The sequence below is a fragment of the Homo sapiens genome, chromosome 12, assembly GCF_000001405.40.
Source record: "Homo sapiens chromosome 12, GRCh38.p14 Primary Assembly".
Classification (NCBI taxonomy): domain Eukaryota; kingdom Metazoa; phylum Chordata; class Mammalia; order Primates; family Hominidae; genus Homo; species Homo sapiens.
Genome location: NC_000012.12, coordinates 4,699,037 through 4,841,807, shown reverse-complemented (window position 1 = coordinate 4,841,807; position 142,771 = coordinate 4,699,037). Strand labels below are relative to the sequence as shown.

Here is a 142,771-nt window from a genome sequence, read left to right as displayed (position 1 = left end):
GGAGATCGCATGTTTTTTCTTTGAATGCCCTGCTTCCCTCTCTCCTCTCTATATTACCAGTCCCCATTTTTAGATATAAAATTTAAATTTCTGGAAATGGAAATTGACTGACAGAAAGTGTGCAAAAGATCATGTGTTGTATGAGTTTCTATGCCGGCAAGCTAACATGGTACAAAACCCTCCTTCACAGTTTGCCTTTTAGACATAATCATCGATGGTATATTTCCAACACTTCACACATGATCTTTAAATACGTTACCTTCCTCTGCACTTCAATACATATTCAATTGACTGAATTCCACTGAACATCTGATAGAGCACTTTAGGTAAATCTAATGATTTTCATCTTGCCTCAAGTCTATTAAGTTTTAACAACTATGCTTTGTGCTGTAGATGTCTCTATTTTCTTCTCACTTTTATAAAATAAGGACAAAAAAACTGCCAAAAATAAGATTAAATCAATCTTATTAAATCTTTATTATTTATTTTATAATCTTAATAAATTGCCAAATTATTATACATACAGCATTATTACACAGAAAAGATGGTGATACTGGCTGGCTGATGGGGCCACCATGAGAATGCTCATCTGTCAGCTAACGCACACGATTCTAAATTCAGCATAAGATGAGGGCATTAGGGGATTCTAAATTTGAACATCCAATGTTGAGCACCACTTGTTTATACTCCTTGTGCAATTAGGTACTGACTGATAATCCAGTATTAATGTCACCCTTTGCTGAGTAAAATGAGTTTAAATTCATCCTTTCTTTTTCTTCCTGCTTATCAGGACTATATGATCAACCAAATATTCTTTAAAGTTCCTTCTAAGGAGTAAGACTATCAGGTTGTCTTCCTTAAATAAGCTCCCCTCAGACACAAGCTGCAATCAACACGGGGAGTCCTAAATTTTTGTGTTCACAATATAATACAATTGAGAATCTTCCTTGTGTGCACTTTAAAAACACCCTATCCTCTGCCTCCAATCAGTCTCTGGCAATAGCTTGCTATTGGGGGACACATCCCTAAATGGGCTCCACTCCCCAGAGCTTGGGCTATGCCACATCAGCAGGGAATTCTGGGACCAGAATCTGAACCATCCTTCTTGCTGACCCAGTGTGTACCACTGACCATCTCAGTCTCATTGGAGTTAGGCTCAACAGATGTTTCCCAAGCATTCTGCCATGTCTGTGATTGATGTGGAACGTGTCATTCCTTAAAACCTTGAGCTTGGTAAAATTTTCTACTTCCCGCAGATTTGTCAACAGAGCCCTGTGCATTCATTCCCAGGAGGTAAAGAAGTGGCATGCAACAAGTTAGGGCTACAGTTTATGCTTTTTAGTAATAGCCATTCTGGCTGGTGTGAGATGGTATCTCATTGTGGGTTTGATTTGCATTTCTCTAATGATGAGTGATATTGAGCTTTTTTCATGTGCTTATTGACCACGTGCATGCCTTCTTTGGAAAAGTGTCTGTTCAGGTCTTTTGCCCACTTTTTGTTGGGGTTGTTACTTACAGGAAAATAGTCCAGACACTCTCAAGCGTCACTTTATCTTTAAGAGGAGATAGATAGATAGATAGATAGATAGATAGATAGATAGATAGATAGATAATAATCATCATCAATGAAATGCAAACAAAATACCATTTTATGCCCAAATCAACTGCTTCTTTCTCCAACTGGAATACTCAGGAGTGACATAAACCCTTTCATATAGAGTTTATCATTTCTTTTCTCTGTTTGCCTCTTACCATAGCCATCCATTATAACTTTTCATGATGGAAGTTTTTTCTCTTCCAAAAGAAAAAGTACACAGTCATTAAAAATAATTCACTGACTTCAGAAAACTATAAAAAAGAAACAAAAAATTGTGAATGTCCCTTCTACCCAGAAAAAAAAGCACTTTGCCTTTGGAGTCACACAAACTTGGTCTTAAGCCAATTGCTTGGTGGCCTCCTCTGATAAATGGGAATTATAATTGAAGCTACTCCATAATGGGAGGATTTAAGACAATGTTAATATAAGGCACAGTGTTCTGTAACTGCTAGCTATGACTATTATTATTAACATACTTCCAGTCTTTTTTCTATGCATGTATACATACATGTCAATGGGCACTTTTTATGTTTCCACAAGGTGGCTTTTGTTTCCTGAATAGTTATTTAGAAAATACATTGCTTTGATAAATAAATATGGTTGACTTTGAACAACTTGGGATTAGGGGTGCCGACCCCTGAGCGGTTGAAAATTTGCATAAAACTTTTGACTCCCCCAAAACTTAACTACTAATAACCTACTGTCGACTAGAAGCCTTGCTGATGACATAAAAAGTCATTTAACACATATTTTGTATGTTATATGTATTATGTAGTATATTCTTACAATAAAGTAAGCTAGAGAAAAGAAAATGTTAGGAAAATAATAAGGAAGAGAAAATATAGTTACTGGTTATTAAGTGGAAGTGTATCATCGTAAAGGTCTTCATCCTCATTGTCTTCACACCGAGTAGGCTGAGGAGAGGAGGAAGAGGAAGGGTTGGTCTTGCTGTTCCCGGGGTGGCAGAAGCAGAAGAAAATCCATGCATAAGTGACTCATGCAGTTTAAACCCATGTTGTTTACAGGTCAACTACATTCAATTTATTAAGATTATAAATCTTTAAACCAAGTCTTCCTTAAGCTTTTGAGTTCAATGCACAAACTTTATTATTCTATGCATAAGCAGAGTTTGCCTGCTTTTTTGTGCATATTATGCCTGAACTCCTGAGAGCCTATGAAAGCAGTCAGAGCAGGAGAATATCTTTAAGGATATGTATTATGGACCAATGTTTGTGTTTCCTCAAAACTCACATGCTGAAGCCCTACACCTCAGGATGCCTGTATTTGAAGATGGACCTCTAAGGAAGTAGTTAAGGTTACATGAGGTCATAAGGGTGGGGCCCTAGTCCCATGGGATTGGTGACCTCATAAAAAGGGGAGAGACACTGGAGCTCTTTCTCACTCTGTGCACAGAGGAAAGGCCATGTGCATCCTCAGTGAGAAGGAAGCCATCTGCAAGCCAGGAAGAGAGCCCTCACCAGAAACCAATTTGCTGACACCTTGATGACGGATTTCTAGCCACCACAGCAGTTAAAAAATAAGTCTCTGTTATTGAAGCCTCCAAGTGTATGGTATTTAGTTATGGCAGATAGGTTATGTGTTCTGTTCAAAATCAGGCAGCAGGTAAACAGCAAATAGACATAACAGAGTTTCTCATTTTTCAGAGGCGACTGAGTAAACTGGACCATCATATCCCATTTCATGTAGGCTACACTTGAAAAGCAATAAGAGGTCAAGAAAAGCAGCTGTCTTCAGTCACTGCTCTGCAAACAGTATCACGCTGTAAACTCCTTGGTAGCCCCCAGTGTGTGTAAGGTGCCATGCTACCACCTCCCAGTATCAAAGGCAGGGAGCAGGGCTCCTAGACAAGCCAGGAGCCACGAGGCTGCAGGCAAAGCTTTAGGTTTGTTTCTGAATAAACCTATTCGTCAAACATCTCCACTCAACTTGATTCCCAGGCAGCTCTGAAATTTTTATGGAGGACATCCCAAGAACAAAAGAGACAGTGTTCCTTACCATCCCCTCCAAACGTCTGAGGAAGGGGTTCTTAAGCTCTGGGAGAGGGTCAAGGGGGTGCCACTCTGGCCATGGCCACAGGAGGTGGAACTTATGAGACCCTGCAGCCGAAGGCAGTCAGATGATGATAACCACCCCATCCCTCCCCACCTTATGCCCTCTTAGTGGGTGTGCTTATTTTCTACTCTCTCAGAGTGGAACACTTGGAGAGCGGTCTCTGCAGTCTAGCGCAGCAGCACCCAAATACAAAGGCTCTCTTCAAACCACCTCTGAGCTGCAGAGCCCACACTCAGGCAGTCTATCCATGCACTCCCAGCAGATGCTCAGTAAGTGACTGTAGCCTCTTCTGCTTGGGTTACCATAAAAGCCTCCCACAGGTAGAGCAACGAGGAGTGTGTGGAGAGCAGTCTGTACCCACACAGGCAATAAAGGGTTGCATTGTCCACAGAGGACATTAAAACAATAATACTGGCCAAAAATTGATTGCTTTTTATTTCCATATGCGTCTGTGAGTAGACAAAAAACACAAACTTCTTCCTCTGCTCTCACACCACAACAATCAGCACAGATTTCTGTGATAAAATCTTTGGGGATTCCTCCCCACCAACATGCAAGCAATTGCAGCAGATACCAGCCAGTGTCCTCCAATTCCATTCTGATGCTGTCTACCTGGAGACAGCATCAGATCCCACAGGTTGAGGGCTCAGCCCCACAAGACTGCCCCCAACTTCCAGTGCCAGTCACAAGCCCCAGGTTGTTTTGCCTGTGCTTCTGAGGGACTGGTTTTATACACTGGAGTTGCCATGACCCCCTCCGTGGGTTTGCTTAATTTGCTAGAGTGGCTCACAGAACTCAGGAAACTTACTTACATTTATGGGTTTATTACAAAGGATAGTGATGAAGAGATGTACAGGGCAAGGTATGGAGAAGAGACACGGAGCTTCTATGCCCTATTGGGGTGTGCCACCTTCTAGGAACCTCAATGTGTTCAGCTATCCAGAAGCTCTTTGAAACCAGTCCTTTTTGGAGTTTTTATGGAGGCTTCATTACATAGGCATGATTGATTTAACCACTGGCCATTGATGATTGCCTTGACCTTCAGCCCCTCACCCCTTGTGGGGGGCAGGATTGAAAGTTCCAGCCCTATAATCCTGCCTTGGTCTTTTCAGTGACCAGCCACTGTCCTGAAGCTATCCAGGGGCTGCCAGCCATCATTAAACTCATTGACATACAAAAAGAAATCACTCTGGAGATCCCTATGCCAGGAAACAGGATGAAGACCAAATATATATTCCGCAATATCACTAGCAATTATAAGCAATGTCAATGATAAAATATTTCTCCTAGGCGAGCCACCCGGGCATGTCTCCCTGCAACTGGCTATATCAGACACTGCTCCCACTGGGTGCCCTCAATGCTAGTCTGTCGCACTCCCATCTTGCTTCAGCCGGAGGCATCATTCCTAAATGTGACCTGAGCATGTCACTTTGATCTAAAACTCCTGCTTGCTCCCATGGCCTTCAGAATGAATCCCACTTCTAAGCAGCTTCATGACTCTTCGCAATCTTGAGTCCAACTTATTTTTCTAGCCTTTCCTGCACCCTTTCTCTCACTCCATATATCCCAAGCTCCTAGCTCCTTGAACACAGCATCCTATTCTTGACCCCCATACCTTTGTTCAAGCCATTTCTTTTATTAAGAATTTTATTTTCAACAATGAAAATTCCAAGTCATCTTCCAAGGCCCTGCTGAAGTGTTAATTCCCCTGGGAAACCCTCCCTGACCCCCTCCAGTGCCAAAGAAGAATTTGTTGTTCTTCCTCACTTACCCAGACCACCTGTTACCTGCCTTCACAGTATCACTTACTGCAGAGTCCACCTGATCTATTCACTGCAGGAAGAGTCCAATCAACAAGAGTGAGGTCTGGTATAAAGACAGTGACTTTTGGCCAGGCGTGGTGGCTTGCGCCTGCAATCCTAGCACTTTGGGAGGCCAAGGCAGGTGGATCACCCGAGGTCAGAGTTCAAGACCAACCTGGCCAACATGGTGAAAGCCCGTCTCTACTAAAAATACAAAAAAAAAAAAAAAATAGCCAGGCATGATGGCAGGCACCTGTAATCCCAGCTACTCAGGAGGCTTAGGCAGGAGAATCACTTGAACCCAGGAGGTGGAGGTTGCAGTGAGCCAAGGTTGTGCCATTGCATTCCAGCCTGGGCAACAAGAGCGAAACTCCGTCAAAAAAAAAAAAAAAAAAAAAAAACAGCGACTTTTTATTCCATAGCTACCTTAGGGGAAGAAGTACAGGCTTCCTGCCTTAAGGGCACCACTTTGCTTTTGGAACAGAAAGAAGGTTCTTTTTGAAGGGGGCCTAGCATGAATGACATGCAGGAGAGGAAACCAGCAGGTCGGGGTACACATATTGGCTTCGGTGCCTTATCTATCAGACAGCTGAGTTGATGTCTTTGTGGGCAGGACTAGGTTGTTCAAGGTAGCCAAGACTCTCCAGGTGGGAGAGAGTTTCCTAACAAGCAACTTTGGGTTGGAGGTTGACTGTTGTCCCATGAGGAAGTCTCCTGGTGGGAGAGTTCCACTCTGGAACTTCTAAGCGCATAGTTAGATGAAATAGCCCTATAGGGAGTGTCTGCTGAAGGGAAGGTAAAGGTTAGAATTACATTTATAAAGGGCTAAGTAGGAAGTGGGAACAGGGAGAAATGGAGGAAAAAAAAGGAAAGAAAAAAATAATTTAAAAAAAATCATTCTTGGCCAGGTGTGGTGGCTCAAGCCCGTAATCCCAGCACTTTGGGAGGCTGAGGCGGGCGGATCACAAGGTCAGGAGATCGAGACCATCCTGGCTAACACGGTGAAACCCCGTCTCTACTAAAAATACAAAAAATTAGCCAGGCGCAGTGGCGGGTGCCTGTAGTCCCAGCTACTCGGGAGGCTGAGGCAGGAGAATGGTGTGAACCCGGGAGGCAGAGCTTGCAGTGAGCAGAGATCGCGCCACTGCACTCCAGCCTGGGCGACAGAGCAAGACTCTGTCTCAAAAAAAAAAAAAAAAAATCATTCTCTGTTTCTTAGAAAAATGGGAGTACTCAGTTTGCATTTATTAGCTTCCCTCCTATATAGACTCCAAGAATGCTAAATTCCCAGTCCCAACAGTTGAACCCAATACATTGGTTAGGCTACATTTTACTAGTTAACAGAGTTGTTGTGCCTTAGGTCAGTCCTCAAAACCAGCTTGCTTTTCAGTCCCTGGTCCCTTGGGTCAGACCGGGCACCTTTCCTTTCTGTCCGTATGATTCTCACTCCATGAAATCAGCTGGGTAAGAGGGCTTAGAACCACTTTTGGGTCTTGTTCTCTCACCCTCCTGAAAGTCAGCTGTAAAAGAGCTTGTCACAGATTTTGGCTCCAAGGTCGATGAGAGTAGGAGACCCCACTTTGGCCTGTAGTCCCAGTTGCGGGTTTCAACTCAGTCTTTTACTGGAGAGCCCTGAATTGCAGGTAGCTGGGTCCTGCTTTAGATACTAATAAAGTGGTACCTTGCTGCCTGCATTGGTCTTTACTGTCAGAACCCACTGGTGATAAGGCATGAACAGCAGGGCAGGATCTGAGCCCTCACATAAGCCCTGAAAGTCTGCCCTAAATCCCCAAGCCCCCGCTTCTACCATTTACCACCATTGTACTTCAGTCAGCTGTTTACTCGTATCTGCCATCTAGACATGACCTTCTTAGAAGATTAAAGTTTTGCTCACCTTTAATTCTCTAGTGCCTCACACATTATAGGCTTAATATCAATGTCTATTTAAAAAAATAAGTGGGTACAAGACACGACGTAAGTTTCTTCTTCTGCACCCTACCGGTTCCCAACCCAGCTGTCACCCCTCACTACTGCCTTTGTGCTCTCAGAACCCCAATTTTGTTCAGGTTTCTGGAAGCCAACACTTCAAAGAAGACAGGCTGGCTGGGCATGGTGGCTCACACCTGTAATCCCAGCACTTTGGGAGGCCAAAGTGGGAGGACTGCTTGAGCCCAGGAGTTTCAGACCAACCTGGGAAACATAGCAAGACCCTGTCTCTACAAAAAATAAAAATAAAAATTTATAGCCAGACATGGTGGGTGTGCCTGTAGTCCCAGCTATTCAGGAGGCCGAGGTGAGAGGAGCCCTTGGGCCTGAGACATCAAGGCTACAGAGAGTCATGATCACGCCACTGCACTCCAGCCTGGGTGACAGAGGAAGACCCTGTCTAAAAAAAAAAAAAAAATTTAATTTAAAAAAGAAGGAGACGAAGAAGGAGAAGGAGAAGAAGAAGAAGACAAGTCCCTCCCAGCCTAGGGATGACTCTAAGTTAATCATGGTAATCCTAGCCGTTGGTCTATTCTGGTTAGGACAGCCCCGCCCTAACCACAGCCTAAGGAAAGGCTCATAGGAGACAGCTGGGGAAGTTTTCCTCATCCTTAGGCTCAACCCTTCCTGCCTTCACACACTGTTGTGTGAGGACATGATGCTTGGAACTGCTGCTGCCATCTGTGAGCATGAGGCAAAAAGCCAAGCAAGTCCTAAGAACAGACTTCTTCAAGCCCTAACATCATTGGCTATGGCAGACCCACTACAAAAAATGCTTCCAATGCTCCACCTGCCCTTGGCAATGTGACCTTGAAGCTCCTCCCACGAAGAGGCAGAGTCTATTTCCTCATTACTGAGTCTTAGTCAACAGCACTGCAGCAGAAGTGACTGCACCAACTCCAAATCTCGTCTCAAGAGGGATACTCCAGGCTGCCCTGCTAGAGACATGGGAGCAACATGGGCAGGATACTGAGGCTCCCTGGCCAACAGCCACACAACCCCCAGCAGCACCACCTGATCAACCTAGAGATGACCACAGATGCATGAGGGATCACAGATGCATGAGGAAGCACAGGTGAGACCAGAAGAGCTGCCCAGCTGAGCCCAGCCAAAATTGCTGACCTGCTTGAATTGGGAGCTATAAAGTAATGGTGGTGTTTCAAACTTTTCGGTTTTTAATTGGTTAGCTATGTCACAATAGCTAACTGATGCATTACGAATCCTGAAGCTGTCCTTCCTCAAGACTCCATTTCATATGAGATAAAAAATATTCTCTTTTTTTAATGCCACTGTTACATGCAGCCTATAGTTCCCTGATATTGTGCTCTGAGGAATAAAAACGATGAGACAGGGCCCTGCCTTCAAGAAAATGGCAGCCCAACTACACTTAAGACGTATTTTCAACTAGGTTGTTGACCCCCCTGAGGTGAGGGTTTGGTGGCACATGTATCTCTAGAAAGGACTCTTACAGTCTAAAAATGTACAGCAACACAAGGTAACCTCTGCTGAGTGCAAAAGGAGTGGTCCAGTCCACATAAAGACTTCATGAAGAGCTGGATATGAGCTAGGTGGTCTTTGAAGGAGATTTAGGATTTCGAGTCATGAGGAGAGAGGGAGGGTTGAGAGAGGCAGGACCCTCTCTGGGTCTAGAAAGATGGATATTCCATAGGGATTTGTTCTGGAGACAGGTGAGTGACTAGGAATTGAATTCTGATGTGGTGATTTAGGGCATGAAGCACATAACAAGGACAAAACAGTGTCTCAATGCAGGCCTGCAAATGTTCATTCTATGAGGTGAAGAATGAACAGAGGGGCCAGAGGTACAAGCCAATGTCCTCTGCAGCCACCCTCAAAAGAGTATCAAAAAGCGTATTGTCTCAGGAGTATCAGGCCACCGCCCCATAACCTCAGATGTGACCAGGCCTGAAGGATCTCCTTCTACCTGTGCGTCCCTGCACCTCTCACTTTATCTTACCCAGTGGGCGCACTGCCGCTGGGGTGGGGTCACAGAGGAGGCCTTGAATCAATGCTGGGTTGTAGGTTGAACAAACTTCACAAGACTAGAAAATAAGTAATAGAGAGGTACTTGTTTTTTTCACATTGCCAGAGTCTCACATTTCCCTCTCTGTCTGAGTTTTCCCAAGCCCACAAGGGATGGTCGTGGGCTGACTGATGACACCCAGGCTCTCGGGGTCTGAAGAAAAGCAAAAGAAAGGCCCCTGTTCTCTGGTCCCAACCACAAACATGAGGGCACTAAATAATTCCACAACTACACCATCTTCAGAATCAGAGCACTAGGAAGGAGAGAGCTATTACTCATTTTGACCAGGAAGCCTTGTTTTATTTAGCAATGAGTATTTGCTAAGCGTATCTTCTACTCAATAGAACACCCTCACCATGTTTCTGTGAGACCAGAGTGATCCCCATTTTATACTGGAGGAACACAAGGTGTATGAGAAATGTGCCCAAGATCTCAATACTAGTGACTCGGAGAGCCAGGGTTTGAGCCCAGATCAGTCTGATACTGAGACCTGTGCTCTCTCTGTATATAGTATGCAAGAACTATCATTTCTTCAAAGTCTGAGCTGAATGGAAGCTCTCATAAGAGATTATTTTCAGAAGCTCCGTGTCTTAGCCAAGGGAGTAAGTGAATTAACACACTGGACTCCAAAATCCAGCTCTGTTATAAAGTAGTCATAGTAGCCACGTGGCCTTGGGCCAATCAAGTCATCACTCAGGACCCCAATTCTTTTTGGCATTTACAAAAGGAGAAAGCGGAGCTGGAGGATGGATCCGACCCCTTCCAGCTCCCATGGCTGGGAGGTTTTCCATCTCTCCCATAGAGAGGCTAGCCCAGACTGAACCAGAACGTTTTTTTCCTGACTAACGGTTTCTAGGAAAGAGGCTCATGCTGGCTGGCTCTCAGGCTCAACCCTGGTCCAATCCACTGTCAGCAGGACGGGGTCAAGCAGGTACTAACTTGGCTGGCTGCTTGTGGGTGATAACGAGTTATTGTGAAGGACTCTTGGGCCCTCTGATAGCTGCCTGACAATGCCCAACCAGAACAGTAAAGATCCACCAAGCCAGCCGCTCCGGGCCACATGCAACTTCAAGGACCACTTTGTGCATCTGCACCAAGGCTCCCTCTGTTTTGAGAAAGGAGAGCTCGTCGGTCCCATATTCCTCCGCAGTCCTTGCAAATCCTCTCACCTGGCAGGAAAGCCACTTAGGGTTGTTGTATAAGAGGAGGAGGCACAGCGGAGACCAGCTTTGTTGGCAGAGAGCTTACCTTTCCTGAAAGTCAGCGCTGAAAGATCAAAAGTCACTGAGGACCCTGCTGACTCCCCCACACCAACTCACAAAACCAACAACCCGTGGTGGGCAGGGCCTGAGAGAGGAAAGTGAACGATATCCTGCAAAAGTCTGCTAGGGGGTGGCTTCGTCTCAGTTGCAAGGCTGCTGAATAGGTAGGTAGGTAAAGGCCATGGGGAGAATCAGCATTTGGAACTCTTCCCTGGGTGCAGCGCCCCTGCCCGCATTGCCTGCAAGGCAAACCCCGCCTTCTCCCGCAGCCTCCCACTCCGCCCAAGCAGCCCAGGGACAGAGGCTGCAGGATTCTGACACAGGAAGTCTACAGTCACTGGGAGCCTCTCCAAGATACAGCCTGTGTGAAGGAAAAGGTCTGGACAAGGAGAGGAACAGTAAAGAGAAACAAAAGTCCTCGGTTTGAATGAGGAGAGATTTTGAGCCCGCAGCGGGTTGCGGGGTGGAGGATGGCGGAAGGGGCAGATGCCGTTACCGGGTTCTGTTTCTCTTTCGCTGGCCACCTTGTTAAGCTCCCATTGGCCAGGTGTCCGGAGTGGGACTCACCACTGCAGGGGGCTCCAGCCCCACACAGCCGCCTCCCAGGAAGGACTCAGGTGGGCTTTCAGGTTATCCGCGGTGGGATGCAGGGGTGAAGGAAGCTTTGGTGGTGGATGTGAGAATTTGGGATGGGGGTGTGGAACTTTACTGGCTCCTGCCATGCAGCGTGCACAGTGCTTTCTGCAGGATGGCATCGAAGGGGCTGGAGCTGGGGGGCAGCACGTCTCTGTCCTCAGACCACGGTGGAGGATGTGGACTGTCCAGGCTCCAAGCTGTCCATCCCTCAGTGCCATGACCTAACCGTTAAGTGGGATGGAGCATGGGAGGGGAACGCAACTGCACCTTTCAGAGAGAGGCCCTCTGAGCAGGAAGAGTGGCTGCAGTAGAAAAGATGTGGCTGAGAAGGGGAAGAAAGAGCCTCGCGAGCATCAGCACTAGGAGAGGCAATTGATTTCATCCTGTGAGTCTCAGGGGAGTGGAGGCTGCCCCTTCCAAAAGAACTGGCAGGACTGGCCATGAGCCAAGTAGGGAACAGCTGCTGCTGACTGAGGGAGAAGCTGTGCAGCCTCGGGCAATTCAGTCAACCTCTCTCGGCCAAGGACAATATAATAATGCCTGCTTTACTGACCTTAGTGAATTGTTACGATGTTCAATGGTGAAAGAGAGTTGTAAAATGTGAAGTGCAATTAAATGTATAGGTGCGATATTATCAGCAGAACTTCTTGGGCTGGAGGTACCCAACTATGGCTGCACACAAGAACCTCTAGAGACTTTTTTTTTTTTAAATCCTGAACTTGGAAACCACCCTAGATCAGTTATTCAAATTAGGGCAGGCAGTGAGCAGAAGGACAGGAAGTGGTACTTTTTTCAAAAGAATCTGGTGATGCTGATATCCTATGAAGGTTGAGACCTGCTACCTAAGACTTCCCCAAAATCCATGAAGGTGATCACTCAGAGCACATGTTTTTTAAAAAGGCATATTCTCAGGCTTCTCCCAGATCTTCTGAATCAAAATTTCAAGGGGTCCTGGCAACCTCTATATTTAGCGAGCAATAAGAGCAATGTGGACACGTTATGCCAGTGAAAAGTTTGTCGATTAGCTCCTTTTCTACTGGATAATCATATCCAGCAATGCTTCTGGACAGCACAGGCAAATCAGCTCAAGGAGGGGAAGCACCCTCCTCAGACGGTAAGTACAGACATGCTTTGGGGGGATGGGGTTACAGTAGACAGCCAAATCCCATCCTATTCCTGCTCCACCGGGGTGAAACTCCAATTATAAAATGACACATTTCCCAGCCAACGTGCCTGGGAACCTTAAGATAAAAAGGAAACGATGATGAGTTATCTATAACTAACAGCATCAATTATGAGTGCTTTATTGTGTCAATAGATTGTTCAGGCTTTCTTGCTTCACACACTGCGGACTCTGTTCCATTCATAAAATTATACAAACACTTGCATATCCATGCACATGCACTCACAAACACAGAGACCCCAAGCTCGTCAAACACACAAATGGGAGGACGAAGAGGATGACAGGAGCCGGTGAACTCTTATCAGGCAACTGCATTACTCCGTTCTAGCATTATTTGCAGGATTCCATGCTACATTAGCGATGTTCCCAGGTAACAGGACCCCAGGGATTCTTCATTTTAGCTCTTTCATCCCACAGGGGCAACACTAGTTTAGCAGATAAGAGCACGACTCTGGAGCCAGACTGCCCAGGCTGAAATCCTACCACCCCACTTACTGGCTGTGTGTGACTCTGGGCAAGCTACTTCTGTGAAATGGAGATAATAACGGGGCAACTGGGACGATTAAATGCGCTGGTACACATAAGCCCTTAGAGACATGCCTGGCAAACAAGATGCTATGTGAGTGTCCGCTGCTATCAGTGATTGTTGTTTCTGTTGTTGTTTTACTATAGGTGAGAAAGGTGATACCTAGAAAATTAATTGCTCACTTTGTTTACATCTCTTGACTCTTTTAGGAGTATAGCCAAGGAAGGAGTCATAAATGTGAACAAATATCTACACTACAAGTGTTCGTTGTAGCACCGTTCATTAGAAGCAACCTGAACGTCCAATAGGAAGTGGGTTACCAAAAGAATGCTGCATCTCCATGACGGCTATGTAGTAATTGCATGAGAAAACTAGAGACATAATATGAAGCTTTTCAGATGAAATGCTGAATGATCTCTATAGATATACAGATACAGACATAGACAAAGTTAGTCTGGGGGAGAAATACAACCAAGTTCCAACACTGAGTGTCTCTATAGAGATACAGATACAGACATAGACAAAGTTAGTCTGGGGGAGAAATACAACCGAGTTCCAACACTGAGTGTCTCTATAGAGATACAGATACAGACATAGACAAAGTTAGTCTGGGGGAGAAATACAACCGAGTTCCAACACTGAGTGTCTCTGGTGGGGGGGTTATGGGATTTTTATTTTCTCCCTTATACTTTTCTAAATTGGGGTAATTTTCGATGATGAGCAGATATTCCTTTTAGAGTCTGAAAATAAAGCGTTCAATTGAAGCAACTTACTCAAGGTCAAACAGCACATTAGGAGCCCACACAGGCTTCCTATCCCTGTCCAGGGACTGTGAGGCTTCGTGAGGCTGCACTAAGAGTAGGAAGGAAAGCTGAGAGGGATGAGAATGATGAACACACACCGAAAAGCAGCAGGACCTTGGTGGAGCTGTGCAGGGCTAAGCCCCAGCTCGGAAGCTTCCCAGGGCAGAGCTGTGAGGGCAGAGCTAGACACTTTTCCATCCCAGAGCCACTTTGCGGCACAGTGAGGTGACCTAGGCACTACAATCGAATGCCTGCCCTTGGGGCTGCTCACTGCTGTCTCCCAGAAATGGAAGAAGCCAGCTTCTACTTTGTCTAAGGATACCAGAGAGTAACACCAACCTTTCTTTCCTTTGTCCTTTCTACAGACTTCTTCCTCTAGTGTGGAATCTGAGACCCAGGGAATACTGGTTCGCATCCCTGCTGGGCTGCACTCCCCTGCTTCTCCTTAATATAGAAATGTCTTTTCTTGCCCAGCATTTTCCCCATCATAATGCCAAGGTGCTTGAAACGGCCAAAACCAAGGAATGTTTATTTTGCAACACCGAAATAAAGAAGGATCTGGAATCACTTAATAACTAGGATAGGCTTCATCTAAGAAAAATAGAAAGGAAGGAGGGAAGGAGGAGGGAAGGGCGAGAGAAAGGAAGGAAGGAGGGAAGGAAGGAAGGAGGAAGGAAGGAAGGAAGGAAGGAGGGAAGGAAGGAAGGAAGGAGGGAAGGAAGGAAAGAAGGAGGGAAGGAAAGAACGAGGGAGAGAGGGAGGGAGGAAAAGAAGGAAAGAAGGAGGAAGGAGGGAAGAGAGAGGGGACGATGGAGGGGAGGAGGGAGGAAAAGACGTAGGGAAGGAAGCAAAGAGAGGGAGGAGGGAGGAGAGGAGGAAAGGAAGGAGGGAGGAAGGAATAGAGGCAGAAAGGAAGAAGAAGGAAGACGTTTATCATTGCTTGACAGTAGATAAAAACTATTGTCTCTCTTTCAAAACTTTGCTACAACCTACTCAGTATATTTTTAAATGTAAGTTCTGATCTTTGTAAAATAATAGACTGGAGTATATGAGCTCTGAAATTCAGTGATTCTACATAAAGTTGAAAACCTAGTAACTCCAACTCTCTTTTTCAAAGATCACTCCAGTGGCAAAAGCCAAGCAATAAAGTCTGTCAAGTTTTCAGGCAGCCAGCTGCACATCTGATTAATACACTTGGGTATCCGCAGAATTTTCAAGCAGAAACCCAGTCGTTGAATCCAATGACCTCACTTTACAGTGAAGACTCTGGTGGGAGAACAATACTAATGGCTACCATTTGCTGAGGGCCAGGCAGGTGACATGTGTAGGGTCACACAGCAGGTTAGTGACAGACCCAGAATTGGATGCAATCCTCACCCACCCCACAGTCCACTTCTTCTGACTTTTAGTGGCTTTAATACCAGAAACTTTTCCTCATGGCTCAAGATGTACAGAAAAGGAATCGGTACAAAGGCAACAACAGGACAAGAGCAATTCCCTCCTTTCTGCTTTTGCCTCTGAGCACAGAAGGGACACCATGGAAGAAGGAATTTCAGCCTGGACCAGTTGGTGAGGAGCAGACAGCAAACCTCAGGCCTTGCTAGATGAGCAGAGGAGGGTCAGAGGTAAGAGCCCTCAGCAGCACCAAAACAAAACAAAACAAAACAAACAAACAAAAAACACCTAGAAGAAAACAGCTTTCCAGGAGACTGAAATCCAAGCACCAGAGGAACCAGGTCCAACTGTGGTGTGTCAGCACCAAAAATGCCTTGGGAGAAAGGACAAATGTCACACTTGAAAACAGTGTTTAGGAAGATGGAAAAGAATACTGAGAAAACCTGGTTACATACAACTCACTGCTGGTATTTGCATCTTTCTCAGATTGTGAGTAAGATTTCATAAATAGGATAGTGAGTAAAGGTTATCATCAATGTTTTCATCAAAAGGTTTTAGTTAGAAAAGTGATCGTAAAAAAATCCATGTTACAATTTTTGATTTGGTTAACAACGTGCATAGGAATTGGCTGTTACAGTGTAAGGCAAAAGCCATGCAGACGACCTCATTTGCCTGGCAGAGTGCATCAGAGCTGTGGACATTTCCTAGCAAGGTAGCTCTAAACCTAACAAATAAGACCAACTCTTACTGTTATTTTCTCAAAGACTTCTATTTAAGAAGACTTATAAGGACTATAGGGAAGAGGATGTGTTTTATCACATTACTCAGTGCCTTATCAAAACCACTTCCGTTTCTGAACAACTCAAGAGGGGTGTGAAGAACTTTAAGAAGGTTGATAAGAAGCCACAGAATGGTCCAACTGAAAAAACCTTTCATGGCTGAGGGTCCATGCACTCAAATCCATTGCAACAAGCTTCAGATCTCTTCGAGTTTTCCAAAATGTATTTGTTGGATGAGTTTTGGGGGTATGTGAGCAGACATTACTATAAAAGGGGGATGGAGATTCTGTGGTAAAAATTTTTAAAAATGTAAGAAGTTGAAAAACACTGGTTTAAAGAAGTGAAATAGTTTTACTGCTGCAGGACTTCTCAGAGCCTTTAATTTCATGTTCAGATGCATTGTGCATCTCCAAGAGGCAGCATTTCTGAAACATAGTGCCTGGGGATTCTTTCTCCATGGAAAGTTGCGTAGGACTGATGTTCTGCAGATCACATTTGAGGAACTCTGGCATGAGTTATTCTAGGTAACATGGTCACTTGAGTATCCATTTCAGCAGAAGACAAAACAGGAGGAAGGAAGTTTAAAGTGCAGCAGGAGATGTGTAACTGAGAAATGAGGAAAACATCCTGACAAAGGGTGCTCAAACACAAGTAGCTTGAAGGAGTCTATATTATGGATTCTCTTTCTCTGGGCATTTTTCAGAATAAGCCTGGAATAATCTAGACATTTTTCTAATACACAGCAAGGCAATTAATTCCATGACTTTTAGAATTCTCTTCCTGCTCAATTATTTCATGTCATCTGTCCTTATTCTCTATTGATATATTAAGTGAGTTCAGCTGACTGGCTTGCAAATTAAAGACATCCCTGAAATGTTGAAGGTAAAGCCAATACATCCTCTGTAAGTTGAGTCTGTTTTCCACAGATTGGTATTATAATTGCAAAGAAAAGTGTTGACCTTACGCATCGGGGAGGAAGCATCCTACCTACACCCTTGTGCATTTCTTCCCGTTCATTCTCCCGCTTACGGCAGCCCACAGGTCAGCCAAGTGAATAGCTGAGTCATGAGATGCTTCCACACTCAGTCATTCAACCTCTCTGTGGATTCCCAAGTTTTCTGGAAGTTCTCGCTGATCTCGGGGATTCTCAATGGGTAAGTCACTTCATTGCTCATGTTCTTTCTTTAGGAATTTAACAAAATCCCTGGATATTCTCTGCTGCTGGCTTTTTTAGCAAGGAAACAGTTTCACTCTAAGAAGGTAGTAAGCCCCTTTACATGAGTCGCCTCTGTTATGACCAAGTATTTGATGATTTAATACCTGAATCATGGTCACTATTTGATCAGGAAGTCCAAATCTACAAAACAAGAGAAACTATTACATAGATGGACATATTTCCCAAAAGACTGATTTATGAGAGCTTTGAGTGGTTTTAACTGTATCTAACGTTTGGACAAGAGACCTTGCTTATGCCTCACTACTCTGTCAAAGTGGGCAAATAAGAAACAGACCATGAAATAATAACTTTTGCTGAATGCTCGCCACATACCAGGCCTGTTAGCATTACCTGCTCTAATTCCACCCATTCACTGGCCACCATGAGGGATGTCTATTAATGGCCCAGTTTTACAGAGGAGAAAACCAAGGCTCAGTGAGGTTCTGAACTCTCCCCGGGTCACACAGGCAGACACCAGTGGGGAACAGCACTGGGAGCTGACTTCCTCAGGGTGGACAGATATCACCTTCTGCCTACATTGTTCACAGATAGACCAAGAGGCTCAGAACCATGTTCTCATGTCTCCTGTCCTGCCTCACCTGACACAGCTACAGGTGTGGGAAAGGCAGTGCTGCCCACCTGCAAATGCATCACTTACAGTCTGCATGCAGTAAGAAAAAGAGAGATTATGATAGATTTTCTTGGAATTCCCCATTTTATTTTATTATTTATTTATTTATTTGAGATGGAGTCTCGCTCTGTCGCCCAGGCAGGAGTGCAGTGGCGCAGTCTCAGCTCACTGCAACCTCCACCTCCCTGGTGCAAGCAATTCACATGCCTCTACCTCCAGGGTAGCCGAGATTACAGAAATCTGCCACCACACCTGGCTAATTTTTGTATTTTTAGTAGAGATGGAGTTTCACCATATTGGCCAGGCTCATCTCGAACTCCTGACCTCAAGTGATTCGCCCGCCTCGGCCTCTCAAAGTGCTGGGATTACAGGCATGAGCCACTGCACCCAGCCGGAATTCCCGTTTTTGAACATACATTTTGAAAAATATCTCCTAGTTCCTAAAATGAAAAAAAAAAAAAGCTTTTTTTCCTTTCAAGTCTGATCAGCAATCCTCATCATTTCCATCATTTCCAATGCCATAGCATTCCTCTTCCTTCCGCTGGAAGAAGGAATTATGATTGCATGAAGTACACTATAAGCTAGTTTAAATTCATTTTTCTACTGACTACATGCTCTCTTTTAACTATATTGTGTAGTTTTTTAAATGTGAAAGGGCTCACTTCTATTAAAAAGCACCTCTGAGAGGAAAATAATTATATTATACATACACAAAACAACAACAACTTTTTGGAAACTCATCTGTTGGAACAAGTGAGGCCTACAAGCATTCAAATGTAAGGCTCATGATGGATTTTATTTAATCCCAACCTGACTGAACATTTCCTGCCCTCCTGGAAAGGGTACATATAAAGCTTAAAAAAAGGAAAACGTTTCTTATCTCCTTCCCAAGGAAATAATGTTGGGCATGGTTCCAAATCTACGGCCATTTAGCTTTCGGCCAATAAGCTTCAAAGACAGAAGATTCCACCTGAGAGCTGAAACCAACTGGGAATAACCCAGGAGAGGCAAGATCGAATCCGGGCACGGCCATGGGCCTCATGACATCGCAGAAGCAACCAGACAGATGCACAGCCCGTGGCTGGGTGGCCAGTCATTATCAGGAAAGCCACACAATGCCACTCATGAATCCCCACTCTGACGCCCACTCAGTCCTAGCCAGCGGGAGTGGAGTAGTGCTCCACAGTCTGACATCACAGAAACAGGAGGCGGTTCTCTAATTGGATACATCTCTGAACGCAGAAGTTTGCCTGATTTCTAATTTTTACCATTTTGGTTGGGAGTTCTGAATTACATCACACATTCCCCTGCCTGCTTAACTGGACACAGAACATGGCATGCTCTTGTTACTCTCCAGTGCCTTCTTCTCTGTGCAGCCTCACAGTCCTGTCTCTCATGGGTAGCTGGAACCGGCTCCTCCCAGCAAGCAGCCTTCATTTCTGCTCTCATTTCTTTTTTGTCCAGCAAACACACATACTCACATCTCCATCTGACCTGCTACTTCTAAGTCAGATAGTTGATTCTGAGCCACTTAGATGAAATCACACAGGAAGGCTCTGAGTATGGCCGCAAGCACCAGTGTCCCCAGGGGTTACCAGGTGACATAAGCCAGGTATCATTTTCCCTAAACATGATACCCTTTCCATCTTTCCTTTTCTAAGCTTTGGTAGAAATGTACATAGAGAGAAATATCTCCCACCTATGAAAAAACATGGCTAGGGGCACAATTAAAACTGACAGACGGGCCGGGCGCGGTGGCTCACACCTGTAATCCCAACACTTTGGGAGGCCAAGGTGGGCGGATCACTTGAGGTCAGGAGTTTGAGATCAGCCTGGCCAACATGGTGAAACCCCCTCTCTCCTAAAAATGCAAAAAATTAGTCAGGCCTGGTGGTGAGCACTAATTCCAGCTATTCAGGAGACTAAGGCAGGAGAATCGCTTGAACCTGGGAGGCAGAGGTTGCGGTGAGCCGAGACCATGCCACTGCACTCCAGCCTGGGAAACAAGAGCGAAACTCCATCTAAAAAAAAAGAAAAATGACAGACGGCCCAGCCTCAGCAGCAGGGACTAAGAAGCGATGGGCACTGGGCAAAGAGAACCCACGTCCTTCTGCAGGGGGCCGCTGTCCCTCAGCTTTTGCTGATGGTGGGTGGAAAGCAAACATGCAGGATCAACAAGCCCAGACCTTTGCTTTTAAGAGAAACCAAAACTTCAGATGTGTGTGTGTGAAATATTCCAGTATTTCTTAATGTTGTGTCCCATGTGGCTCACAAGCCACAAGTGACAGTTGAGGACCTCTTATAAGGTAATCTGCCCAGTTTTAGGGAAGGTGCTCTGTGATTGCAATTTGGAATTGCTGGAGGCATGTAAAACCATAAACCAGGAGATTGCAGATGCAGAAAAAAGAAAAACAAAACACACACACACACACACACACACACACACACACACACACACATCCAAGTGAGTAGAGGGTCTGGTTGGGGAGGGTGTGCCTGGGCACCTGCGTGTGCACACGTATGCTCTCCTGGGTGAACGCGATCCTTCCCCTGAAGCACAGAAAGCAGTCTTCTGCAGGGAACACAGCTATTTTCCCCACCATACCGGACCTCTTTTCTCTTTCCACCAATGCCAAATTGCCTTAAAGCAGCTGGGGAGTGCCTGGCTGATTTATGGCTCAACCACCAGGCCTTCTGGACACGTTCTTCCTCCTCACCCTGGTCCTGTGATTTGTAAAAGATCTCTGTAACTGACAGTCACTTCTCTTTCTCTATCGGGGCAACAAAGTGCAGGGAAGAGTCTAGAAACTGGTTTCTGCCTCCCAAGGCATCAGAAGTCAGCGTTCCTGGGTAAGATGCTGGCCTTCTGCATCCCTTCTTTCCGCTATAAAATTCAGAAGACTCAGATAACCCCTTGACTTCCTGATTTCCAATCTATGACAGTTTCCTTCTGTCCAGTCACTAAATTTAACAGAAAAAATAAAGCCTTAAGAGGTTAAAGAATCCCTTAATCAGTGAGATTAGAAGCCCAGAGCCTGTACATGAGCCTCTCTTTGTCCAGTGCTAAATACCTTTGGTCTGCACTAGCCCTCAGTCATTAGTCCTCCCTTAAAAATCCAGAAGCTGGTCATCTGGTTCTGGGCTTCTCTAGCTAGGCTCACTGCCTCTGTGCCCTGGAAACTCAGGGGAGGGAAAGATAAAAGTTAAAATCACTTAATTCCATTTTCTATGGGCAGCTCTGCTAAGGAGTTTGGTTGGGTAGAAAATGAAGAGTTATTTTTAAGAGTGTGTGTGTGTGTGTGTGTGTGTGTGTGTGTGTGTGTGTGTGTGTTTAGGTAATCCTTACAGTTCCATTTCCCATGGGAAAATATGCTGGAGTTGGAGTTAGAAAATTTGGGTCCCAGGCACAACTCTGCCCCTAATTTCCTGTGTGATCTTCGGCAAATTATTTCACTTCTCTGCATCAGTCTCCTTCTTCCTAAAGAGGCATTCACTGCCCCCTCCATCTGTGACCCTCTGCAATGCTCCAGGGCCTGAGGGAAGGGTTAAGTGAGAATTCTCATTCTAGTTTGGCTGGAAACAAACTTTGTTAAAATATATACATATTACCAGTATATCCATCCTATTCTTCCAAGATATATTCAGATTATATTTCTGTATATTAAATCACACCGTAAGGGCAATTATTTAAAGAAATTCTGCTGTGAATCCTCTGGGCAAAGAGCCTTCTGGTAAAAATAGCTAGCTATCCTGAGTCTATTTTTTATGTCATATTTCATTTAAATGTTTATTTCAGAGAACAAAACTGCAGTTGGCAGGGACCCTGCCTTTCTCTGACGTGCAGGTAGTTTCGGCCCCACTCTCGGATGGGTGTTTGGTGTCTCTAAGGGTCTCTCTGCTGATTGGCAGTGGGAAGAGCCATGCTTTGCTAAGAGTTTATTTCCTGCTAAACTCTTTCACTGGCTGCCTCTTCTGAATCTCACAGCAACTGTGTAAGGCAAGTGATGTTAGCTTCCTTATTTTGCAGATGACGAAACTGAAGCTCGGTGAGGTTAAATGAGGTACAGCTAATAAACAGTGATTCAGACCAATTCTCCAACTCCCATGGCAGGCAAGCCAGCAAGCTCAGAATCCTCAACCATGAGGGCAGCCACGTCACCTTGCCCTGGGATAGGACCTTTGTTAAGAAGCCGTAGTGGCTGTGGCAGTGAGCTGAGGGTGAAGACAGCAATCTGGCCCGTGCCAAGACCCCTAACAAGAGATGTCATAAATGCTCTTTAGGTGGAGTGAAGGCCAGGGGAGACCCACAAGGGCAGGGGAGCTGGCTTCTTCCAACTACGAGGCCTCCTGTCTCCTCCACCTCAAAGAAGGACAGGAAAGCAGAAACACAGCCACGGGAGATTAAGGGGTACCCCCACCTGCAAAGGGGGCCGTGAAGGTGACTGGGGAAAAGAATGCATGCTGACGGTGAGGACCAGGACAGTGGAAGTTTGAAAGCCACTGGAACAGGGTAGGAAAACTCTGGGCCAGGGGCTGGCTTGTGGGTTCTGTCCCTTCTGCTAACTATAAGACCCTGCATTCTTCCCAAGGAAGAAGGCAGGAGCAGGTGTGTGAGGAAAACTCGAATGCAGTGTCAACCACTGAGAATGTTAAAATGGGAGAGGGAGATCAGTGGCAGTACTGAGAAAGGGATCCATAGAAAGATGTTCCACGTATATATGCTACACACATATAGAATATATAGCACCATATGTGTTTGTGTATATACGTGGGTATATGTATAAGCATGCATGTATGTGCCTGTGCATACGTGTGTATATGTTTGTGTGTGCATATACGTGTGTATACATGTGCATATGTATATTCATGTTTCTGTATATATACGTGTGTGTATATGTGGTTTTGTGTGTGCATATGTGTATATATGTGTATGTGTGTGTTTTTGTGTATGTATGTATGTGTATGTATGTATATATATTTATGTGTGTATATACGTATGTGTGTATATGCATATGTGTGTGTGTGTGTGTGTGTGTGTGCACTTTCAGGGACCCATAGGGAACAAAAGCACAGGACACCTGCTGCTGCTCCATCAGAGACAAGCTGGCATGTAAACAGAAGTCTATAAACACATTTAGGAGCTATGGCTTCATTCTTCTTGCCCAATAACAGTTAGACCCTCACTGCATTCCATTCTGTTCCATCTCCCCTGAAGAGGATGAAACACACATTACTGTGTGCCTTTAAAGACATCACAACCCCTCTGAGCTTCAGTTTTCTTATCTGCCAAAGAAAAAAACAAAGCCTAGCCTACCTACTTCATTTCACTGCTGCAGGATGATAATAACAGCTGACATTGTACATTTAAACACTGTACATACATTAATTCATTTAATCCTCAAAACAACCCTATCAGATTGGTACTATTATTATCCTCCATTTGACAGAGAAAGAAACTGAGGCCACAGAACTGTTTCATAACTTGCCCCATGTTACCCAGCAAAGGAGGGATTTGAGCCGCGACGATCAGGCTCCAGCAACTATGCTCTTAAACCCTTTGTTAAATCGCACGATGTCTGAAAGCACTGAACGTGTTTGACAATGTTCTGTAAATGAATAGCACCATTCTTATTCTTGCTAGGACTATTCCCAGTGGGAAGGATGCAACGCAAGGTCAGGATTCCCTAGGTGAGGATAAATCCTGCAACCTCAGATCTGCAGCCCCACTAGCCAGGTGCCACGCTTCCAGTGGCAAGTCCTCCCCGCCCCTCCCAGCTGCAGGACTGTCTTCCTATGTTCTTTTTCAAAGCAGTGTCTCTGCTGCCAAGAGCAGGTTTGTCTGTCTCCTGGAGACAGCGGTTGTCAAGCCCTGAGAGAACAGCAAGCATGTCAAAAATAGCAGCGCCAGCAGACTGCGTGGCTGCAATTTCCTTTTGAAATGTCGCCTTTGCTCTCACCAAAGAGCCAGGGTCTGTCTGCGCTCCTTGCAGCCTGCAGCAGAAGCTGCTTAAGATTCCAAAATGTTTTCCAGGAGGAGGTAAAGTGTATCTGCTGAGGCTCGTGACCGAGGAGTGAGGAATTCTCTTTAGAGTAACAATGATGAGGTTGGAGTTGGATTAAAAAAAAAATTGTAATAAATCCCATCAGGACTAGTCCCCAAACAGGTCAAGTGATAGCCAAGGTTAGACCAGTGCGAATGATACTTCCTGTAGGGTAGGAACCTTTCCTCTTTTGTTCTGAAAATGAGGGAGTCCCTCTCCTATTGTTAATGTGCACCTTCAAACACAGCAGCTGCTTTGATAACCCTTCAAAGGCAGTGGCTGATAGATTTCCACTCCCCCTTTAGGGTACCAGGTGAAGCCAGGGGATGAGGACCAAGAAGACCAAGAGGCAGGGTGAACTATTTTCTCAAGTTCAGAACAAAGGGACATGAAAAACATGACCATTCCCAACCCCACAGAGACTCACTCAAGGCCAGCACAGGAAAGTGGTTCATCAGGAGACCTGGCAAGATGAGAGGCTAAAAGCCCATCTGTCTTTCTTCCCCGCGGCCTATGTCTGGGAAGATCCCTCTCCCTGCCAACTGCCAAGCTCCAGACCCTGTTCTGCCATGAGCTATCTGTGCAACCCAAGGCAAAATATGAAGCGGGATGGAGAGAGGAACTCCTACCACCTAGTAAATGGAATTCTTTTCCTCCCCTAAGTGACTGTGACAAGGTAGGATTGGAGGACACTTTCCTCCCCACTTCCTTCCCATGGCAATAACACACAGTCAAAACCCATGTGAGCCAGGATGGCAGCTCCAGCCAGATTGTCCTGGAAGGACCACGCTCTCTGGGAATCTATCTTGGAATGTATGTTGAGTTGCAGGCAGATAGAAATGCTGCTGCAAGCAAGGGCTCAGCCAGCGGAGAGGAGAAATGACAAGCCACAGGACTGGCTGGTGCATCTGAGGAAAGCACCAAGGAGAGGGAAGGGAGGGTCCAGTGGGCACAAGGCAAAGCAGGCCAAGAGGGGATCAGAGTCTGGGAGAGAATCATTGAAAGGCTCAGTAAGACAAATGAAGGCCGTTACCGTCCACTTCTTTTGTTTACCGGAAGCACCAAAGACTGCTGGGACCTCTTCATAGGGCTGTTAAGCATCAATAACGACTGTAGAGGGACTGTAGGTAGGGGGCCAGGGAAAATAAAACCTTTATGTACCCACAAAAAAAATTTCAAAAAATTCAAAAATAAAATAATAACCATAGTAGATAAATACATAAAACCTTGGGCCCTATGCAATCTCTTAAGGAATTCTGAGTTTACAGGTGCAGGGATTTGGTGGGGTTTTTAGTTTGTGGGAACTTTTCTTGGAGTTTTTTTCTTTTTGCCAGCAAAGTGTAAGTTCCCTGGGCAAGCTCAAGACCGTAGTCCTGTATAATGAATAATGTTCAACATATATATCATAGTTCAGTGCATGCTAATTATGCCCTGCACTTACCCAAAAAATGGCATGACATATCTTTAGAGGAAAAAAAGAAAAAAGAGAAAAGCATGTAACTCTCATAACAATTTGATGTCAAAACGAAGCACACACAGACACACACACACACACACACACACACACACACACACACACACACACACCAGTTCGTGGTATTGTGCATGAATAGCAACGATCGACTGCATATAAGCTCTAAAGTGTCCCCATGTGGCAGAAGAAAAAAACTGTCATTCTATTCTAGATATTGTCTGGTCCATTTTTAGACATGCTAAGCTTCTAGATTTATAGGACCAAACCGTTCTCCCAGCCCAGATGGAAAACTCCCAGATTATTAGACTCGTTGCTTTCTTTTTTTTCACAATTCAATGATTTTGGGGTGCGATTTTTAGAGTTGTATGATTATTACCACAATCCTGCTTCACAGCATTTCTATTATCCCCCAAAACTTATCTGGGGCCAATTGTAATAGCACAACCTTCAACCCCATGGGGGCCCCTCAGGTTGTCCTAGTGTCCTGCTGCAGGTGGGACTTAGCCCATGCTCTAAGACTTCTAGCAAGGAGACCATCAATTCTCCTTGCGGACTGCCTGGTGAATCTTAATCCTCCTTGTCAAGGAGTGTTCCCTGCACCTTGCACCACAGAGATTTATGTCCTTTCCTTTTGTTCTGCCTTCAGTACCCGAGAGAGACAGCCAGATACTAGCAAAACCTTCAAGTGAATTAAGGGCAGTTCTAAAGCCATCCCCTATTTAAGGCTTTTTCCAGGCTAACTCCAACCTTATGCCTGCCTCCTAAGCCCTCTTTTCTCTGTTTATTTGACATTTCTACTGTTCCTCTGTCTTTGACCTCTCTGCCAGCCTCCTAAGCTTGGAGAACCTGAGGTGGTCCAGGGCTACTCAGCAGAGGATTTGTCTGAGACTTCTCAGGGTCATTCTCTCCCTCCCAGCCTGCCTTCTCTCATTTATGCTTGCAGGTTCAGGAAATTTCTGGGAGACATTTTTCTGAGCCCATGGCAGTCTCATCTTGCTTGGCAGGTTCAGGACTTGCCTCCACAGAGGTGAGCATGGTAGGAAAGAATGGCAGAGTGAGAAGTCAGGAAAAAGTGGAATACTCCTGCTGCAGACAGACCTTAGCAAGCACAGCTGTCCTACAGTTCAATGTGCGACCTCGACGTCAACACTCTAGGTGCTCCCAGCCACTGAAAAGGTGGAGAGAGGGAGAAAGATAAGCAGGAAGACACACATAGAAGGAAGAAGATGGTAAAAGAACAGAGGGGGAAAACCAGAAGAAAGAAAACTGGAGAAAGGGGAAAAAAGGCAGAGACAGTAAGAATGAAAAGAAGGAAAGAGAAAAATGCACAGAAAAAGAGATAATTTTTTACAGGGGCCAGCAGCATCAAGGGGACAGAAACAGAGAAAAAGGAAACTGAAGTTAATGGAGTCAAAGAAAAATACACAGAAAAAGCGAGGTAGCCCCTGAGGGAAGGGGAATGAAAACCTTGCCTCTCTCCAGATGCACACGCTTCCCCACTTTCTCTCTCTCCCCACCCCGTTCTAATTTTGCCTGCAGGACTGAGCCAAAACCAAAATTCCCCTCCAGTAGAACCTACCTCACCTGCAAAGAAGGCGAGCTGTCCCTCCTCGCTCCTTGGGGACGAATATCCCGCATCTCAGGCTGAGGCTGGCAGCTCCAGGAAGTCCTCTGGGAGCTCTTTCCGGCTTGAGTCAGGTGTAGTGATGGCTTGGACCCTTCCTGTGAATCACCACCCCAGCTGTCCAGGCAACCCAGAGTGCATATTCTCTTGGTGCTCAAGGCACAAAATCCAAATAAAGAGGCTCAGGGTCCGAGAGGGATCACTTGACAAAATTCTTCACAGAAACTAGGTCGAGCTACAGCCTCTCAGTTTTTCTTCGATGTCTTAAGAAGAAAGATCTTTGAGATTCCTCCCAGGAGCTAGATAGGCCGTTCCCAGAGAGGAAGAAGTTGCAATTCTCCGCCTCTCGTGGAGCTGGGAAGAGCCTGCCTCTGCGGAGATGGGAACTCCATGATACCTAAGACTATGATCACACCTGGTAAGGCCCAGCTTGGCCGCCACTCCAAGAAGTTGTCCCCTCTAAGGGCTCCCCTCGACAGCTTGAAAAAATTAATACTGACGTTGGTTTAACTGGTTGCTTAACATTCAAATTTCTGAAGAATCAGGAGTAAGATGAGGCAGCTTCAATGACTGGGTGGGGAAACTAGGAAGAAAAGTCCAGACAGGAAGCTTTGAGGCCCTGCTTCCTCCACATTTTCCAAAAGTCCCACATCCGTGCCCTGGCACTCCCAGCCCCTAAGCCACGATGTGGGAGGTGCTCCCATTTGAGAAGCTGGGAAGATGTAGTCCCCTGGTCTCCCTTGATGCCCAAAGCAGAAGATAGAGAGAACAGTCTGGAAGGTTGCTACGGCAACCAGAGTCCCTGGTGAGCTGGGCTCTCCACAAACCCTTTCAGGCGTGCTCTGACTTGAAAAGAAAATGTTTTCTCAGGGATGGTGATGAGGGTGATTACATACACATATACAGAGATACATGCATACAGGTCTCAACTTTTACCCTCGGCTGGGAGCTTCCCTTCTGCCTCTGGAATGGGCTTTTCTCTTCTTTCCCCAGATAGCCAGCAGCAATGGGAGAGATTTGGAAAACTAGCACTTTCTGACCTCAGAGCAGGTTTTTGCATCATAAACATCTCTATCTTCTACTGTGTTTCAGGTTTGGAGAAGCCAAGCCCCCAGTCAAGGTGACCTCCAGCCATGGAAGGATCCCCCTGAACATATCTAAAGAGAACTCTCCTTTCTGAAGGGTAAGAAGAAAGGCTGAGGGGCTCAGTCCAAGAGGCCAAGGAGGGATTTAGGGAGCCAATGGTCCATAATGGCCTATTCTCAGGCTTTGGATCCAAAGCAGGAACTCTGGGGGAAGGCCTTGCCTATGGGGGTATGGGGATAACTAAAAATCAAATCCATGACTAAGATTCACACATTTGCATAGCAATGTCCCCAGCTTCCCAGACATTCCCCATGAGGTAGGGAGGGGAAGACAGTAATGTTCCCATTTAATGGGTGGGTAAACTGAGGCACAAAGAGTGACTGTGGACCCAAGTTACCCTGTAAAGTTATGGCAAGATCGAGATTTAGAGCTGGCAGTCACAGAAGCCACACTGCCTCTCAAGCAAACCCTCATAAGGCTGTCCTCTCGTAAGTTGCTCTTCGAGAGAATAATTTTTAAAAAAAAAATTATCATCAAAGAGTCTGAAAGCATAGATATAAAATTAAAAACATGTTAACAGTCCTTTCAGTTTCAGAACTGCACCCAAAAGATCTCAGAACAGTACATCACAGTTTATCAAAGGCAAAAAACAAATGGCAATGTTACTGAGAAACAAAAGGGGAGGTGGGCAGGTGGATAGATGGCAGTGGTCTCACAATGGAAGAAAATGGCTAAATCAAGTGGGAACGCCACCAAGTCACCTTACCAGTGAGAGCAGGTCAAATGCAGCTCCAAGGGGCAGAGCAGGCAAGTGTTTGCTTGACTCAGCAAAAAAGCCTCTTAGAGTGAGGCTGTTGGCAAAGGAATAATGCTTGTTCCTTATTCTAAACCACATATTTCATGCCCATAAAATGGGAAGAAACCCATGCTGCCATCCAATGTGTGCTTTTACCTGTCTAGGGCTTTAAGCTGGAGTTTGCCTGAGGAAGCCTTCAACAGCAATCCTAAATCAAACTCCCAGGAAGCAAGGTAGAGGGCCAGAGAAAATGTGGGGAAAATGAAGGAGAAAAGGCTGCCATCTGCAACACGATTCCTCTGCCCCTTTGAGAAAACAGTATCTGTTTAAGTGGCACCTTGCTTCAGACTGTGGTCAAGCCAGTTGCTTGACTCTGCTCAGACATTCCTCCTGGCTCTGTGGTTCCCTTTCTCCAGTTCTTCTGCTCAGGAAGGCACTTGCACAAAGAGTATTTGGCTCTGAGAAGGAACCTTCCTGGAAGCTGGAGAGTCAGGGGATCAGAGTGGGGAGAACTAAATGTAGACCGAACACCAGTGCCTCTTGTGCTGGGGCACACTTTGAAAAATCCATTGGCCTCTTTGGTCCTGGACTAACCCCGTGTCCTCCAAGTGGTAAAGTTTGATTGTATTCTCTAATTCCATCCAAGTTTAGAAACGAATAACCTATTTTGAGGCTATGCAAATAAAGACTCTACCAAGGGTCATCTGCAGGAGGACCAGTGATTGTTACAGGGCACTGGAATAACAGCAAGTTGAGTACTGCTTCTGTCCTCCAGCTTCTTCCAGTTACCAAGTAGCCTGAAGCTAGGAAACGCACATGACCCAAAGCAAAGAACACTAAGGAGGGAGCGAAGACTCAGATAGGGCTGGTTTCCATCCTGTTGACATTGCTGTTCCTTGAGATATTGTAAGTCCCAGACATGAAAAATCAGTCTTGAGGGAAGGTCAGACATAAATGTATATCTCATTCATATGACAGAAGCTGGGCATGATTGGGTGGCACCGCTGGAATTTCAAAAATGTCACTTAGATGGATTAACCTTGAATGCTGCAGGGATTAAGCAACAAGGTTGATAGTCCAGGTATTTGGTCCTGGATGCCAGGTAGTGGGTGTAGGGGAGAGAGTCAAGAAGTCAACTGAAGCTAGAGTGAGTAGTGGAAATGAGAAGGAAGCCTAAGAGACTGTTAGCTCAGTGCTCCCCTCCTGCAGGCCCTGCCTGCATGGGTCAGACCTCCGTGAGCATTCTTTTCTCTGCATAGGCCCGATGTGGTGTAGGAAGGTAGCTGGGTCTCCGTTCCCGGTTAGCCTCGGGGAAGTCAGGCTTGCCAAGTCCGTTGTCAGTTGCCCTCAGGTCCGGCGCAGGCTGCCCACAAGTGACGTGGGTATACTGGCCTTGCTCCTCCTGCTCCGTCTCCCGGTGGTAGAAGTAGTTGAAGTTGGAGACGATGACGGGCACAGGCAGGGCAATGGTGAGGACCCCAGCGATGGCACACAGCGAGCCCACGATCTTTCCCCCCACAGTCATGGGGTACATGTCCCCGTAACCTACCGTGGTCATTGTAACCACTGCCCACCAGAAGGCATCCGGGATGCTGGGAAAAAGCGAATCGTCATCGTCAGCCTCTGCGAAGTAGACGGCACTGGAGAAGAGGATGACCCCGATGAAGAGGAAGAAGATGAGCAGCCCCAGCTCCCTCATGGAGGCCTGCAAGGTCTTGCCCAGGATCTGCAGCCCCTTGGAGTGGCGGGAGAGCTTGAAGATGCGGAACACCCGGACCAGGCGGATGACTCGGAGGATGGCCAGGGACATGGCCTGCTGCCCATTCTGGCCGCCTCCTCCACTGGCTGGTTGCTGCTCCTGCTGCTGCACCAGCTCAGTGCCCAGGGTGATGAAGTAGGGGAAGATAGCCACCAAGTCAATGATGTTCATGATGTTCCGGAAGAAGGCCGGCTTGCTAGGGCAGGCGGAGAAGCGCACCAGGAGCTCAAAAGTGAACCAGACAATGCACAGCGTCTCCACCAGAAAGAAGGGGTCTGTAAAGAAGGAGCCCCCAAGAGTACTGAGTGAGGAGGAGCCCCCGGTCCCCATTTCCCCAGGGGTGATGCCATGATGAAATGTGTAGGAATCGTCTTCATCCTCCTCTTCCTCCTGACTCCCCCTGGAAACTGGGGAGACTCGACTCACACCACCATTGTTTCCACCTCGACCATCTACACGGAACTGGGGTAAGGTCTCCAGGCAAAAGATGACTATGGAGATGAGAATGACCAACACGGAGACGATGGCGATGCCCCTGGCCGGCCCAGAGCTCTCTGGGTACTCAAAGAGCAGCCACACCTGGCGCTGGAAGGGCTGGGAGGGCAGCGGCTTCTCGTCCTCGCCACCTTCGGGCAGGCAGCCCTCGTCCTCCCGGAAGGCCGCCAGGGCCTCGTCCCCCAGCTGGTAGAAGCGGATCTCCTCCAGGAAAATGTCCAGGGGCACGTTGACCGGCCTCCGCAGGCGGCCCCCAGACTGGTAGTAGTAGAGGATGGCGTCGAAGCTGGGCCGGTTGCGGTCGAAGAAGTACTCGTTCCTCAGGGGGTCGAAGAAGCGGACTCGCCGGCCAGGGTCTCCGAGCAGCGTGTCCGGAAACAGCGACAGGGTGCGCAATTGTGTCTCAAAGCGCAGCCCGGAGATATTGATCACCAGCCGCTCGCTACTACAGCAGCCCCCGCCCCCGCCGGCCTCCGGGAAGTCTCCCGCATCCTGTTGCTCTCCCTCCGGCCCACGGACCTCCCCCGGCGCCGCCAGCGTAAGGGATTTCTCCGATCTCATGCCCCCTCGGAGGTGCGCTCCCCGCCACTAGGACGGCGCCCACGACACAATCTCTGGAGCGCGGCACCCGCTCCCCAGCTCCCGGCTGCGCCCTCTTTAGGGTGGGGCCCGCGCTCCTCCCGGTTCGCGGTCTGACCTGGCCGTTGGGTCCGTGAGCCCTAAAGCCCTGGTCCCTGCAAGGCTGGGTCTGGGGAGGTGACCTGGGCGCTGGGGATTTGGTTCTGCGCTTCCCGTTACCCGCGCCCGGGTGCTAGAGCTTACTGGGATGCCCGGAACCGCACACAGGCGCGTGTGAAATTGGCTGCCCGAAAAGACGCGTGGCTTCGCCCCCAGCGGTGCCTGAGACCCGGCTCCCGGACGCAGAGGTCCGCCCTCCAGCCGGGCTAGCTCTTCCCAGTTCCCACTGCGCTCCTCCAGCCGCTCCGGACCCCCGGCTGCCGCTGGTACCGAAGCGCCAGATGCGCCTCCCTCCGGCTCGGCAAAGACTCCTGGCGGGGCTCGGCCTCCGCCCTGCGTCCACCGCGGGGCTGGGTCCGGCCAAGGTCGCGGTTCCGGCCGCCACAGCCGCCACCTCCTCCCTAGGAGCCGCGCCGCAGGCCTCGCAGAGGGCCCGGGGCTGCCCCGGCGCCCGAGCGCGGGGACCCACCTCCCCACGGCTCAAGGCTTCGCTGCCGCCGCCGCAGCTGCAGCGGCTCGGCTCTCCGCTCTGCCCTTCCTTCCCAACACACACTCTCCAAGTGACGTGGCAGGCCCCGCCTGCTGCCCCCTCCCACCCCACTCCCACATCACACCCCTCGCCCAGCCAGGGGCTGCCGCGAGCCAGGGCGCCATGGAAATAGACGCACACTTGCCTCACCAGTAAGCTTTCCCGCGCTCTCCTGGCACGCCTCTCGCTTTCACACGTTCACATTCGCGCCCCCCTCCACAAGCGCCGGCACCCTAATACCACACCCCCTCCACCCCCGCAGTCGGCTCTTCTCATTTCAATTTACCGAGTTGACCTGCGCAGTGTATTTCATCAATAAGAAGACACACCCCGCCCCACCACACAATACGGAGCACTGTGCATCCACTCATACAGAAATCTAAAGAAAACATTAAATCATACATTCTTCTGTCTTCAGGAAGACCCGTTTGCCAACCTCTCCAATATCTACAGGAAAAAAAAAATAGAGAAAGTATTTTTGAGATGCCTTGAGAGCTTCCGATTTAAATTCCAATATAATTCTCCGTCTACCTTTGCAAGCCTGGGAGGGCGGGGCTGCAACTCTCCCAGAATTGCAAAGGGATGGTAGAGAAAGGGTGGCAAGTCAATCAATGCCTTTCCCATCAGAAGATTTCCAGGGGAGTCCTGAGAGCCTGAGGCAACAACCCCAGTGAGGAAGGACCCAGAAGATGGAAGCACCTCAGAGATACCTCAGCCCAGGGCACAGTGCACCCTGGGGATCCTTTGCTCCCAACCACCCCGAAGGATGCATCTGGAATTTCTGCTTATTGGGTGACCAAAAAAAGGGAGAAGAGGGTGAGTGGAAAAGGGGTATGTAAGAGTGTTGATTGAAAAAATAATAGCTACATTTACTGGGCATTGAATATGTGCCAGCCACATTCTAGGTGCTTTCCCAGAAAGATGTCCTCTCCTTGTAGGCCATGTTACAACAAAGACCCCTTTGGCAGTACTGGAGTAGGGCAAAGTTTGTTGTTAGGGACCAGCTGACTCTTCCCTAACTCTCCAGCAAGAAGGTGATAAGAATGGTTTTCCATCCATTTCTGTCTTTCTTCACGAGACCAGACAAGTTGGGGTCTGGTAGAGGAAGACTCAACTGATCTTTTCAGACTGACACTTCCAGGTAGGGTTGACATTTGCTTCTCTGTGCCTCAGTTTCCTCTTTTCTGGCTGGCTGTAGCCAAAATGAATTGGCTAACAACTACAAAGTGTTTTTGTGTAGCTTCTGGTGCATATTAGATCATTAGTATGCATTCATTGAGGTTAATGATGAGAATGACACATAAAGGTGCTCTCAAACCACAGGATGCATCTGAGAGTTCTTTGTATTGCACGGAGTATTTTAAAACCACAGTGGTTCTCAGCAGCATTCACTCTCAGAGAGTTGGAGGAAGGAGAGAACCAAGGCTCCTGGATGTGTCGGGAAGGGATCAGGTGTTGAGTGGGTAAGAAATGTGCTAGTATTAGAACTCACTGCATGCTCATTCTCCAGTCTTGCTCCTCACCAGTTGAGCCAGGCAACAGCCTCTGCTCCCTTTCTGTGCTTGCACAGCTGATTTCTGGCACCAACGCCCTGTGGGCTTTTTTGATCCCCCAGGATAGAAATCAAAAGAGATCACAGCATACAGTAGCAAAGAGAAAGATTTTATGAAAGCTTATGGACATAAGGGACCAAACACCAAGAAAGGAAGTGGGTTGCTCTCCAAAGTCAAGGTGTGGGTTCCCTTTGTGGAGGTCTGCAGTAAGGGGAAGTCAGGGCATGTAGAGGTGAGGTTTTTCGGGCACATGTACGGTGGCTTAAGATGCTGCTTCATACAACATATGTCTCATTAGCATCTTAAATCTCCACCTGTGGGCATGATTTTTAGTACTAAAATAAGGAAAAGTTCATGATGAGGTGAAAGTTAAGCCTAGCTAGGCACGTAGGGCCTCAGAAAGGTCCTTAGTTCTCTAAAGCAAGGGGTTAATTAATTTGTGGTTAATAGCTTCTTGGGCCTTTGATGCTGACTGGCTGGGAGTTACAGCTTGAGTAAAGGGCTTTTGTTCTTTTTTCTCCAAACCACATCACAACAGGAAAGCAGCCAGCTTGCCCATCTCATGCTTGCCTGTCTCATTTCCACTCCTTTCTCTCACCTTGCATGTTTCCGTGAAGGGAGAGAAAGCAAGTACATGGAGTCATCCAGCGGAGTTTTCTCACTTACAGACTATGTAATTAAGCCATTTAGACTCCACACAAAAGTTGCTCTGTTTAAAAAATCTTTTTGAAAGAAAAGAAAAAAAAGGAAACCAACAGCAAATACACTATAGAAGATACTCTTTACCCCCATCCAGTTATCTGTCACTTTACCCTTATCCAGTTATCTGTCATTATTTTCTGAGTCATAAATTGACTAACCCCTGATTCTTTTTGTTTTTGTTTTCAAATTCATAATGAATGATTCATTTGCAGGTTTGTTTTCATCATTGCCATTTTTATTCACGAGACTGTCAACTAGGTCAGTAATTCTTCAAAACCAATCCTGGCAAAGCATGGGAAGGAACCTTCGTTCTGCAGAAGCGTACACACCCTGATAAGGTGTCAAGAACCTCCGTTTGAGTACCCCTCGGGTTAAGCCTGACTGGGCTGCCGGCCACCCTTCAGGCAGAGCTGATGTTCTGTGATGACCTTCACATCAAGCATGAGGTCGTGCCCCAAGAAGGGTTTCACTGTGCCCAGGGAGGTTCCCCTGAGAAGGACAAGCCATTGGCAAATTCATGAATCAGAGTTCTGTTTTTAGTTCTTTTGTGAAATAGACTCATTTCTTAGCTTAAGAAAAACCCTATGCCTAGATCATTCCCCCCAAGCGTATGTTAAGGATGAGTACAATCACACCTTCAGAAATGCCAGTTCCCAGGTGAAGGAAGACACAGCTCCATCCATAAACACTGCCAAGTGGCTTCCAATGGCAGGGGATTTTTCCCCAGCATTCACCAAGCACCAATTTCATGCCAGCACAGATTTTGTTGTTATTTTTTGTTGTTGTATCCAGATTCAGATGTTTGCCATGGTCATAGCAATCATTCATTTATTTAAAAAGTATATATTGAGCAGCTACTGAGTGCCAGCATGGTGCCAGGTGCTGAGGATTTAGCAGTGATCTATACAAAATATCTGCTTTGATAAGCATACATTTTCATGTAATAAATTACATTATAGACAGAAAATTTTAACAGTAGACAATAAGGAAAATAATTCCATATTGCAGTAAATGCCTTGAGGAGGATAAATGGGATGCCATGTCAGAAATGAACTTGGGGACTCAACTTTGCAAGGGTAGCTGGAAAAGTTCCCTCTGAAGAGGTAGTATTTCAACTGACAATCCAAAGAGGAGAATGGAGCCTGGCACGGTGGCTCATGCCTGTAATCCCAGCACTTTGGGAGGCTGAGGCAGGTGGATCACCTGAGGTTAGGAGTTCAAGACCAGTCTGACCAACATGGCAAAACTCTGTCTCTACTAAAAATGCAAAAATTATCTGGGCATGGTGGAGGGCACGTGTAGTCCCAGCTACTTGGGAGGTTGAGGCAGGAGGATCGCTTTAACCTGGGAGGTGGAGGTTGCAGTGAGCCGAGATTGTACCACTGCACTCCAGCCTGGGTGACAGAGGGAGATTCTGTCTCAAAAATAGATAAGAGAATGGGGCCACAGTGCCAAATGCAGGGAAGAGCATTCCAGACTGACAAGTGCAAAAGCCCTGAGCTAGAAAGGTCATGGGTGTTCAAGGTCAAAAAGAAGGCCGTGCGCTGGGAGGAGAATGGGCAAGGGAAAGGGAGGTGCAAGATAAGATTGAAGAATTAGCAAGGGTACCATCTTATAGGGTGAGGTGTTCAGGTTTTATCTTAAGGGCGGTATGAAGCCAATGATGGTTTTCAAGCAGAGGAGAGACGTGATGTGATTTACTTAGAGGCTGGGAGGGGAATGAATTATGAAGAGGTAGAAGAAGAAATAGAAAGACCAGGAAATTGCAGTCGTCTGGGGAAAAGATGATGGTGACTTGGGCCAGAGAAAGGTAGAGTCAGTAGAGATAGAGTGGAGAGGAGGTGAGGAGAACTGAGGAGGTATGTTTAGATGATAGAATCAGCAGGAATTAGTCATCAATAAAACATGAGAAATAAGCAGCCAATGCCAAGCTCAAGCAACTAGGCAGGTAGGTGTCGCCCTTTACTGAGAAAGGGAAGACAAGGGGTTAAACAAGTTGGGATGCGTCAAGACCTCACCTTTAGATGTTTTACATTGGAGAGGGAAATTATACATGCAAATTAAGACATCAAGGAGGCAGTTATTTATTTAGGTCTGGAATATGAAAAAGAAACTTACGATTTATGAATTTAAGACATCTAGAAATATATACATTCATGGCACCAAGGTCTTCTGCAGAAACAGAATATGGACAACGAGGAGAAATGACCAGGACCAAGTCCTTCACAGCAGTCTTCAATCTACCGGTCAAGGTCAGGAGGAAGGGCAGCCAGCATAGGAGGCTGAGGGGTTGTAGGTGAAGTCAAAGGAAAGCCAAGAGATGGAGAGCTCCTGGAAACCAACAACCAGGACTAGACCCCAGGGGCCCCATCCTCCTGGGCCCACGCTGGCCTTCCAGTGGAACACATGATCTGCAACAGGTCAGGAGTACGTGGGGGGCATCCATGGGAAGAACCACCTAAGAATGGACGTATGTGCCCACAAGATGAGCACAGATAATGTGAAGCATTGTGTGATAACCATTTATATTCTGACCTCTGCCCTAGGTTCTAAAATGTACCTATTCCAGGTATATAAATGACATAAATGATCTGTCTTCCAGGCTTCTTTACATTTTTATTTTGCTGTGTGTGTGTGTGTGTGTGTGTGCACTTGTCATCATTCTGGTAATACGATCCCTGAAGTTTTCCTCTTTCTCTGTGTAACCTCTGAAAATGGTTCTCCTCATGGTCCTGTCACCCACAGGCCCCTGCTCTGAGGACAGGGTGGCGAGTCGTCAGCTCCCTTACCTCTTACTGAGAGAACACAACACTTGTGCACAAGCACGGAACACCCTCCCTAGAATGACCCACCCCACTCTTGAGCTTTCCACTGTGGAATCCAAACCACTCAGAGCCAGTGAGAAGCAGGGGTGATGAGTCTGAGCCCGTGTCCCTCCTCTCACCATCTCACTCTGGGCAAGGCTCTGCCCTCGAGCTTTGGTTCTTCAGCGTGTTCCAAGTGGAAGCTCCTCTGTCCAAACACAGCGTTCTGCCTGGCCCAACTCCCTTCTCTGGTCCCCTCATTCACCCCTTTCCCCAGGGTCTGGGTCATGTTTACTCCTTCTCTTAACCTTCTCCTACTTTTTCTGCTGGAGAGAGAAGACAGCATTGAATCCTGGGGAAGAAGGGGAGAAAAATGGATGACCGGGTAATTCTATACTTTGCAGTCAATTTTTGCTGTTTTCCTTTTGTTCCCCTCCTTCTACACACACACACACACACACACACACACACACCAAAAATTTGGTCATCTGAGAGTTACATTAAAAAGAAGTCAGATATCTTGAACTTCGAGGGTTAATTTCCTGCAGTAGCACCCACTGGTTCCACAAACTCATTGATGTTCCCTGCCAACACTTGATAGCACAACGCTTTGACCTGAAGTTCCCTTCTATTCATTTCGTCTCTGGATGCACTGTGGCCATTTCCCTCCTCCTGGGCTTCCCCTGTGGCCAAGTGGATGGAGTCAGGGGGACAAATGAAAACACATGTGCTATACAAAAGCACTATTTATAATTAGCTGCTTAGTCCAATTTTTAATGAGGACGATGATGTCAGTTACAAAGTAGTGATGGTGATGATGATGTTCCATAATTCAGTAGAGAAAAATCTAACAGCTTTCGCTTGGGTGAAGCTGTATATTAGAAAAGAAATGCATTAGACATCTGTGCCACACCAATCAACAGCCTCAGGAAATTACTATCCATGCCAAGAAATAAATCTATAACGAACTCCTTATCCTTTCGGGGAGGATCCCAAGAGAGCTTGTTAGTATCCTAAGTTTGCAGCCTACATCTTCATCCAATTCTCCTCCTGTGATAGTCATTAATGCTGTTTTCCAAATGTCTCCAGCTCTCTACTTTTCAGGAACATGGAGAATTTTACTGTCTCACTCACTTGTGGCTGTGTGGTACCAGGCAAGTAGTTCTGGACAGTGAGTTATAAGCAGAAGTGGTATGTGTCACTTCTGAACCAAAATATTTAATTCCTCATGGGAAAGCCCCCAGAGCTTTCTTCACGCCAGCCACAATGACCAGCTTTGTTCAAGATGGTGGCTGCTCTGTCAGAGTGAGCTGCATTACAGGGTAAGGTGGCAGGAAGCTTGGCCCCCAGCCGAAGCAATAGTAGCATAAGTGAGAAACAAACCCTTATTGCTCTAATCCTCTGGTATTCAGGGATTGATTTCTTCCCATAGCAGAATCAAGTCTACCCAAACTGAAGTAAGAAGCTGCCAAAAGTAAAAAGTTAAAACCTGTGACATGGCCAGGCATGGTGGCTCACACCTGTAATCCCAGCACTTTGGGAGGCCGTGGTGGGCAGATCACAAGGTCAAGAGATCGAGACTATCCCAGCCAACATGGTGAAACCCAATTTCTAAAAATACAAAAATTAGCTGGGTGTGGTGGTACACACTTGTTGTCCCAGCTACACAGGAGGCTAAGGCAGGAGAATCGCTTGAACCTGGGAGGCGGAGGTTGCAGTGAGCTGAGATTGCACCACGGCACTCCAGCCTGGCAACAGAGTGAGACTCCGTCTCAAAAAAATAAATAAATAAAATTTTAAAAATTAAAAAAATACTTGTGACATTGGTTCTGTGGCCAGATGACAGGTATTGAAGAAATTTTATAGGAGGCCATTGCAGGCAATCCATGTTACAAATGGAAAAATATTCTGAAAACTGTCATCTGTGATAACTTAGAAAGCAGATTATATCCCTAAAATCCTGCATATCTAGGAAGATGGTTGAAAAACAGCTTGTTATATTGTATGGTGGCCACTGCTGGCTGCATCTGACAATGTAGTGCAAGATATTGATGAGTTCAGAAAAGATTTGGCCAGAAAGCAGAGATGAAATGGACAGGAGAGAGTCCAGAAATGTGGGGATTTTCAGTGTAGACAGAGACAGCTGCTTCTCATTCCCCAAAGAAGTAAACAAAACTTAAAAGACCTTTATACAAGAAAGACTGATGAGTGCTTCAGCTCATGCCATGGAACAAATCAAGCACAGGGCAGTCATGTCCATTGTCAGTTCCTCTGAATGGAATAAGTCATTTAGGGCAAAAGTTTAATTGAAGTTATGGCTTCAAAAAATCATTCAAACTGGGCAAACTGGCTCAAGTAAGAGCGAGAGAAAAAACAAGACTAAAGCTGTAACATCCCACAAATAATATATATACCCAAATTATTGCTGTTAGGTTCAAGTTGAGAAGAACCATGGCTCCCCCAGGCAAAATACACTTACCTACTCCCTAAGGAAGATAACCCCAAAGTCCTACCCAGTCCTGGTATCAAGCTGAAATGCTAGGTTCTCTAGCAGTGCGTAGTAGTTTTTATATTAAGGAGTGACATGTGCTAGTCTCTACATCAGTTTTGAATATGGATTTCTGCAATTCAGAGACTTAAAAACCCAAAAGACAAATTATCTGCCTCTATCCCATAGCACGACATACAATGGCTCCTTTAGAATAGGATAACAACTGTAACCATAGGTGTGGTTATTGGCTATCAGTACATAGATCTGCCCGAAACACATAGGAAAAAGCCTAAGAAGATTTTCAGACAGTCATCCTGCCAAAGGAACCATGACCTGAACGAAACCATTCACGACTTTTCAAAATGTAATGTACCGTTGGGCCCCTAAATTATCATGGACAAGAAGCCGGCCAAGAAAGCTGCTCAATATCATCTGCAATTCCCATCTCTGATAGGAGCAAGGAGGGCAACAGAAAGAAGACCCTCCAGAGGGACAATCCATAAGCAGAGAACGGTGGGCTGGGATCTACTCCCAGGCAGCTAAGTGAGGGTCGAATTGTGTTTCACAGGATTTCAGAGTCGTTATGGACCAGTGACTGCTGTGCTTCCCTAGTCTTCCCCCTTTCTGAATGAGAATATTGATTGCAGTTGTCCTACTTCAAATGAATCTTTTCTTGTCTTGTGGGAAAGAAACGATTACTTATCTTTTTGGAGCCTAAGTCTCAGAAAGGAAAGGATCCACATTCACACCTGATGTGGAGACTAGAACATGCCGCTCCCTAAGGTGAAAACTGCCCTGTTACACACCACAAGAGACCCTAGCATTTCAGCTTGATACCAGGACTGGGTAGGACTTTTAGGCTGTCTTCCTTAGGCAGTAAGTAAGTGGATTTTGCCTGGGGGAGACAAACATTTTGTGACCCTAATGGCAGGCAATGGTAGTCATTGCTGCTATTTGACAAACATTTCCAGCTTGTTCACCTCCTGGGTACATGGTAAGATTGTGTCTTTCTTGGTTTTCATGTGATTGAGTGAGAGTCATGTGACTAGTTCTAGCTGATAAGTTGTGCCATGTGTCATATCTGGCCTGCAGCACTTAATTGCCAATGCTCTCTTCCTCTGCCATAATGATCCATAGCACTTGAGAAGGTAGCAACCCCATCAGCCTACAACCCAGATTGAAAGACATAGACCAGAACCCTAGGAATGCCAGGGATGGCTATGTAGTCTGAGCAGTAAATAGTCCTTTGCTATAATCCACTAAGCTTTGTGGGCTGTTTGTTACTGCAGCATAACCCTGTCTCTCCTGACCAATATGCCTACTTGCATTCCTGCTTGGAAGATAAATACAATACAGAGATCATTAATATTCTATTTTCTATGCCTAGAAGAAGAGAATTGAACATGGATCATGAAATTAATTTCAAAAGCCTAACTTTGGCCAACTTTTTCATTCTTACTATTGCTTACTTCTCCTCCTACCACAGCTTTCTACAGAGATCTTCACTTTGTTTATATTAAACTGGTCTGAATTTTTGCTCTTCCTTGTCCATTTTCTGACCTAACTCTACCACTGAAATGATAGCAACCTGTTGTCTAACTCTGGTGTCCTATCTGCATCTCCAATGGGGTCATGGACAGTAGCTAAGTCTTTATGATAAAATGTTGTAACTTTCTTCTGTTTACTAACTTTTCAATAAATATTGACTAAAGATAGTAATAGCTAATGATAAGCATTTTTTGAATGCATACTGCATTCCAAGCACTTTGCTAAGAGGTATGAGGTAGAAGCTTTTCCTAGCCTCCTTTTAAAAATGAGAAAACAGAAGGACAGGAAGTTTAATTTACCAGCTCACAGAGCTAGTGGGTACCTGAGCAGGCTTCAAATGCAGCCATTCTACAAAAAAAAAAAAAATTGTTTTAAGTTATCCAGGCATGGTGGCACATGCCTGTAGTCCCACCCTGGGAAACTGAGGCAGGAGGATGACTTGAACCGAGGAGTTGGAGGCTGCAGTGGGGCTATGATCATGCCACTATACCCTAGCCTGGGTGACACGGTGAGACCCTTCAAAAAATGCGCTCAGTCTTGAGTCCAGAGCCCATGTGGGGAGCTCTCTTTCTTCATGTTCCCAAACTGTGTTCTACACAATTCTAGTTCTCACCATGTTGATAGATATTTACACAGACAAGGCACTCCACCCTGTAGCCTTGTGGTTAGGATTCCAAACTGCCGTGATCTGGGTTCCACTCCCGATCAAAGAACCAGCCACCTAGAGATGTAAATTCTTTAACTCAGAAGAAAAAGAAATTAGTTTGATAAAAAATTGATTTGATATTTATAAACACCCACCCCAATGAAGGGAGTTTAGGAATCTTACACTTTGTCTCAGAGAGCCTCACAATAGACATTAGAATAGTAAAGCCTCTGATACATCCCTTAACATTATGTAACCCAATGTTTCCCAGATGTATTTAACCACAAAACCCTATTCTCACCAAGCCTCACATTCGGAGGCACTTGTGTATTATAGAACATAAGAACATAAGATCATAGAAATCAAGCACTAAGGAGGGATGGTGAACCTCATCTCAAACAACTGCATGATTTTGCTGATGCCAGAATCAGAGTATAAAGTGAGCAAATGACTTTTCCATAGTCTTAATGGCTACAATGACTGAAATCTAGATCTCTTAATTCCCTGTTCAGCAGGATTACTCTACCCCAAAAGGTCATAAATAGCAAATTCTCCCAGGACAAAGCGGCAGGTCAGAGAGAATCACAAGTTTCTCATAGACTCCAAGGATCCTGAGGACAAAGACCCTGTTATTATACCTTCTCCCCCTGGCCTAGCACAATGTCCTTCACAAAGCAGGTGCTCGATAAATGTAAGTTAATGAGTAACAATGAGGGACAGAAGGAGGATCAAGCAACCAAGAAGAAGAGACAAAGGACCAGGTGGCTTATGTGCAGAGAGCACTTGTTACTAAGCAGGTGATATAAGGAATGACACAGGTCCAAAAGGATCTCTCTTCAGCTGCAACACCATCCCCTCTCAAGGCACTGATGGAGTAGAAGCAAATTCTATGCAGCTGCGCATGTGTGCATGAGAGAGAGAGAGGGGAGAGAAAGAGAGAGAAAGAGAGGGAGAAAGAGGGAGAGACAGAATGTGTGTGTGTGTATGTGTGTAGAAGGGAGGAGTGGGTTGATGGAAGGAGAGCTGGACAAGACACACAAAGCCACGTTCAATTGCAGGAATTGCCCCAAATAGCAGGCACAAAGGGAAGGAATACCAAATGCCAGTCCATGGAAGAACAAAAAAGCCATGACTTTCAGGGCATGTTCTGTAAAAATGAGGAAAATATTTTCCTGCCTCTTCTACCACTGGAAGGAAGCATAAGTTCTTTGAATATGATCTCCAAGAGATTGATCTTAAGCCTTTGGCACAGTTAACGAAATTGTAGTTTTAAAATTCATATCTATTGCTTATTTTGGTAGATGTGGAATCCATGGGGTAAAAAGGTATTTTTAGTTCTGAAAACAAACTAAAGGACTTTATGGTTAAGAATGGTCAAGACTAGGATATGGTTCGTGATGGAGACCTTAAGGCAAAGGAAGTTAAATTGCTTTGCATCAAAAAAAATGATTTTCAGTTTTCTCCCAGAGTCAGACATTTGGAAAAGCCTATGGTTGAAAAAGAGAAGAAATTAGAGAAGACTAAATATCTGTTGAATAGGACAGGTCCCCGAAAGAAGATGGGAAGGCAAGGTCTCAAAGACATTACTTGTGAGGCACTATTCCTGGTGGGATGCAGAGACTGGAACAGGGATGTCTGATGTCCACTTTTAGGCTGTTCTCTATTCGGGGCTCAAGTTCCCCTTCCAGTCTGGGAGAAGGAAAGGAAATTGCTTCAGGAAAGGAGGAAAGGGGAGGTTAGGGAAGATCCTAACAGAAAAGGAAGACCCCGCTAGGTCCACTGGCTCACCTTTCCCCCTTTGATGCAATTAGATGGGAGCAGTGTGGTGAGCTGGACAGGCTGGTTGCCTGTTTCCACCCGAAGCATTCATGTCACCCCTGTGAGCACATTCCAGGCAGGTAGCCGCTGCTCCTTGCCTAGTGAGTCTATGTTGTATGTATTTGGGCCTCAAAGATTCTGTTTCCCTTCCTGAGGAGCAAAGGGTGTGATTTTAATGTTCTGGTTCTCCTGCTTTACAGATGTAATGAAATAGCTGGGGCTAAATAATGCAAAACTCCTGGTCCACTGATGGTAACGTCTCTCTTTTTTTAACTACAGTCTCTAATTCACTCAAAGGAACAAATTATGTTTTATGGCCTTTTATAAAATATTCATCCCCTCCTCCTCCAGCACTCTCAGTGGTTCAGGAAGCCTGGAAATGGCCCTGTGTAAGGAGGATCTCATTTCCTCCCAGACACAAATTACAGAGGCTGCCAGACTCCTGATAACAGAGAGGGGTGATGCTGCTGCGATGGGCTGAGAGCACGGACTCCACATAGACCTGCTGGGACGTTTGGGGATTGGGGCCAGCAGCGATGTGAGGCAAGTGAGCAAGTGAAGGGGACCTGTCTTGCCCTTCTTTGGAGCATGTCCATTGCATCCATTTCTTTTTGTAGGTGAAAGCCCGGCCCAAGCCCTTCACAGTCCACCTTCTCCCACGCATCCTCCTCTCTGATATTTGGGTGTTGTTTCCAGCCAAACCCAGGTTTAGGAAACAGTGCAGTAGCCAGAGTCCAGGGAAGGGGAGGATCAGTTTGTGGAGGGTGGGGTGGGAGAGGTTTCAGGGAGAAGAGGGTGAGGTGATGGCTGTTGAAGAGAAGGGAGATTCTCAAATGTACTCCCACTTGCTGTTCATTTACATGTCCCATCCAAATGACCAAGGGACACAGGAATGTAACAACATGAATAATGATCTTCCTGTTTGGGTGTTTTACAGTTTACAAGGAATGTCCACATCTGGAGCCTTGAACACTAACGCTGGAGTCAAAAGCCTGACTTGCGAGCCTGGCCAGGCTGCTGATTCACCTGTGTCACCTCGTTTTCCTGGGCCTCAGTTTCCCCTCTTGCACAGAGAGGGGCTTAGACCAGAGGACTGAGGTCCAATGTAAGTTTTAATCCTGGTTCTATAAGCCTCAGAGCCTGGATGTGTGCTGCCAATTCTAGGCTTATACCATTTCTGAGGGTCTCTGGGCATCTGCCTACTGATTGGTAGAAAGAACCACATTTTACGAAGAACAACAGTGGGAGCAACTCCCTGATGACAGCAGTTTTCCCCTAATTCCTGTCTGGCCTGATACTGCAACAGCAGACATCACAACCAGGCTCTTCCTCCGGGCAGGAGTGGGCTTTATGCACCCCTCCCCGCTGAGCCGGGCCTGATTCTCAGAGGGGACGCGGGGGAGGAAAAGTGCTACCAGCTGCGTTCTACACAGCACAGAGGCATAGAGAGGGAGGACGCAAACACACTCATCATTTCGGTGCTATTTCCCCTCATTTCCCTCTATTCTAAAGTATTCCTGTACCATTCTATATTGGGAAGTGCCATTTCTGAGGATAAGATGAAGGATGGCAGAAGCTGAAGGATCTTATACTAACAGCCAAAATATGGAGAGGTAAAAATTACAGTGGAGGACATTTCCAACTGATTTGTCATCGAAAAATCTCAAAGTACTCTGTATCTACCATTTATTCCCAGAACCCATTAATCAGAAAAGCCTGTATCAATTCATGCAGGCCTTTTATATCATCCTAGTATGCAGGTAAGAATCTGTGAGCCCTGAGCACCTCAGGCTTTATTAACTGCAAAATACACGGAATTCTCCACCCATTTCAGAGATGACTTGAGCAATATTTATGCATGTGGAGAGAATAAAAAGAAGGCTCCTTGAGAGGACTGCCTCTCCTACCCTCACTCTTTCTTGTCATAATTGCCTTCTTTCTTTTGACCATACATACGGCAGACTTGAGAACAATCTGTTCATTTATTTGATAAATACGTATTAAGCATCTTCTGTGCACCAGGTACAGTGTTAGGCCCTGGGTATAGAGTGGGGAACAAAAGAGTCATGGCCTCCGCCCTCAAGGACTGTCTATCTAGTCATACGTACACACACACACACATACATACATTCATATCACTCCTTCCACGTTGTGATGGTTAATACCAAGTGTCAACTTGATTGGACTGAAAGATGGAAAGTATTGATCCTGGGTGTGTCTGTAAGGATGTTGCCAAGGGACATTAACATTTGAGTCAGTAGACTAGGAAAGGCAGACCCACCCTCAATCTGGGCGGGCACCATCCAATCAGCTGCCAGCGCAGCTAGAATATAAAGCAGGCAGAAAAAAAATGTGAAAAGACTAGAGTGGCTTAGCCTCCCAGCCTACATCTTTCTTCCATACTGGATGCTTCCTGCCCTCGAATATTGGACTCCAAGTTCTTTAGCTTTGGGACTCGGACTGGCTTCCTTGTTCCTCAGCTTGCAGACAGCCTATTGTGGAAACTTGTGATCATGTAAGTTAATACTACTTAATAAACTCTCATATCTATCTATATATCCTATATATATATAAAATAGGATATATATATATAAAATAGGATATATATCCTATTATTTCTGTCCCTCTAGAGAACTCTAAGTGATATGCAGGTACATATATATATGGGGAGAGAGAGAGAGAGAGACAGTCCCCAAACAGTCCCCAGCTGTTTCAGTGTTCAGCCATTCAATCCATCCCAGCTGAGGATTCAGACATCATAAAGCGATACAGAACGTTCCCACTATGACTTAATTCCTGAATCACAGATTTGTGAATATAATAATAATAAATTGTTGTTTTAAGCCACTATGTGTTGGGTATGTTGTTATGCGGCAATAGATAACTGGTCCCCTCAGAGAAGTCAAGAACTTGCAGAAAGTCACTCAAATAATAAGTTACGGAGTGGAGATTCAAACCCAGCTGAGCAGTTATAATGAGCAGCCTCCCAGGGAGTGAATACAATGTGAGAGCTCAGAGCAGCCCAATGCTTATCCTACCCATCTGCTTTCCTGAATGCAGAACTAACCTTCTGTGGCTTCCTTTTTCTTTAAACACACACACACACACACAAATGCACACACACATACATGCGCACACACATACATGTGCAAGCATATACACACACATATTCATGCAGATGTACATGGGCATTGTATTACACTATCTCCTCACCCGATGGGCATTCTTACAGGAAAAGGATGTGCATGCAGCCTCTCCCTTGGGGGAGAAGGCATGTGCTTGTCAACTCAAAGGGTCAGCAGACCTTCAGGAGGCCAGGTCTGGCGCATGTAGGCCATGCTATAGCCGTGCTCTGAAGCCCAGAGAATCCAACATAAGGTTCCAATTCGAATTCCATTTCCATGAAAAAACTTCCAGCCTAATCCTCTGGTCCTTCCCAAAGCCAAGAAGGGGCCTTGCTCTAGGGAAGTGCCCCACATCCCCACAAGACAGGTTCTTACTCCCTGGTCAGAAACAGGGAGACCAGGAATGGATAAGTGAGTGCAAGTGGAGGGCTGACCCAATGCTGTCCAGAAATTCTGCAGTTGGCAGTCCCAAATTTGTCAGCTCAGGGATAGGCAGAGGAAGGAGCAAAGCCACATTTTGGGCACAGGAAAGGGAAGTTGCCATTTTTAACCCCTTCTGTGTGTCCAGATTCCATTTCCCACAGCTGCTTAGGGGAAGGTCAAACCACGTGAGCATCCTGGATTCCCTTCACGCCATGGATAGACTGGGAGGGAGCAAAGGGGACTTGAGCCCCAGATTGTAAAAGGAAACATAAAGAGGAGTGTTGAGTAATTTATAAGGTCAGGGACAATGTCATATTCATCACAACAGCCCCATTACCTAACTTGGGTGCCAGGTAGATAATAGATAATCTATGTTTGTTGAATTAATGGAAAAAATGATCCCCATACAACCACCTTGATGTCAAGGTCCTGAAATATTTCAGGAAGTGGCCGGATTGCTCCCAGAATCATGACCATCATCTTCTGAGGAAGAGTGGACACTAAAAGAGTGGGGCTCTCTTGCCCATTGGTAGAGCTCAAGCTGCTGGAAGATTATGTGGAAAGAGCATAGGCTATTGCCCCAGATGTCACCTATCAGCGCGTTACCCTGAGCATGCTCCTTAACCTCTCTGAGTCTCATTTTTAAATGAAGTTATTTTTTTTCCAAATTAACAGGAAAATATTTGAAATATTTCTCACTAAGCATGTACTTCAAAAGTGTTTTGTTCCTTTCCCTTCATCTTGGTTTGCCACCTCTTCAGGTATAAAAATCTTTGACTCTACATTATCTCCGTTCCTTCTCTTCCTTTCCACCCTCTTGCCCTTGCAGTCTGGCATACCTGACAGCTCAGGCTTGCAGATATACTTTGGGACCTGAGCCTCCACTGGAGTGCATCTGAGGTACTGACCAGAAATATCTCAAAGGGGTTTTAAGGAAAACTATCAAAGACTTTGAGATACAGCAGCTTGGGTTTAAATCATATCTCCTTCGCTATAGACAAGTTACTTAACTAATATGGGCTTCCAATTTCTCATCCATTAAAAAAGGGAGTTACAGTGGCATCCTCACCAGCATTATTACAGGGTTGCCACCTTAGGATCTGCCAGGCTGTGCCCTGCACAGGGCAGCTGGTGAGCATGAGGCTGCAATGGGGCCCACACTGCATACCCTACACCGTTGTGTCCCAGTTCAAGGCTCTTTGCTCCCGGAGGAAGGGGTGCTTTGTTCTGATTTGCATGAAGGTATTCTATAGGCAAAAGGTGGCTCTGGAATAGTATGAGAATAAAGTGGGATAAAACAAGAACATCACTTACCCTCATGCATAATAGGAGGAAGCTTTAAAAATATACCCCAAATCTGATTACTTTTTCTCACCACGTTACTGCCGCTCTGGAAGTCTCTTGATTAGTCTCCTGCCAGCAGTGTGCTGCAGCTGACTCATGATGGCTCACAAGAGCTGACTGCTTATATTTTCAGGGCTTTGAAGAGTCCATTGTCGAATTGTTGGTAGTTTGAAACTGGCCATGGTGGGAGCATTTACACCACAGGAATTAGCAGGCATTACAAACCAAGGCCTTTTTCCCCACCTAGAGAGCTGGTTTACCTGCATACCACTCACTTCACCCCCAGCAGACAATTCTCCATGCACAGGCAGAGTGATTTAAACAAACAAACAAACAAAAAAAACACATAAATCCACATGCGTCATTTGCCTGCGTCAAAGACACCTCATTGCACTAAGTATCAAGTCTAAACTCCCAGCCTGGGTCCATACCAGCCCCATGGAATTGGGCTAGTACCTCCCTCTGAGTCCTCATTGACTGACACTTCTCTCCCCTCCTCAGCTTCAGCCATGCTGGCCTTTGGGGAGTTCCTGGACATGGAAAGCTCTCTGTGGCTTCAACCCCTTTTACACTTGTGTCTTCAGCCTGGAGCACTCTTCCTCCAATATACTTGCATCACTTGCTCCCTCACTTCTTTCTGGTCTCCACTTAAATGTCATGTCTTTGGAGAAGCCCTCCCTGATCACTCCATCTAAATAGCATAACCCACCTATCCTCTGCTGCTGTTTTATTCTTCCTCACAGCACTTATCACCCTGCTATAATGTATATTTATTTGCTAACAGCTTTATTGAGATGCAATTCACATACCAGACATTTTGCCCATTTAAAGTATGAAGTTCAATGTTTTTCAACGCATGTGAAGAGTTGTGCAACCTTCACCACAATCTTAGAACATTTTCATCACCTCCAAAAGAAATCCCTTTAGCCCTCACCCACAAAAGCTCCCCCAAACCACCCTCCCCATTTCCCACCAGCCCTAAGCAATAACTTGTTTCTTTCTCTATAGATTTGCCTATTCTGGATGTTTCATATAAATGGAATCACACTATACATGGTCTTTTGTGACTGGTTTTTTTCACTTACTATGATGTTTTCAAGTGTCGTGCCTACTATAGCATGTATCGATATTTCATTCCTTTTCATTGTCAAATAATATTCCATTGTATGGATATGCCACATTTTACTTACCCATTCATCACTTGATAGAAAGTTGAATTGTTTCTACCATTTGCCTTTATGAATAATGTTGTTATGAGCATTCACATACAAGTTTTTGTGTGGACATGTTCTTATATCTCTTGGGTATCTACCTAGGAGTGGAATTTCTCAGTCGTATGGTAATGCTTTCTTTAACTTTCTGAAGAACTGTTTTACATTCCCACCAGCAATGTATTAGGGTTCTAATTTCTCTAAATCCTCACCAATAATTGTTATTTTACTTTTCAAAAGAATTACTACATAGCCATCCTAGTGAGTATGAAGGTGGTATCCTACTGTAGTTTTGATTTGTATTTCCCTGATGATTAATGAATGTTGAGCATTTTTTCATATGTCTGTTGGCCATTTGGATATCTTCTTTTGAAAAATGTCTATTGAGATCCTTTGCTCATTTTTAAAGAGTTATTTATATATTCTAGATACAAGTCCCTAATCAGGTATATGATTTGCTGTATTTTCTCCCATTTGTGTTTTTTTTTTTAATAGACTTTATTTTTTTAGAGTAATTTTGGGTTTACAGAAAAATTGTGAGGTGTCTTTTTGCTTTCTTGATAGTGTCATTTGAAGCACAAAAGTTTTTAAATTTGATGAAGTCTAATTTATCTATTTTTTCTGGTGTCGTAGATAAGAATCCATTGCCAAGTCCAAGGTCCCAAAGATAATGCCTATGTTTCTTTTGTCTGTTTGCTTGTTTGTTTTGTTTTGTTTTGTTTTGTTTTTGAGATGGAGTCTCACTCTGTTGCCCATGCTGGAGTGCAGTGGCGCAATCTCATCTCACTGCAATCTCCACCTCCTAGATTCAGGTGATTCTCCTGCCTCAGCCTCCCAAGTAGCTGGGACTACAGGCATATGCCACTACACCTGGCTAATTTTTGTGATTTTTTTAGTAGAGATGGGGTTTTATCATGTTGGCCAGGCTGCTCTTGAACTCTTGACCTCGAGTGATCCACCTGCCTCGGCCTCCCAAAGTGCTGGGATTACAGGCGTGAGACACCTTGCCCAGTCATGCCTATGTTTCTTTTAAGAGTTTTATAGTTTCAGCCTTTACACCTAGGTCTTGGTTTAGCTTGAGTTTATTTTTATATATGGTATGATGTAGGGGTCTAACTGTGGCTTACCCAGTTGCCCCAGCATATATATTTATTTTTTAATGTACATATTTTCCTGCTCAGGCCATAAGCTCCATGAGGACAGAAATTCTTTTCTGTTTTATTCACTGACGTGTCTATCATTAGCACCTAAAACATTGGCACATGGGGGCACTGCATATTTGTTGAATAAATGAGGAATAATTAACTCGATAAATGTTATTTATTATGATTATCATTGGTTTACCCTTGCTTTCTCCTTCCTTCCTTCCTTCCTTCTTTCTTTCTTTCTTTCCTTCTTTCTTTCTTTCTTTCTCTCTCTCTTTCTTTCTTTCTCTCTCTCTCTCTTTCTTTCTTTCCTTTTGAGACAGGGTCTCTATCTGTTGTCCAGGCTGGAGTGCAGTGGTGCAATCTCAGCTCACTGCAGCCTCAGCCTCCCAGGCTCAGGCAATCCTCCTGAGTAGCTGGGATTACAGGACTGCGCAACACATCTGGCTAATTTTTGCATTTTTTTGTAGAGGCGGAGTTTCGTCGTGTTGCCCAGGCTGGTCTTGCACTCTGGGCTCAAGTGATTCTCCCACCTCGGCCTCTCAAAATGCTGGGATTACTGTAGGCATGAGCCACCATGCCCGGCTCATTATTTTACTCTTTCAACCCCTCTGGGCTTCAACCCTGCAGCTTAAAATTCCTATGACTAGGCCTGGTGCAGTGGCTGACGCCTATAATCCCAGCACTTCCGGAGGCCGAAGCAGGCAGATCATCTGAGGTCAGGAGTTCAAGAGTAGCTTGGTCAACATGGTGAAACCCCATCTCTACTAAAAATACAAAAAAATTAGCCAAGTGTGGTGGCACGTGCCTGTAATCCAAGCTACTCGGGAGGCTGAGGCAGGAGAATCGCTTGAACCCAGGAGGCAGAGGTTGCAGTGAGCCAAGATCATGCCACTGCATTGCAGCCTGGGCAACAGAGCGAGACTCCATCTCAAAAAAAAAAAAAAAAAAATTCCTAGGACTAACCAGTCTCTCCAATGCCTCCTACTGCCACCCTTGGTCCTGGCGTTTGGTTCTTTCTGGTTCTAACTCTGCTCCTCCAACCAACCAAAAGGTCCACTCAGTCCTCCCACCTCCTATGTGAGCCTTCCAAGCTCTCTGTTCCCTCCCAGTTTCCTCTTCTCTCCTCTTCTCTTTCTGGAGCTTCTCACCCGCTAGCCATTCTAGCCTCTGCCCTCCAGGGACCACCCATCCTGCTCAATGAACAGTCACCCTTCTTAGCAGGCCCTTAGTGTTTGCCTAGAGTCTCACTTCCACAAGGTGCTCTCAGGTTTGCCTTAGAGATCCGCATGAGACCCCTATGAGGCAAATCAAGCACTCAGTGTTCTCCCTATCTTACAAATGAGAGCCTGAGTCCCGAAGGCCTTGCTCAGGCTTCTTGCAGGTCCCACAGTTTGTTAGAGGTGGCATTATGCCTAGGACCCAGGTCTTCTGACTCCAGGTCGAGACAACTCCTATGAGCAAAGAGATTTTTGCTTGCATGAGGACAACTCTACCAGACTCTCTGAAATGCCTTCCCAAATTTCTAGTCATCTCCTTGGTCAAAAGAAGCATTTTTTTACAACACCAGTTAACTTTTAACAAATGATTGCTGTGTGCCGGATCCTGTGCTGTTTTACGTACATTATTCTTCTAATCCTCACTGAACTCCAAAGTTCAGAGAAGCTAATGAACTTCTAAAAAATCATGAAGCTAGCAAATGGCAGAGTTGGAATTCAAGCCCAGGTTTTTAACAACCAAACATTACAACTCCCTCCCGTAAGGAAATTCACCTTAATAGGTTCCATTTTACACAAGGAAAAGCAAAACTAGCTAAAAGAAAAAAACATCTACAGAGTTCTTCTTTGCCCCTAATGGTGAAGATGGCTCTGCACTAGTCCTTATCCTCCTCGTTTCTGAAACAGGGACCCTAAGCAGCTCCAGGTACTGAGTCCTGAGTCCTGAGTCTTCTGCACTCAGCTGCATGCCTCCCTTCTTCAACCTATTCCTCCTCCCCCTTTTCTCTAGCTCCTGCACCAGGCCCCAATCTCCAACCTCTCCTTCCCCTCCCACCCACCCCAAGACCAGGCCCCTTTTTGTTTTTATGTTCTCTTTCTGAATCAGAGAAAATCTGCAGCCTTCCCTTCCCCAAGTAGAGCCAGACTAGCCTGTGGCTGGATAAAAGCTCTGAGTCGTGAGCCGCAGTCATTATTTTACTTTAACTTGTCATGTCCCTTCTTCCAAATGATCCCTGTTCATCACTCTCTGCAGCCTGCCCCTCAGCCTGCACACATGTGGCAGCGGCTCTCCTCTGAACCATTCTTGGACATCTTCAGAGAAGGACCTGCCTCCTAGGCCACCATTAGAGCCCCCTCCCCGCCAGCCCCCGGCCTTCTAATCGCAGAGTTCATTACAAAGCCTGTTGCAGCTCTCAACAACTGGGTGCTTAATGGAGATGGATCTGTCCCCCGGGATGGCTCTAAAAGCAGCACACATCAGTTAATAGTTTCTTCCTGCTGTTTTTTCCAAGGCAGGGATTGAACTGGTGAAAGGGAAAAGAAATCATGTCCTTAATATATCTTTGGAAAGTAAATACTTGTTCAAATAAAATAAAATCATCATCCCTGGAACATGCAGGAAGGGAGGCAGAATTTCCTCCATTCCTATTTAGGACCTTATCACCTGGGGTATGGACGGGGACAGGGAAGGCCAAGTAGATTGAGAAGCCTGAGGACCCAAACATTTGGGGTAGGCAAAAACTTACTTGATTATAAAACATTGGCATTAGCAGTCCCCCTACTCTCTGTTCTATTGATTTGCATACTCAGTTGCACAAGCACGTGAATTAGTCTGGGCCTTTCTCTAAGGCCAAATTCTACTTAATGCTCTTTTAGGGGACCTATCTTGCCCTACTTATTTCTCTAAATTATCTTGTCTGATTTAATTCACCCCTCTTCCCCTTTTATCAGTCCTGATTCCACTCCCATTATAATCCTCAATGCAAGGGGGAATTAGTGTGCACAAGTTGGGGATGGCAGAGGGAGGAGGGAAGCAATTAGGAAAAGAAGCAGCAGAGGAGTATAAGCAAGGCAGAGGACCTGCCGGCAGAGCTGGGAGGCAGCGATGCATCTGTCAGACAGAGCTTTTTCCAAGGGTGCCAAGGGCTAATGGACTATATTTTCTTTTGAAGTATTTTTTACTGATACTAATGGGCTATTTCTTACTGAGTACTTTTTCCTGATACACTCTAAAAGAAAACATTGAAGAGAACTGCTCTCACAACCCACAATTTCTATTTCCTCCCTGAAGCATTTGTTGTTCTCTGAGGCACTCTTTGCAAGGCACACACACACAAACACACACACACACAACACATGAAATACTTATGGCATACTAGGCGCTGCTCTAAGTTAGCACCTACTTATCTAATTTAATTCTAAAAACAATTTTATTTTTATAGTTGGAGAGTTGGCCAGACTGACCAGTTTTTCTGTAAACCATTTCCTTTTCTTCCTGGACACATAGCTGGACTACATTTCCCAGCTGCCCTTGCAATTAGGTGCAGTCATGTGAGTGAGTTCTGCACAGTGGATTGAGAGCAAAAGGGATGTGGGTCATTCTTGAGCTGGCCCATACAACTACACAAACTTTAATATTATCCCTCCATTCCTCATCGTTTGGACAAATGAGGAGGGCTCTGGGGACTGTGTCGGCTGAGGGGTTGAGAGAGCCACAGGCGGAGGGATCCCGAGTCTCTGAGCCATAGTTGGAGAAGAGCTATGCAGAAGAACCACCTGACCAGGGACACCCACCTTGGATTGTCACATCAGCAAGACATACATTTTTATTTTGTTAAACTCCTAAAATTTTGGTTACGGTAGTCAGCCTACCCTGACTATTACAACCCCCATTCTATAGACTATGAAATTGAGACTCAAAGAATTTCTATGACTGCCCCTAAGGTCAAATAGCTATTAAATGGCAGAGCTGGGATTCACAGCCAGATTTTCTGGCTAAAACCATTGCTTTTGCCACCATACCACAGCTGTTTCATAATCGCTTCTGCTATTGCTTTCAAGGAAGCAAAAAATCTGCTGAGACACGCAGTCATTTTATACAAATGCATTTACAGTTCATTGAGGCTGTCCTAATTAGTACCTTAATGAAGATGGCCCTGGGGGAAAAGAGACCTAAAGGAGGGAGGTAATCAGGGCCAGATCCTGGACGTAATGTGGGAAGAGATGCTGCAAAGTCACCTTGAAGGACCTCAAAGCAGACTTAGCCAACAGGGGCAATACAGGCTTAGGGAGACTGGCAGCAAGGGTAAAAAATGGGTATACTGTGTTCACATTAGAAAAAGGTAGACTGAGTATCTCTTCTGGCAGGGAGAAAGTCATGAAAATGCAATAAAGAATCTTTGGAAAGCCATTATGCACAGCCAGCACATTAGCCCACCATCACTCCTCTGTTAGAAATCCTTGTCATTTCCCAGTGGCTATAACATAAAATCCACCTCCTTAACTTGCAAACAAGGTTAATCATGATCTTCTACTCTTACCTATCGAGTTTCAACTCCTTCTTAAGGAGGGCAGAGGTAGAGTAGGAAAAGAGTACGTTATGCTCCAGCAATTTGAACTATCTTAAGTCCCAGAGCACACCATGCTGTCCAGGTCTTTGCAAATACTGTTCCCTCTGCATAGCCCTCCATCCCCAGTCCCAGCCTCCATAAAGATGAGGTCAGGTGCCATCCCATTCTCTGGTCTGGGTTTGATGCCTCTCCTCAGTACCCCCATGGTCTCCTCTGCACATCTACATTATATTGCTGGTCAAACGCATTGCAATTGTTCATTCTCATCTCCTACCAGACTATGTACTGTGCATCCTTCATATCCCAGCACTTCACAAGCACATGGAACACAGTGGGAGCTCAATAAATGCTATATGGGTGTGTGGCTAGATGGTTGAATAAACAGAATCCTGAAGAAAAATTACTTGGCACTGTGATAGGTAATGGGCTCTCCCAAAAACGTCCACATATTTCTCCCTGGAACTAGAATGTGTTAAATGTAAAAAGGGAATTAAGGTTGCTGACCAGCTGATCTTAAGATAGGGAGATGACCCTGGATTATCCAGATGGCCGCAAGGTACTCACAGTAATTCATAAAAGATGGAAAAGGGAGGCCAAACAGTCAGTGTCAGAATGATGACATGTAAGAAAGATTTGACAAGCCACTACTGACTTAAAGATGGAAGAAGACCGCAAGCACAGGAAGGCAGGCAGCCTCTATAGGCGGGAAAAGGTAAGAACAAACAAAATGAAACAACGCAAATTCTCTCCCAGGCCTTCCAGAAAGGTGTCAGTCAGCCCTGCATGCCAAGAAGTTTCAAAAGAGAAAACCACTAGTCATTCGTCCACATTAATTGGACATCTATGTGCAGAGAGCTGTGCTAGGGCCTGCAGGCATATAGAGCTGTATCAGAACAAATCCTGACCTTGAGTTCTATCCTTCCAGGAAGTCTGGGGTCTGGAGGGGTGCAGCAGGTAATGACCTGAAACTAAAAGATATGAGAAAGCACGGAAAGAGGGAGGGAGGGAAATGTAGGAAAGAACTGTAACTTGAACATGTGGCTGAGCAGGTGTGTCTCTTGACAAACACAAGCACATGGAAACACTGAAGTAGGCCACTTGCCACGTGACAGCAACAGGGGCCTCCGAAGGCAACCATCCTGTGTGGGCTCCAGATCAGGCTGTCCCAGGAAACCAGAACTCACTACATATGGAAAAGAGCTTCCCAGTGACAAATCTACAGAAGACAAGGGAATGAGACTTAGAGCATGCTAAATCCAGAAGTCACTCTTGTCATTATACAGATGTCATTACACAGATGAAAGAATCAACACACGGAGAGAGGAAACTACCTTTGTTTTGAAGCCAGTCTTCACACAACCGCACATCCTCAGCCCTTGACGCAATCTCTATGGTAGTAGTCATTACAGGTGTCATAGCTAGTGTGTGTGGCCGCCTAATTCCCATTGTACTATCTATTTCTTGAGGCAGGGGATAATCTCACCTGCTTTTTAAAATTCTCTTGAACAGTGATTAATGCATGGTAATTAAAAAATAAATATTTGTTGAATAAATTAATGTAAGATCCAGAGAGGGAAAATCAAATAACAAGAGAATTTTCAAATCATGGTACCAAGTGAGGCCGGAGACTAGGGAATTAGGGTAACCAAGGGTTAAGGCATAAGCAAAAGAACAGCAGGTGAAGCCAGTTCTAAGCAAGATTAGGCAACACACAGGTCACATCCTCACTCCTGTGGTATCAAGGCAGAAGTCTCCACTTCAGCCTCTGATTGGTCGGGGGCCAATCCTTCATAGGGTGTAACTGATTTGGAAGCGTCTACAGGGCACCTGGAGTGTTACCCAAATTCTTTAGCTTAATAAAAACCCTAAACAACATTGTAATCAGGGCTCTTGAGCCGCTTTCTTGAGCCTGCTCCCACTCTGTGGAGTGTACTTTCGCTTCAATAAATCTGTGCTTTTTTGTTGCTTCTTTCATTGCTTCGTTCTTTTGGTGCTTTGTGCATTTTATTCAATTCTTTGCTCAATGTACCAAGAACCTGGAAAACTCACAATCAAGACTTTCCATCCAGTAACATAGGAAAAAGGGATTAGTAGTGATTTTTCTTCAATAAGTATTTATTACTTTATCATCTAAGATAAAGTTATGTTTATTTTTTTATTTTTTTAAAGACAGGGTCTTGTCATGTTGCCCAGGCTGGTCTTGAACTGCTGGGCTCAAGCAATCCACTGGCTTCAGCCTCCCAAAGTGCTGGGATTACAGGCATGAGCCACCATGCCCAGCAAAGAAAGATATGTTTTAATGAAAGTGATCGAAAGGTATGTTTTTCTGTTTCTTTCAAAGCGTATGTTTTTCTATTCTGCAACACTCCTGGAAAACCCATGCTGTAGTCCTCATTTAGGTGCTTACCAGTTGTGTGACCTTGGACTGAAATTAATCACTGAGCGCCTTAGTTTCCTCATCAGGAAAGTGCAAACAATGAGACCTATTTTGTTAGATTGTCTGAAGGATGAAAAATAGCATTTGCACAGCCCCCCAATACCCAGCACATAGTAGATGTTCAATAAATGATAACTCTTATGAGCCTCCCCCTAGGCGGGGATACTTCCCCTTGTACTCAGCTAGGAAACTTTTGACTCCATAATAACAGAGTAGCTCCAGCCTTCCAGGTTCCCTCCTGTTCTACCCTACGTGAGCAGAACTCTTTTCTTCTAATATGCTTCCATCTACCTTCTTTATCAGGTCAGCTGATCCCTCTGCTGTGCTGAGAAGCTGAGGGCAAGCTCCACTCCACACAGAACCCGGCCTAAAAGATATTCACCCACACCATTGCTCTGCAGAGTTATCCTCTAAATTCCGTACTAGAAACTTTTATCTTTCGGCAGGTGACTTGTCTATATACATAAATATGGACTAGTGAATAATGTTGGATTTCTAAAAAAAAATACTAAATTGAAAAATCAGACTGGGCATGAGTCATGCCTGTAATCCCAGCACTTTGGAAGGCCAGGGTGGGAAAACTGCTTGAGGCCAGAAGTTTGAGACCAGCCCGGGCAACACAGCAAGACCCTGCCTCTACGAAAATTTAAAAAAATAAAAAAATTAGCTGAATGTGGTGGCACATGTCTGCAGTCTCAGCTACTCAGGAGGCTGAGGCAGGAGTTTGAGGTTACAGTGAGCCAGTGAGCTATGATTGTGTCACTGCACTCCACCCCGGGTGGCAGACTGAGACCCTGTCCCAAAAAAAAAAAAAAAAAAAAAAAGGCTGGGCGCTGTGGCTCACGCCTATGGTCCCAGCACTTTGGGCGGCTGAGGCGGGCGGATCACGAGGTCAGGAGATCGAGACCATCCTGGCTAACACGGTGAAACTCCATCTCTGCCAAAAACATATAAAAAATTAGCCAGGCGTGGTGGTGGGTGCCTGTAGTCCCAGCTATTCGGGAGGCTGAGGCAGGAGAATGGCGTGAACCTGGGAGGCAGAGCTTGCAGTGAGCTGAGATCACGTCACTGCACTCCAGCCTGGGCCACAGAGCGAGACTCCTTCTCAAAAAAAAAAAAAAGCTATAACAGCATATATAAAGGATGGTCCTAATTTCATGAAATACATAAATATGTTCAGACACATAGGTTCAAATAAAAAATATGAAAGTGAACAGAATTTAGTATTATTACATCCAAGCAGTAAGGTTATGCATGGTTTTACTTATTTATTTTGTGTTTATGTGTTTTGGAAATTTCTACAATACAATGAATGTGGGGTTACTTTTACAGTGAGAAATAAAACAAGTATTATTCATTCATTTGTTTCTGTACGCACTTCTTAGGGAGAAGGCAGAATGGAAAACACTTCCATTGGCTGCTGTGTTTACCCATATGCCCCACAGGGTCCCTGTCCTAGGATTCACCCTCTGTCTTCTTTGCTCTTTCATTCCATCCAGGCAAATTCATTTTGGGCTCCCTTTGCTCCCAGTTCCACATCTCTATTTGCTCATAGCCACATCCCTGGAACAGCTCAGGCCTCTCAAACAGGCAGTGACCACTTTTCACTCACCTCCTTAAACCCCCTCAATGGGAGCCTTCTCCACATCTCCTGCCACCCCTTCCAGCCCCATCCTTGATTCCCAGGGGTCCTGCTTTCTTTTATGTATCATTCAACTTGATTCTGCCAAGTGTGAGATGAGAAAGAATGAAAATTAGGACTGTAGGTGGGAAGAAGGGGAAAAAAAGAAAGAAACCCATAAAATTCAAAGGAAGCACGACTAAATTGGTGGAACTTTGGTATATTTAGGCCAGGCATCCAGCAGCTATAAAGTCTCGAAAGACAACAGAAAGGAGTTCACAGCGTCTTTTTTTTTTTCTCTTTTCTTTGACCCTGGTAGTAGGAGGCAGGTGACTGTGTGTCTGAAAGAGAGTAAACAGGATGCTCCTTGTGTAAGGACACCTACTTTCCAAGGACAAACACCACCACAAGGTCCCCTCCAGACAGGAGGGAGAACACCTAGCCTCCAGGCAAGCAAAAATTCCTCTTTCCTGTCTCCAAAGCCACACCTGCGGAGAGCGTATTTACTTTGGTCTTTCATATTATCTGACTCATGGGTTTAATTAAACTTTCTATCTGGCTATGTGTCTTTTACTACACTTGAAAAAAAAAATCCCAGCTATGGCTTTAGAACTGATTTGCACACCCAGTCTAGAGGCTCATTTATAATCACAAATATCAGATGTCTGATGACAGAGTTAAAGGTATTACTGATTAGAATAACGTTGTAAGAGAATCTCTGTTCCTCTACAAAGTTTTCTTTTTTTAAACTTGGGATGTTTGTCTCTCTTCTTGTTGCTATTTCAGGGAAAAGAACTGCCAAATGGAGTTTTTCCATCTTTGACTTAAAAAGGGGTGTGGGGGGGTAGAAGCTCGTCCTTGTTATAACATGAGTGCCAACAGTTGGCCTGGAATCAGTGTTCACAGCCAGATTTTCAAATTCCAGTAACCAGGAGTCCGTAATGAAAAGACATCCACAAATGCCTCTCTCTGAGGCCTCTGGCCAGGAGGCGTGGGGACCTTTGATCCTGTCTGGAGCCAAGAGACCCTAAGGATGGAGTGGAGACAGGCAGAATGCTGCCAAGAACTCGGCTGGGTGTGCTTTCCCAAAGCACGTCTGAGGTAAAGTCTGTCTGTCCCTGGATTTGCCAGACCACTCCACACCAGGGCCAAAGGCGAGCTGGATTGCAGAACAGGGACCTGTTTGTTGTTCCATATTGCTTTCAGGGAGCAAGTGGCCAGCAAGTCTATTTGCCCAACCTCAGCCACCCTGCCACAGGCATCTTGGCTGCTCTCTGAAGAACCTCCCTTCCTTGCCTTTTGGGTGGAAGTGGCCCTGAATTGCTGTTATTTTTCCAAACTCCTCTGTGCATAAACAAGATGTTTGGAAAAGCTCAGATGGCCACGGATCTGCTGTGTTGGCCACTGACTGTCACTTGCAGGGCAGCACTGGACAGCATCAGCAGATGTGCTTCTGCCTGGCTCTAGACCTTGCCTCAACCACCAAATCCCACACCTACCTTCACCCCACCACCTCTCCCTCTCTTTTTAAGAGAACTTGGCTACAGGGAGTTCAGACTGGTAGGGATGAGGTCGATGAGATGCCTTCAGTAATTTTAAGGGTGTTTCTTATCAGAGATGTAAGGAATCCTCCCTGTTCCCAAAGGGTTCAAGGAAGAAACAGGGAATCCCATAGGTGGGAATCTGCCTCTCCTGACAGAGCTCTTCTCAAGATCCTAAGAGCTGGGGTAGGCTCCAAAGAAGAACCCTATATGGAAAATTGTCTGTCCATGATTAAAGGTCCCCTGGGCAAAGTATTTCTGAGTAAAGACTCCCTGTTGCTTCCTCTGACTGAACACAAAGATGTACACGAGCAGATTAGCCCACAGATCAGTGGGCAGCCAGGGCCGGCTCCGCAGGAGCTAGGTGCATCCTGCACACAAAAGCCCTCCCATCTGAGGGTGAGCAGAGGCGAGGAGAGCCTCCGGAACCCTGCTGCAGGGAGGAGAATGAGAGTAGCAGCAGCCACAGGCTCTTTTCCTGCCTCACTCAGCCACCGCTGGCCTGCCAATCCCCAGGCTTAGCTACAGACATGTTTACACTGATCCACTGCCTGCCATCGCCAGAGGTTCCCATGGCTGTCCAGGGCCCCTGAGCCCACTGCAGCGGCTACTGGAGGCAAGTGTGGCTCCTGCCTACACTATCCCTTTCCTCACTCGTAAGCCCTGCTGTCCACTGACCCTGTGGCAGCTGCACCTCCAGCCACATCCATCCCATAGTGTCCTTCATCCACCGAACTGTCTTTGCTGTTGCCACCCCTGTGGCCCCAAGCCAGTGGTTTCCTGCCCCCTCAGTCCACCTCCACTGTTCCCTATGCCATGCTGGGGAACTCATGAGCGAGCGTTCTAGGCCAGGAAGGCAAACAAGGCCAGGCAGGTAGCCAGTCCCCAGGACAGCAGTCTGCCCAGGACCAGAGTTCCAGCCCTCTCTTTCGTGCGTGACCTAGCGTCTGGCTCCAGCTGGACAAGAGCAGCCCACATGAAACTGACAGAGCCCCAGGTTTTCAAAGCAGAGCACAACAGAGCATTTGTGCCTAGAGCACCTGCACCACAGGATCCATGGCACCTATCCCATATCTGGGACCAAACTCTAGGGAAAGAGTTCCAGTAGACAGGGAAGGGACCCCATGATAAAGGTTGGGGCTGGGGGCTTCAGAAAGAAAGGGGTTCCACAGGTTATGATGCTAGAGTTGGAGCTACTCTTGGATTCCTTTTGTTGTCATTGTTACTGCCATCTGAATTCTTAGATTTCCTCTTTCCCCAGGGATCAGAGGAAGGTGGGAGGTACATGTTGCTCCACTCCATCTTGAGTGAACTCCATCTTCAACAGAACTCTCCTGCCCTGGAGAGAAGCTCTTGAAGATCATAAAGTCACTGGACTAATTGTTGGAGATTGTCACTGTGGTGACTGTGACCCAGGGAGGGCCCACTAGACACTGCGCCTGGGCTGCTGTCTACCCAGCCCTGCCTCTCACAGCCAAGTACTGCACATACATACACAGGCATGAGAAGGTCACAAAGCCTGCGGGGAAACTAATTGTTTCAAAAGCATTTTGAAACACTTGGCTTATTAAGAAATGTTTTCCATTTTTTATTAAAATACCTAAAAGCACCATATTTTTATTAAAAAATACCTGAAGGATTCGTGTTTAATTGTTTAATGGTGAACCCAGAGCAGTAAATTGAAGGAGACAGCCTGGTAGGTTTAAGCAATGTTAGGGTAGGATTTTCAACAATTCCCAACAGATAGTATCTTTGGGGCTCAGGAGTAAAAAAATCAAAACTTTCAGGAATTCTCCAAATCATAAGTTTCTCTTTAAGTATTTCTAAAATTAATTATACTCTTTACTCATTGTTTTGGATATCTAAAAGTTATTTCATAAATAAGAAATATTAAGTTCAATAACATTTATAAAAACTATGGTCTGTAGCAAATATTCAAACTCTGGGACATTCCAGCAAACATTATTGTGTATATTCAGATAATGTAACATTCAGGTACCCTAGTAAGGCTAGCAGCACTAGATAGACTCACAGGTTGAAACTGCCAGTTTAAGAACATATTTCGCTTCCAAAACTTGATATTTCTTACAATATCCTTCATAAGATTTGTATGAATATTTGCATAAAATATACCATGCATAAAAAATACTAACATGTATTTTACTTGCAACAATTACTCAACATTACAAGCAGACAAATCACAAACACATTTATAACATGGCTATTGCTACATATAAGGATGTTAAACTGATTAGATCATGACTGCTTTTCTTTTTCTTTGCACTCCTGTCCTGGTTTTCGAAAATATCAACCTTAATCTTGGACTGTGTCTGTGTTTTCTGCTCTTGCGTTCCATTGGACATCAATGGTTTCATCAAACCAGTAACAGCTCTATGTCGCTTGCAAAACTTTAATTCTCACTGGAGAATTATAAAGCTCTTTTCTGTTTCCCCCATTTTTCAACTGATTTTTCTTTGAATTTGGGATTTGGAAAAAGCAGAATTTCCTGAGCAATGCTAGGAAGGGATTCCCATATGGAAAACCTGGTCAAGATCCACTGCAGACCCATCAGGAAGGCCCACAAGCAGGCTCTCTGGAAAGCAGAGTAGAGAGCTTGATGAGGGGGGAATAGCTGGGACTCAGGGGCTCCAGGACAAAGTCCTTGTGACAACAGTAAAGCACAAGCCCATTTTCATCAATTTAGTCTCAGCTAGAAAATGCCCTGGAAGCAGAACCACCAGCCTCACTCAGCAGTTAATGAAGAACCTTCAAAGAGTGAAAGAAGGTTGACAACTTACTTTGAAAGGACAAGTCCTGACTTAGCTTTTGTGACTTATAAGACAGAGAAGGAAAATACTAACATTAGGGAATGTTGACATATCTGGTTTCATTAGTTAAAGTTAAAACTATACCTACTTCTTATTTTGTTATACAAAGTTGAGTTTCTTCCTAGTTTTTTTTTTTTTTTTGCTATGGAAGCCAAAGAGCTTTCTGGTGATATTGACAGATTTGGTTTTTATAGTTCCAAGGAGATGGTAGATTTGGAATCTTGAGACATAAAATGTTTGTGGGAAAAAATTGTGTTTGTTAAAATTATAACTTCAAGTCATGAGCAGTTGATTTTACCCTTTAATCCTAGTGATAATTAACTCAACCTGACATTACAGACCTCACTCTATTTCATTTAATCTTTATAAAAGGACTTCACAAATTTCTTTAAATTTAGAAAATTAGCTAAAAGGACATTTCCTATTGTTAAAATGTATTACATGTAAAATAAGGGAACTCTGTAAGAGATTAACTTTAAAATTCTAGAATGTCAATGCATTATGGCATGGCTCACAGCTCTGTACCCTTTAGGTCTTACACAGATGAGGAAGTTGCTCCCTCTGAAGAGAGAATCGGGATGCTCAAGCCTCATGTAGGTGATGTTTAGGGCCTGGAGAAGAGAAACAACCAGGCACATGATGGCAGTGACCCCTGAGTCTCCAAGGCCCTGCTCCCTTTGGAAAAGTGCCAGAATCCTAGGGAAGCAGAGGCTGCAATAAAGAGTAGGATAGATCCAAGCTGCATTCCTGGGATTTGTTTGAAGTCTGGCATTGTAGGGAGAAGAACAAGCAAAGCTGCCTTGTAATTTTAGTTTTGGATAGGTGGAATGACAAGAGGAATAAGCCTGTTACTTTAGGGCCAACAAGAGAGGAGCATTTTGTAACAGTAAACTGTGGTTCTTTAAGGCTGGTCTAGTGTGGCTTATTCCCATAAGGGGATAAATTGGGTACGGCCATCTGGAAATTGAGAGGTAATGTGGGATGGGGAGAAAATGGCCATTTGCAAGATGCCCCAGAGATTTTCACTTTCTGAGCCAAAGAAAGGGAATGAATGACGGGTCCACAGTTCCAGATATCCAACTCCTAGAATCAAACATAGACTTCTCTGTTGGAGTTTTGGTGACCTTTCATACTCCAGGGTCATCGACTAGTTTACTCGTCATATTAACTGTTGTTTACAAGGTAACACTGACTTACAGTAGAGCTCCAATGTTCCCAAAAATCAGAAAGAGAGGGGTCAATAAATAATTAACTTGGTTGCCAAGGGAACAGCTTCCTGAGTGGACTGAAGACAGCCGCTGAGACAACCTTCACGTGTCCTGGCCAATGAAGGCTGGAAGTAGACAGTGACCAGATACACATAATTCCATGTACATCTTAGGACAAGGAATGAATAGGTGGTTTTAGGGCCAAGGAAGCAAATCAATACCTTCTTTGTCATAACTAGCAGGCTACCCTCGAGAACAGAGCTGCTGGCGGAAGCTCAGGACCTCTGGGAAGCTGGGGAGCCTAAGCAGCTTTCTGTATCCTCACTGTAAGTGTGAGAGAATCACAGATTTCCCTCAAAGAATAAAGTACACCAAACTTGAATTAAGCTGCTATTGCTTATCATTGCAGTTAAAAGGGAAGAGATTTTTAGTGTCTATCTAGATAGGCGTTGAGTTTGTTTAATTTTTTTTATTTTTAAACAATTCCAGATGTACAGAAAAGTCGCAAACATAGTACAAAGAATTCTTGTAAACAAACCCTTTACTGTTCATCCAGATTCACTTTTCCACATTTGCTTGATCATTCCCAGTTTCATCTATCTATCTATCTAACTATCTCCATCCATCCACTCCTCCATCAAATCTGTCTACTGCTCCATCCATCCATCCATCCTTTCATCATCTATCTATATAAAATCTCAGAGATAATGTCCCTTCCCCTCAACTCCATCCAGTGACTATTTTGTAAAATAAAGAACATTCTCTTATATAGCCAGAGTACAATGATCAAAATCAGGATACAATGCTATTATCTAATCAACAAACCTTCTTCAACTTTCACCTATTGTCTACTGCTGTCCTTTACAATCAAAGGGGGAAAAAGCCCTCAGGTCCAGGATCTAATCCAGGATCACACATTACATTTAGTTATCTCGTTAGTCCCCTTAAATCTGGAACACTTCCTCAGTCTTGTCTTCCATGAGTTGATATTTTTGAAGCATACAGACCATTTCTTTTGAAGAATGTCCCTCAATTTGGGTTTGATTGATGTCTCCTCAAGATTATAGGTTCAGGTTCTGTATTTTGGCAGGAAAACCATAGAAGTGATATTGTGTTCTTCTTGCATTATATCAGGAGGCCCATGATATCCGTTTGTCCGACAACTGATGATGTTAACGCCAATCACTCAATTAAAATTACCGTTATTTATTTTAATACTCAAATTGTCCCAGATTTGGCCAGTGGAAGCCCCTTCAACCTGACCATTGTGGTTTGTGACAGGTCCCCATAATTTTCTGAGCAGTTTATAACTTTCTAAAATAGAAAGATATCCCAGCCCCAGCCCTAAAATTAGCTATTTCTCCAAAGGCTTGTAATTCCTTTCACTGGAAAATATTTAGAAACAAGATCTGCGTGCTGCATGTTAGGTGTGATCAATGTGTGTGTGCATGAGTGAGTGTGTATGTGTTCATTTACAATATGGAAATATAGTTAGGTTCACTTATTTTTGTTTATACTCCATTTTGGGTTTCTATCTTTATTGATTTTATAGATTTATATTTTAAGCATTTGAAACATAACACGGTTCTAGAAGTCAAAACTATAGAAAATATAGTTAGAGAAATGTCACTCTCCCCACATCCCTTCTATCCCGTTCCTATTCCCAATTATTTCTGCCCTATTTCCAACCACCACCACCTATTGTAACCAATCTCATTATTTTCTTATTTATTCTTCTTATGTTTTACTTTGCAGAAATGAACAGATGCAGGTATATTTTTCTCTTATTTCTTACCTAAAAGGTACATAGTATAGATACTATTTTTCTTTTCCCGCTTAACAAAAGATACTGGAAATCACCCCATATCAGTTCAGAGAAAGAGTCTTTGTTCTTTATCATAGCTGCATAGTACTCCATTATATGGAGGTATTCAATTATTCTCTGATGTTCAGCCACATCTTTTTTTTTTTCAACATTTCTCAGTTACAATGAATACTGCAAAGAGTCACTTTGTGCTAAGTATTTTCTTATTTTTAAGGTAAATCTCTAGAGGTGGAATTACTGGCACAAATAGAAAATGTACATACAGTTTCTTTAGATATTGCTAAATATCCCCAGTTTGCCTTATGTATAAGATTGCCTGTTTCTCACAGCCCTTCCAAAAGAATGTGCTGTCTTACTTTTTAATTTTTACCAATTTAAGTGAAAAGTATCTCAATACAGTTTTAATTTGCATTTCTCTAACTACGAATGAGGTTAAACATCTTTTCATATGTTTAAGTATTGTGTCTTTTATCCAACTTTCTATTGGGTACATGCTTTTTCGAAACTTTGCTGTGAACTGCATTTTCCCTTCAATTTGCCAGGCAGAAGCTAGAAGTTATACATTTGCTTAACATTCATCTTGTCCCTTGATTTTTTCATAATAAAATCGTATCTGCAGTAGTTTTAGTTCTTGATATGGCAGTGTTCATAGTGAAATTTTAATCAAGCTATCTATAACCTGTACACTTTTAAAAGTTCATTTTTATAAGTTTTAATTGATTAAATTCTGTACCAAATTATCACTGTCCTGCTTGCCTAAGGCCTGAAGAAAACCTAATGATTCCCCAAATCATTTCCAGGCAGCCCTGACACGGGACTAAGAGAGAAAAGTGGCCCTCTGAAGAAGGGGTTCTGGGAGCACATGCTTGAAGGGTAATCCCACAACACACCACACGCACAGGACCATCCTACCTCCTCTCCCACCATGGTGCCTGGTCCCACCAGCCTCCAAGACCTTGCCAAAAATTGGCAGGCTGAGCTATATCTTCCCAACTCACCAACTAGCAGAAAATATTTATCCAGTGGGCAGCCGTAGAATCCCTGGTTTTAAGATTTTGCCTGCAATCTCTTCTTTGCCCACAACAAGCGATGCCCCTCTGATTCAAGCCTCATCTTCTCCATAATTTGCAAGAGTAGGAGGAGGGAATAGGTAATTAAGTCATTAAATGTTATGACCTACTAAGAGAAAGGCTTTGATGGCCCTGGATTTTCTTACCCTTCTCAACACACTGTCCCCTGGACAGCTGTGATGAGTCGAGGTGCCTTCTCTCCTCCCCTCAGCCTCCAGAATCTCTTTGGTGTGGGAGAGACTGATCATCCAAATAAAACTGCCATGGAAGGATGAATGGAGGAATGTTTAAAAGTCACTTATCTATTTTCTGCATCTCTCAGGACAGTCCAGGCAGGAGGGAGAATTAGTGCTACCTGAAGAGGTGTCATGCTGCCGGCCTGAGGAGGGCCCAGCCTCTCACGTGGAATGGCCCCCGGCAGCCTGGGGAGTCCCCAAGCAGATGAGCTGGGGAGGAGGTGTGGGGCAGATGGCGACAGTAGCTGTCGGGAAGGAAGGCTAAACATCGTGGGCAGAAGTCAAAGATAAACTTCCAACCTCCTCCTTCTCTCCCCACGTAACAGCCAAAAGATGCTGGTTATTTCAAGGAGTTTCCAAGAATGGCATTTGATATATATCACGACCTTCCCAGGGAAGCTGGGGACGAGGCATCAGAGCTTCCTCTCCTCTCTCCAACAGAGACACCCCGGCACACGCACAGGCCCCACCTGAAGTCGCCATAAACAGACATACACATGCTTTCTTTCTCATTGAGAAAGAAGCTGGGAGTGTTAGGAGTAGAAGCCATTCCACTTGCAAGAATTGATGACCCAGATCCAGCACCATCTGAGGATCACTGGCTGTTGGTCTGACCCCAGTCTCTGACAGTGTGCTGGATTTCCCACACTTGCGTGCTACAGGTCTGGAGCACAAGCACGTGGCTACCCAAAAGATCCTTCTTCATCTCCAGACACCGCTTGGTATCTCTGTTTATGACAGCTCCTCCCTGGAGGGGAAGAGAGACAGAGCCAAGGTGCTGAAATGCCTCAGTAATTCATCATCTCTTCTAGCCCTGCTCTCCCTGCTGTGCTCAGCCACATTCTTGAGGGACCCCTCAGTGCTCCACAAGTCATCCAGGGAAGAAAGGGAAGCAGAATGTAGGATGAGATCACCCCGTGCTTCCTCTACCAGCCCCATGGCAAACTGACTAACCAGGCGATGTTGCGCTGGCTTCGTGTGATGCCCTCAGCCTCTCCTGAGATGGAAGCATTGGGTCAGTACTGACTACCATGGAACGAAGGCATCTGTGAGAACCGTGGGCCTTCTCAACTTGGCCCTCCTCTCCACGTCCTCACCCCTGACCCCATGAGACCCATCAGGGTCACCTTCACCTTGTGCTTCTCTCCCTCTTCAGGGAAACTGTGTTGTGGGCCTGGAGCAGGAGCTACAGTCAGGAATCTCAGCCTCTGAGGCAGCTTCCCGCCTCTCCTATTGAGGGGACTTCGCTAAGGTTTATAACTGGGAACATGATAGGCTTTAGTGCTACAAAGTCAGGGCTGAATCCTTGCTCTTCCACATACGAACCGTGTGGGCTTGGGCAAATTACCTAATCTCTCCAAGTCTTCCCCCTTATCTTCATATCTCAGCAACTGACACTCCTGCCATCTGTCCAAACTACCGTCTCTCCTGGTCCTGCCCTCTGCTCCCGGCCCTCTCTCTCCCACGTTCCCTCTCCACCCTTTGCAGGACTCACATGATCTACATTACTGCCTGGGTCAGGCTCTTTCCTTTTTATGCCCTGCACTCTGCTATCATCCTCAGGGTGCATAACATTCATTCTGATGGCTAGTGAAAAACCCTGACCTCACTGTTCCCCTTCAGACAAACTGCCACCAAGTTCTTGAGCACCAAGTGGGACTGACTGCAGCTGTAACATCTCCAAATTTCTGCTTCCTCTCTCACCATCACCTCCCTGCCTCTCATCTCTTCCAATCACAAACTGCCTCTAACAGCCCTTGCTCCCCCCAAAATTTGCCTGTCCCTGGACTCCCCCCAGCCCCAACCACCCTTTCCTCCTCTGGGCACCCATCCAGCATTGGCCATTCAGGGCAACGCTTCAGATTCTGGAACTTCTCCTCCACCACTGCCACCACTCCTCTCTCTTTGCTTCCAGACCACAGAGTGCTTGTGGACAGGGTCTGCCAACTGAGCAGGCCTGGCTCATAAACCTGCCCACAGCAGCCTGGCCCCAGGGCTCAGCTTACTCCTCAGGGTTCCTCTTCCAGGCCTCCTCAGCATGCTTCGTCTGTCAGCCCCCACCTGGCACTCACTTTAACTAAATGTCAAGAACACCACACTCCTATTCAATCTTCCCGTCCCCTGCAAGCCATCAGCGATCCTGAGGACACAGCCTCACAGATGATCTCAAAAGAGCGGCCCCATGCCCGCCTCACCCGCCAGCAGCCCCCCTCTGTTCCCTGAGCCCCAGCCATCCTCGATGCTAGAGAAACACTATTCCTAACATCCATCTTTTATTTCTCCCTCTTTGCAGATTCCTTTTCTACTGCCTTTAAACATGTCCAAATGTCACGATATTAGAAGGACAAAATAAACCCAGACCTTAACTCTACTATCCCTTTCAACAAACATTCAGTTTCTCTCCCTTTCAGAATCAAATTCCCAAGCAACGAGGCAATAGCACACAGTGGTTAAGATTCCGTGTTTGAGTGCTGGGCATTTACTACACTGTGTAGCCCTCAGCAAATAATTGGACTCCTCAGTGCCCCAGTTACTTCATGGGTGAGATGGAGCTAGTGATCACACTTCTCATATAAGACTATGTTTTATAAGAACTAAATGAGAAAATGTTTAACCCAATGCATGGTGCAAATATGTATTCAATAACTCTTGGTCACAATAATTTATTATTGGTCACAATAAATTATTGTGACCAATAATTTATTGTGACCTTTTAGACAAAGTCAGTGGTCTGTTTTCTATTTCCACTCAACTTCCACATGACATGAGCTTTGACAGTGTTCCACACATCCTCTAGTTTCTTTCAAATTGTGTTCATCTGTATCTTACACATTTTTGTTTTGGGTTTGATTTTTTTTGTTGTTTGTTTTTTGTTTTTTTTTTTTTCTTTTGAGACACAGTCTCGCTCTGTTGTCCAGGATAGAGTGCAGTGGCATGATCTTGGCTCCTTGCAACCTCCGCCTCCCGGGTTCAGGTAATTCTCCTGCCTCAGCCTCCCAGGTGGTTGGGATTACAGGCGCCCACCACCACAACCAGCTAATTTTTGTATTTTTAGTAGAGACAGGATTTCACCATGTTGGCCAGGCTGGTCTCAAACTCCTGACCTCAGTTCATGGTCTGCCCGCCTCGGCCTCCCAAAGTGCTGGGGTTATAGGCGTGAGCCACCGTGCCCGGCCATTTTGGTTTTTATTTTGGGGTGCTGCGTGTCAGAGTTTTTAAAAGGATTTCTCTTTTTGTTTCTTTTTCACTTTTACAAAAGTAATAGATGCTTCTTTTTTAACTTGGAAAACATTTTTAAAGTATATAAAATACTTTAAAATAAATGGTCAGGGCTCAGGGCACATGGGCTGCTGGCAGGTGAGGCGGGCATGGAGCAGCTCCTCTGAGATCATCCATGAGGTCATGTCCTCAGGATCGCTGATGGCTTTCAGGGGAGGGGATGATTGACTAGAAGTGTATTTATAGAAAATATATTTTAAAATATTTTATATATAAAGTATATAAAAGCACTCATAACAAGATAATATTGTATATGTGGTCTTTACATCTTGCTTCTTTATATAAATTTAACATTCTATATACATCTTTTCCAATTTTATTAATTTTTTGAAATAGATTTCTTGAGAACATCATTTGAATGGCTATATAATATTCAGTTCAAGAGATGAGCAAAACCTCCCCTGCTGTTGGACATTTAATTTTTCCTTGTGTTTCACTGTGATAAGTATTAAGATATTTTCTACATTAATCCTGGCCTATGTTCTGTACTATTCTTTAAGTAAAGATATTGTCCTAAAAAAGAATCAGTGCCTTAAAAAGGGTTGTAGTTAGTTTGGGTTCTGAGGAGTGTCTGGTTTTCCTACACGTGGGCAAGTTGCTTCTGGAGCCGTGCCAGTCTCCATGCTCACCAGTGGTGTGTGGGAGCACTCCCTCCCCACTTCCTCTTTCCCCAAACTTCCAACCCCTCACCACGAGTGCTCTCCTCCTCCTCACTATTCCTCACTACTCCTCACAGAGACCCTCTTTGTATTGTGAGCTGTTGCTTCACCCCGAAGATGGATGACCTTCTCCAAATGCCCCCTTATTTCAGTGGCACACTATCTTAACGCTGTGCTCCTCAACTTAAAGTCCATGTGTCTGACTAGCCCTTCTCTTCTTGAACTGGGTCCCCACCCCATCACTGGCTCTCTTGTGAGTCACAAGGGTCATAGCCTCCTCTGGTACACCCAAAACACAGAATCATGAAATCAAAGAAAACGAAGGGATGATCTAGTCTCATCTCCCTCTCAATTTTGGAAAATTTCTTTGGTAACTTTTTAGTAAATTAATTTGTAAGTTGTGTCTACAAAGTAAAGTGAGAACCAGAAGAGCCCAACATTCAATCAAGTATCATTTTTCATATCTGAAAGAATTATAGACCTAAGAGGTAAGATGGATGGAAAAGGATTAGATGGAGTGAACCCACTCAACACTAACTTAATATTAGGTAACACACCAGAAATTACACGATCACCTCCCTTTTCAATTTTTGTGGTTCTTGACATAGTGGCCATAGAAATGGACCCAGCCTGTATGTTAGAATGGTTGGCAGAATTTCCCTGGATGTTCTGCCTTCCAGATCTCACAGCCAACCCAAATCTCTTTTCTGTCAGTAGCCTCAGTCAGCTGAGAAGGCGATCATCCAAAATTTTCTTGGCAAGGCAACCTTCAAAATGTTTGGAATGCATAATTATTTATTTAGTAATGGTAGGCTGTTATCATGAAAAGAAAAAACACAAAAAAAAGATATGAAAAAATGAGAATAAAATTTTATCTAAAAATATTATTTCTTTAGAATACATTGTATCTTTAATTCTTACGAGGTTTAGGATAAAGTATAGCTATTAAGGGAATCAAATACATAGTACTTGCCAAAGATTCTGTGTATATTTACTATTTTTAAGTACTTGTATCTAAGAAAATTGGCATCTTACAGATTAATCTTGTGATAGCAATTTTAAAATGTGTATTTGAGTAATTAAATTGGTGACTCGATGGTGAAATTTTACTGACTTTATAAACACTTCTGAAACATTTAAGAGAACTTAAGAATTGAAAAATTTAAAGTCAGGTAATTGAAGTTCTTAAGAAAGGAAATTTAACATATTAAATTTGTAAATACAGCTCATCATGTTTAATGGAATTTAATTTATTAAATTAAAAAATCTTCTTTAAAGGGGATTGTCAAAACTTGTTAGGCTTATAGATAAAATAGTAAAATTTGTAAGCTGAACTTAAAAGCTTAAAGAAAAACCATGATTCTTTGAACACTCCTTTGCACCGAGTACCATGCTAAATGCTTTACACACACTATCTCATTAAATGTTTTAATTTATAACTTGAATACAATGAATATTAATTTTTTAAAACAAAGTAACTTGTTGTAGTTTTCTTCACACGAACAAAAAAGATATGATTAAGGCCATCAAAAACTCATATTTAGCACCCTAGGTCTGCCAGATGCTCAGACATGCTGTGCTTGGTGACTGCCATTGACAGAGAACTCACCACTATGCTCAGCAGCCTATTCTTCTGTAGGAAACCTGAAGCTGTAAGGCCTTTAGTAAGTCCTCCCCTTGCTCCTACATTAAGTCAAAATCTGCCTCCTTAATCTTTATCTGTGGGTCTCAGTTCCGCCCTCCTGCAACATTAAACAAATCTGCTCCCTCTTCCTCACAAAGACAGCATCACCTTTTCTCTATCCATAAGCCTAACAAGCCTTTCAAGCTAATATCTCCAGGCCTGCCAATCTTCCATTTGCTCTGCAACCATTTGTTGAGTGCCTGCCATGTTCTAGGGGTTGTGCCAGATGCTAGAGAAAAAACAGCAAACCCCAGGCCCTGGCCTCCAGCTCACAGCCAAATGATGAAAAGAAAAAAGTGAGCAGACAATTGCAAGAGATGGTGAGACCAGGGCTACAAAAGCACCCCTGAGAGCAATTAGAGGAACCACCCAACCGACTCCTCTGGGGTCACAGAAAGCTTCCCAAGGAAGATGATGTCTAAGGCCAGGGGAACACTTTGTAGTTGGCCTGGTGAAGAAGCGGGAGGGGAGGGAATAATACCTGCAGAAAGGCCTAAGGTCAGAGGGAACCTGGATTTTCACTGAATTACATGTAGTTCCATAGAATTGGAGCTTAAAGTGAGACATCAGAGACTGAGAAGACATTACCCTCCTCCTTCTAATTGATATTGTCTAGTTCAGGGAAGCTTAATCTAGGATGCAAAAAACCTCTGAAACTGTAAGCAAATCTTGCACATAGGTCATATGTATGTTTTCCTGGAGAGAGACTCCATAGCTAGCAATGAATTCTCAAAGGGGTCATTAACTTTGAAAAGTTAGAAACTGTTGAACTAGATTGTCCGTGTGGCACCTGAACCAAGCATAGTACCGCATTCAGAGACACAGTCAGAGACAGAGCAGTAGCTCCCTCCAGGAGGTACTGCCCCTTCCTAATGAATTGGCCCAAGAGTGCAGAAGCTTTTGGAGCAAGCCCATCCATTATAAATTCCCCACAGACTGTTGTCAGCCAAGACCCTCGCGTCATCATCACATGAATTCTGCCAGATTCCCTCCGCCCTGTCCTTGGTCATTTGATATTGAAGTTAAAGGCAGAGCTTCTACATTAGCCTCTGTCAGATTTCAGCATAGTATTCCACACCCTCTGATAATCATTAATAATAAATGGATCACAATGGCTAATGCGTATTGAACACTCTTCTGCTCCAGGCACCACGTGAAATGCTTTACACACGCTATCTCATTTAATCCTCCCAAAAGTCGCATACAGAAGATATTATCATCTCCATCATTTTATAATGAGGAAACTGAGCTTCAGAGAGGGTAAGGAAATTGCTATACTGAGCTAGGACTTGTGCCCAAACTCTCAACCGTTCAGCTACAACAGACTCCAATATTTCTTCTCCTTAACCACCCTGCCTTAGTCAAGAGACTCAGTGTTTCTTACCAGTTCCCTGTTTCCAATATTTTCCCTACACGGGGCCACAAGAAGTAATTCTCCTAAAACACTATCAAATCAAATCTGAACCTTTCATATACCTATCATTTAAAAAACATGTAACTCGCCAGGCACAGTGGCTCACACCTGTAATCCCAGCGCTTTGGGAGGCTGAGTCGGGCGGATCACGAAGTCAGGAATTCAAGACCAGCCATGGTGAAACCCCGTCTCTACCAAAGACACAAAAATTAACTGGGCATGGTGGCATGTGCCTGTAATCCCAGCTACTCAGAAGGCTGAGGCAGGAGAATTGCTTGAACCAGGACCTGGGAGGCAGAGGTTGCAGTGAGCCAAGACTGCAATATTAGGTAACACACCAGAAATTACATGATCACCTCCCTTTTCAATTTTTGTGTTCTTGACATAGTGGCCATAGAAATGGACCCAGACTGTAGGTTAGAATGGTTGGCAGAATTTCCCTGGATGTCCTGCCTTCCAGATCTCACAGCCAACCCAAATCTCTTTTCTGTCAGTAGCCTCAGTCAGCTGAGAAGCCACTGCACTCTAGCCTGGGCTGCAGAGCAAGACTCAGTCTCAAAACAAAACAAAACAAAACAAACAAACCAACAAACAAAAACACATAACTCACCGGTTTAAAATCCCAATATATATGCAGTCTATTCTTAGCTGCCTTGGAGCATGGTTCTAAGGTGGGCTTCTCCGCCTTGCCAGGGTCTGTCAGGCAGCGATCACTAGCACTGGCCTCTGCAATCAGTTGTCCCACATAGAGCTCCCCAGTTAGGTGATAGTAGACATTCTAAAAAAAAAAAAAAAAAAAAAAAAGCAGAGGGCTCACCATAGGCATTGTCAGCCAGCAGGAGACCCTAGCCCGAGGGACAGCAGGAAGAATGATCTTGGGGCCCCTAGACACCCAGTCACACCAAGAGCACTGAACCTTCCTGGACAACATGAAGCAACCTCTGCTTCCTTCTCCTTAGTCTCTCCTTGAATCCAGGGAGAAGGCCAGGCCTAGGAGGGTTCCAACAGAATCATAGCTTACATGGATGAAGAAGCTTGTCTTTGAAGAAAAAACAAAACTGAACTCCAGAATCTGTCACTGCAGGCCTCAGCTATGGGTTTGTTGTCAGAAAACCTTTCAAATTCCTGGTCTGACACTATCTTGCTCAGTGAGCTTGGACAAGTAGGTTATTAATGTGTCTCCATTTTTTCAACTAAGTGCAAATGATATCTATTGTGCATGCCTCAAAAGGTTGCTATGAGGGCAGCATGCAAAGTAAGAAGACAGATGTGAATATTGTCCCTAAAAAAAAAAAAAAATGTCCAGGCCAGGTGCGGCGGCTCCAGCCTATAATCCCAGCACTTTGGGAGGCCAAGGTGGGCGGATCACGAGATCAGGAGATCGAGACCATCCTGGCTAACATGGTGAAACCCCGTCTCTGCTAAAAAAAAAAAAAATACAAAAAATTAGCCGGGCATGGTGGCAGGTGCCTGTAGTCCCAGCTACTAGGGAGGCTGAGGCAGGAGAATGCCGTGAACCCAGAAGGCAGAGCTTGCAGTGAGCTGAGACCGCGCCACTGCACTCCAGCCTGGGCGACAGATCGAGACTCTGTCTCAAAAAAAAAAAAAAAAAAAAAAAAAAAAAAATCCCCTGACTGCACCTTCCACATGGTGCCAGGGCCCTTCCATCCCTTGGAGGAGCGTCTGCTCAGCCTCTATCCTCTCTAGCTCTGCTTCCTTCGCTATAGGAGAAGCACAGGTGGCTTCACCTGTCCACTTTCCCAGGCTTTCCAGTAGCAGTGAGAAGATGGCGGGAGCAGTGGGAGGAGGGGAAAAGGAAGGGACCAGAGGTGATTGTCAATGCAAATATCACCATGCAGAATGAATGTGACAGAGCATAGCTTTTCTACCTATCCTCCCTGTAACTGAAATGGAACTACGTTGCCACGGCTTTCTGAAGAAACTAAGACGTGCTCAGTTACAAGTGCAGGTCTGGATTTCACCCTTACCCAGGATGCTCCGCTCCTGCCTCCCCATCACGTATCACGGAGTCCAGACCCAGCAATGGTTACCAGGGGCTGAGCCACGACAGACTTGCCCAGGCAGGGCCAGGAAGATTGTGGAAGATACCTGTGAGCTGAATTCATGGCAGTAATACATGATGGGGGTGTTGCCTGGAACGGGTCCCTGATCCAAGCAGACATTTTCATCCAATAGGTTTTTCATCTGAAGGGGACAAAACACACGGCAACACTGTTAGAAAGGACAGAGAATGAGGCGCCATCCCTCCCAGGGCCTACATTTTCCCCAACACACCGAGGACACCAGGAACGACCAGCCACAAGGAGCAGAGGGCTGGGATCCCGGCAGGCATTTTCTAAGCACTGGGAAACAGACCAGCGCCGAAGGGAGGCGCTGCTGCGCTGCCCACATCCGGGAAACACCCATCACCTCAGCCCATCACCACACACACAGGGAGGGGCGCCTCTGCGGAGTTCAGGCGGACAAGGCCAATCGCTGCAGCTGCTGGAGAAACGGGGGCGGGGCGGGGGGGAGTCCAGGCAAGAGCTATAGTTTTCAAGGGGAGTAGAAGCAGAGAGAAGGAAAAGAGATGGGGATCGGGGAGCAAGGGACAAAAGGAAACTGAGAGGGTTGAGGGCGAAGAGCTGAGTAGAAAGCTGAGGTAGGAAGGGCGTCTTGGGCAGGACAGGCAATCACGAGATTCAGGCCGCATTGTCTTTCACAGTCAAACATTTAAAATCCAAAGTGCAATTTCATAATACATACTCTTCCATAGCCCACGATGGTGTGGAGTGGCTTCAAGAGTGGATAAACATTTTTCAGGTACCAGTCAAAAGTTTTACATTTCAGTTTTTCCCGGAGTGCCATTCTGGAAGAAACGTCTCCAAAATCTATTCCAGAGTTCTGTAAATAAAACGCCAAGTGTTTCTGTGCTTTGATTCATGAAAGCTCTGTTAAAGCGAACTAAATATGGCCTGAGAAGGACTCCATATTTCTGCATGTGAGTCCTTGTGGACGGACTGCAACCCAACTTAATGGATAGACAAGATTGAAACCCTAACTTAGGACTATGCACCTGTAACAATAGCTGGGTCTTGGCCAATCCCAGCAGCCATACTTCAACCATTCATCCATTGTCCAGTGTTCAAGTGTTCAAATAAGGCAAACACGGAGCTGTAACCAATCCAGCTGTTTCTGTACCTCACTTCCGATGTCTGTACGTCACTTCCCTTTTTTTTGGTCTATAAATCTTCTTCCACCACATGGCTGCGCTGGAGTCTCTGAATCTGCTGTGATTCTGGGTGCTGCCGCATTTGCGAATCATTCATTGCTCAGCTAAACTCCTTTAAATTTAATTTGGCTGAAGTTTTTCTTTTAACAGCTCCTTCACTCCACCAGTGGGTATGGACCACGCATGATGGAACTGAGTCTTTTTCTGATAGCCTGTGAAGTAACCTTGATATTTTATATTTCCAGAGAAAGTGGAAAAACCTTAAACCCTAGAAAATTCTGCTCTTTCAAATTCTGCTCCTTCAAGGCCTGCATAGTGGGGCCGCTCAGGTTTATTTCTCCTCATAAGCTTACGCAGATTGCTCCTCTTTGAGATGATATTTACATCAATAAAACCCAACATACTCCTCATGATATGGCCAGAAAAGGCTTTTGGAAGGAATACTCTAATACCAAGATTTGGAGATTAAAAGAGACTTTTTTAGAAGTGATATTTGTGGGGAATCAATGTAAAATAATACTAAAGAGGCAAATTAGGAAAAGCAGAAACCACTTGTGTATCTGCCCTCTTCCCAGAATTTTCCTTTGGGGCTCATTGTGGATCATCCCATGTAAAAATTTAGATCATCCTTTGACAGTTCAGTATTTTACAGACAATTCTTTGTACAGCTTGGGACAGTCACAATATGACTGTGTGGAAATAAAAAAGCTAGGGATGTCCTGGAGGGTACTTGTTTTCCTATCATACCTTGGTATACTGGGACATCAGAATCAACTCTTACCCATCTCTCTTCAAACAATGATCCAACTGTAAGAGGTTATTGGCAGCTTGGATTAGGAAAGGAAGCATTTTGGTATCTTTAAATGATAAAGAAGGCTCAGGCATTTCTGCACATTTTTACAATCTCCAGACCTAGTGATCCCAGTGTTAACCTGGCTCCTGACCCTAGGAGTCCTTCCAGACTTTCTCTTCTAGGTCCATCCACAGTTACCCACCATCCTGACTCCCTGTCTTTCTGGGGGCTACATTAGAACCCACTACGATGGAGGGATGAGTTTGTCAATGAGATAACTCCTCCCTGTGGGCCAACACAGCTCCACATGCTCTGGCCCGGAGCCAGAGCTCAGGGACACGAGAGAGCACAGCACGACCTTAAGCAGCCAGTGTATAAGATGTGGGCTTAGCTCAGAAGGCCAACCTTGGCTGGGTGCAGGGGCTAACACTTTTAAACTCAACATTTTGGGAGGCCAGGAGTTCCAGACCAGCCTGGGCAAAATAGCAAGACCCTATCTGTACCAAAAAAAAAACTTAAAAAAGAATGCTATCCTCATTCTTGTGCATCCAACAAGATTACAGTGCCTTCTCCTACCACCCCACATCATACCTGCTATGTTTATATCTCTCATTATAAAAGAGAGATGAAGAACATGGAACTTAGAAGCCAGATTTCCTTGGTTTGAATCTTACTCCCTGCATTACCTTAAACAAGTTTCTTCCAACTCTCTGTGCCTCAGCTTCCTCATCTGTAAAATTTAGAATAATAAAAATAAAACCTATCCCCTACATATGTTGTGACGGCTAATAAGTTAATATATAGAAGGGTCCGGAATGCAGTACTGTACTGTTACATAAATGTTAAGAGCCATTATTATCACACCATCAGGACCTTACCCTAATTCTTTAGGGCTGCGATGGCACTTTTGCTTTATCCCTCCCCATTACATAACCGCCACCTCCTCCTCTTTCATTCTTCCGTGCTGCTGTTCAATTCCATGACTCACCTGGAGAGGTATGTTCCAGGCCAAGTAGACCATGTGTTTGTGCTCATCCATCCAGATTTCGGCCACTCGCAGAGCATTGCGCTTCAAGGCAGCGGTGAGATCCAAGGCGTAGGGCTTGTGGTGTCTCTCTAGGTGGGCAATCCGGGAACAGGGCAAAATCTCGACCTTCCCTCCACACTGCCACACCTGCAGAAGAAGACCAAAAAATCACCCGTGCTTCACAGCCAATGAATTGCATAGCTTATTGACACAAGAAGACTACATTTTAGAGCCGTTTTTAAAGAATGTAAGCTCAGTCCTCCCACTCCTGCCTTTATATTGCCTCCTCTAACTTTCTTATCTAAATCATCTTTCCTTAGAAGTCTACTGAACTGCTTCTCTTCTGTCATTCAAACAACTCCTGAATCATACTTCTTTCAGGAAGTCCTCCTACATGGACCAAAGGAGGGGCTGCCTCTGCTCCCTTATCCCCAAGGAAAGTGCCCATGTCCTGAGAGGCACCATGCCCTGAGCCACTCTCACTGCACTAAGTTCCTCATGCCCCTTCTCTGCCTGCATGCTAGACAAAGGGCAATGTGGCAGACAGACGCCAAAGTGACCCCATGATCCCTCCTCCTGGTGTCTACAGCCTTGCCTGATCCCCTCCCCTTGAGTGTGGGCCTGTGACCTGCTTCTAACCAACAGAATATGGCAAGGATGGCAGGATGTGCTTGATTACATGGATCATGAATACACTGCATAAGATTGGAGGGTCCATTTTGCCAAGAGATGCTCTCTTTTGTTGGCTTTGAAGAAGGAAGCTGCCATGCTGTCAGCTAACACATAAAAAGGGAAGACATTAAGAGTGGCTTCCAACTGATACCCAGCATAAAACTGAATGCTTCCTCAGCCTGGAAGACTTCAAGGAACTGAATGCTGCCAACAATAATGTGAGCTTGAAAGCAGATCTTTCCCCAGTGGAGCCCAGATGAGAACCCAACTCTGGCTGACACCTTGATGGCAGCCTTACAGAAGACCCAGCTAAACTGTGCATGGACCTCTGACCCGCAGAAACTGTGAAATAATGAATGCATCTTGCTTTAAAACACTAAGCTGGTGATAACATCGTTATACAGCAATAGATAACTAATTTGCATAACTTGACCAAATGCCTTATGACCCAATTACAAATACTCATTTTTACCATCCTGATGGGTACAAAACATACTAATCAAAACACACATTCTAATATTGAGCTTAGAAAATATTATGTTCATCTCAGTAGCTAATAGGACTATTTAATCATATTGGATCGACGTGATGTCTCCTGTGTCTTCTCTTCACGGTTGCCTAAGTGAGATGCAGTTTCTGGAAGGTAATTAGCCCATAGCAGTGGCTAGCAACCTACCACGCTCATGCCAATGGGAGCACCTGAGATAACAGTGTGTAGCTTAGGCCACGGCGGTTCAGTTAACTTATCAAGAGTGTCCAACTGAGTAGTCAGTCTCATTATCTGACTTTCAAATTGTTTTCATCCTTTTCTTCACTTCTTAAAACCCTAGATTCCCCTTCCTTTGCACCCTATTTGCCAGAACAATGGACTAAAAAAAAAAGAAAAAAAAGCAAGGCTTTGAAATCAGACTGACCTATGTTCAAATTCTGGTTCCATCATTGCACACCTGGCAGCTAGAGTGTTTTGCCTCTAGCTGCCAGGTGTGCAATGATGGAATAAGTTGACCCTCAACTTATTCATCTGCTATAAGGGCACAGCCACTATTTGGGTTTTCACTGGGATTAAATGATGTAACAAGGAATCAGTTATGGCAGCCTCTGAGATAACCTGAAGTGCACATTTTCTTTCATTATCCTTCTCTGGCTCTCCTCATTGGCCCCCAGAATCATGTGGAGGTTACATCCAGCTTGCACTCAGATATTATTATTCTCTCTAGCCAAACATTCAAAAATCCAAATATTACCTTACTCCAATTTTCCTAGCTGATGGAGGTTTTCAACTCACGTGAATTCAGGGAGAAAAATTAACTGTTATCATAAGAAATCTTAAATTCAAGTTAAAAGTCAAGATTGCTGAGGCCAGGTGTGGTGGTTCATGCCTGTAATCCCAGCAATTTGGGAGGCCGAGGCAGGCAGATCACTTGAGGTCAGGAATTTGAGACCAGCCTGGCCAACATGGTGAAACCCTGTCTCTACTACAAATACAAAAATTAGCCTGGTGTGGTGGTGCACACCTGTAATTCCAGCTACTCAGGAGCTGAGGCAGGAGAATCACTTGAACCTGGGAGGTGGAGGTTGCAATGAGCCTAGATTGCGCCACTGCACGCCAGCCTGGGAAACAGAGCAAGACTCTGTCTCAAAAGAAAAAAAAAAAAAGATTGCCGTTTATGAAGTAATGCCCATAATTAGCTTTGCCCAAAAGTTTTCAAACTCTGCTCTCCAAATTTATTCCCACTTGCCAAATTCCTTCCATCATCTCTCTCTCTCTCTCTCTCTCTCTCTCTCTCTCTCTCTCACACACACACACACACACACACACACACACAGAGACATTAAGCTTCTGCTGATAATAATATATTACTTTGTGCCATATGCTGTCCTAACACTTTGCATAAATTTAGTCCTCACCATACAGGTATCTCCCTTTAAGTAACCTGCCCATGTTTACCAGCTAGTAAATGACAGAGCTGCATTGTGAGCCCAGGAAGTTACATGTTCAGTTCTGGCACAGTGTGTGAAATATACAAGGTGCTCAACAAATGCTGTTTTTTCTTTCCTACCCATCATCTCCCTTCTTAACCTTTCCTACCCATCATCTCCATTTACACACATTGATGAGCACCATCCCTGTCATGGCCACTAGATGTCAGAATAAAGCACTCCATGCAGCTCTGATGTTCAAGATCTGCTACTGGAGAAAAATCCTAATAAGTACTTAGATGTTTTAAAAGGCAAATAGTCTCACACAAACCAAGAAGCTGGATATGGGCAGAACTGCTTGATCCAAAAAAAAAGGAAAAGGATGACCCTATATTTTAAGCAAAGTCCATTTTAAAAATCACAAAATATTAAAAGAAAGAATGTCTTGTAGAAACTGAAATGGCAGTGTTCTGTGTGTGTTTGGGAGAATGAAAACAGAGAGACTCAGCCTAGGTGCAGAAGGAGAGAACAAAGCATCAGGAACTCAGAAATAATGAGGGCTTTGGGTCTTAAGTTGAAGAATTGGGGAATTCACCTAAAGCTCTGGTAGGTAAGAAAACCTAGCCACAGTGTAACTAGGGTCATCCTCAAGACTTTGCTAAGTACCGTAAATAAAGTTATTATTTTTGCATTTATATTTTTTGTGTTAGACAGTACCTGTACTCCCAGTGTCTATTCTGATTCTGCTCTATATCTACAGTGATAGAAGAAACATCTGGGCACATAACCCAGTAACTAAAATCTATATTTCCCAGACTCCTTTGCACACAGGTGTGGCCATGTAACTAGGTAATGGCCAACAGAATGTGAAAAGAAATAATATACACAACTTTCAGGTAGTGCTCTTAAAAAGAAAGAGCTTGCTCTCTCTCTTTCCCCCTTTTATCTTCCTACTGGCTAGAATACAAATATGGTGTTGAGTGTGGCAGGACCACCAAATAAAAGTCTTGGCCCCTATCACCCTAGAGCTGCCATATCAATCCTGAACTGCTTATGTTCAAACTGTTATAGGAAAGAGAAATTAATTTCTATCATGTTGAAGCTTCTGTTATTTTAGCCTCTGTCAGAGAAGCTGAATGAGCATTCTAATTAATATCTTTATAAAATTATATCAAATTCATTATTACATTGTGACTGTACCATCATTCTTATGAGGTACATTAAACAAAATGCTTCTCTTCATTTCACAAATGGGAAAACTGATCAGACCACTGCATTTGTCTGTTTTCACACTGCCATAGAGAACTGCCTGAGACTGGGTAACTTATAGGAAAGAGGTTTCATTGACTCACAATTCAGCATGGCTAGGGAAGCCTCAGGAAAATTACAATCATGGCAGAAGGCAAAGGGGAAGCAAGGCACCTTCTTCACAAGGCAGCAGGAAGGAGAATGAACGCAGGAGGAACTACCAAACACTTATAAAACCATCAGATCTTGTGAAAACTCACTCACTATCAGGAGAACCACCTGGGGAAAACCCCCCCGACATGATCCAATGACCTCCACCTGGTCTCTCCTTTGACACATGGGGATTATGGGGATTATAATTTAAGATGAGATATGAGTGCGGACACAAAGCCTAACCACATCAACCACCATCCAAAAAAGGTTAGTTTTCTCTGCCAAAGAATGATTATGGCTTAAGGTATAACCCAGAAAAGACTCAAAATTCATTTGTTAACATTAAATGTGGAGTCCTGAGTGGGTCCTTACTGGGTACAGTACATGGCTATGGGGTCATCAGTTTCAGTTAGAAAGAAATTAAAGACAGTGGAATGAAATAAACTCTAGATGGGAAATTACTTTGTTCCTCCAGACACCACAGTGGATCAGAGATCACCTTGTCACAAGCACAGAATTTCAGGGCTTGGAGGGGGAAAAAAGGTCATCTTATAGAAGCTTAGTCCACAGTGACTTAGCAGAGACAGCATTACAACTCAGGGTCAGTGTTTGTTACAATGCCACCCTGACATTCTTATTATTGTCATTTTTACCGTTAAACATTTATTGAGTGTAAACCATATGTCACTCACCATACTAGGTGCTTAATGCAGCAGGTATGGCTTAGAGGGCTTGTATGTTGCACAAAAACTCTTAAGAGGCAAAGCAGGATTTTGACTTAAGTCTGTCTGTCTCCAACACCTGTGTAATTTCGACTACTTTCCATTGCCTCTTTTAAGAGTTCGGCCTTAGGCTGGAAGATGAAAAAAGATGAACTACCAAGAACAATCACAAACCCCCGGGCCAGCCCCTTCTAATGAGGCCCTGTAGATTACACCAAAAAGGTAAAAGAGATACTGTGGAAATGATATTTTATCCACAAAATCTCTTCTAAATTGATTCTGATTCATGAAATTTATTGGCCCTAATTCTTCACACCATTTCAGGGTTGGCCATGTGACTTACTCTGAAATAGTTTGCTACTTCTAAACCTAGGCCTTACGAGACTTCACATGGTCCCATTTGCCCTCTTACACACCGTAAGAAGAGCTTTCTGTCCTAGGTAGCTGCTATCCCACATTTGCCTGAGCCCCAGAGTGAACACATGTGGAACACGGCCACTCCATCCAAGCCAGCTGGATCTGCAAATCTGTGAGAATTGATTATTGCTGCTTTAAGGCACTGAGTTTGGGTTGATTTATTGCGTGACATTTTTTGGCAAGAGTTAACCAATACACTGACATATCTTGAATCTGCACTTGTAATTTCTCTATTTTTCTTGGTTTGCATCCTGAATTCCCTTATAGAGCACAAAAATTCAGGTTGGGAGAAGTGGTGGAGCAAGATGGTTGACTAGAAGGCTCCACCAATCATCCCCCTGACAAGGATACAAATTTAACCACTATTTACACAAGCAAAGCACCTTCATAAGAACCAAAAATCAGTTAAGCACTCACAGTACTCATATTTTAACTTCATATTGCTGAAAAAGGCACTGAAGAGGTAGAAAGGACAGTAGCGAATCACTGATGCTACCCCTCCCCCATCCCCAGTAGCTGCAGCATGGTGTAGACAGCATTTCTGTGTGTTGGGGGAGGAAGAGCACAGCAATCGTGAGGCACTCAACTCAGTGCTGTCCTGTTAGAGCAGAAAGGAAAACTGAACCAAACTCAGCTGATGCCCACCCAAAGAGGGAGCATTTAAACCAGCCCCAGCCAGAGGGAAATCACTGATCCCAGAAGTAGGACCTTGAGTTCCCACAAACCTTGCCACCAGGCTAAAGTGCTTTGAGTCTCTAAGTAAGCCTGAAAGGCAGTCTAGGCAACTATTAGGGGAATCCTAGTGCTGAACTGGGCCCAGAGACAGTGGATTGGGGGTGGGGAGGCAGGTCACACAACCTACTGAAATATCAATTGGGGCCACTAAGGCAGTACTGGCATGACCCATCCCTAACCCCAGGATGTACAACTTGCAGCTCCAAAACAGACCCCTTCCTTCCACTTGAGGAGAGGAGAGGGAGAAGTGAGGAGGACTTTGACTGCATCTTGGATATCAGCTCAGTTACAGCAGGCTAGGAAATCAGTCAGAGTTGTGTGGTCCCTGGTCCAGGCCCTAGCTCCCAGATGACATTTCTAAACACACCCTGGGCCAGAAGGGAGCTCGCTGCCTTGAAGGGAAGGACCCAGTCCTGGCAGCATTTATCACCTGCTAGGTGAAGAGCCCTGGGACCCTGAACAACTAGCAGCAATACCCAATACTACATTGAGGGCCGTGGGTAAGTCTCTGAGACTTGCTGGCTTTAGGTACCAGCTCGGCCACAGGTGGGTAGAGCACCAAGCAGTCTCTTGGGGGTCCCTGATTCCAGGACTTGACTCTTAGATGGCATTTCTGGACCTGCTCTGGGCCAGAAGGGAGCCCACTTCCCTGATGGGTGAGTCTTAAGCCAGGCAGCATTCATCATAAGCTAACTTGAGAGTCCTTGGGCCCTAAGGGAACATGAGTGGTAGTCTGGCAGGACTCCCTGTGGGTCTGTGGTGGCACTGGCCTCTAACTTTGGAAAGAGGAGGGAAGAGTGGGAAGAAGTGTGTCTTGTGGTTTGAGTGCCAGCTCAGTCAAGCTCAGTCACAATATAATAAAACATGAGGTAGACTTTTAAGGTATTTTACTTTAGTGTCTGACTGCCAGACAGCACCTCTGGACCCACTTGGGACCTGGAGGAACACACGGCCCCGAAAGGAAGGACACAGGCCTGTGTCCTGTGTCCTGGCTTTGCCACCTACTGATTGTAGAGCACCAGGGTCTCAAGGGAACATAGGAAGTACACAGTGAGTGGTTACAGCAGGCCTTGAGTGAGACCCAGTTCTGTGCTACCTTCAGGTCTGACCCAGAGCAGTCACAGTGGCGGTGGTCACGGGGTTGCTTGTGTCACTCCACCCCCAGCTTTAGGTAGCTCAGAACAGAAAGAGAGATAGACTCCATTTGTTTGGGAGACGTAAGGGAAGAGAACAAGGGTCTCTGCCTGGTAATCCACAGGATTCTCCCGGATCTTATCCAAGACCATCAAGGTGGTACTTCTATGAGTCTGGAAGAACCACAGCATTACTGGGCTTGGGGTGCCCCCTAAAGCAGGTACAGCTTAGACCATAACACCCATGTCTTTTTGAATATCTGGAAAGCCTTCCCAAGAAGGATGGGTACAAACAAGCCTAGACAGTAAAGACTACAATAAGTAGTCTTTACTTAGAATAAGTAGACTAACTCTTCAATGCTCAGACACAGAAGAACATTTACAAGTATCAAGATAATTCAGGAAAACATCATCTCACCAAATGAATGAAGGGACCAATCCTAGAGAAACAGAGACAAGGGACCTTTCAGATGGAAAATTCAAAATAGCTGTTTTGAGGAAACTCAAAGAAATTCAAGATAATTAGAGAAGGAATTCAGAATTCTATCAGATAAATTTAACAATGAGATGGAAATAATAAAAAACAATCAAGCAGAAATTCTGGAGCTGATAAATGCAACTGGCATACTGAAGAATGCACCAGTATCTTTTAATAGCAGAATTGGTCAAACAGAAGGGAGAATCAGTAAGCTTGAGGACAGGCTATTTGTAAAATACATAGTCAGAGGAGACAAAAGAAAAAAGAATACAAAGCAATGAAGCACGCCTACAGCATCTAGAAAATAGCCTCAAAAGGAAAAATGTAAGAGTTACAGGCCTGAAAGAGGAGGTAGAGAAAGAGATAGGGGTAGAAAGTTTATTCAAAGGGATAACAACACAGAACTTCCCAAACCTAGAGAAAGATATCAATGTCCAAGTACAAGAATGTTACAGAACACTAAGCAGATTTAACCCAAAGAAAACTACCTCAAGGCATTTAATAATCAAACTCCCAAAGATCAAGGATAAAGAAAGGATGCTAAAAGCAGCAAGAGGACAACGTACAATGCAGCTCCCATACTTTCTGGCAGCAGACTTTTCCATGGAAACCTTACAGGCCAGGAGAGAGTGACATGACATATGTAAAGTGTTGAAGGAAAAAACTTTTACCCTAGAACAACATATACAGTGAAAATATCCTTCAGACATGAAGGAGAAATAAAGACTTTCCCACAAAAACAAAAGCTGAAAGACTTCATCAACACCAGACCAATCCTACAAGAAATGCTAAAGGGAGTACTTCAGTCAGAAAGAAAAGGATGTTAATGAGCCCTAAGTAATCATCTATAGGGATAAAATTCACTGGTGATAGTCAGTACACAGAAAACCACAGAATATTATAACACTGTAACTGTGGTGTATAAACTACTCTTATCCTAAATAGAAAGTCTAAATAATGAATCGATCAACAATAATAACTACAAAACCTTTTCAAGACATAGTACAGTAAGATATAAATAGAAACAACAAAAAGTTAAAAAGTGGGGGGACAAAGTCAAGGTGTAGAGTTTTTATTAGTTTTTTTTTTTTTCAATTGTTTGGTTGTCTGTTTATGCAAATAGTGTTAAGCCATCATCATCTTAAAATAATGGATGATAAGATAGTATTGCAAGCCTCATGAAAACCCCAAACCAAAAAACATACAACAGATACACAAAAAAATAAAAAGCAAGAAACTAAATCATATCAACAGAGAAAATCACCTTCACTAGAGGAAGACAGGAAAGAGAAGAAACAAGAAAGAAAAGACCACAAAACAATCAGAAAACAGATAACAAAATAGCAGAAGTAAGTCCTTTCTTATCAATAATAACATTGAATGTAAATGGACTTAACTCTCCAATCAAGACATAGAGTGGCCAAATGAATGAAAAAACAAGACCCACTGATCTGTTGCCTATAAGAAACATACTTCACCTATAAAAACACGCATAAACTAAAAATAAAGGGATGGAAAAAGATATTCCATACCAATGGAAACCAAAACAAAGCCGAGTAGCTATATTTATATCAGGCAAAATAGATTTCAAGACAAAAACTATAAGAAGAGACAAAGAAGGTCACTATATAATAAAAAAGGGGTCAATTTAGCCAGAGGCTATAACAATTTTAAATATATATGCACCCAACACTGGAGCATCCAGATATATAAAGCAAATATTATTAGAGCTAAATAGAGAGATAGGCCCCAATACAGTAATAGCAGAAGACTTTAACATCCTATTTTCAGCACTGGACAGATCTTCCAGACAGAAAATCAACAAAGAAACATCAGACTTAATCTGTACTATAGACAAAGTGTATCTAATAGATATTTACAGACATTTCATCCAGTGGCTGCGGAATACACTTCTCCTCAGCACATGGATCATTCTCAAGGACAGACCATATGTTAGGTCACAAACAAGTCTTAAAACATTCAAAAAATAAAAATAATCGCATGCATCTTCTCTGACCACAGTGGAATAAAACTAGAAATCAATAACAAGAGAAATTTGGGAAACTATACAGACACATGGAAATTAAACAATATGCTCCTGAATGACCAGTGAGTCAATGAAGAAATTAAGAAGGAAATTGGAAAATTTCTTAAAACAAATGATAATGGAAACACAACATACCAAAACCTATGGAATATAGCAAAAACAGTACTAAGAGGAATGTTTATTCTAAGTGCCTACATCAAAAACAGTAAAAATTTCAAACAATCTAATGATGCATCTTAAAGAACTAGAAAAGCAAGAGGAAACCAAATCCAAAATTGTAGTAGGAAATAACTAATAGATCACATTTGTCCATTTTTCCTTTTGTTGCTATTGCTTTTGGCATCTTTGTCATGAAATCTTTGCCTGTCCCTATGTCCTGAATGGTACTGCCTAGGTTGTCTTCCAGGGTTTTTATAGTTTTGAGTTTTACATTTAAGTTTTAATCCATCTTGAGTTAATTTTTGTATATGGTGTAAGGAAGAGGTCCAGTTTCAATCTTCTGCATATGGCTAGCCAGTTATCCCAGCACCATTTATTGAATAGGGAATCCTTTCCCCATTGCTTGTTTTTGTCAGGTTTGTTGAAGATCAGATAGTTACAGGTGTGTGGTCTTTTTTCTGGGTTCTCTATTCTGTTCCATTGGTCTATGTGTCCGTTTTTGTACTAGTACCATGATGTTTTGGTTGTTGTAGCCCTGTAGTATAGTTTGAAGTAAGGTGGTTATTATTAAAAAGAAGAAAATAACAGATGCTGGCAAGGTTGTGAAGAAAAAGGAATGCTTGTACACTGTTGATGGGAGTGTGAATTAGTTCAGCCATTGTAGAAGGCAGTGTGTTGATTCCTCAAAGATCTAAAGACAGAGATACCATTCAACCCAGCAATCCCTTTACTGGGTATATACCCAAAGGATTATAAATCATACACATGTATGTTCATTGTAGAGCTATTCACAATAGCAAAGACATGAAATCAACCTAAATGCCCATCAATGATAGACTGGATAATGAAAATGTAGTACATACACACCAAGGAATACCGTGCAGCCATAAAAAATGAAATCATGTCCTTTGCAAGGACATGGATGGAGCTGGAGGCCATTATCCTTAGCAAACTAACTCAGGAACAGAAAACCAAATACCACATGTTCTCACTTTTAAGTGGAAGTTAAATGATGAGAACACATGAACACAAAGAGGGGAACAACTCACGCTGAGGCCTTTTGGAGGGTGGAGGGTGGAGGGTGGGAGGAGGGAGAAGATCAGGAAAAATAACTAACGGAGACTAGGCTTAATACCTAGGTGATGAAATAATCTGTACAATAAGCCACCATGACACAAGTTTACTGATATAACAAACCTGCGCTAGTACCCCTGAACTTAAAATGAAAGTTAAAAAATAAAAAAGAAATAATAAAGATCAGAGTAGAAATAAATGAAATTGAAATAAAGAATACAAAAAAATCAATGAAACAAAAAGTTGGTTTTTTGAAAAGTTAAACAAAATTGACAAACCTTTATCCAGACTAAGAAAAAAAGAGAGAATATCTAAATAAATAGAATTGAAAAAGACATTACAACTGATTCTGCATAAATTTAAAGGAACACTAACAGCTCCTATAAGCAACTGTATGCCAACAAGTTGGAAAATCTAGAAGAAATGGACAAATTCCTAGACACATTGAACTTGGTTCAAGATTGAACCAGGAAAAATATCCCAAACCTGAACAGAACAATAACAAGTAATGAGATCAAAGCTGTAATAAAAAGTCTCCCAGTAAAGGAAAACCTGGGACTCAGTGGTTTCACTGTTGATTTCTACCGAATATTTAAAGAAAAACTAGTACCAATCCTACTTAAATTTTTCCAAAAAATACAGGAGGGAACATTTCCAAACTCATTCTATGAGGCCAGTATTACCCTGCTACCAAAACAAGACAAAGACACGTTAAAAAAAAAAAAGAAAAGAAAACTACAGGCCAATATCTCTGATGAATATTGGCACAAAAATCCTCAACAAAATATTAGCAAACTGAATTTGACAATACATTAGAAAGGTCATTCATTATGACCAAGTGGGATTTATCCCTGGGATGCAAGGATTGTTCAACATATGCAGATCAATCAATGTGAAACATCATATTAACAGGATGAAAGACAAAAACCATGTGATCATTTCAATTGACGCTGAAAAGGCATTTGATAAAATCCAACTTCTATTCATGATTTAAAACCCCTCAAAAAACTAAGTATAGAAGAAACATACCTTAACATAACTGAAAGCCTTTCCTCTAAGATCTGGAACATGACAAAGGTGCCCATTTTCACCACTGTTATTCAGTGTACTACTGGAAGTCCTAGCTAGAGCAATTAGACAAGAGAAATAAATAAAGGCATCCAAGTTGGAATGGATGAAGTTCAAGTTACCCTTGTTTGCAGATGACATAATCTTATATTGGAAAAACATAAAGACTCCACCAAAAAACTATTCGAACTGATAAATTCAGTAAAGTTGCAGGATGGACAATCAACATACAAAAATCAGTAGCATTTCTATGCCAATAGTGAACAATCTGAAAAGAAATCTTTAAAAGTAATTCCATTTACAATCACCACAAATAAAATTAAATACCTAGGAATTAAGCAAAGAAGTAAAAAATATCTCTAAAATGAAAACTATAAAACCCTGATGAAAAACATTGAAGAGGACACCAAAAAATGGAAAGATATTCCATGTTCATGGATTGGAAGAATCAATATTATTAAAATGTCCATACTACCCAAAGCAATATACGGATTAAATACAATCCCTATCAAAACACCATTCTTCACATAAATAGAAAAAACAATTCTAAAATTTATGTGGAACTGCAAAAGACCCAGAATAACCAAAACCATGCCTAGCAAAAAGAACAAAACTGGAGGAATCACATTACCTGACTTCAAATTATAATACAGAGCTATAGTAACCAAAACAGCATGGTACGAGCATAAAAACAGACACATAGACCAGTGAACCACAATAAAGAACCCAGAAACAAACCCACACACCTAGAGTGAACTCATTTTTGACAAAGGTGCCAAAAACACACACTGGGGAAAAGACAGTCTCTTCAATAAATGGTGCTGGGAAAACTGGATATTCATATGCAGAAGAATGAAAGTAGGTCTGCATCTCTCACCATATACAAAAATAAAATGAAAATAGATTAAAGACTTAAATCTGAGACCTCAAATTATGAAACCACTACAAGAAAAAAATGAGGAAAATCTCTAGGACACTGGTCTGGGCAAAGATTTCTTCAGCAATACCCCACAAGCACAGGCAACCAATACAAACATTGACAAATGGAATAACATCAAGTTAAAAAGCTTCTGCACCGCAAAAGATACAATCAACAAGGTGAAGAGACAGCCCACAAAATGGGAGAAAATATTTGCAAACTACCCATCTGACTAGGGATTAATAACCAGAATATGCAAGGAGCTTAAACAACTCTATAGGTAAAAATTTAATAATCCAATCAAAAAATGGGCAAAAGATTCGAATAGACATTTCCCAAAAGAAGACATACAAATGGCAAAGAGGCATGTGAAAAGATACTCAACATCACTGATCATCAGAGAAATGCAAATCAAAACTACAGTGAGATATCATCTCACTCCAGTTAAAATGGCTTATATCCAAAAGACAGGCAATAACAATGCTGGAGAGGATGTGGAGAAAAGGGAACCCTCGTCCACTGTTGGTGGGAATGTAGATTAGTACAACCACTATGGAGAACAGTTTGTAGGTTCCTCAGAAAAAAAATAAAAATAGAGCTACCATATGATCCAGCAATCCCACTGCTGGGTATATACCCAAAAGAAAGGAAATCAGTAAATCAAAGAGATATCTGCACTCTTTTGTTTGTTGCAGCACTGTTCACAACAGTCAAGATATGGAAGCAATCTAAGTGTCCATCAACAGATGAATGGATAAAGAAAATGTAGTATGCAATAGAGTATTATTCAGCCATAAAAAAAAAGAATGAGGCCGTCACTTGCAACAACATAGATGGAACTGGAGATCATTATGTTAAGTGAAATAAGCCAGGCACAGAAAGACAAACACTGTATTTCTCACTTACATGTGAAATTTAAAAATCAAAACAATTGAACTCATGGGCATAGAGAGTAGAAGCATGGTTACCAGAGGCCGGGAAGGGTAGTTGGGGGAGAGGGGATGGTTAATGGGTACAAAAATAATAGTCACAAAGAATGAATAAGACAAATAAGACCTACTATTTGATGGCACAATAGGATGACTATAGTTAATAATAATTTAATTTTGCATTTTAAAATAACTAAAAGAATATAATTGGATTATTTGTAACACAAAGGATAAATGCTTGAGGGGATGGATACCCCATTCTCTATGACATGATTATTATTCATTGCATGCCTATATCAAAACATCACATGCACGCCCTAAATATATACACCTGCAATGTACCCACAAAAATTTAAAATTTAATTTGTTTTAAATTTAGGTTGTTCATTTAACCTAAACAAGCATGGGAAGCTGTCAGGGGCAGACAAGAGGCATCACTGCTTAAGTGTGAAGCCAGTATTTTTCCAGACACACAGAAGTTGGTCAGGACTAGCACTGGTTTGAGGATTTATTGTTTCTTTTTCTTTCTTTTTTAATAGATACAAGGTTTCACCATGTTGCCCAGGCTGGCCTTGAACTCCTGGGCTCAAGCAATCTGCCTGCCTCAGCCTCCCAAAGTGCTGGGATTACAGGTGTGAGCCACCGTAACTGGCCGGGTTTGAGGATTTCAGTTATATAATGATAAAAACCTGGCTATTTGTCTTAGATTAGACTATATCTCAGCACAAACTCAGGCTATCACGTCAGCTGCTCTGGCTGTGAGTACAGAAGCAGGCTGGCTGCCCACACGTCTGCATTCCCTAGTCACGCTGCCCACTCCTGTTTTTGCTGTCTTTGGCCTTCTAGAGAATTGTCTGCTCCAAGGTTAAGTTTATCCCAGGAGATGCTTGAAAAATGCCCAGAGTCCTCAAGTGAAATAGGGACATCTATCTATTCAATCCCAACTTGACCCCTTCCCACCCCACCTCCCAGATTATATGGGCTATACCAGGAGTGTCCACTCCAGAAGTCCTATTGCCCCCCGTCCTTGGCCCAGTTGCCTAGAAACATAAGAATGTATCCACCTTTGAGCCAATGACATTCAGCCTTGTTCTAGGATTCCAGGGGTCCTACTACCTTTCTATTATTCCCCTTTCTGCTTTGTCCCATAAAGAAAAGGGAAATGTACCCACCCTCAGGCTAAGCTCCACGTTCTCTCCTCCATAGATGAGCATTCCACCATCCAGAGACCCGATCTCTCCCAGGAAGTGCCTGTTAGCAGCCAGGATGCCCATGATTGAAGGACTCCTACAGAGCACACAGCAAGAGTCACTAATCTCTCCATAAGGAGCGGAGGCGAGGGGTGGGATGCTCAATGATTATTTGGGCTTCAGAACTCTACCTAAGTCTGTTCTTATCATGAAGGCCTTCCCTAAACTCTCAGGCAAGACTAAGTGCATGTAGCTTTCCCTCGCCCACTGCGTTATCATAACCCTTCTCAAAATATATTGAAATTACACCTTTTTCTTCTAGGTATCCTTACTTCATAGTCTGCTAAAGCTTGAAATGGCCCAAATGTTTTCCAAAATTTTAAGTGTTTTGCTTGATTTTTGTCTGAAAGTCCCTAAATATCCCAAAGTGTCTGTGATTTCTTAACTGGGATAACTTATTGGGGTTTTTTCCCTCTATCCCTTGTCCTTCACCTCATCCCCTCCCCTCCTTCCACGTCACCCCAATTACTACCACCAAAGATAAACAAAATCCATTCAGTTCATTCCTGCCTTCCCACATGCTACTCAAGTTCCCTGAATCTCCTCAGACTTACTTCACTGGGGCAGTGACATCATGCAGATCAATCCAGGCTTGTGGCAGTGCATCGTAGCGGCACCAGAGTTCCCAGTTAAACCCATCAACTGCCAGTTCATACTTATCCAGTTTGAAGGTGTCAAAACGAATGTTGTCAAACACAGGAGACACAATCACAGTGCGGTCCTCCTGAATCCGAGCCAAGATTGGCTCTGCCCTAGAACAAGAGTGTGCAGAAAGCCCAGCTTGGATATGAGGACAAGCAGTAGGGGAGAGCAGATAAAGCTGTTCCAAGCACCTTGCCCTGACATTGAGTACCTCCTCCATTTAGGCTGTACTGGGTTGTGAGTAGAACTCTCTAGAGTCCAGAGAATCTCTGTAACCTTTCGGGATAGCTGAAGCTGCTAGAAGCCAACCCGCATCGAGAACAGGTTTGAAATTAGTACCCAGGTAACACCCCCAGGCCGTTGTGAAGCAGCATTCTCAGTATGTATATTACTCCTTGAATTTACGTTATCTCTTGGTTCTCCGTTTCCAAAGTGATGCTTCTTTCCTGTCTGATTCTCCACATTCTCTAAAGAACATAGTTCTCTTTATTTTATTATGTAATTTCATGGCTGGGGAAAAACCTTTAAAATAACCAAAGGCTAATCTCCTCATCTTTACAGTTAAAGACACAATGTCTAGTTAAGTGAAGTGACTTACTCAAATTCACAAAGTATTTGGCAAAGTCAGCATTATGATCCAACTGTCAATACTCTCCACCATGCTACTTCTCTTAGCCAAGCAAAATCCCTGCATAAAAGCATGCTGTTTTGGAGATTCCCTTTATTTAAGGCCTGGTGCTGACTTTCCCTGTGTCCACAGTATCCTGTCTTGTGTTCAGTACATGCACAATATCTCCTCTCTGCCCTTTCCAGAAGAACTAGCCTCTTTGAGCCTTACCACCCAACATTGACTTCAATGTGAGCATCCAAGATGGCGACCACGTCTGCTGTGGCAGCTTCCCAGCCAGTGTTGCGGGCTTGAGCAAGACCTTTCCTTTCAGGATGCCGTATTATTTTCAGTAGTCCTGGATACTTCTGGTTGTAAAGCTTAATCTTCTCATCCAAGTGTACCTTTAGTTCTCCTGTCAATCAAGTGCACACCTATAGAAATTCTGAGTGCAACAATCAACGTGATACAAAAGTTTTATACTATCATATATTAGTGGCTGGACTACCTCCAGCATAAAATGGGCAATTCTAAGAGTCAACTAGAAAATAAGTAGTATTTCCCCTGCACCTGCCTCTCTTCTCCCTTGCACCTGAGGTGTACTGTGATCATTCCTAATGTCCTTTCCCTGACAGTTAAACTATCTTAAAATGATAATACTGCTTACTACGTGTCAGGCACTGTTATAAGTGCTTTTTCACGTTGAGAAGTTCTTGAGAGAATGAGTGGACAGATCTAGCCTAAGGTGCACAGGTTGATGGAAAACACTGCAGGAAGGCCTGGAACATCTTCATAGCTAAACTCTCAAAACTCTGGAGAATCCATAAATGACTAAAATTGTTTTGTTTTAGATATTCCCAGTTGACCTACTTAAGGACCAACTGGGACAGAATGCACAGATTAATCTCTTTGCCAGCTTCTAGCTAGTAAATTTAGCCCAAAAATTATGCAAACAAGATTCACTATTCCTAGATTGTTTACAGGTAGTTTTCTTCCCTCTCTTCCCTCTCTTTTAATAAAGCTTGTCTATGGCTTTGTTCTTGGGCTCAGCCTACCACTGACTTCCTCACGTGTAAGTAAACCACTTGCAGGCAAATCACTTAGCAGTATGCAAAATATCTAACCAAATGACTCTGAGTTACTCATTGATAAAATTAATTCAGTTAATTCTGAAAGTATCTCATGTGGTAGGCACTACAATATCCCCACTTTACAGATAAAGAAACTGAGGCACAAAGAGTTTTAAAAACTTTTCCAAGTCACATATCTAGTAAGTGGCACGCCCTGGATGTGAACCTATGCTGTGTTTAGCCACCAGAACACCGTGTCTCAAGAACTCTGTGAGTACCTGGTTGGGTTTACCAAGTCCTCCCTCCCTCTCCTCTCTCCCCATAGCCAAGGAACGAGATTCTTGCCAGTTCCTCTCTCAAAAGACGAGCATATTTGTGAGACCTAGAGTGATCAAGACCTGGAATCAACACCTAAGTGACTATGGCAGTAAAATTTACCCCATTTTAGATCTGCTGCACTCAAGAGTAATTGTCTCAATTATTGAAGGTGCTAAGCAGGGCCAGTACGTCTAAGGCTGTTTGCTTCCTCTGGGAGTAAGCTGGGGTAGCCAAGGTTGCCAGTCTGTACACTTACCCAGGCACTACTTTTAGTCAGTAATCCACAGGAGGCGCCACTGAACCTGAATATCTAGATTCTAATTCAGTCACTACATCATCCTGTGTCACTTCCCATTGGATGTGTCTGATTCCTCAACCTAGAGAAAAGTACCATAGTGGGCATGGTGGCTCATGCCTGTAATCCCAGCACTTTGGGAGCCTGAGGCAGATCAGTGCTTAAGCCCAGGCGATTGAGGCCAGCCTCGGCAACAGAGTGAGACTGTCTCTTTTTTAGAAAAACAAATATTAAAAATTTCAAGAAAAGTACCAAATAGTCAGGACCCTTCCAACTCCAAATTTTTATGAGCCATAGATTCTGAGTCACCTCCTGAAAAATAATGCCTATCATATAGCACAAAGATTAAGGACGCCTCGACGGGTTTTCTGAAGACAACCTATGCTCCCTTCCCAGCTTTGCCCTCCTACCGGTCTCCTCCCCAAAGCCTGCTATCCCAGGCTGGTCAGCTCAGGGCGCTTCCGGATTCCTCACTTTTGTTCACACCATTCCTTCGGCGCTCCCTAGCTCTCCACCCCGACCCAGTTTCCCAGTCTTCCCTCATTTTCTCTGCTGTCTCAAATCCTATGACGCCTTCAAGTCCCAATCCGAGCCTGCCTCCTCCAGGAACCCTCCTTAGATCACCACACCCCACACCCCCACACCGTGCTTTCTTTTGCTCACTGACGGTTCACTCGGTTTGTCACGTTATTCTTCACACATTAAGGTATCTTTCCACAGATGTGTCTTGCCTCATTAATTAAGAAGGAAACTTGAACTCTCTGACATCCTCCTCCCTGCCCAGTGGCTAGCACATGGTAGAAACTCAACATGTAGTTGTTGATTGTGAAATTTTCCTAAAATTAGGGAGAAAATACAGCATTCCACCTACCTTGATATAATTTTTAAAAAGCTTACATCTCACATAACATTTGAGTGACATTTAACATTTAAGCTCAAAATATTTGAGTGATGTGAATAAAGCTTAACATCTAGGGAAAGACAGAAAGGAGGCAAACCTCTGGCACCAGGTTGTGGCATTTCAAAAGTACTACAAATAACACTGAGATAGGTGAGGAGCAGAACACTAGCTAGCATGTAATGGGAACAGGCTCTCTCCTGAGGCCTTTACACGTATTATTTAATCCCAAAAGTGGTCCTATCAGGTAGGCACCATTATTCCCTGATGTTACAGATGCAGAAACTGAGGTGAGAAGTGGTTGAGTCACTTGCCCCCAAATTCACATGGATAGTGAGTTTCTCTTTCAGTAGACATGGTAGAGACTTCCATTTATTCTCCTGTTTAACATAAAACAGATATTTGAGTTATGCTCAGTGTAGGCTCAATTTGGCTGGTGTTTTCGTGGTTAATGACAGAGACTCTCTAATTCCTGTCCCTGTAACACCAAAGAATGGCTGACAGTCCCCTTTTCTGTGACCATCCAAACAAATCATCTCTGTGAAAAACAAACGTGGGTTTCAGACCTAAATGAGAGGAATGTGTTACAATGGAGTGCAGCTTAGAGCAATAAGAAAGCTTTGGTTTTTCTTTATGTGTCTACCCCGTGTTTGTAATCTTGTATTTTTTTATTGCATTGTTCCACAGGAAAAAATCCTGAATTAAGTCTTATCTACACCCCATGGAACATAGCGTATAGGCCATAGAGTATAGTATTGACTTTTTTTTTTTCCACAGAAAAAGATATCTTTCACAATATTCCAGCTCAACTCTTGTCTTTGCCTCATGAAGACCCTGAGTCCCAAAGAGGTGAGGGGACTTGCCTGACGTTGTCTCAGGCAGGGAGCAGAGCCAGAGTGTTTTCAGAAGTCCAAGGCAGAGGTCTTTCTAATCATGCTCCTATTTTTGGGGCAGAAAACCAGGTGTGCAATTCAGTACCAGTCTCCATGCCCAGAAATGAATGAAACTAGTCTCTTTTCTTTGGTTTTCAGCGGAATTTTGCTCTAAAAATTGTACCTTCTTATTTTTTGTTTAGTTACATTGGAAATAAAAAAAGAGGAAGGTATGCAAAGGATGAATATAAGTATTTTTAGTGTGGAAGTCTAAAAAAGAAGGTTTAAGCAGTCATTTTGTTTGCTCTCTCAGGAAGGTACAATAACCTATCTGGTACTTAAAGATCCTCAGAGAAGGAACATATTCTGCCTCCAATGAGCTGCCACTTCATAGCCCTTATAGTCAAGAAATTCTTCCTTACTGCTAGACCAAACCTCTAAGTTTTTGTAACTTAATTCTACTCTCTTTTATTTGTTGCACAAAATTAATAAAACTAAGAGCCAACAATTGCTGAGAGGCTACCATGTGCAAAATGCGTTACATAATTCATGTATTATAACGGGAACACAGTGGTTAGAACCAGGGCTCTGGACTCTGAAGTTCATGGTCAAATCTCAGTTCTGTCACTTACCAGCTGTAGGATGTTGAACAAGTTCCTTGATCAGTCTATGCCTTAGTTTTGCACATCTACACAATGGGTCAAAAAGTGATTCCTTCCTCATAGGGTTGTTGTAATGATTAAAATAGTTAACATGGCTGGGCACTGTGGCTCACACCTGTAATCCCAGCACTTTGAGAGGCCGAGGCAGGCAAACCATCTGAGATCAGGAGTTCAAGGCCAGCTTGGCCAACATGGTGAAACCCCATCTCTACTAAAAATACAAAAATCAGCTGGGTGTGGTGGCATACTCCTATAATCCCAGGTACTCAGGAGGCTGAGGCAGAAGAATTGCTTGAACCCGGGAGGTGGAGGCTGCAGTGCGCTGAGATCCCACCACTGCACTCCAGCCTGGATGATAAGACTGAAACTCCATCTCAAAAAAAAAAAAAAAAGTTAACACACGTAAGGTGCTTAGAACAAGCAATGTTAGCTGCCATTATGATCTCATTTAATTCTCACTATAGTTCATAAAATGGTTATTATTATCAACATCCATATTTTGTGTACAAGAAAATCAGAATATGAAGACGTTGAGTTACCCAAGGACCTAACACTTACAAAGGAGAAGCCGGGATTATGAACTCAGAAAGTGAGGACTCAGGTCTGTTATCTTCCACATCTCTTCCTTGGGTGGGCTAGACTCGGGGCACGGGCACCCTGTGGGCAAGAGCTGTTGCCACTATGAAGAGTCAGCACCCAAATCTCTCTTTTCTCCAGGCTTAATGACCCAGGGAGAGTGATCTGTTCCTCATAAGGAGCAACTCTAAGTCCCTTCCTGGTATCTGGAGTCCTTCTCTAGACTCTGCTTCAGCCCCCAGGCTTCTTCATGGTGCATAAGAGGGGCACAGGTGGCCGGGCACAGTGGCTCACGCCTGTAATCTCAGCACTTTCAGAGGCCGAGGCGGGCGGATCACGAGGTCAGGAGATCGAGACCATCATGGCTAACATGGTGAAATCTCGTCTCTACTAAAAAAATACAAAAAAATAAGCTGGGTGAGGTGGTAGGTGCCTGTAGTCCCAGCTACTCGGGAGGCTGAGGCAGGAGAATGGCGCGGACCCAGTAGGCAGAGCTTGCAGTGAGCCGAGATCCCACCACTGCACTCTAGCCTGAGTGACAGACCAAGACTCCATCTCAAAAAAAAAAAGAAAAAGAAAAAGAAAAAAAAAAAAAGAGGTACAGGTAGATTTGGAGGTACACGCTCCTGGCCTAACTCCCACCTCTGCCACTGGGTTGCAGCCCAATTTAAGCACACTGTGTGATCTCTTTGTGTCTCAGTTTCCTCATCCATGTAGAGATAATTATCCTCTGTCTTGACTTTGTGAAGATTAAATGTGGCTAGCACAAATAGACCCTTAACAAATGATCTTTTTATTTTCCCTACATGAGAAACCCAAGGTGTCCTAAACTCTAAGCCAAAACCTCTTTCCAGCCAAGCACAGATGATAAGTGGTCATTTTTACAATTATTCTTTGATCACGTTGCTCACCATTTGAGCTGAAATCATCCACCAAGATGATTTCCTTCAACAATCGAGAGGGCGTCCGGTTGATGATACTGGTGATGGCCCGTTGTATAATGGACAGAGCTTCATTCACGAATATGAGAATGACACTGAGGGATGGGAGTTGGGAAGGATATGTCTTCCGAAGACATCTATAAGAGACCATTTTTATAACATATTATTTTTTTTTAATTACTTCAACACTGCTATCCAATCTTTCCTTTCACTCTGTATGATGTTATATCGACCAATTCATCCACCCCTCAAACTCACTGGAAAGCAAAACTCTTAGTGGCTTATCACAGTAGCAAGATTTTATATTCATTTATCCAAAATTCTCCTGTTATGGGGATAAAATCTTTTTTTATTAATCTTTGCTAGATGTTTCCATTGGAACATTCAACATACTTCAAAAGGAATTCCCGTTCCTCTTCTACACCCGGATTAGTTTCCTTGCTGGCAGCCTTCTTCTTGTCATTGCCACAGCCCTTTTCCCATGTTCTCAGACCCCAGTCACCTTTGACACACCCTCTACTTCACCACCAGAGACAGGTGGCAAACTAGCCTATATTTACTAAATGCTTACCATATGGTAGGCACTGGTTTACCCTTTTTATAGCTTTTTTGGGGTTTAGTTGATATATACAAACTGCACATAGGCACGCACCCACAATATCATAATCAAGGTAATAAACGTATCTATCAGCTCCAAAAGTTTTTTCTATATGTTTGCCCATTTTTAATTTCTTTATTATTGAGTTTTGTAAGCATTCTTTATATATTCTAGACTTCTTATCAGATGTATGGTTTGCAAATATTTTCTCCCACTCCATGGGCAGTCTTTGCACTTTCTGGATGGTATTATTTCAGGAAAAACAAAGTTAGTTTTGATAAAGTTCAACTTTTCAATCTTGTTTCACCTATGCTTTTGGTGTCATACCTAAGAAACTCTTGCCAACCCCTATCTCCCAAGATTTGCTGTCATTTTTTTCTAAGAGTTTTATAGTTTTATCTCTTATATTTACATCTATGACCATTTTGTGTAAATATTTGTGTATGGTGTGATGAGGGATCCAACTTTATTATTTTGCATCTAGATATCCACTTGTCTCAGCACCCATTTGTTGAAGAGACTATTCTCTCTCCCATTACATGGTCTTAGCACCCTTGTCAAGAATCAGTTGATCATAAATTTAAGTGTAAATATTTTCCCCCATGTAAAAGGATAGAGGGAGCTAAAGTTGGGTATTTTCATTCCACCATGTAGAAAGCTAAAGCAGGCTAGAGTTGAATGTTCCCCTTCTCCCAGGTAGGTTAGTGTCAGTCCATTTTGTGCAGCTATAACAGTATACCTGAGACTGGGTAACTTATAATGAATAGAAACTTATTGGCTCCTGGTTCTGGAGGCTAGTAAGTCTAATGTCAAGGTGCTGGCCTCTGGTGAGGGGCTTCATGCTGCATTATAACATGGCAGAAGGTATCACACAGCAGAATGAACAAAGAGAGGATGAAAAGAACAAGAGCCCAGTCCCATGATAACAAACCCCCTCTCATGATAATGACGTGCTAAGAGCATTTGCCTATTCACCAGAGCAGAGCCTTCACGACCTAAACACCTCTTCAGGGTCCCACCTCCCCATACTGTCGCAATGGCAAATACATTTTAACATGAGTTTCAGAGAAGACAAACATTCAAACCACAGCAGTTAGGCTATCACAAAACTCCAGCAGGTTAGGCTCTGGTAAAATAGTTTCTCTTTCAGGCAGACCTTGTTAAGAAAAACAGAATAATCTGGCATATTTCAAAATGATTCCTTTTCACCTCTTCTCTCCTCCCTCCCAGAGGCAGGAGGAGATTTTTCTCTGATATTTACTGTGAGGATCTGGTAGAGGTCCTGGGGGTAAAATGTACACAGGTGTAGAAGCTCTCTGACTGGGTCTTCCTGGAGTGTTTAATTCTCAGACTTGTCCACAATTCACCAATTTACAGTTCAGGTTTTCCTATCCTAGCACTGGTTCCCAGGGTTTCTGCTCTGGTAAAGTTGTGATTCTCTGTATCCACCTGTCTGTCTCTCCAATTTTGGGGGAAGCAGTTTGCCCTGCCATGTCACTTCTCTAAAAGAGCTGAGAAGAGTTTATTTTTCCATTTTTTCAGCTTTTTACTTGTTGTTAGGATACAGTGGGGACTTCTAAGCTCCTTAAAAGCCAGACCAGAAAATGAAAGTCGAACTCTTCATTTTTATTATTGTACTTTTTAGTTTTAGAAGGATCATTTGGAACCTCTTTATAATGTATAAGTCTTTATTGATAGTTTCTATTTGATGAGACATTGTCATTATAACCTTCCTTTAATGCTTTAGACATGGCTAACTTTAGTGCTTTGAATATATTTATAATGATGTCTTTGAAGTCATTACCAGATAAGTCCAATATCTGGGCCCCTTCTAAAGTCTGTTGCTTTGTTTTCTCTTGTGCACGAGTTATTACCCTTTCCTGTATCTTTGTATGTCTCATAATTTCTTATTAAAAACTTATCATTTTAGACAAAGCATCTAGTAACTCTGTATATAACCCAGGAGTAGATGTCATTGTAATTTGCTTCGTTGTTTATTTATTCAATTGGTAACCTAGTTAAACTAATTTGCAGAGTCTACAAAATCTATTTCTCCTGCAGTGTTCAGCCTTTAATGCTCATGATCTTGATCTTTTTTTTTTTTTTCTTTTCTCTTCTTGTTTTTCTCTTTTAGCCTGGCTACCCAGGGGTTGCTTCTGGGTCATCATAAGCCACTTATTCATCAGAGATTGGATTTAAACCTCCTTGGTTGATTAGATTCCTTGATATATGTGGCATGGAGGCTGCAATCACAATTCAGGGAGTTTACGTTTTGACCCACATACTGGTAGCTTGGATTTTCTTCTCTGTGGTAACTCCTGAGAGAGCACAGCCTTAGGTATGCACATAGTCTTCCAGATTACCAGGGATGTGCATGATTTTATTTTTAATCCTGGCTTCCTAGTAGTTGCCTCTGAGTCAGAGTAGTTTATTGTTCAAGCAGTATTTGTTCAGAGGTTGGCCCTAAGCCCCTAGTGCTGGTGGGGCTTCAGCTGTTTGCTGATGGATCTGTGTTCTGGTTGGCAAATGATTTTCAGTCTTCCTGTTCCTGAGCAGGTTCAGCCTGGGGCTTGCACACAAACTTCTAGATGACCCAGAGATAAGTGTGATCCAAGGAGGGCTCTTCTTGGCAATCTTTTTCCCTGATTCTTCCTGTTAAATTTCTGGTTGTTCTGCCATTTTGCTTGTTGCTACTAGTATTATGGAGCTATGAGCATACTCTTTAATTTTCTCCACCAAGATCTCTGTTGTTTCAGACAACATCATTGAGCTGGAATTCTTTATCCTCTCTTCTAAATAAGGTCAGTCCCTTAAATACAGCTGGGGAGGTTTTCATCCTGCCTTTCCTCCGAACAGAACTTCTGCACCACTGCACAGAAGCTGGAGGTGGAGACAGAAGCCCACTTCTAGAATGACACCCTGCTCTACAGGTAGACGTGGGCTGGGGGGAAGGAGGTGGCAGCCCCCTGGAGCTCCTGGTCTTCCTAGCTTGTGCATTCTGGTATGGAACTTCCACTCTGACAGCAAGTTGGAGAAGGGGCAACTGGAGCCCCGTGTTCTTGGGACTCATGCACCTGGAGTTGAAATTTCACCCTATGAGTAGAGGCAAAGTAGAAGAAGGGAGTCACAATTGTCTCTCTCAATCACCTCCACTAGGCATAGAGCTTTTGCATTCCTAGTGGAGGAAGGAGAAGGTGTGAAATGTGGGTGGCCTGCCCTTCCTGGGGTGATACCAAGGACCTATGTATGCTAGGACCTGCAGGGACAGGGAGCCCACTTCTTGACCACAGCCACCAGAGCAGATAACCTTGAGAAGTTTCCATAAGACAGTGCTGACGGTGGGTAGGGGGAACAAGTCACGGCTCCAATGCCACAGACTCCTGCTGTTCTGAAGGATATTTAGTAGATTTTCTTGAAAGAATGTTTTTCCATTTGCATATTTCCTTAGGACAGTTTGTAAAAAAAAATTTAAATAATTATAATTTTCTCCAGTCAAATAGTTGTTTTGCTAGGGAAAGAAAATGTTGCACTCAACACTTTGCCATTCTGGAAGGAAGCCTCAATCCACACATTTTTTAAAAACTTCAAGTAGTTGCCAACATACAAATCCAGATTTCTTGTCTCTCTGACAAAGCAAATATTTATCTCACTGCAACCACTTTTCCAGCAGATAGCCCCTGCTCTGTCCAGGGCCAGGGTTGCTGCAGTTACTCACAGCGTAGCTCACTGTTCACCCGTTCACCATCGCCCTCACCCAAAATGCTCACAACATGTATGTTGGCAGGCATTTGAATTGCACCCTCTGAAACTGCAAGGGAATTTTAGGCAAAAGCCAAAATGCAGGTGAATGCCAGGGACACAAAAAAGCACACACTCCTTGGAGAACTGCCCTGCTTAGTAGTAGTGCCAAGAGATATGAGGACGGACAGACCAGAGGGGCTGGACATTGGAAGCTAGGAAGACTGGACTTCATCCTAGAGGGACTAAAGGGTTTTAAGCAAAGGATTGGTATGACCAAATTAACATTTTAAAGAAACCATTCAGGCTGCCATGAGGACAACAGAAGGTAATCAGCCACATGTGGACGCCATAATACAGGTGGGAGGGTGTGAAGACCTCACCTAAGGCCAACCCTGGAGAAAGAAAGAAGCGAAAGGAAGATACTTTCAATCTGATTTCCTCATCTCATTCATTATTCAAATGTGGTGGGCAGGTGGAAGTTGAAGGGGCAATACTAGACCACAAAAAAATTCTCAGATTCTAGCAATACCCGCACACAAATCACTTGGGGATCTTGTTAAAGTGCAGCCTCTCATCAGTAGGTCTGAGCGGGGTCTGAGATCCTGAATTTCTTCCAGGCTCCCAAGTGATACCAATGCTGTAAGAGGGTGGTACAGTAAGAGTAGGAGCAGAGTCTCCAGAAAGACCTGTGTTCACTCGAGTCACAGCTGTCACTTTCTATCTGCATGATCTTTTTGTGCTTCTCTTCCTTTCCTTATTTATAAGACGGTGAGGGTGGTGGTTAGTAGCAGTAGTATTGGTAGTAATAGTAGGAGGAGAAGGAGTAATCCTCACATCATAGTATTATTATGAGGTTCAAATGTGGTAATGTGCATAAGGGCTCAGAGTAAAAGAAGCTCCATAAAGGTTATCTGCTATTCTTACCACTTTGCTGGTTATTTTTGTTCTTGTTGTCATTATTACGTAGACAATGGCAACATTCACTGAGCTAGGAGCAATAAGAGGAGAAAAAGAAGTGGATCAGCTTAGGTTTGGCCATGTGGAGTCTGAGATGCCTCTGAGTCACCCCATGGAATTCCCTGGTAGGTCACTACATATATGGCCCTGGAGCCTCAGAAGAACAGTCTGGATTACAGTCCTGTGGATTCGGGAGTCACTGCCATGTAAGTGGCGAATTCGTAAGTGGATAAAATCACCTTAACTACCAGCAGAAACGAGCCTTGGACTAAAGCCTGAGGATGATGAATATTTAAAGCACAGGCAGAGGAGCCTGGCAGAGATGAACTTTAAATTCTTTAAAGCCTAGTGGCAGTTCTTAATGTCTGGTACGGGATGGTTATACAATAAATCTGTATTTAATTGTGAGTAAGAATAGGTGATTATGTTAAATGGAAGACTGATTAAAATTCTGCTGAACTTCTCTTTCCTCTAATCCACATAATCACATCAGTGACTTCAGATTTTCTCTCCTCTGCCCTGTTTCCTGTGCATCTTTTGCATATTCTTGGCTATATTTGAAATGCTTTCACGACACTTCTCTTATCCGTACCCACATTTTCTTACCCACCGTATATCAATCAAAAGAGGTAGGAAATGTGCCTCCCGTGGTTCCAAAAGAATAATCTCTCCCTCCTCCCTGCATCACCAGTACCTGGCCTGGAATGTGTAGACCAGCACTGTCCAGTAGAATTTTCTGCAATGACGAAATGTTTTATATCTATCCTATACATAACGATAGCTACTAGCCACATGTGCCTATCAAGCACTTATAATACGGCTAATGTAACCAAAACCTAAATGCTTAATTGAATTTTAATTAATTTACATTTAAGTAGCCATATGTGACTAGTAGCTATCATATTGAACATTGCAGCAGAAGATACTGAAAAAGTATTTGTTGGTTGGATGACATCTAGAGGAACAGATCTCTAGCCACTCCTCCCAGCAGAGAATCACAGTGTACCACCTCAAGCAAATAATTTTAATTAATTTACATTTAAGTAGCCATGTGTGACTAGTAGCTATCATACTGAACGGTGCAGCAGAAGATACTGAAAAAGTGTTTGTTGGTTGGATGACATCTAGAGGAACAGATCTCTAGCCACTCCTCCCAGCAGAGAATCACAGTGTACCACCTCAAGCAAATAATTTTAATTAATTTACATTTAAGTAGCCATGTGTGACTAGTAGCTATCATACTGAACGGTGCAGCAGAAGATACTGAAAAAGTGTTTGTTGGTTGGATGACATCTAGAGGAACAGATCTCTAGCCACTCCTCCCAGCAGAGAATCACAGTGTACCACCTCAAGCAAATAATTTTAATTAATTTACATTTAAGTAGCCATGTGTGACTAGTAGCTATCATATTGAACAGTGCAGCAGAAGATACTGAAAAAGTGTTTGTTGGTTGGATGACATCTAGAGGAACAGATCTCTAGCCACTCCTCCCGGCAGAGAATCACAGTGTACCACCTCAAGCAAATAATTTTAATTAATTTACATTTAAGTAGCCATGTGTGACTAGTAGCTATCATATTGAACAGTGCAGCAGAAGATACTGAAAAAGTGTTTGTTGGTTGGATGACATCTAGAGGAACAGATCTCTAGCCACTCCTCCCGGTGGAGAATCACAGTGTACCATCTCAAGCAATGGGAGAGAACAATGGCTTAAGGACATAAGGTAAGTTCTATGTGCTACAGCTGGAAAGATAAACTTTATTCATATCACAATTTTGCCTGAAACTACTGTCGTGTGGAACACATAAACTAATTTGTATACATGCAAACAGGCTTTAACCAATCACAAAATATGTATTCTTACATTGGGATTTTCTAAGGCAAATTATGCCAGCCACATAATTTCCCTTAGAAAATCCCAATGTGAGAATATATATTACATTGGGAGGGCCAGCTTTATGGTATGCAACCTGTGCAGTCACACAGGACCCCACACATAGGTCTCCCCTATTGATTTCATTCATTACTTTTATCATCCTGAAATTCTTAATTATTTTTTAATGAAGGTCCCTCATTTTCATTTTGCACTGGGCTCTGCAAATTGTGCAGGTGGTCCTGTTCACAGCAGGACTAATTAGCCTGGCCAACATGGCATGATGAAGTGAGATTTATTTCAGGGATGCGATGCAAAGATAGTCCAACATACACAAATCTCTATATGTAATAAACCACATTAACAGAATGAAGGACAAAAACTATATGATCATCTCAATAGATGCGAAAAATCACTTAACAAAAACTCAACATTTTTTCATGATAAAAAATCTCAACTAATTAGGTATAGAAGAATTGTACCTTCAATACAATAAAGGTCATATGACAAACCCACAGCTAACATCATACTCAATGAGGAAAAATTGAGAGCTTTTCCTCTAAGGTCAGGAACAAGACAAGAATGCTCGCTCTCACATTTGTATTCAACATGCTTCTAGAAGTCCTAGCGAGAGCAATCAGGCAAGAGAAAGAAATAAAAGGCATCAAAATTGGGAAAGAAGTGTAGATTGTCCCTGTTTGCAGATGACATGATCTATATATATAAAGCCCTAAAGAACCCACTACAAATGGTTAAAACTAATAAACAAATTCAGTAAAGTTGCAAAATCAACATACAAAAATCAGTAGCCTTACTATACACTGACAGCAAACTGTCGAAAAAGGAAATCAAGCAATTCTATATATGATAGCTATACAAACACTTAATACTTATGAATACATTTAACCAAGGAGGTGAAAGATATCTACATAGAAAACTTTAAAATACTGGTGAATGAAATTAAAGAAACACAAATAAATGAAAAATCATCTCAGGCCGGGGGCGGTGGCTCACGCTTGTAATCCCAGCACTTTGGGAGGCCGAGGCAGGCAGATCACAAGGTCAGGAGATAGAGACCATGGTGAAACCCCGTCTCTACTAAAAATACAAAAAATTAGCTGGGCGTGGTGGTGGGCGCCTGTAGTCCCAGCTACTCGGAGAGGCTGAGGCAGGAGAATGGCATGAACCCAGGAGGTGGAGCTTGCAGTGAGCCGAGATTGCTGGGCGACAGAGAGAGACTCCGTCTCAAAAAAAAAAAAAAAAGAAAAGAAAAATCATCTCAGGTTCAGGGGTTGGAAGAATTAATACTGTTAAAATGTTCATGCCTCCCATAGTGATCTACAGATTGAATTCAATCCCTAACAAAATTCTAAAGACCTTTTTTTACAGATAGAAAAAACAACTCTAAAAGTTCTAAATGGAACCATAAATTATCCTGAATAGCCAAAGCAATCTTTAGCCAAAAGAAGAAAGCTGGAGACATTACACTACATGACTTCAAAATATACTATATTAAGCTATGGTAATCAAAACAGCATGATACTGCCATAAAAACAGACATAGAGTAGTGGAACAGAATATAGAACACAGATATAAATCCACACATTTATAAGCAACTGATTTTCAACAAAGATGTCAAGAAAACGCAATGGAAAGAGGACTGCCTCTTCAATAAATGGTTTTGGGAAAACGGAATACCCACGTTTAAAAAGAGTAATACTGAACCCTATCTCACACCATATACAAAATCAACTGAAACTAGATTAAAGACTTAAATATAAAACCCAGAACTGTAAAACTCCTATAAAGAAAATAGAGAAAATTTTCCAGGACATTGGTTTGGGCAATGACTTTTTGGATAAGACCCCAAAGCCACAGGCAACAAAAACAAAAATAGACAAATAGCATTACATCAAACTAAAAATCTTCTACACAGCAAGGAAAAAAATCAAAAGAATGAAGAGACAACCTACAGAATGAGAGGAAATATTTGCAAACCATATATTTAATAAGAAGTTAATATCCAAAATATATAAGGAACAGAAACAACTCAATAACGAGAAAAATAAAAATCAGCAAATGACCTAAGCAAACATTTCTCAAAAGAAGACTATAAATGGCCAAGAGCTTTATGAAAAAAATGTTCCATATATTAACCATCAGGGAAAATGCAAATTAAACTCACATTGCACTATCATCTCACCCTTGTTAGAATGGCTACTATCAAAAAATAAAAGATAACAAGTATTGACGATAATGTGGAAAAAATAGAACCATTGCACAGTTAGTGGGAATGTAAATTAGTACACCCAATAAAGAAAACAGTATAGAGATTCCTCAAATACTAAAAATGGAACTACTGTATGATCTAGCAATCCTATACTGGGTATATCTCCACAGGAAATGAATTAGTATATTGAAGAGAGACTGCACTCCCATTTTCATTGGAGCATTATTCATAATAGTGGAATACTATTCCATAATAGATGGAATACTATTCAGCCACAAAAAAAGAAGGAAATTCTGTCTTTTGTGACAACATGGATAAATGTGGAGTACATTATGTTAAGTAAAATAAGCAAGGAACAGAAATACAAATACTACATGATCTCACTTACAGGTGGAATCTGAAAAAGTTGAATTCACAGAAAGAGAGTAGAATGAAAGGTGGTTACCAGGAGCCAGGGTGGGGGCTGGGCGAAGAGGGGTTAGAGAGATGTTGGTTAAAGGATACAAATTTCAGTTAGATAGGAGGAATAAGTTCAAGAGTTGTATTGTACGACATGGTGACTATTGTCAATAGCAATATGTGGTATTCTTGAAAATTGCTAAGAGACTAGATGTTAAGTATTCTCACTGAAAATAATTGTGAGGTAATGCATATGTTAATTTAGATATATATTAGCCATTCCACGATGTGTATACATTTCAAAACATCATATTGTACATGATAAGATATACAATTTTGCCAATTTAAATAAAATATTTTTAAAAACAGTCACATTTCCAATAGCATCAAAAAGACAAATACCTAGGAATAAATTTAACAAAAGACATAAACAAACTTATACTGTGAAAACTCAAAACATTGTTGAAAGAAATTAAAGACCTAAATAAATGGAAAGATTTCTCACAGCCGTGGATTGGAAGATCTAATTTTTAAATGAAGTCCTCCACAAATCTACAGATCTGCAGAGCTACAGAGTTAATGAAATCCCTGTCAAAATCCTGCTGGTTTCTTTGCAGAAATTGACAAACTAATCCTAAAACTCATATGGAAATTCAAGGTCCCAGAATAGACAAAACAGTCTTGAGAAAGAAGAAGAAAGTTGGAAGATTCACATTTTCAATTTCAAAATGTACTACAAAATTACAATTGTTAAGACAATGTGTTCCTGGCATAAGGATAGGCCTATACAGCAACGAAAGAGGATTGATATCCAGAAATAAACCCTTACATTTATCACCAATTGATTTCAATAAGGGTGGCAGGACAATCTGATGTGGAAAGAGTAGTCTATTCAACCAAGGTAGTAGGATAACTGAATAGCTACACATAAAATAATGAAGTTGGACCCTCCTTGTCACATTATGTACAAAAACTAAAATGGACCAAACACCTAAATTTAAGACTGAAACTATAAAATTCTTAGAAGAAAACATGGGTGTAAACCTTTGCGACCTTGTACCAAGCAAGGTCTCTTAGATATAACACCAAAAGTACAAGCAACCCAGGAGAAAATAGATAAATTGGACATCATTAAGATTTAAAACTCTTGTGTTTCAAAGACGACCATCAAGAAAGTGAACAGACAATCTACACAATGAAAGAAATCATTAACAAGTGATATTTCTGATAGGAATTTGTATCTAGGATATATAAAGTACTCTGCAACTCAATAATAAAAAAAAAAATAAGCCAATTTTTTTTTAAAAGAACGTCTCCAAATAGACATTTCTCCAAAGAAGACATACATATGGCCAATAGCACATGAAAAGATGTCCCACACTATTAGGCCTCAGGGAAATTTAAAACAAAATCACAATGAGATACCACTTCAGACCCACTAGGATGGCTATAGTTAAAAAGAAAAATAATAACAAATGTTAGTGAGTATGTGGAAAAATCAGAACTCTCATATACTGCTTGAGGGAATGTTAAATGATGGAGTCACTTTGGAAAACCACCTGGCAGTTCTTTGAAAGGCTAAATACAGAATTATCATATGGCCCAGCAATTCTACCCATCGGGTACACCTACAAGAAAAGAAGACATTTGTTCACACAAAAACTTATACATGAATGTTCACAGCAGTATTATTCATAATGGTCAAAAAGTGGGAACAATCCAAATGTTCATCACCTGATGAATGGATAAAGGAAATGCGGTAGGTATAATCCAGACAATGAAATATTATTTAACAATAAAAAGGAACGAAGTATTGATATGTGTTATAATGTGAATGATACTTGAAAACACTGTGATAAGTGAAAAATGTTAGTCACAAAAGACCCCATATTACCTGATTCAATTAATACAAAAGGTCCGGAACAGACAAATCCATAGGGATAAAAAGTAGATTAGTGGTGGTTGCCTATGGATGAGGAAGTTGTAGGAAAATGTGGAGGGCCTGCTAAAGCCGTTTCTTTTTAAAGTGATGAAAATGTTTTAAAATTGATTGTGGGAATAGTAAATAACTCTGTGAATATACTGAAAAACATTACATTGCACACTTTAAATGGATAAATTGCATGGTATGTGAATTACATCTCAACAAAGCTGTTTCTAAAAAAGTATTATGAAGGAGGGTGGGAGACACAGAATGAGAAAAAAAAAACAATAGCAAAGGGAAACAGATGGAGAGGGAGAGGGATTGCTCTTCAAATTAGATTTACCAGCAAAGAGGAATTCAAGTAGAGAATTTGAGCAAAGTCCTAGGAAAGGAGGTAGAGCTACTGGCTTTGGTGTGACTTGCGCAAGTCCCTTCTCAGCTTCAGTTTCCTCATCTGTAAAATTATCAGTTAGACCCACCATATCTCTGTTTCTCTGGATCAGAGTTGCAAAGGACCTCTGCTCCTCTGACATTTCTGTTCTTTCCCAAGGGTCTGTAAATATTTGGATCAGTTGGTTATCTTCTCTGAGCTGTCATTATAAAATAAATTGAAAACAACAACTTTGCTCAGCCTGAACCCCTTCCCCAACAATCCCCCACTCCCCCAGCCTTCAATGTTCACTGCTCCCAAAGCTCATCCTCAAATCAAACTGAGGACCCTAGAAGCCCAAGCCTGGTTCATCCCACCTGTAGTCTCGCGTGTCGGGGATGGTGCGATTGAGAGGCAGCTGGTTGCTGAGGTACGCGTTGTAACCAAACTTCCGGAAGAGGTCCTGGGCCGCCTTCTGCTGGGCCTCAGAAAGATCCTCGCCCCATTGCCTGAAAAGCTGTGAGTGTGGGAAGAGTTTCATTTGGGTTTTGTGCTTCTTTGTCTCATTCACCTTGGTTTCCATTGCCTTTAGAAGAGGGCGTACTTCATCTTTCGCCCTCTTCAGTGTGCTGTTCACATTTTCTTGTTGCCTCAGAGCTAATTTCATACTTTCTTCTGCAAATGAAGAGGACAGGGGTGGGAGAGAAAACATTTCAGCCCCTCCTTAGTTACCTGGGTATTCCTTTCCATCCTAATTTCCTCTAACGGTTTACCCACTACATCTTAAAACTTATAAGCTCTTGTCACAGAGGATGTAGTATGTCAGGGAACTTATCCAGCCATGCAAGGCTGTCCCAGCAAAGTATGTACTAGATACGTCTCTCCCTTTAGCCCCATCAAAACTCCTCCATCCCACATCTTCAAAGCTCCTCGAAGAACTGACTATGATCTGAGAAACAGATGGAAAATAAGCTAATGTTTTTCAGAATGAGGCCTGAGAACCACTTACATCAGAATCAATCAGTTGTGATTTTTTTTTTAATGTAGATACCCAGGCTAATCTCCAAATCCACTAAATCAGGATCTGAGAGTTGGGTGGAAATACAGACAGGAGAAATTACAAGAACCTGCTTTTTAATAAAACCAAGGAGTAATTCTTTTTACAGTAAAACTTAAGAAACACTTACTACACCATTAGTGCCTAACAAAGGCAAATCTAACCTAACCACTACCACCATCATCCACCTATGCCCTTGCTTCTCCTGTGCTTGATTTACGAGGAACTTTAAAATTGGAGATGTCCTAGTCTTGCAATTTCCAACTTGCGTGATCGTAAGAATGTCTTCAAAAGCAGGCCGGGCGTGGTGGCTCACGCCTGTAATCCCTGCACTTTGGGAGGCCGAGGTGGGCGGATCACAAGGTTAGGAGTTCAAGACCAGCCTGGCCAACATGGTGAAACCCTGTCTCTACTAAAAATACAAAAATTAGCTGGGTGTGGTGGTGCATGCCTGTAATCTCAGCTACTCGGGAGGCTGAGGCAGGAGAATTGCTTGAACCCGGGAGGTGGAGGTTGCAGTGAGCCGAGATTGTGCCACTGCACTCCAGCCTGGGCAACAGAGCGAGACTCCGTCTCAAAAAAAAAAAAAAAAAAAAGAATGTCTTCAAAAGCTTGTTAAAAATACAGAATCCCAGGCCTCCCCTGAAGATTCTGACTCAATTCTGGGGTAGAGCCTGAGAATCTATATTTTAAACAATTGGTCTATATAAATCTAATTGTCACATTAATTCGGGAAACACTGCCTTAACTCAAAAGAATGAACAGATAGTGATAGACCCAGGCAGAGGATGTTTTATGCAGAAGATGCCCTCCAGGATCCATGACGTCATCTATTATTTACCTCACCTTTCCACCCAGTAAGATTTGTGCTGGAGTATCTTAGCATATGCACCTTGAACTCCCTCAAGCTCAATCTGTGAACTCAGCAAAAAGAGAGAAAAAGTAACCATTTTAGTGTTTAGTGATGATGACATTCTTCAGCACTAAATCCCACCATGGTGATCAAGGCACTCTGACATAGGATCTACTTTGTTTCTACTAATCCTCCCTTAAGCCCACACTAAACTTCAACCAGACTGACAGGATCACGTGTAGCCTGTCCAGCATCTTTCTACAAGTTAGAAGAAGGCATCCTTTTTTTCTGAATGATTGCAACTCAGGGTCAGCAGCTTGGTGAGGGGACAGCCCCATCGTGTGAATTTTCTCCGGGTAGATGCATCTCGTGCCACAGCACATGGCTTGGCAAGCAGAACGTGTGTGCTGGATTTCAGATCCATATACAGCCCCCAAGAGGGAAGCAGGGGAGTCCTGTGACTGGGAGGAGAACATGTTTGTAAAGTGACGTAAGACTGGCCCAAAAAGAAGGAAAAGGAGAAAGAGAATCACCTCTTCAAGTGGTTAAGACAAAAAGAGGATAGTCGAAAAAACTTGGGCAAAAAGTAAATGGTAGGTCTCTCAAAGGAGGCTCATGTGAACACCATGCATACTTGTTCAGGTAGAAAAAAGAAGTGAGAGCATACTGTTTACAGTGTCCCAGATGGAACACTATGGTTATTCATACTTTTCTGTCCTAAGCATACAGGGGCCACAGGGTGGTACTGGGTTCTTCCTACCTCTGAGCTCCTCTGCGTTCTTCCTTGGGGGGATATCTGATTTTCTCTTTCACTCATGGCTATCAGTGGGAGCTGGTTTGGACCTGGCCATCCTAAAGTCAATTTGAGGAAATGCACAATCCGGTAGTATGAATACAGTGTCACTAGGTTATCCCCATAACTTATACTGAAACTTTCCAAGCCCCAAAACAGACACATCCATTGACATTCCCCTAGTGGGGCTTTTATGAACCCTGAGGGAGGTTCCAGAAAACTGGCTTAGAGTCATTGATCCCTCCCTCAATAGGGATATAATTATTATTGTTTGCATTTGCTCTTGGTAGCTTACATGATTCAACTAAGTATCCTTATTGACTTCTGATTTTTTTTTTTTTTTTTTTTTTTTTTTGAGACGGAGTCTCGCTCTGTCACCCGGGCTGGAGTGCAGTGGCACGATCTCAGCTCACTGCAACCTCCACCTCCCAGATTCACGCCATTCTCCTGCCTCAGCTTCCCGAGTAGCTGGGACTACAGGCGCCCGCCACCACGCCCAGCTAATTTTTTGTATTTTTCTAGAGACGGGGTTTCACCGTGTTAGCCAGGATGGTCTCGATCTCCTGACCTCGTGATCCACCCGCCTCGGCCTTCCAAAGTGCTAGGATTACAGGCGTGAGCCACCGCGCCCGGCCGACTTCTGATTTTTTTAAATCTTCCTGGAATCCTGGAGGCAATGAGCAAACAGGATGAAGGGTAATTAAACAGGCTTTTAGTTATAGGAAGCTCTGTGGAAAAAAAAAAAAAAAAAAAGCATTGGTGATCTAGAAACAGGGCCCAGAAGACTTTTTGAGGTTCAACTCAGGTGGTAGTGAGTCTCTGACATCACAACATTTCAGAGCGAATAAAATGTGGGAGCACCAAGAATAACAAGAAAGATCTTTGCAAAAAAGGAAAGAGGAGTAAACCAGATGGCTCTGGCTGGCTCCTCATGGCACATTGTGTCCTAGCTGATGGAAAGAATAGCAGGGCTTTGGGTAGAACTCCTGCCATTTTACGGCTTGAGGAGGCTGAGCCAGTGTGATGAGCCTTGGGGATGGGTGAGACAGTCCTGGTGTGGTCTGGGTGCTCTGCCAAATAGTGAGGGTGGTGCTGGGGTCACCACCCTAGGTACACAGGCATCCTCCTGGTGAAGCTGCACCAAGCATATTTGCATGGGCAATGTCCGACCCACCCAGGTAAGCCAGGGCTTGTGGAGCTGATGATCTTCCCTCTGTTTCATCCACTCTCTTGCCCCGTATCACTCTTCCCTTCATCCCTGTCTGCCTGTCTTTTTCTCTCTCTTTCCTAGACACACCCACTCATTTATTCATCTATGGAATTTCGATGTATGAATAGAAATGAGTAGTGAATGAGACGTTCATGGAAACAGCACTTATGAAACTTGCTTTCCATAAAACTGTACCATAATAAAATATGATGAGTCTTATGAAGGAGGACGTGGAAGGTGCTATGGGTGCCTTAGGACTCCTCCTCTCTCCTTTTATTCTCTCCTTCTCTCCCATCACACTTTCCCTTCTTTTCTTCTTGTCTCCATACAAACTCTTTCACTCTCTCTCCCTGGACTCCCTCACTTCTCTGCTCCTTTCCTGTCCCAGCTCTTTTCTCCTCTCTCATCTCCCTTCTCACTCTCCTCGCTCTTTCCCTGATTTCTTCTCTCCCTTCCTTTTTCTCTTCCTGCCTTTCCTTCCACCCATCTCCCAGCCTCACCCTGAACCCTGACAATGCTCAGTTCTCATTTTAAAAGACACTTTCCCCAACTCCAGCCCCATGTGCACACACCTGGGCAGTCACATCCCTGCCCACACATAAAACACCTCCCTATGGGGTTCCAGCATTTGATCCCTGTTACCTGGGAGCAGGGGGAAATTGCTGCTTCCCTTGCTGAAGTTGGATGCACAGGCACATAAAATTCAGAGGCATTAGACTTCCATGGTGAGCCGGAATCACAAACAAACCCCAGAATGTGTTGAAATCTTACCCTTAAGTTTAAATGAGGAGGTTAAAATTTGGCACAGAGCAGTTTATAGATCACCTTCTGCATCTACTTCACAACCCTATTAGGTCAGGTTGATAACTATCACTATTGTTATCATCATCTCCATTTACAGACCAGGAACCTGAGGCTGAGAGAGAGAAGCACTTGCTCAAAGTCACACAACCACAATGGCACATCAGGATTCGATCTTAGGTCCTCTAACAAAGCCCTCATTAGTTCATGAAAGGAGCACACCGCAAAATGGAAGCGAGGCCCTTGCCCCAGAGATTGCCACCTCTCTTCAACAGCCCCTACCACACATAGGCGTGGGGAAAGGAAAGAGAGATCAGATTGTTACTGTGTCTGTGTAGAAAGAACTAGACATAGGAGACTCCATTTTGTTCTGTACTAAGAAAAATTCTTCTGCCTTGAGATGCTGTTAATCTGTAACCGTACCCCCAACCCCGTGCTCCCTGAAACATGTGCTGTGTCGACTCAGGGTTAAATGGATTAAGGGCTATGCAAGATGTGCTTTGTTAAACAGATGCTTGAAGGCAGCATGCTCGTTAAGAGTCATCACCACTCCCTAATCTCAAGTACCCAGGGACACAAAACACTGCGGAAGGCCACAGGGACCTCTGCCTAGGAAAGCCAGGTATTGTCCAAGGTTTCTCCCCATGTGACCATCTGAAATATGGCCTCGTGGGAAGGGAAAGACCTGACTGTCCCCCAGCCCGACACCCGTAAAGGGTCTGTGCTGAGGAGGATTAGTAAAAGAGGAAGGAACGCCTTTCTGCAGTTGAGACAAGAGGAAGGCATCTGTCTCCTGCCCGTCCCTGGGCAATGGAATGTCTCGGTGTAAAACCCGATTGTATATTCCATCTACTGAGATAGGAGAAAACCGCCTTAGGGCTGGAGGTGGGACATGCGGGCAGCAATACTGCTGTTTAAGGCATTGAGATGTTTATGTGTATGCATATCTAAAGCACAGCACTTAATTCTTTACCTTGTCTATGATGCAGAGACCTTTGTTCACGTGTTTATCTGCTGACCTTCTCTCCACTATTATCCTATGACCCTGACACATCCCCCTCTCCGAGAAACACCCAAGAATGATCAATAAATACTAAGGGAACTCAGAGGCTGGCGGGATCCTCCGTATGCTGAACGCTGGTCCCCTGGGCCCCCTTATTTCTCTCTACATACTTTGTTTCTGTGTCTTTTTCTCTTCCAAAGTCTCTCGTTCCACCTAACGAGAAACACCCACAGGTGTGGAGGTGCAACCCACCCCTTCAATAGGCCTAAGGACAGGTCTATGGCCCTTGGGATTCTTATTCTTCTCGTTGCCTGCACATATGTAGATATAATGATAATGCATGTGCACAAGCCCACACACGCATACACACACACATGCTCACCTCCCCCATACTGCTTGCTCTAATTTCCACTTCTACTCACTTCATTCTCAATACCCATCTCCCATTTGAAGGCACAGAATTCAGTGTCAGATGCTTCAATGAGCGACTGAGATGAAAATGTGACCTCTCACCCATTTTTCCTTCCATATCCCTTTTTCCTAAGTGCCCCAAACACACACACCCACACACACACCTTCCAGGTTAGCATTGTAAACTTACTCAGATCCTGCAATTCCACCTCCAAGTGGGAGAGTCTCTTTATCACTGCCCCGTAGCGTTTATTCAGATGTAAAGGAAGCTCCCTGTGGAGACCACCCGTAAACAGGTTTTGTAAAGTCCCCTTGCTAGAAAATACCAGAAGGAGATTGACAGCAATGGCCAGAGTCAGCCCAATGAAGAGGGCTTTGGGGAGTTTCCTCCAAAACATCATCTTCTTCCTGGGGGTCGTCCACTCCCTGTGGGACTGAGTGTGTCACTGCTGGAGCAGGTTAAGAATCAGAACCAGCCTAGCTTTTGTGGGAAAGAGAGTTCTAGGTGCCAGTTGAGTTGGTCTCCCCTGTGTGAGACACCCATGGGAAGCCACGGGTGGCCTCTGAGGAGCAAAGTCTCCTTATTGCCTTCTTTGTCTTTATGCCCCGAGAGGATAACCGCTCAGCGGCTTTCCACAGGTTGCTCAGCGGCTTTCCACAGGTTGCTCAGGGAGATAACACTCCCTTGAAGCAGAGGAGTATAATCAAACATCTTGGCTCCTCCTGAAACCCACTCCCACCCATTTCAGTCATTAAAGATCTTAAGTAGTTTAGACACACGCCTTTGCTCAAGGAAATTCACAGAAACCGCCACTGTTACACATCTTATCGAATGACTCACTGATTAATCCTTTTCCTCATCCCTTCCTCCCCTTCCCATCTGCCCTAAGAACAAAGAGCTTGTAAACCAATAAATTGGGTGGAGCCCAGAGCTCTGGGCCGTGAGCAAGCCTCCAACGCTCTGGTCCCCTGGACCTGCCTTTTAAACGCTTGTTCTGTCTCTTTCTAACTCCTTTGTCTCCGCCGGACTCGGGGTATCCGCTGGGTGGTGTGGGGCTGGTTTCCCCAACAGCTTTCTCTCCACCCAGCTTCATAGATGACACCCTGCCTGCTAGGCCAGATGTTCTCCGGCCAAGAACACTATTATAGCTGCCTGGCTTCTCCCTGAGCAGCGTCAGGTGTGAGGAGTGCGCATGGCAGCTGCCCAGTGACAGGTAAGTCACCTGGACACACCTTGTACTGTCTCAGAAGTCAGAAGAATGCTTGCTCCTGCAGCTAGCTCAGGCTGCCTGGGTGAGAGGCTTTTCTCTATATATGTTTGTTTGATGTTTAATGTTCTCTCTCCCTGGAAAAACCACCTGGGAGACTCTGATAGGGCATGTGAGGTCTGGTCCTGTGGGTATAAGAAGGGGATAAATAGGATGAAGAAGAAATCACGAAGCAAGAAGTCTCTGTACACTTAGATCCTTGCTTTTTTGGAGAGCTGGGATCTAAGATGTCTTTTTACCTAACTCTACAGGGTTTTGGACATAGTAGGTGTGCAACAAATGCTTGTCCCACAAACTTAAGGACAGACTTTCTTGCTAGTTCCTAGGACTTCACTGCCTAGAAGCAGGTGGAGAAGAGCTGGAGGCGGTGCCCGGGGTTGAGCCTCAGGGGATGACTCCGATTCACTGGTCTCTGTCCTTTGCTTGTCCTCTGCACAACTTCATACACTGGGCTTCTGCCCTGCCCCAGCTTCCAGTAACTCCTTTGCCTCCACACCTCACACTTATAATATGTTTTGGACAAATCACCAGTGATCATCATTGTAGAATAAACACATAAAATTGTTCCCCAAGGCTAAAAGTTCAAAGTTCTCAGTCTACTGTCAATCCCGTCAAAATCACAGCTTCCACCCCGGCCTGGCTCTTTGGACTATTTACTACGTCCCAAACACAGCACATGGTGACATGTGCTGAGGCGGACATGTGGATTAAAGGAAAGTAATGTGGCTTTAGGAAAAACAGGATGAAAATGAACAAAATGAAAAGGAATCACTTCTTCTGTTTCGCAGGGATAGAAAATGTCTCCCAGCCTCCCACTTGCAAATTAGACTCAAAACATAAGAAACGCATGATCCAGCCAGGCGCAGTGGCTCACGCCTGTAATCCCAGCACTTTGGGAGGCCGAGGCAGGTGGATCACCTGAGGTCAGGAGTTCAAGACCAGCCTGGCCAACATGGTGAAACGCCATCTCTACTAAAAATAACAAAATTAGCTGGGCATGGTGGCAGGCACCTGTAATCCGAGCGACTTGGGAGGCAGAGGCAGGAAAATCGCTTGAACCCAGGAGGCGGAGGTTGCAGTGAGTCGAGATCGCGCCACTGCACTCCAGCCTGGGCAACAAGAACAAAACTCCATCTCAAACAACAACAACAACAACTACAAAAAACAAACAAACAAAAAAGCATAACCCTTCTGCTTCTGGGACAAGAAGAAATACCTACATTTATCTTCTCTATTCCTTCCCATCAAGGCAAGTAAAAAGTACACATGATATGTAAAACAAACCTAAGAAGACTCTGAAAGGTAGAGAGAACAGGGCAGGCTGACTAGAGATCTCCAGATATCCTAGCTATTGTAGGAAATAGATTCCAAGTTGCTGGATGCTGGAGCAGTCAACAACTTGGAAATGCAATGGGCAGAGACAATAGAAGCCCCAAGAAAAAGCTGCTTTCTCTAACCAAAGAAACAGGAAATGGGAAGCCTAGCAAGACAGAAGATGTTTAGACAACAACTGCCCTACTCCAGCCAAATGCCACTGAAAACCTTGCAGTGCCATGCCCACCACATCCACAGAGGCCTCGTGGGGAGCCTAGACTTCCAACCTCACCCCAGCTGTGAGGGTTTGCCCCTGCATCCCCCACCTTCCCCTCCAGGGTGTGTCAGTGAAGGTCTCTTGGGGAGCTGGCATTTTTGTCATTGTCCCCACATGATATCAGTAAAGGAACAGTGGCCCTCCCCTTTTCAGCCAGTGTGGTGTCAGCAGAGGGCTAGTGGGGAACCTGAACTCCCTCCCTCACCCATCAGTAATGAGGCAGCCCTCCCCACCAGGTGTCAGTGGAGGCCAAGCATGGAACCTGGGCTTCCTCTCCCACCTGGCAGCGATGAGATGAAATCTCCCTCTCCCCACCAGAACAGTGTATGAAAGGCCTGCTAAAACAGATTTACATAGGATCCAGAGTCTCAAAAAGTTATATTCAGAATGGCCAAGATGCAATAGAAAATCACTTGTCATATCAACAACCAGGAAAATCTCAACTTGGAAGAGCCTATCAACAGACAGCAACACCAGCCGGGCATGGTGGCTCATGCCTGCAATCACAGCACTTTGGGAGGCTGAGGCAGGAGGAGGATGGCTTGATTCCCAGGAGTTTGAGAGCAGCTTGGGCAACATACTGAGACCCTGTTTCTACTAAAAAATAAACTTTTTTTTAAATTGGCATGGCATGGTGGCTCACACCTGTAATCCCAGCACTTTGGGAGGCTGAGGCAGGCAGATCACTTGAGCCCAGGAGTTCAAGACCAGCCTGAGCAACACGGTAAAACCCCATCTCTACAAAAAATTTAAAAAAATCAGCCAGGCATGGTGGCACATGCCTGTGGCCCAAACTACCCAGGATGCTAAGGTGGGAGGATCACCTGAGCCCAGGAGGTTGAAGCTGCAGCGAGCCATGATCGTGCCATTGCACTCCAGCCTGGGTGACAGAGTGAGACTGTGTCTCAAAAAAAAAAAAAAATTAAAGCAGACACAAACACCAAGATGACACAGATGCTGGAATTGTCTGACAAGGATTTAAAAGCAGCCATAGTAACATTGCTTGAACGACTGATTATGAACATGCTTGAAACGAATGAAGAAACAGCAAGGAAATCAGATGTTTTAGCAAAGATATAGAAATCTCAGGAAAGAAATTGAAGACATAAAAAAGAAACAAATGGAAATTTTATAAGTGAAAAATACAATAAACAAAATTTAAAAATCACTGGGTAGGCCTCAACTGTAGAATAAGGACAGAGAAAAGAATCAGTGAACTTGAAGATGGAATAATAGAAAATGCTCAATCTGAAAAACAGAGAGAAAGTAGACTAAAAAAAAATTAAACCTCAAAGGCCGGTGAGATTACAACAACAGATCTAATATTCATGTCATCGGAGCCTTAGAAGGAAAAGACAAAATGTGGGGCTAAATAAGAATGTAAAGAAATAAGGGCTGGCTGGGCACGGTGGCTCAGGCCTGTGATCCCAACACTTTGGGAGGCTGAGGCAGGTGGATCACCTAAAGTCAGGAGTTCGAGACTGTGGGGCCACAGCCTGACCAACATGGTGAAACCCCATCTCTACTAAAATTACAAAAAATTAGCTGGCCGTGGTGGTGCACACCTGTAATCCCAGCTATGGGAGGCTGAAGCAGGGGAATCACTTGAACCCAGGAGGTGGAGGTTGCAATGAGCTGAGATCGCGCCACTGCACTCCAACCTGGGCAAGAAAATCAAAACTCTGTCTCAAAAAAAAAAAAAAAGAAAAGAAAAGAAAAAAGAAATTTCCAAAAGTTGGCAAAAGACACAAACCTACAGATTCAAGATGCTGAGCAAACCCCAAATAGGACAAACTCAAAGAAATTCATGATCATCTGATGCCCAGATGCATTATAATCAAACTTCTAAAAACTAAAGACAAATAAAAATTCTTAAAAGTAGCAAGAGAAAAATGACACTTATAGGGGAAAAACAATTCAAATGATAGAGTTCTCATCAGAAATCAAGAAGACCTGAAGAAAGTATCACAACTTTTCAAGTGCTGGAAGAAAAGAATGGTCAATCCTGAATCCTGTATCCAACAAAAATACCCTTCAGGAATGGAGAAGAAATCAAGACATCTTCAGATAAGAAAACTAGTAGAATTTGTTTCCAGCAGACTTACCTCAAAAGGATGACTACAGAAATTGTTCTAAGTAAAGAAATGACAAAAGAAAGAATCTTGGAACAAGAAAAACAAAAGAACAATGTTAAAATCTGAGTAAATACAAAAGACTTTCCTTTTCCTCTTGAGTTTTCTAAATTACGTTTGGCAACCAAAAATCATAACATTGTCTGCTGTGGTCTGAAAATATATGGAAGAGATATTTAAGACAATTATACTATATATGGGGGAGGGCAAATTAGGGACTTAAATAAGGTAACGTTTCTTCATTTCACGTGGACTGGTAAAATGGTAACACCAGTAGACTGTGTTAAGTTATGTATATACAATGGTGATTACATAGTTCTAAAGTATCTTGAGTGACAGTGTTTGCATGTCTACATGTAATATCTACATGTGATAAAATTGCATAGAACTATATACACACAGTATCAATGTCAATTTTCTGCTTTTGCTATTGCACTATAGTTACATAACTACATATATAATATAGGAGTGTCATCAGCTTCTTTGCTATTTCACTATAGTTACAAATGCAGTTAGATATCTTCGTTCTGGGAATACTAGGTGCCCTCTCATTCATCCAATCACTGCTCAGTTATATAGTTATATATACAGTTATATAAATATAATCGTAGTCATCGGGAAAAACTGGGTGTAAGAGGTATACAGAACTGCTCTGTACAATTCTTGCAAATTTTGTGAATCTGTAATTATTTCCAAATTGTTTTCTTTTAAAACAAAAAGATTCCTACCCTGTATAAAGTGACTGCTGAACTAGATCACTTTCTAAAATTACAAAGTCTTTATTAAAAACACCACAAAAATCGTGGCTACCTCTAGAGTCGGCAGGCATTGGAGGACTGAGGGCTAGAGGTGGGAGGAGACTGCTTTCACTGTGTAATTTTTTAAATATATTCTACATTTTGTGTCTTATTACATGAATTATCCATTAAAAATAAATAAAATAATTTGATCAAACATTGCACCATAATCGGTGCCAGTTTACTGCTGTCTAGAATAGGTCAAAGTTCACTCAGCTAGAGAGGCCAGCAAATACTCCTCTGCAGTCTCGCGTGCACTTGCCCTTCTCCACTAAGACGCTGACGAGACCCCTCTTTCTGGGAACACTGGGTGCCCTCTCATGCATCCAATCACTGATCAGAACACTGGGGCAGTGTTCTTCCAGTGTTTACTTCATAAAATTCACCTGGGTAGCTTGGTAAAAATGCAGATGTCCAGGTTCTAAGCCAAAAGATCCTATTCTGTAGGTCATTAGGAGACCCGGACGCCTGCACTTTTAACAAATCCCTTAAATGAACAGGTTTACACTCTGACCCGAGGGCGCCCGCAAATCCATGGGAGAGGGGCTGATTTACAGTTAGAGTCAATGTGCTTACCACCCTGTAGGAGGCCCCAACTTGCACCAAGGGTCATGAAAGGGCAAGTGACCAATCTGCCTAGGGATGTGGCATCTTGAAAGATTTAGCGTGTGCATGTGTGTGTATGTGTGTGTGTGTCAGTTCCTCCAGCAAAGGGAGCATGTGTAAGGAAGGTTATGGGGACAAGAAAGTAGAAATTTTTTTTTATTATTTTAAAAATAGTAGGGGCCAGGCACGGTGGTTCACACCTGTAATCCCAGCACTTTGGGAGGCTGAGGCGGGCGGATCACAAGGTCAGGAGACTGAGACCATACTGGCTAACACGGTGATACCCCATTTCTACTAAAAATACAAAAAATTAGCCAGGCATAGGGGCACATGCCTGTTGTCCCAGCTACTCAGGAGGCTGAGGCAGGAGAATTGCTTGGACCTGAGAGGCAGAGGTTGCAGTGAGCCAAGATCGCACCATTGCACTCCAGCCTGGGCAACAGAGCAAGACTCCGTCTCCAAAAAAAAAATAAAAAACAGAAAATAGGGCTGAGATCTCACTTTATTGCCCAGGCTGGTCTCAAGCTCCTGAGCTCAAGCAATCTGCCTGCCTCAACCTCCCAAATAGCTGGGATTACAGGCATGAGCTACCACTCCCGGCCACAAATTATTTTAATGAAGATCAAATGGATAAAAGCAGTCAGAACGTGGAGGCGGAGGCGGGGACTGTGATAAGATGATAAGAGCTGTCTACCTCATTTTCGTTTATAATAGCAAATAATAATAAGCTGACCTAAAGTTTCCAACCGCAAGTGAATAGTTAAATAACTAACAGTGCATAATAGTTAAGTAAATTATGCCATCTCCACTCCACAGAATATTAGAATATTATGGACAGCAAGGAGATACTGTTGGAAAAAGTATAGATTTTAGAGCGAGGTAATAATTCTATTACTTACTAGCCAGGTAAACTAAGGCAAGTTATTTCATGTCTCTGAACCTAATTTACCTGATGTGCAATATGGGGATAAATAATACTCTTCTTTGAAGAGCTGTTATGGGATATGGGATAACGTTTGTAACTTGTCTGGCATATTCAATAAACATTAGGTAATTTTCTAAAATTACAAAGTCTTTATTAAAAACACACACGAAGTCAGGCAAGATGGTTCATGCCTGTAATCCCTGCACTTTGAGAGGCTGAGATAGGTGGATCCCTTGAGCTCACGAGTTCGAGACTAGCCTAGACAACATGACAAAAACCCATCTCTAAAAAAAAAAAATACAAAAATGAGCTGGGTGGGAGGAGGTGGAGGGCACCTGTAGTCCCAGCTACTTGGGAGGCTGAGGTGGGAAGATGGCTTGAGCCCAGGAGGTAGACGTTGTGGTGAGCTGAGATTAAACCACTGCACTCCAGCCTGGAGCCAGACGTTGTCTCAAAACACACACACACACACACACACACACACACACACACACACGCATGCAAACACAAAGACAGTGGTTACCTCTAGAGTTGGCGGGGATTGGAGAACTGAGAGATAGAGGTAGGAGGAGACTAATTTTCACTGTGCAATATCACTGATTTTCACTGTGCACTCATTGCTGTGGTTTTTGTTTTAAAATTTTGAAAGCCATATTGCAACATGGAAAACAGCTTATAATAAAATGCTAAGTGAACAAAAAAAGGCTAGAAAATTGTTGAGCTTTCCAAATGGGGACTTACAGGAGTCCTAAATAGTGTCACAGTGCCACTAACAGCCCAAATTTATTGTACCCTTACCACATCTGCTGACATAGGATTCCAAGCTTCTGCAAAGTCTCCTCAAGTACTTCTCAAGGTCCTCAGAGGGGTCTCTGAAGGGGCCCAGCAAGGCTCCAGGTAGCATCTTACAGCTTTCTTTCTCAAGTTCCTCAGCAGTCTTGCCTAAGTTGTCTCTCCACCAAACCCTGCAGCCGCTCACAGCCCATTCCTCTGTGGAATACCCAGGCCCCTACTGCCTCAGAGAATGGGCATCTTAGAAGTGCTCAAAACCATGAGACTGTCTATGACAAAGCTGGAAAAGCTCACCCTACTTTTCATGCTCCACGCAGTTGAGGGTGATAAGCGGCAAAGTCAATGTATCTTATAGTCCATTATCTTACAGTATGTAGTGAAAATGACTTTGAGTGTTTACCCACAGACAGCCATTTTGCTCCCTAGGACACAAACCCAACAAAGAATGGCAGAAATGTTAAGTCAGAGATCATCCAAATGTCACCTGCCACACCTAGTCAGAATCACTTTTCGCTCGGGGGATGAGGACATTGTATTTGACCACACTTGTCTGCCTGATTCCTTTCCTTAGCTTGTTTCTTTCCCAGGAGGCTCCCTAGGTCTTAGTAGACTCCTGGTTGCCTACCCTACCACCCTGCCAGTTGTGCCCATAGATGACTAAGCCCAAGCAATAAGCATAGCTTAGAAACCAGATGGAAACCTCACTCCCACTTCAATGCAAGACTGTGATTACAGCCATGTGTAAAAGAAAACCCAATGCCCAGATTCTTCAATACGAGGAACCAGTGTAACTTTGGAAACATGATTGATTCTAAAATCTGAAGCAGGCAAAATACAAGATGAACCCAAAGCATTTCATAGTACCAGAAAGTAAGGAAAAGCTCAAAAAGCTAAGAGGTGGTGTTGGGGGAAGAGAGACGAAAAAGGAAAGAAAACTAAAACAAGAAAACCAAACAGAAATACAATTTCTAAAAAGACTAGAAGGAAATATGTTGAAATTGCAAGAATGGTCGTCTTATGGTAGTTAGACTATAGGCAATTAATTTTCTTTTTCTATTTTTTATTATTCTGACATGGTCCTATCAGCTTTATAACGGAAACCATTTATAAATTAGTGATATTTTAAAGTAGAATCACTATTCGTGGTAGCCATTTGAAAACAGACAGAGGGGAAAGAAGTGATGAAGGAGGAACCGAAGGTCCAGCTTTTGCACCTGTGTGCTTGGTAGTGCCCATAACAGAGGGAGAGAACAAAGGGGAAGAAGAGAGACGAGAGGAAACACCTAGGTCAACTAGGCACATGTTTCATCGGAAGGCCTCTGAAGATCAGATGTGTCCTGTAAGCAAATGGAAATTTGAGTCTCAAGCACTGGAAAGACATCAAGGACAGGGTAGAAAATTTCCTCAGAGGAAATGAATATAGTTGTGAGAGTAGAAGTGTACTGGAATTAAACATAACAATGGAACATTCAATAACAATGGAAAATTTTATGTTTATGTTGTCTTAAATCCTATTAGGGAAAAAATGGTGATTCGACCATTAATAATGCCTTTCTTTTCTCTCCCTTGCCGCAAAAGCCTCTAGTCAGACAGGAGACGTTTCAGAAAGGATTATTTTTGTTGATCATTATTCTGACCTTTTGTGGGAGAAACTCCTCCTTCATATTTCATCACTAAAATTTCTGCACATTCTATTCTTATTTGGGAATAAGATGTTCTCAAGACATTAAGCTGTATTCTTACTAAATCAGTTATAAATATCTGTACAGAGCCGGGTGTGATGGCAGTCACCCATAGTCCCACCTACTTAGGAAGCTGAGGTAGAAGGAGTTCAAGACCAACCTAGGCAAAATAGCAAGACCCCATCTCTAAAAAATAAAAATTTAAAAAAGACAAGTAATTGTGCAACTTGAGAAGATTCATTCATTTTACAACGAGTAAGATTGATAATGATCGCTAAAAAAAAGCTTATTTATAGATTGTGAGCATGTGATGGAGGGGAAAAAAAGAAATAAATATTTTGTAAGCATCTTGTAAGGGCCATCCAGTGTTAGGTATATCGCACATGTGATTTCATTTGATCTTCATGATCGCCCTGTGATGCAGGAATTATTATTTCATTCCATAGGTAAGGAAACTGAGGACAAGAAGGTTCAATAATATTCACTCTAGATCAGATTGCATCCTTATCTTTTTAGTGTTTTAGGTCATATTTCTTGGGGCTTAGTACAGACAGCCTGTATGTCGTTTTCCTTTTTCATATAAATCCACTTCCTAGTGTCCTTCCTGATCACCTGGGTTGGTTGTCTATATATTTATCATTGTGCTGCTCTATATATGACACAGATGTAAGTGTTTTGACCCCAACTGCTCATCCAGGAGGGGAAAAAGAGATAATATGACCCAGGAAGAAATCATAAGTAAGTTTCCTGAGTAAAAAAGCTTTCAGGCATAACTCAATTTAAACATGGTCTTTTCCACAAAAATCAAGAGGCTTTGACAAATCTCTCCAACCATACCAACAGAGGAAAAATAATCATACCGCAGAATTGGACAGCATGATAATACATAATGCAGCTGCATGTAAAGTATAAAGAGGAAGAACCAATGGTGTAGTCAATATTGTTGCTAAATATTTAACTTTGAGCAATGGCAGAGTGACAGAATTCTTTGTAATTAATGAATCATCCCACAGTACTGATTTTTGAAAAAGGGAATTGACCCAAGGAAAAAGATTATCCTGGAAAACAGGCCAATATAGATTGCAGAACAAGGCAACAGAAGATAACTGGGACCAGAACTAAAATATGGGGTCTGGATTATTTGTCTTGCTGTTGCTGTTGCTGTTGTTGTTGTTTACCATGCCTGCTTATGGGTTTCATTAATGACCTAGCAAGGAAGACTTGGCCACTAGCATCAGAACTACTTTAGAGTAGATACAATTTTTATACAGCCCATACGTGTCCATGTAATTCACTTTCATAAGCCTCAGTTCTTCATATGTTATCTGATGGATAATGATTTGAAGCACTGCCTTACCTACCAGCTGCCACCTGCCAGCCAACAGCCCAGTTTCCATTTCATTGAGGCATTCTAGTGAGACGTTAAATAATTCAAGGTAGAACTAATCAGTTTATACAAAAATTGGAAGAAGCACTTAGGGAAAGATACTTTGGAATTTCAGGCAAGTAAAGGAAAAGTGTTTCTATTCTGTTCCATTTACCTATTTGTCTCTTCTTTTGTCAATACCACACTGCCTTGATCATTGTAGCTTTATAAGAAGTCTGAAGGCCAGGCATGGTGGCTCACGCCTATAATTCCAGCACTTTGGGAGGCTGAGGTGGGTGGATCACTTAAGGTCAGGAGTTCAAGCCCAGCCTGGCCAACATGGAGAAACCCTGTCTCTACTTAAAAAAATACAAAAAAATTTAGCTGGGTGTGGTTGCACATACTTGTAATCCCAGTTACTGGGGAGGCTGATGCAAGAGAATTGCTTGAACTTGTGGGGCGGAGGCTGCAGTGAGCTGAGATTGCACCATTGCACTCCAGCCTGGGCGACAGGGCAAGACTCCGTCTCAAAAAAAAAAAAAAAAAAAAAAAACGGAGTCTGGAATTCAGGTAGTCTGAGCCCTTCCATTTTTTTTTCTCCTTAAGTATTGTGTTAGCTAGTCTGGATCTTTTGCTTCTCCATATAAACTTTAGAATTAATTTCTCGATATTCACAAAATAAATTGCTGGGATTTTTATTGGGATTGCATTAAATCTATAGATCAAGTTGGAAAGAATGCAAATCTTGACAGTACTGAATCTTCCTATCCATTAACTTAAAATATCTCTCCATTTGTTTAGTTGTTCTTTGATTTGTCTCATCAGAGGTTGTAGTTTCCCTCACATAAATCTTGTATGTATTTCACTGGATTTATACCTAAGTATTTCTTTCTTGGGGTATGATAACATAAATGGTGTTATGATTTCAAATTCCAATTGTTCATTGCTGATATATAGGAAAGTGGTTGAGTTTTGTATATTAACCTTGTATCCTACAAACTTGCTATAATCATTTTTTTAAATTCTATTTTATTATTTTTAAGAGTACTGTAAAAGTCCAATTGGATTAGAGAACGTTAGGGAAAAATTGTGTTTTTTGTTTGACTTTTTTTATTATTATTATTATACTTTAAGTTTTAGGGTACATGTGCACAATGTGCAGGTTAGTTACATATGTATACATGTGCCATGCTGGTGTGCTGCACCCATTAACTCGTCATTTAGCATTAGGGATATCTCCTAATGCTATCCGTCCCCCCTCCCCCCTCCCCCCTCCCCCTCCCCCCACCCCACAACAGTCCCCAGACTGTATAATCACTTCTTAGTTCCAAGAGGTTTCTGTTGGTTCTTTGGGATTTTTCTACAAAGACAGCTATACCATCTGTGAGCAAAGACAATTTTATTTCTCCTTTCCTGTGCTCCTTTTATTTCTTGCTCTTTTTTATTGCTTTACTTCCAGTACAAAGTTAAAAAGAAGTGGTGAGAGGAGACATCCTTTTCTTGTTTCTGATCTCAATTGAAAACCTAGTTTCTCGCCAGTAGGTATAATGTTAGCTGTAGTTTTTTGGAGACGTTCTTTATTAAGTTGAGGAAGTTCCCCTCTAATCACAGTTTGGTAAGTGCTTTTATCATGAATGAGTGTTGGAATTTTGTCAAATGCTCTTTCTGTATCTATCAATATGATCATGTGATTTTTCTGCTTTAACCAGTTGATGTATGGATTATATTACTGATTTCCTAACGTTGAGCCAGCCTTGCATACCGGGAATAAATCCCGTTTGGTTGTAGTGTTTAATTCTCTTCTTACATTGTTGGCTTCAATATCCTAACATTTTGCTGAGAATTTTTGCATTTATGCTCATGAGAGATATTGGTCTGTACTTTTCTTATAAAGTCTTTGTCTGATTTTGGTATTAAAGTAATGCTAGCTGCAAATAATGAGCTAGGAAGTATTTCGTCTGCTTCTGTCTTCTGAAAGAGACTATGGAGAATTAGCATAATTTCTTCCTTTAATTTTTGGTAGAATTCACCAGCAAATTGATCTGAGCCTTGTGCTTTCTATTTTGGAAGAATATTGATTATGGATTCCATTTCTTAAATAGATATAGGCTTATTCAGATTGTCTGTTTCTTCTTGTATGTTTTTGCAGATTGTTTTTCAAAAACTTGGTCATTGAAAGCTCATTGTTGTTTGTATTAAAAAAACAAAACAAATAATCAAAAATGTTGGTCCATTTTATCTAGATTGTCAAATTTGTGGGCTAGTTATTCCTAGAAATAAAGTATTTCTTTATTTCTTTTTTTTTTAATGTCCGTGTATCTGTAAAGGATGTCCCTTCTTTCATTTCTGATTTTAGTAATTTGTATCCTGTCTCTTTTTGTTTGTTTTGTTTGTTTGTTCTCACTAGAGGCTTATTGACTTAATCGATCTTTTCAAAGAATCAGCTTTGGGTTCACTGTTTTTCCTCTTGATACCTTGTTTTCAATTTCATTGATTTCTTTTCTAATTTTTATCATTTCTTTTCTTCTGCTTGCTTTGGACTTAATTTGCTCTTCTTTTTCTAGTTAAGCTCAGATTACTGATTTTAGATCTTCTTTTTTGGTATACACATTCTATACTATAAATTTTCCTTTAAACATTGCTTTCACTGCATTTCATAAATGTTGACGTTGTATTTTCATTTTCATTTAGTTCAAAGCATTTTAAAATTTATCTTGAGATCTCTTTTTTGACCTTTGCGTTATTTGGAAGTGTTTTGTTTAATCTCCACGTTTTTAGATTTTGCAGATACCCTTCTAGCTTAATTTTATTGTGGTCTGAGAGCGTATATTATATGATTTCTATTCTTTCAAACTTGTTAAGGCGGGTTTTATTGTCCAGAATGTGGTCTACCTTGGTGAATGTTCCATGTGAGCTTGAAAAGAATCTGTATCTTCTGTTCTCGGATGAAGTGTTCTATACATGTCAACTACATTCAGTTGGTTGATGGTATTATTGAGTTCAACTTATGTCCTGACTGATTGCCTGCTGAATCTATTACTGATAGAGTGATGCAGAAGTCTCCAACTATAACAGTGAATACATCTGTGTCCTCTTTCAGTTCTTTCAGTTTTTGTCTCACATATTTGATGCTGTGTTATTAGGTGCATATACAGTAAGCATTGTTACATCTTCCTAAAGTATCGACCTCTTTATCATGCCCCCGTTATCAAAATACTCCCTTAATTTTTGTTTGTCTGAGAAAGTATTTATTTCTCCTTTACTTTTGAAGGACAGTTTCACAAAATACAGAATTCTAGGCAGATGGGTTTTTTTTTTTTTCTCTCAACACATTAAATATTTCACTTCACTCTCTTCTTGCCTCCATGGCCTCTGAGGTGAAGTCAAATGTAATTCTTATGTTTGCCCTTCTATAAATAAGGTCTTTTTTAATCCTCCTGGCTTGTTTCAATATTTTTTCTTTATCTTTGATTTTCTGGAGATTAAGTATGAAATACCTAGGTGTAGATTTTGGCTCTTTTCCTGCTTTGTACTCTCTGAGTATCCTGAATCTGTGGTTTGGTGTCTGACATTAATTTGGGGATATTCCAAGTTATTATTGCTTCAGGCATTTCTTCTATTCCATTCTCTCTTTATTCTCATTCTGGTATGTTCATTACACATACATTACGCCTTTTATAATTGTCCCACAGTTTTTGAATATTCTGTTCTTTTTTTAAATCTTTTTCTCTTTGTCTTTTAGTTATAGAAGTTTCTATTGATATATCCTGAAGCTCAGGTTTTTTTCTCATCCAAGTCCAGTCTACTAATAACCCCCTCAAAGGCATTATTCATTTCTGTAACAGTGTTTTTGATCTATAGCATATCTTTTTATTCTTTCTTAGAATTTTGATCTCTCTGTTTATATATTAGTCATCTATTTTTGCATGCTGTCTACTTTGATCATTAGTGAAATTACCATATTAATCATAGTTATTTTAAATTCCTAGTCTGAAAATTTCAACATCCTTGCCATACCTCAGTCTGGTGCTAATGTTTGCCTTCTCACCTCAAACTGTGTTTTTTGCCTTTTTAAATTTAATTTTATTTTACCCCATAGGTGGGACAGGATGACTAGAGGTGGCTGGAGTTGGATATCTCTCTCCCCCCAGGTCTGACAAAACTCCTGGGTCAGGTTAGGCTCAGGCTTGTTAAGAAGAATAGAGTGGTCTAGCTTACTTCAAAATGTCTACTTTTCTCCCACTCCGGCCAGAGCCTAAGGGGATGTTTGAGATTCACTGTGAGAACCTGGTTCAGCTCCTGGAGGTAAAACTCATAAAAGTGTAAGTGGCCCCCTAATACCTGACAGCCCTGGAGATTTTAACTCTCAGACTTGTCCACACTGAGTCTCTAGCAATTTCCTATCCCAGCACAGGCCCCCTCATAGTTTTCTGCTTGTGGGTTTCTATTCTGATAAGTTGTGATCCTCTGTACCTGCCTGTCTCTCCCATTTTGGGGCAGTGGTTTGCCCTGTGGCCTCAAATTTCTGAGAGATCTAAGAAGAGCTGTTGATTTTCAGTTTCCAGTTTGTTCAGTTTTTTTTTTTTTTTTTTTTTTTTTTTGAGATGGAGACTTGCTCATGTCGCCCATGCTGGAGTGCAGTGGCACGATCTTGGCTCACTGCAACCTCTGCCTCCCGGGTTCAAGTGCTTCTCCTGCCTCAGCCTCCCGAGTAGCTGGGATTACAGGCGCCCACCACCACACCAGGCTAATTTTTGAATTTTTAGTAGAGATGGGGTTTTGCCATGTTGCCCAGGCTGGTCTCGAACTCCTGACCTCGTGATCTGCCCACCTCTGCCTCCCAAAGTGCTGGGATTACAGGCGTGAGCCACCGCACCTGGCCTGTTCAGCTTTTTACTGATTGTTAGGATAGAGTGATGACCCTTAAGCTTCTTACATGTTGAACCAGAAATTATACATCCAATCTGTTTTGGAAAATAAAATTTTGTTGGAATACATAAATGAATGAGTAGTTGTGACAGAGTCCTTCTGACCCACGAAGCCGAAAATATTTACTATCTGGTCTGCCACAGAAAACGTTTGCTCACCCCTGGGCTACATTAGATAAAAAGGCAAGGCTCAACTATATTCTGCTTACAATAGACTTTTTTTAATTTTATCTTTTCTTTCCAACTTTCATTTCAGGTTCAAGGGTGCATGTGCAGGTTTGTAATATGGGTAAATTGCATGTCACAGGGGTTTGGAGTGCGGATTATTTTGTCACCCAGATAATAAGCATGGTACCCAATAGGTAGTTCTTTGATCCTCACCAAGAGACTCATCTTAAATATAAGACACAAGTGTGTCAAAAGTAAAAGATTTGAAAAAGAAATACCAAAAAAAAAAAAAAAAAAAAAACAACTCACTAAGGGTAAGAAAATTGGTGTGGTTATATTAATATCAGACAAGAAAGACTTCAAACAAGGAGTATTATCAGAGATAAAGAAGTAATTTTTATAATAATAAAAGGACCAATTAGTCAATAGGACATAAAAATCTTAAATGTATACATACCTTGATAACCTTCAGGCCACATTTGACAATTTACTTAAAAGAGTCTCTCTCTTTTTTTTTTTTTTTCAGATGGAATCTCCCTCTCTCACCCAGGCTGGAGTGCAATGGCACAATCAGCTCACTGCAACCTCCACCTCCCGGGTTCAAGTGATTCTTCTGCCTCAGCCTCCCGAGTAGCTGGGACTACAGGTGCGCGCCACCACGCCCAGCTAATTTTTGTATTCTTAGTAGAGATGGGGTTTCACCATATTGGCCAGGCTGGTCTCGAACTCCTGACCTCATGATCTGCCCTCCTCGGCCTCGCAAAGTGCTGGGATTACAGGCGTGAGCCACCACGCTCGGCCAACAGTCTTTCAAAGTAACTGACCTTGGGAAGGTCTTATGGTGACATTCTGTCCTTGAATAAAGAATCTTACTATGAGTTCCTCAAATTATTGATGCAATGATTGATACATAACCTACTGGCATTGAAAAGGATGCTGATTTATTGCTGAATCATGAAGTTTTACTGATGGTCTTGCATGTAGACATTTTAACCTGTATGTTGTAATGTGTATTCAATGATTGCAATCTTTGTATTGAACCCTCCAATGAAAAAGGACAAGTTTGGTATAAGGAGTCCCCCTCCCTGCTCCTAAACTTTTCTATAAAAGCCTTCCAATTTGTAACAGACTCCAGAACATGTGTAACTTTGTTGGTGTGTTTTCCCAAGTCAGTCCTTACATTTGGCTTCCAATAAACCTTTATCAAATTATTTCTGCTGGCTGGGCACAGTGGCCCATGCCTGTAATCCCAGCACTTTGGGAGGCTGGGGCAGGAAGATTGCTTGAGCCCACGGGTTTGAGATCCGCCTGGACGACATAGTGAGACCCCATCTCTATTAAAAATAAAAAATAAAATAAATAAAATAACTTCTGTCTCAACAGCCTTCATTTCAGTCAACAACCACATAACAGATCATCAAAATACATAAAGCAAAAACTGACAGAACTAAAGTTAAATATACATATCTACAATTATGTAGAGAATAACAAACAAAAAAATAGAACAAAAAGTAAGTATATTTATTAGTTTCCTATTGCTGAGTAACAAATCATCACACAGTTGGTGGCTTAAAACAACACAGTTTTGAATGTCAGAAGTCTGGGCAGTCTCAGCTGGGTTCTCTGCTGAATGTTTATGGAGGCCAGAATCAAGGTGTCAGCTGGCCTGGGGTTTTATCTGTAGTCCCGGGGAAGAATTTGCTTACAACGTCATTCAGGTTGTTGGCAGAATGTAGTTCCTTGCAGTTATAGAACTGAGGTCCCCAGTTCCTTGCTGGTTGTCAGCCAGGGCTGCTCTCAGCTCCTAGAAGCTACCTGCATTCCTTGCCACCTGGCCCCCTCCCTCATCAAAGCCTGCAACTGTACATTACATCCTCCTCATGCTCAGGGCCCCTCTGACTTCCTCTTCAGCTACTAGTCAGAGAAAACTATTTGCTTTTAAAGGGCTCATACGAATGTAGCAAGTCTACTCAGACAATCTACTTATCTTAAGGTCAACTTAGTAATCTTAATTGTATCTGCAAAATCCTATTTTGCCATATAACATAATATAATCATGAGAGTAACATCAGGGAGTGGGGATCATAAGGCCCATCTTAGAATTCTGTCTACCACAGTGATGATATAGAAGATCTGAACAACATAATCAACATGGCTTAACTGGTGTTTCCAGAACAGTCATTCATAAAGTTAAGCATAGACCTACACTATCATCCAGCTATTCCTCTCCTAAATAATAAAGACTTTTATATGAATATTAATAAGATTGCATAATTAACAAAATAGAAGATTCTAATGATACAATTAAAGCATGTGTCTTTTCAGAATGAGAAAAATAAAGGCAATGAGAAACTCCAGAAAAAAAAAAATTCCTTTTCTGAAATCACTGAAGAAGTGCGAGAGAGCCGGAGAGGCTGCTAAATAAATGAAACAATTTCCTGGTGTTTGCCTTCTCTTTCTCCTTCCTTGGAACCCTGAGCTCTTAGCTATAGACTTTGGACCAGGGATAGCCCAGATAGGACTCCAGTTTCATCCAATGCTGGGATGGTGTACATCATCAGGGCAGGAAGAGGAATTGTGAGAGCAGCATCCACAGATAACAAGGGGCTCCATGCATGTGCGGTGGTGGTGGTGGTGGTGGTGGTGGTGGTGGTGGTGGTGGTGGTGGTGGTGGTGGTGGTGGTGGTGGTGGTGGAGTGAGTGAAGATTGCTATTTCTGTGAAGGGCTGGAGGCAGCCTGGGCTGTGGATGCTTCTGCGGCAGCTGTTGCTATTGCTGTGACTTCTGTTAGACATTCCTAATGTTGCCACAATGAGCTCATTTGGGAGGCAGGGAGAGAAATGTGTTCAAAAACTTATTTTGAGGTTTTGTCATACTTCTATCTCTCTGGGAATAGACTCCCATCCATGCCTCTGAGGCTTTAACATATACATTTTCTCACACCTTCTCAGGACGATAGCCAAAGTAAGAAACAGCCCATCGTGCATATTTGTTAGGCGTGTGTGTATATGTACAGAGTTGGTATCTTGGCTTGATTGCGAATGTAGCTGATTTATTCAGACAAGTGATGGTGTGACCCTCCAAACTGGTGGAGCGGCTCTGCTAAAGGCTCTCTGCTTCAGGGCTGAGGCGGATCCTGGGACAGAGCCTGACCCTCCTTCCCAGTGTTCCTTCTCCCACCCCAACACAGCTGCAGATGAAGGCTTTCTGGCCATCCTTCCCTTTCCTGGGCAGTTTGCCATTAGGAAACTCTGCTGCCAGTAACTAAGACTAGTTCTACCTTTCCAAGGAGCTTGGCTTTTTATCCCTAGTGCTCTAAGCCAGTGGTTTTTCCCATCATGCTCTGAGAAGCTCTAAGGACTCCATACGGATGCAGTGGGGATGATGTAAGGGTCAGAAGGAGAACAAGGAGTCAGCAGAGCACTAAGGCTAACGTTCAAAATGTTTATTAACTAATGTGCTACATGGGAAAAAAAATCCCTTATTGTCATTTAAATTTGCATTCTTTGGTCACTAATTAGGTTTGCCTTTTTCAAACTTATTAGTCAAATACCTTTCTGCTTTTTGAATATTTCCATGTTCCACAGGTACCCTCAAAGTTTTGATTTTATCTTCTTCCCCTTGTAAATCTGCTTCTTTTCCAGTGTTCCACGCCTTGGTCAATGGTACCACCAGCCAGCGAGGTTCCCAAGCCAAGAACTTCGGAAGCATCCGTGATTCTTCATCTTCCACATCCACTTTATCACCGGAAGCACGCATTCAACTTTCTAAACATCCCTCAGACTGACCCACATCTTTCTATCCACTTTTCACATCTTGCTTGAATGACTTCCCCAGGCCCAGCCAGTCTCCCGCCTCCAGCTCCGCCCCCTTCTGACTCCCTTTATGTGGTACAATCAGAGAGCCCTTCCCAAAGCACAAATCTGCTTTCACTGCTTTGCTTCAAGCCCTTTCGTGGCTCCTATTTCCAGCTGGATGAGGTCCAAGCCTCTTAACGTGCTGTACGTGTACATGCCTGACCCCCGCTACTTGACCAGCCAAGTTTCTTCATAGCGCTGTGTCTTTGTTCCTCCTGCCTAGAATGTCCTTCCCCTTTTCTCTCGCTTCATGGTGTGCCAAACTCCTATCCTGTGAGATCCAGCTTACACGTCAGCTTCCCCGTGATGCTTTTCCTAACTCCCTATTCAGCCAGTGAAGTGCTCCCTGCGTTCCCATGTGGCTTGTATCTCTGTAAAAGCTCCACAGAGCTGTTTTAATTTATCCGTTAATGTACATGTCTTCCCCACTAGACTTTTGCTCCTTAAAGTATCTCCTTCATCTCTGCTTTGCATAACCTAACAGAGTTCAACACATAGGAGTGTCTTAATAAATGCTGAATAAAATAATTAATAAACAAATGAAACAATACAGCAAACTGTTGATTCTCCAAAATGTTTTCTTGAAGAAAATGTGTTCTTCCTTTCTGAGCCCAATTCTATGACTTCTCATTTCATCCAAGATCTTGATCCATCAGGTACCAAGGTAGACTTTAGGTATACAACACTGGACATTAAAAACACTATAAAGCTACAATAATTAAAATAGAATTCAACTTGACACAAAGTAGTCTGTGAAACAGTAGAGCTCCAAACCAGACCTAAATAGTGACAAAATTAGGTACATAACAATAGCCAACATATATGTGGCATTTAGTCATGTTTCAGGCATGCTTCAAAGTGCTCTAGATACATTATTTCATTCAATTCTCACGACCATCGTGTGAGTAGACACTATTAAAACCATTTTACAGATAAGCAAACTGAGGCACAGAGGGGTTAAGAAAAACTTGCCCAAGATCACCAATCCAGCAGTTGTTGAAGTTAGGATTTAAAACCAGGCAGGCTGGTTCCAGAATTCATGCATTTAACCTTTCTCCTATGACATAGATGGTATCATGCATTATTGACTAAAGAAAAGGTTATTTGGTAAGCAACAGAAAAAGGAAAGGAAATCACAGATTCACTATATACTCTGTCCTGAAATAAAATTCAGATGTTTTAGAGTTAAACATTTAAAAAAAAGAAAATATGAGTAAGTATTAACTTGATATTGGAAAAGAGAAGAATACTGGAAGAATCCACAAATGAAAATCTTTAATAGATACATCTTTAATAGATCTCAATAGATAAAAATGTAAACTTCTATATATTAAAAATCAAGTAATCACCTAGAAAAAAAGTGTAACAAAAGTGTGATATTGTAAAATATATATTAATATGTGGTCTTTGGATTTATTTCCTGGCCTATAACTCCTAAAATCCTCAGAATCTTCAAAGCGATGTTTTTTTTGTGTTTGTTTGTTTTTGAGACAAGGTCTGGCTCTGTCACCCAGGTTGAAGTGCAGTGACATGATCTCGGCTCACTGCAACCTCCTCCCTCTCAGCCTCCCAAGTAGCTGGGACTACAGGCACACACCAGCATGCCCACGTAATTTTTAGTAGAGACGGAGTTTTGCTATGTTGCCCAAGCTGGTCTTGAACTCCTGAGCTCAAGCAATCTGCCTACCTCGGCCTCCTAAAGTGCTGGGATTGCAGGCATGAGCCACTGCACCTGGCACAAAGTGATGTCTTTTTGTGTGCTCATGAGTTGACTGAGGGTTGGCATCCCCTGAGTGGCTTCAGGCTGGGGGCTGGTCACTGAAAACACCAAGTAGGATTAGAGGGTTAGAGTTTTAGCCCCATCCCTTGATCGCCGACGAAGGAAAAGGGGTTTAAGGTTAAACTGATAACTAACGGCCAATGACTTAAT

The 142,771-nt window shown here is 43.3% G+C and overlaps 2 protein-coding genes and 3 long non-coding RNA genes across 15 annotated transcripts in view, besides 10 other annotated features; 3 read left to right on the top strand and 2 right to left on the bottom strand.

Moving 5' to 3' along the window:
• The window catches only part of KCNA6 (potassium voltage-gated channel subfamily A member 6), a 41,779-nt gene extending 9,305 nt beyond the window's left edge, over positions 1-32,474 (bottom strand). Inside the window, exons 1-2 of one of the 7 annotated variants that reach the window (NR_172523.1) lie at positions 27,025-32,474; positions 2,447-2,511 (exon numbers count right to left, since the gene is read on the bottom strand). Coding sequence is in view for 4 of the 7 variants with exons in the window: in XM_017019271.2 (XP_016874760.1) it covers positions 30,177-31,766 (1,590 nt within the window). In the remaining 3 variants the exon portion in view is untranslated. Of the gene's footprint in view, positions 1-2,446; positions 2,512-25,004; positions 25,093-27,024 lie in introns of those variants that run through there. The other 6 variants (XM_017019271.2, XM_017019272.2, XM_017019270.2 and 3 more) reach the window with 6 other exon arrangements.
• KCNA6-AS1 (KCNA6 antisense RNA 1) lies at positions 11,037-37,323 on the top strand. Of its 4 annotated transcripts, none has more exons than NR_199076.1 (4): positions 12,268-12,511; positions 17,118-17,237; positions 28,162-28,252; positions 36,906-37,323. It is a non-coding gene; the product is annotated as a KCNA6 antisense RNA 1 (long non-coding RNA). The 4 variants fall into 4 exon arrangements; NR_199075.1 differs by having other exon boundaries at positions 34,940-37,323; NR_199077.1 differs by lacking the exons at positions 12,268-12,511; positions 17,118-17,237 and adding an exon at positions 11,037-11,378 and having other exon boundaries at positions 34,940-37,323.
• Positions 11,058-11,559: an enhancer, noted in NCBI's record as "H3K4me1 hESC enhancer chr12:4939415-4939916 (GRCh37/hg19 assembly coordinates)". NCBI's record gives its function as "activates a minimal SCP1, AML or CMV promoter by ChIP-STARR-seq in naive H9 embryonic stem cells {active_cell/tissue: H9 hESC(naive)}" and the evidence as "EXISTENCE:reporter gene assay evidence [ECO:0000049][PMID:30033119]".
• Positions 11,989-12,148: an enhancer, noted in NCBI's record as "active region_5831". NCBI's record gives its function as "activates an Ori minimal core promoter by ATAC-STARR-seq in GM12878 lymphoblastoid cells {active_cell/tissue: GM12878}" and the evidence as "EXISTENCE:reporter gene assay evidence [ECO:0000049][PMID:35858748]".
• Positions 12,209-12,398: an enhancer, noted in NCBI's record as "active region_5830". NCBI's record gives its function as "activates an Ori minimal core promoter by ATAC-STARR-seq in GM12878 lymphoblastoid cells {active_cell/tissue: GM12878}" and the evidence as "EXISTENCE:reporter gene assay evidence [ECO:0000049][PMID:35858748]".
• Positions 16,099-16,299: a silencer, noted in NCBI's record as "peak1537 fragment used in MPRA reporter construct". NCBI's record gives its function as "represses an SCP1 promoter by STARR-seq MPRAs in K562 erythroleukemia cells {active_cell/tissue: K562}" and the evidence as "EXISTENCE:reporter gene assay evidence [ECO:0000049][PMID:32103011]".
• Positions 16,896-18,095: an enhancer, noted in NCBI's record as "P300/CBP strongly-dependent group 1 enhancer chr12:4932879-4934078 (GRCh37/hg19 assembly coordinates)". NCBI's record gives its function as "activates an origin of replication core promoter dependent on BRD2, BRD4, P300/CBP, MED14 and CDK7 cofactors, with strong dependence on P300/CBP, by STARR-seq in HCT116 cells {active_cell/tissue: HCT116}" and the evidence as "EXISTENCE:reporter gene assay evidence [ECO:0000049][PMID:35650434]".
• Positions 37,324-69,081: 31,758 nt separating the features above from the next.
• On the bottom strand, positions 69,082-121,408 carry GALNT8 (polypeptide N-acetylgalactosaminyltransferase 8). The gene is made up of 11 exons (NM_017417.2): positions 120,920-121,408; positions 114,979-115,276; positions 102,479-102,645; positions 97,108-97,291; positions 96,182-96,379; positions 95,550-95,664; positions 80,665-80,850; positions 78,418-78,555; positions 77,761-77,856; positions 76,262-76,429; positions 69,082-69,363 (listed from the first exon to the last, which is right to left on the bottom strand). Exons 1-11 carry the CDS (start codon positions 121,128-121,130, stop codon positions 69,211-69,213), a joined length of 1,914 nt encoding a protein of 637 aa, NP_059113.1. The 5' UTR covers positions 121,131-121,408; the 3' UTR covers positions 69,082-69,210.
• Positions 77,533-78,033: an enhancer, noted in NCBI's record as "H3K4me1 hESC enhancer chr12:4872941-4873441 (GRCh37/hg19 assembly coordinates)". NCBI's record gives its function as "activates a minimal SCP1, AML or CMV promoter by ChIP-STARR-seq in primed H9 embryonic stem cells {active_cell/tissue: H9 hESC(primed)}" and the evidence as "EXISTENCE:reporter gene assay evidence [ECO:0000049][PMID:30033119]".
• Positions 83,371-83,665: a silencer, noted in NCBI's record as "tiled region #13428; HepG2 Repressive non-DNase unmatched - State 12:CtcfO". NCBI's record gives its function as "represses a minimal TATA promoter and a strong SV40 promoter by Sharpr-MPRA in HepG2 cells {active_cell/tissue: HepG2}" and the evidence as "EXISTENCE:reporter gene assay evidence [ECO:0000049][PMID:27701403]".
• Positions 102,652-108,212, top strand: LOC124902863 (uncharacterized). Of its 2 annotated transcripts, none has more exons than XR_007063176.1 (2): positions 102,652-106,036; positions 107,934-108,212. It is a non-coding gene; the product is annotated as an uncharacterized LOC124902863 (long non-coding RNA). The 2 variants fall into 2 exon arrangements; XR_007063175.1 differs by having other exon boundaries at positions 102,652-107,172.
• Positions 119,300-120,295: an enhancer, noted in NCBI's record as "OCT4-NANOG-H3K27ac-H3K4me1 hESC enhancer chr12:4830679-4831674 (GRCh37/hg19 assembly coordinates)". NCBI's record gives its function as "activates a minimal SCP1, AML or CMV promoter by ChIP-STARR-seq in naive H9 embryonic stem cells {active_cell/tissue: H9 hESC(naive)}" and the evidence as "EXISTENCE:reporter gene assay evidence [ECO:0000049][PMID:30033119]".
• Positions 120,296-121,291: an enhancer, noted in NCBI's record as "NANOG-H3K27ac hESC enhancer chr12:4829683-4830678 (GRCh37/hg19 assembly coordinates)". NCBI's record gives its function as "activates a minimal SCP1, AML or CMV promoter by ChIP-STARR-seq in naive H9 embryonic stem cells {active_cell/tissue: H9 hESC(naive)}" and the evidence as "EXISTENCE:reporter gene assay evidence [ECO:0000049][PMID:30033119]".
• Positions 121,292-122,287: an enhancer, noted in NCBI's record as "NANOG-H3K27ac-H3K4me1 hESC enhancer chr12:4828687-4829682 (GRCh37/hg19 assembly coordinates)". NCBI's record gives its function as "activates a minimal SCP1, AML or CMV promoter by ChIP-STARR-seq in naive and primed H9 embryonic stem cells {active_cell/tissue: H9 hESC(naive and primed)}" and the evidence as "EXISTENCE:reporter gene assay evidence [ECO:0000049][PMID:30033119]".
• On the top strand, positions 121,706-141,391 carry GAU1 (GALNT8 antisense upstream 1). The gene is made up of 4 exons (NR_110112.1): positions 121,706-121,943; positions 137,511-137,630; positions 138,368-138,495; positions 140,629-141,391. It is a non-coding gene; the product is annotated as a GALNT8 antisense upstream 1 (long non-coding RNA).
• The last annotated feature ends 1,380 nt before the right edge of the window (positions 141,392-142,771 follow it).

What these genes read in the sequence shown, in the direction of transcription:
- GALNT8 (NM_017417.2), bottom strand. Translation starts at nt 121,130, where the DNA reads ATGATGTTTTGGAGGAAACTCCCCAAAGCCCTCTTCATTGGGCTGACT. An exon ending in ACGTGGAGCTTAGCCTGAGG is followed by an intron (nt 80,851 to 95,549) that starts GTGGGTACATTT and finishes CTTCTTCTGCAG; the next exon opens with GTGTGGCAGTGTGGAGGGAA. An exon ending in GCCATGAATTCAGCTCACAG is followed by an intron (nt 76,430 to 77,760) that starts GTATCTTCCACA and finishes TTTTTTTTTTAG; the next exon opens with AATGTCTACTATCACCTAAC.